This window comes from Pelophylax lessonae (assembly GCF_965119305.1).
Source record: "Pelophylax lessonae genome assembly, chromosome: 9".
In the NCBI taxonomy this organism is placed as follows: Eukaryota; Metazoa; Chordata; class Amphibia; order Anura; family Ranidae; genus Pelophylax; species Pelophylax lessonae.
The window spans coordinates 48,153,052-48,269,949 of NC_138776.1; the positions used below are offsets into that span (position 1 = coordinate 48,153,052).

At 45.0% G+C, this 116,898-nt stretch overlaps 1 protein-coding gene across 1 annotated transcript; it reads left to right on the forward strand.

Annotated features, from left to right (window-relative positions):
* Positions 1 to 30,799: 30,799 nt before the first annotated feature.
* LOC309564205 (EF-hand calcium-binding domain-containing protein 6-like) lies at positions 30,800 to 109,114 on the forward strand (the record flags this gene model as incomplete). The annotated part of the gene is made up of 18 exons (XM_082268832.1): positions 30,800 to 30,849; positions 32,296 to 32,380; positions 45,265 to 45,365; positions 47,744 to 47,821; positions 49,427 to 49,600; positions 62,982 to 63,101; positions 63,328 to 63,470; positions 66,922 to 67,067; positions 70,043 to 70,236; positions 72,285 to 72,392; positions 75,456 to 75,521; positions 85,212 to 85,322; positions 90,841 to 90,970; positions 94,916 to 95,040; positions 97,823 to 98,066; positions 105,891 to 106,060; positions 106,133 to 106,271; positions 108,884 to 109,114. 18 exons carry the CDS (start codon positions 30,800 to 30,802, stop codon positions 109,106 to 109,108), a joined length of 2,409 nt encoding a protein of 802 aa, XP_082124958.1. The 3' UTR covers positions 109,109 to 109,114.
* Positions 109,115 to 116,898: the final 7,784 nt, after the last annotated feature.

A 116,898-nucleotide genomic window follows, 5' to 3' on the forward strand; every position in this document is an offset into this window, starting at 1 on the left:
TCGGCTTCTACTGTGACTAATCAAAGCAAAAGCCACCCGCCGACAGCATGCGCGTGCCCCTAGGTAGAAGTGCAAAATCATGTGTGTGTGTGTGTGTATATATATATATATATATATATATATATATACATACATACACACAGACATCCCAACCTGCAAAAACTCATTTCAGGGAGGTGGCAAAATCATTTCAGGGAGGTGGCACTCCATGCCGCCAAGCCCCCCTTCCCAATTTAACACAACCAGAGGAAAATGAAATGAAATGGAATCAGTATACAGAGATTTACTTCTTCTGAGCGATAATAAAGGGACACTCTAACCACCTTGACCACTTCAGTGATTTGAAGTGGTGATGGTGGGAGGAGTCAGAAACACTGCACATGCTGGGATATTTACAGTTATGTGCTGGGGGATAGTTGCACACCTAGCACATGTGACTTAGGCAGCCAGAAAATGTCATGTCCTTCTTCATACATGTATGAAGAAGGACATGACATTTTATTATGACAGAACACAGCTAGGTATTAAAAAACATATTGCAACAATTTACACACACTAATGCACATACCTTTTCTACTTAATTTGCAGACTATGCTGGACTCTGTGGTGCTGGTCTCTGTGGTGCCGGTCTCTGTGGTGCTGGGCTCTGTGGTGCCAGTCTTTGTGGTGCTGTCCTTTGTGGTATGCTGGGTTCTGTGGTGCTGGGCTCTGTGGTATGCTGGGCTCTGTGGTATCTGTGGTGCCGGTCTCGGTGGTATGCTGGGCTCTGTGGTATCTGTGGTGCCGGTCTCGGTGGTATGCTGGGCTCTGTGGTATCTGTGGTGCCGGTCTCGGTGGTATGCTGGGCTCTGTGGTATCTGTGGTGCCGGTCTCGGTGGTATGCTGGTCTCTGTGGGCTCTGTGGTGCCGGTCTCTGTGGTATGCTGGACTCTGTGGTGCCGGTCTCTGTGGTATGCTGGACTCTGTGGTATCTGTGGTGCCGGTCTCGGTGGTATGCTGGTCTCTGTGGGCTCTGTGGTGCCGGTCTCTGTGGTATGCTGGACTCTGTGGTGCCGGTCTCTGTGGTATGCTGGACTCTGTGGTGCCGGTCTCTGTGGTATGCTGGGCTCTGTGGTATCTGTGGTGCCGGTCTCGGTGGTATGCTGGTCTCTGTGGGCTCTGTGGTGCCGGTCTCTGTGGTATGCTGGACTCTGTGGTGCCGGTCTCTGTGGTATGCTGGACTCTGTGGTGCCGGTCTCTGTGGTATGCTGGACTCTGTGGTGCCAGTTTCCGTGGTGCTGGGCTCTGTGGTATGCTGGGCTCTGTGGTGCTGGTCTCTGTGGTGCCAGTTTCTGTGGTGCCGGTCTCTGTGGTGCCAATTTCTGTGGTATGCTGGGCTCTGTGGTGCTGGTCTCTGTGGTGCCGGTCTCTGTGGTGCCGGGCTCTGTGGTGTGCTGGGCTCTGCGGTGTGCTGGGCTTTGCGGTATGCTGGGCTCTGTGGTGATGGTCTCTGTGGTATGCTGGTCTCTGTGATGCCGGTCTGTGGTGCCGGTCTCTGTGGTATGCTGGAGTCTGTGGTGCCGGTCTCTGTGGTATGCTGGACTCTGTGGTGCCGGTCTCTGTGGTGCTGGGCTCTGTGGTGCCGGGCTCTGTGGTATGCTGTGTATATCCCGGCAGGGCTGAGGACGGCAGTGTCAAAGCTCAGCTGTAAAGACTGAGAATGGAGCTTCTATTTCCTCTGTAGTACCGGCTCACAGGCGGAGTGATATCAAGTGCACTTCGCCTGTGGGAGGAGGAGAGGAGTCATACAGAGGCAGCACATGGCTGCAGTAGAGAGCAGAGCCGCGTGCTTCCTCTGTATGGCTTCTTCTCCCACAGGCGGAGTGCACTTGATATCACTCCGCCTGTGAACCGGCCCTAAATAGCGGCTCGGTTCTCAGTCATGACAGCTGAGCTTGCCTCTGACGCGAGCGCAGGGCGAAATGCGTGAGACATAAACATATATATATATATGTGTGTGTGTGTGTGTGATTCCGCACAGGAGGGCCGCCCTGTAGTAGTATATCTGCTAATAGGGATAGTTCACCTTTACTACAAATCTGCCTATGCAGATAAGGGACATCTGTAGATAAACACAAACAGTGCAGCTCTGACTAAAGATGAATAATACCCTTGCTATAGGTGTAGGCCATTTACATACCTTATGAAGCCCGACTGGAATACTCCCAGGAAGTTGCTAAGTGAGGCCTAGTCATCACTTCTCACCTCCACCATCACAGGAGTGAGCTCTCAAATGCTGAGCTCAGAGCTACTACATCAGGGGAGAGAGAGAGTATGTGAGGGGTATGAATAAGAGAAAGAGCTCGCTCCTGTGATGGCAGAGGTGAGCTGTGAGATGACTAGGCCTCACTTAGCAACGTCCTGGAAGTACTTAGCAACATCCCGGGAGTATTCCAGTCAGGCTTCATTAGGTATGTAAATGGCCTTCACCTATAGCAAGGGTATTATTCATCTTTAGATTGGGTTCACACTTCCTCGCAGCAGGGGGTCCGGTGCGTCCCCGTTAAACGATTCAGGTCTGAATTTCTGCCCTAAATCGCACCTAAAACAGAGCAAAAGACACTCAGGACTCTTTTCCAATGCGGACTGCGGCCTGCCTGGAGCTGTGTGAACCGGCTGCATTGAGAGCTGGTCACACTTCTTTTCTGCAGCTTCTTCATTGATGTCTATTGAGCCAAAGATGCAGTATTTTGCTTCTGAGCCTAGGTTCATACTGGTGCCTGGAAAACACTGCGGTGCGATTCCTGTGCACATCACATGCGATGTCTGTGCGATAAGTGCCATACATTTTGTGTGGCTTAAATCGCATCACATCCACATCAAAATAGTGCAGGACCCTTTTTTTCCCATAGCTGAATTGCATCCCATGGGTGTTCATTCCCATGCAATGCAATTCTGGCACCTTTTGTGATCTGTTTCTGGGTTTTGTTAACTATTTGGCTGAAACATGGCTATAGCGTGGGATTAAAATGCCAGGAGGGTGTAAATGGACGTCCCCCAGTTCTCATGCTGCCCGCGCACCCCAGGGACCTGCGCTCTGTGATCGCTGAGTCCTTGGGACTCGGCTGATCTCAGAGCAAGGTAAAGCCTAGGGCCAATCACAGCAGGCCTTTTACAACGTGATCAGCTCTCAGCCAATGACAGCTGATCACAGAAGTAAACAGAAGTCGCTTGCTGGCATTTTTTTTTCTTCTTTGCGCTGTCAGCGTGAAGAAAAGAAGAAAGCCATTACTCGGCTTCTGTTAGAGGAATATTGGTCCCTTTAGTGCCCTCCAGTGCTGCTAGCCAGTGCCCTCCAGTGCCATCTATCAGTGCCCATCAGTACTGCTAATCAGTGTGCACCAGTGCCTCCTCATCAGTGCCCATAAGTGCTGCCTATCAGTGCCCATCAGTGCCTCCTCAGTTCCCATCAGTGCCGCCTATCAGTGCCCATCAGTGCCGCCTATCAGTACCACCCCTCCATGCCACCTATCAGTGCCCATCAATGCCACCTATGAGTGCCCATCAGTGAGGCTCATCCATGCCTCCTGATCAGTGCCCACAAGTGCCACCTATTAGTGCCCATCAGTGCAGCCTATCAGTGCCCATCAGTGCCTCCTATCAGTGCCACCTCTCCATGTCATCTATCAGTGTACATCAATGCCATCTATCAGTGCCCATCAGTGCCGCCTATCAGTGCCTATCAGTGCCACCTCTCCATGTCATCTATCAGTGTACATCAATGCCACCTATCAGTGCCCATCAGTGCAGCCTCATCAGTACCTCCTGATCGTTGCCCACAAGTGCCACCTATCAGTGCCCATTAGTGCAGCCTATTAGTGCCCATCAGTGAAGGAGAAAAATGATCTGTTGGCAAAATTTTATAATAAAATATATATTTTTTAAATTTTCAGTCTTTTATTGTTTATTTCGCAAAAAATAAGAACCCAGTGGTGATTAAATACCACCAAAAGAAAGCTCTATTTGTGTGAAAAAAGATGATAACAATTTCATATGGGTACAGTGTTGCATGACCACGCGATTGTCCTTCAAAATGTGACAGCGCTGAAAGCAGGAAGGGGGTATAAGTGGCCAGTAGGCAAGTGGTTAATCTAACATTAACAACCGCAGCAGATCGCATGGATGCTGTGCAATTGCCAATCAGTGCGATGCGGGGAAACGCTGAAAATCTTGTGCGTATCCTGCATCACATCTTTGTTGACCAGGGCTTCAAAAGTCCTGAGCCCTGGTTCACACTGATGTGATGTGGGAAACGTACAAGATTTGCTGCGTTTTACCCACATCACACTGCTTGGCAATCGCACGGGGTCCATTGCGATCTGCTGAGGGTGTCAAAGTTAAGCCAACTACATCCCAGAAACAGATCGCAAAATGGCTGTGTGACTGTCAGAATCAGGTTCAGTGTGGAAAGAAAATGGTCCTGTCCCTTTTTGGTGTGGGTGCGATTTGAGCCATGCAAAATGTATGTCTCAAATCGCACTGCACAGACATTGCATGTGATGGGCACAGGAATGCAGTGTGAACCTAGGCTGACCCTTTCCAAAAACGTAGCGGCTGAAAAAAGCATAGATGCGAATGTGCCCCATAGGAAACCATGGTAAATTAACCGGTTGCCGACCGCTGCAAGTACATATACTGCAGCGGTCAGCCCCGGCCAGGCAAACTGACGTACCGGTACGTCACTAGCCTGTCTCTTGTGAGCCAATAGCGGACGAGCATGCACCCGCGGAGGCGTGCGCCCGCCCCTGATCGTTCCCTGGGAAGTCCGTGCGTGTGACCGGCGGACCCGATGTCACTCTCGATCGTCCGCCGTGAAGGGAGAAAGGCAAGCGGCTAATGTAAACAAGCCGCCTGTCATTCTCCCCTGTGTAGGAATGGTGATCATACGGTTCTACTATGTAGGACCGTTGATCACTGTTCCTACACCAGTAGCCATGTCCAATCACAGTTAGAAACACACCCCTAGGGACATACTTAACCCCTCCTTCCCCAATAAAGTTAACCCCTTCCCTGCCAGTTTTATTTTGCAGTAAAAGTGCATATGTATAGCACTGATTACTGCAGTAATGTCAATGGTAACCCCAAAAGTGTCAAAAATGTCAGTCAAGGGTCCGATCTGTCCGCCGCAATGTCGCAGTCCCGCAAAAAAAAAAAAAATCGCAGATCGCCGCCATTACTCGTTAAAAAAAAAAAAAATACACCAAAAATGACAGAAATCTTTCTCTTAGTTAGTAAACGCAATAACTTTTGCGCAAACCAATCAAAATATGCTTTTTGCGATTTTTTTTACCAATCATATGTAGCATAAAACAAATCGGTCAAAAATGTTAAAAAATTTTGATTTTTACATTTTTTTTGGGGAATTTCATATAAAAAAATGTGAAAAATATTGTTATTTTTGCAAAATTGACGCTCTTTTTTTGTATACAGCGCAAAAAGTAAAAACCGCATAGGTGATCAAATACCACCAAAAGAAAACTCTGTTTGTGGGAAAAAAAGGACGTCAAATTTGTTTAGGTACAGCGTCGCACGACCGCGCAATTGTCCGTTAAAGTCACACAGTGCCGAATCGCAAAAAAAAGCCCTGGTCAGGAAGGGGGTAAAATCGTCCGGGGCTTAAATGGTTAACTGTAGTGCGTTTTCTGCAAAAAATATAAAAAAAACTCATAGGTTTGAACTGTGCTGGATGCTTTTTTTCCTACACCTGAATCGCATGGCATGGGAATCGCACTGTGTTTTCCAATCAGTTTCGGGGTGTCGTTATTCTAACATTGACAACAACAGCAGATCGCATGGACAATGTGCGATTGCCAAGCAGTGCGATGCGAGGGGAAACGTAGTGAATCTTTTGCGTTTGACTTTTTCCCTGCAGCAGGTTGCATTTTTGGTTCCATAGACTTCAATGGCAATGCAGCAGAAACACATGGTGAAGTGCAGTACTTGCGTTTTCAATGCGTTTTAGCTGGTTTCTCCTGCATGACAACAGACACCTCTCCAAAACGCATCAAAAGCATTGTAAAATGCATGTGAAAAATAGTAAAACACACACAAAAAAAAAACGCATTGATCGCAACCTGCGTAGGTGTAAACCTGACCTTATTGTATCATTGTATATAAAGTTGTTTGAGACTTTTCATACCATTAGTACAATTCTCGGGTTCATCGTATTATGAACAAAAAAATAGACGAGCATTTGTCTGATATTCTTATAGTGTGTACCCAGCTTAACCACTTCTAGACCGGAATATTTGTCCCCCTTCTGACCAGGCCCTATTTTGCGATTCGTCACTTTAACGGACAATTGCACAGTCATGCGACGCTGTACCCAAATAAAATTGATGTCCTTTTTTTCCATAAATAGAGCTTTCTTTTGGTGGTATTTGATCACCTCTGTGATTTTTATTGTTTGCGCTATAAACAAAAATAGAGCGACAATTCTGGAAAAAAAAAAAAAATAACAATATTTCTCACATTCTGCTATATAACATTCCCAAAAAAATAATTTTTTTTTTTTTTTTAACATTTTAGGCCAATTTGTTTTCTGCTACATATTTAAAAAAAAAATTGCAAGAAACGTATTTTGATTGGTTCGCGCAAATGTTATCGCATCTACTAACTACGGGAATTATTTATGTCATTTTTATTGTTTTTTTTATTTTTTACTAGTAATGTCGGTGATCTGCGATTTTTAGCAGGACTGTGACATTGCGGCGGACACATCGGACCCCTAACTGACATTTGTTACACTTTTGGGGGGACAAGTGACATTACTACGGTAATCAGTGCTATATATATGCACTGTTATTGTACTAATGACACTGGCAGGGAAGGTGTTAACACAGTGGGTGATCAAAGGGTTAAATGTGAGCCTAGGGGAGTGATTCTAACTGTGGGGGGCGTGGCTTCTGAAATGACCATAGAGACATGTGATCCTATATAGAAGGATCACATGATCTCTATGATCATTCCAGAGAGAAGAACGGTCAGCTGTGTTTACAACAGCCGACCGTCCTTCTCTCTCAGCGGGGAGCGATCGCAGGTGTCAGGCGGCAATCGGAGCCGCCTGCCCGTGCATCGGAGTCCCCGCTGCCGCTGAAATACTGTGGCAGGCTGGCCCTCCTGCACAAACTACCATAGGTATATGTCGGTTGTGCGCCTGCAGCTAGGGAGCGCGCTGGCCGCGGCGCGTGCTCGCCCCCTAGCTGCAGACGAACCTACATATACATATGCTAGTTTGCGCAGGAGGGCCAGCCTGCCGCAGTATTTCTACGGCGGGCAGTCCGAAAGCGGTTAAGCCCCGTTTCACAGCGACCTGATTTTCCATGCGATTTGACATGTCAAATCGCATGCTAAATCAGAGCCTATTGCCTGCAATGACACCAATCGAATCTTTTCTGAACTACTTTTGGCGACTCCAGGGGCGATTTCAATAGACATCTGTGCAGGAAGCCGCATAGATGTCTGTCAAATCGCCCCCGAACTCGCACTGACATGCTGGTATAAAAATTGTGCGAATTCAGCTGAACTCGCATGATTTCAAACCCGCCCTCAGAGGGCTCAGCCTCCGTTCACATTGAGGCGACTTGTCATGCGATTTGACAGGTCAAATTGCTGGACAAGTCGCATCCTATTGCTGGCAATGGCACTGTTCAAATTGGTGCAACGCCGATTCTACGGTGCTGCGCCGATTTGAAAAAGTACTTTTGGCGATTTCAGGTGCGACTTAAATAGACATCTGTGCATGAAGCCACACAGATCTCTTCAAAATCGCACTGAGATCCGGCTTTGAAATCGTGCGATTTCAGATGAAGTCGCACAATTTCAAAGCCGCAGGTCAATGTGAATGACGGTTGGACTTTTCTTTTCAGGAATCCCATTCATCTATGGGGGGCTGTAGGGAGATTTTCTCTGACTTCCTGTCCTGATTGATGATTGGCTGACATTAGATACATAGAGGAGGTGTGATGATCATTGTTCTGGCAGACAATGGCGCAGTGTGTCAGTCGCAGGGAATTTATTGGCCGGAATGTGAGTGTCTCCGCGGTGACCATTGTTCCCGGCTCTCTGGGTCTATTCTGGTTTCTCCGGCAACTCTTCTTGTTGTTGATACAGAAAGTTCCAAAAGAGTTTGCAGTCAATGAGAAGGAGCGGGCAGTGAGTGCGACTGATTCATGGCAGGGATGGGAACTCGGAGCCCACGGGGGGCCCCTTCACTGCTGCCAGATATCCGCCATCCCGTCCTCCTCCTGGGGGACCCCGACACCCTTTCCGTGCGGGGACACTCCAGAGCAGGAGGTAAAGAGGACCTGTCTGCTTCCTCCAGCCGGAGGACGGCTCAGCGTGACAACCTGAGAAGGAGCGGGAGCGTTCACCTGGACACCTGGAGGAGCCTGGACCACTGGGCCAACGTCGCTAAAGGTGCTCTGCAATCCCTCTTTGCCAAAAGTGTTCTCTTGGAAGAGCTAGGACCATTGTCAGTTCTTTTCTGCTATCTGTGACCCCATTTTGTAAATTTTCCCCCACTTCCTGTCCCGGTGACACCAGCACAAGAAATAGGAGAAAAAAGGCTATAACCAGCGTCAATTTTTTTTACTCTGTGACTCCATTCTGTAAATTTCCCTCTATCTTCCTGTACCAGTGACACCAGCACAAGAAATAGGAGAAGAAGAGCTAGAACCATTGTCAATTTTTTTCCTCTGTTTGTGACCCCATTCTGTAAATATCCCCCGCCTTCCTGTACTGGTGACACCAGCACAAGAAATAGGAGGAGAAGAGCTAGAACCATTGTCAAGTTTTTCCTCTCTGTGACCCCATTCTGTAAATTTCCCTCCACTTCCTGTACCGGTGACACCAGCACAAGAAATAGGAGGAAAAGGGCTAGAACCACTGTCAATTGTTTTACTCTGTGACTCCATTCTGTAAATTTCCCCCCACTTCCTGTACTGGTGACACCAGCACAAGAAATAGGAGAAGAAGAGCTAGAACCATTGTCAGTTTTTTTTACTCTGTGACTCCATTCTGTAAATTTCCCCCCGCCTTCCTGTTCCGGTGACACCAGCAGAAGAAATAGGAGGAAAAGGGCTAGAACCATTGTCAATTTTTTTATTCTGTGACTCCATTCTGTAAATTTCCCCCCACTTCCTGTACCGCTGACACCAGCACAAGAAATAGGAGGAGAAGAGCTAGAACCATTGTAATTTTTTTTCCTCTGTCTGTGACCCCATTCTGTAAATTACCCCCCCCCCCCCCACTTCCTGTACCGCTGACACCAGCACAAGAAATAGGAGGAGAAGAGCTAGAACCATTGTAAATGTTTCCCTCTGTGACCCCATTCGGTAAATTTTCTCCCACTTCCTGTACCGCTGACACCAGCACAAGAAATAGGAGGAGAAGAGCTAGAACCATTGTAATTTTTTTTCCTCTGTCTGTGACCCCATTCTGTAAATTACCCCCCCCCCCACTTCCTGTACCGCTGACACCAGCACAAGAAATAGGAGGAGAAGAGCTAGAACCATTGTAAATGTTTCCCTCTGTGACCCCATTCTGTAAATTTTCTCCCACTTCCTGTCCCGGTGACACCAGCACAAGAAATAGGAGGAGAAGAGCTAGAACTATTGTCAATTTTTTTTCCTCTCTCTGTGACCCCATTCTGTAAATGTTCCCCACTTCCTGTCCTGGTGACACCGGAGCAAGAAATGGGAGGAGCTGGGACAGGAAGGCACAGACAGAAAATTAAAACTTTATAAGAAGTTAGAACCTTTCCCCAGTCTACTGATGTTGTGTTTTAGTCGATGTCCCCTTTGGAGAGATTTCTCATCACTTGACAGGACAGGAAGAGGACATCTTTATTGAAATCGTTATGGCAGTCAAAATACTTGGCGGAGGGTCTCTTAGCTGTTTATTGCTGTATGTGTCCCTATTCTAGAAATTTTAACTCACTTCCTGTCCTGTGATAGTATTTCAAGAAATGGGAGGAAAAGAGTTAGAATCATTGTCATATTTTTTTCTGCTATCTGTGACCCCGTACTGTAAATTTCCTCCACTTCCTGTCCTGGTGACACCAGCACAAAAATTAGGAAGAGCGGTTGTCACTGAGACAGGAAGGCACAGAATGGAAGAGGAGGTGTCTTTACTGAATTCATTACGGTAGTCAAAATACATGTGGTAGGGTCTCTTAGCTGTTTATTGCTGTACGTTTCCCTATTCTGGAAATGTTCACTCACTTCCTGTCCTGGTCACACTACCTCAAGAAATAGGAGGCGAAGAGCTAGAACCATTGACAAGTTTTTTTTTTCTGATTTCTGTGACCCCATTCTGTAAATTTCCCTCACTTCCTGTCCTGGTGACACTAGCACAAGATATAGGAGGAGCAGTTGTCACTAAGACAGGAAGGCACAGACAGGAAATGACAACTTTATCAGAAATTATAACCTTTCCCCAATCTACTAACATTGTGTTTCAGTCAGTGTCCCCTTTGGTGAGATTTCTCATCACTTCCTGTCCCGACAGGAAGAAAAGAGGATCTCTTTATCAAAATCAATATGACAGTTAAATCCTTTTTTTAGCTAGGGAGGGTCTGTTAGCTGTTTAAGGCTGTCTGTGTCCCCATTCTGGAAATGTTCACTCACTTCCTGTCTTAATGACACCAGCAGAAGAAATAGGAGCAGCAGTTGTCACCAGGACAGGAAGGCACAGACAGAAAACTCAAACTTTATCAGAAGGTCTATCCTTTCCCCAATCTACTAACCATGTGTTTTAGTTTGTGTCCCCTTTGCAGAGATTTCTCCTCACTTCCTGTCTTGACGGGAAGTGAAAAGGATTTTTATCAAAATCATTATGGAAATCAAAAGACTTTTTCTTAGATGGGGAGGGTCTGTAAGCTTTTTATGGCTGTCTGTGACCAAATTCTGAAAATTTTCCCTCACTTCCTGCCTTGGTGACACCAACACAAGCAATGGACGCAGCAGTTGTCACTAGGACAGAAGGCACGAACAGAAAATTCCCCAATCTACTAACAATGTGTTTTTATCTGTGTCCTCCCTGGAGAGATTTCTCCTCATATTTTGTCCTACAGGAAGCGAAGAGGAGATCTCTTTATCAAGATCGTTATGGCAATAAAAATACTTTTCATTAGATGAGGAAATTCTGTTAGCGTTTTATTGGTGTCTGTTTCTCCCTTCTTGAGATTTTTACTCACTTCCTGTCCTGGTGACACCAGCACAAGAAATGGAAGGAACAGTTGACACCAAGATAGGAAGACACCAGACTGAAAATGCAAGCTTCACACTACCAAAGCTGTGTTTTCTTGTCTTTGTCACTAGTGTAGTGCTGTGCTGTTATTCTTGTGTAACAGTGTATTGCAGTCAGTGTAGTACTGTGCTGATGCTTGTGTAACACAGTGTAGTGCAGTCAGTGTAGTACTGTGCTGATTCTTGTGTAACACAGTGTAGTGCAGTCAGTGTAGTACTGTGCTGATTTTTGTGTAACACAGTGTATTGCAGTCAGTGTAGTACTGTGCTGATTTTTGTGTAACACAGTTTAGTGCAGTCAGTGTAGCGTGTAGTGCTGTGCTGTTATTCTTGTGTAGTGCAGTCAGTGTAATACTGTGCTGATTTTTGTGTAACACAGTGTAGTGCAGACAGTGTAGCGTGTAGTGCTGTGCTGTTATTCTTGTATAACACAGTGTATTGCAGTCAGTGTAGTGCTGTGCTGTTATTCTTGTATAACACAGTGTAGTGCAGTCAGTGTAGTGCTGTGCTGATTCTTGTGTAACATAGTGTAGTGCAGTCAGTGTAGTACTGTGCTAATTTTTGTGCAACACAGTGTAGTGCAGTCAGTGTAGGGCTGTGCTGTTATTCTTGTATAACACAGTGTAGTGCAGTCAGTGTAGTGCTGTGCTGATTTTTGTGTAACACAGTGTAGTGCAGTCAGTGTAGTACTGTGCTGATTTTTGTGTGACACAGTGTAGTGCAGTCAGTGTAGCGTGTAGTGCTGTGCTGTTATTCTTGTGTAACACAGTGTATTGCAGTCAGTGTAGTACTGTGCTGATTCTTGTGTAACACAGTTTAGTGCAGTCAGTGTAGCGTGTAGTGCTGTCCTGTTATTCTTGTGTAACACAGTGTAGTGCAGTCAGTGTTGCATGTAGTGCTGTGCTGTTATTCTTGTGTAACACAGTGTATTGCAGTCAGTGTAGTACTGTGCTGATTCTTGCGTAACACAGTTTAGTGCAGTCAGTGTAGGGTGTAGTGCTGTGCTGTTATTCTTGTGTAGTGCAGTCAGTGTAGTACTGTGCTGATTTTTGTGTAACACAGTGTAGTGCAGACAGTGTAGCGTGTAGTGCTGTGCTGTTATTCTTGTATAACACAGTGTAGTGCAGTCAGTGTAGTGCTGTGCTGATTCTTGTGTAACACAGCGTAGTGCAGTCAGTGTAGTAGTGTGCTGCTTTTTGTGTAACACAGTGTAGTGCAGTCAGTGTAGTACTGTGCTGATTTTTGTGTAACACAGTGTAGTGCAGTCAGTGTAGCCTGTAGTGCTGTGCTGTTATTCTTGTGTAACACAGTGTATTGCAGTCAGTGTAGTACTGTGCTGATTCTTGTGTAACGCAGTGTAGTGCAGTCAGTGTTGCGTGTAGTGCTGTGCTGTTATTCTTGTGTAACACAGTGTATTGCAGTCAGTGTAGTACTGTGCTGATTCTTGTGTAACACAGTTTAGTGCAGTCAGTGTAGCGTGTAGTGCTGTGCTGTTATTCTTGTGTAACACAGTGTAGTGCAGTCAGTGTAGTACTGTGCTGATTCTTGTGTAACACAGTGTAGTGCAGTCAGTGTAGTACTGTGCTGATTTTAGTGTAACACAGTGTAGTGCAGTCAGTGTAGCGTGTAGTGCTGTGCTGTTATTCTTGTGTCTAGTGGGGCAACTGAAGTGTCGGCGTATACAACACGTCTGTGTCACCCCACTGATCCCATTTTTTTTTTCAGTTTTTTTTTTTCAGCATCAGGCTCTGTTGCAGCAATATTAGTACTCCCCCTTCTGTGTCGCAGGTGCTATTCCTTCTGAATGAGCAGTGAACTGGCCCAGCAGTACTAATTTTTTTTAGGGCATAATTGCTGCCCCCCCTTTTTGTGTCGTAGGTGCTATTCCTCTGCATCAGCAGTGGGTTTTTTTTTTTTTTAATGCCACAGCAGGACTAATAATTATTGGGGCAAAATTGCTGTCCCCCTTTCTGCATCGCAGGTGCTATCACTTCTGTGTCAGCTGTGATTTTTTTTTGTAGCGCACCAGCACTAATTATATTTAGGCCATAATTGCTGTCCCCCTTTTTGTGTCGTAGGTGTTATTCCTTCTGTGTCAGCAGTGAGTTTTTTTATTTTGAATTTTCTTTCGTGACATAGCAGCATGAATAATATTTAGGGCATAAATGCTGTCCCATCTTCTGCATTGCAGGTGCTATTCTTTCTGCATCAGCAGGGGTTTTTTTTTTTATGGCGCACCAGCACTAATTTTATTTAGGGCATAATTGCTGTCCCCCCCTTTTGCGTCGTAGGTGCTATTCCTTCTGCATCAGCAGGGGTTTTCTTTTTTTGGGCTTTATTAATTTTTTCTTTATTGAGAAAAAAAAAAAAAAAAGATTTTAAAATGGTTTATAGTGCACCAAGTGCAAAAGTATTACACCTGAGCACCATATTCCCTTCCCACGCTCTATATTAAAAAGTTATAAAAATCCCCCCCCCAAAAAATAAAAAAGAATAATAAAATAGTTTATAGTGCACCAAGCACAAAAGTATTGCACCCAAGCATCATATTTCCATCCCACATTCTATAGTAAAAAACCACCCCAAAAATCCCTATCATGTCTGAAAGGCCAAAAAGGAGAGGCAGACGCTCACAGGCCACTAAAAGAGGGCAAGCAGCCTCTGTGTCCACAGTGAAAAGTGGTGGCCATGGACATGGTGTACCCTCTGCAGGCGGGGCACGCTTGTCCTTTTTTTCCGGTGCTGGCCGTGTTACTGAGCCACAACGTGCAGAAGAGTTGGTAGAGTGGATACTAAGCCGTCCTCATCCTCCTCATCCTCTGTCACCCAGGCTCATACTAGTTTGTCTTCCACCGCAGCTGCCAAAGCGGCCCGTTCCAGAGGCTTCTTGTCTACAGCTACTCCTTCTGTAGCCTCACCATCATGCATGGAGGAGTCGCCTGAATTATTCGATCATAGTGTCAGTTACATGATGCTGGAGGATGCGCAGCAATTTGAATGTTCTGATGTTGGTTCCCAGGTTGGAGAAGGGAATAACGTGAGCTTAGAGAGGGGGTGACAATGATGGACAAGAAACTAGCGGTCATGTTCCCCCAGCTACAGCATACTGGCAAGTTTGCTCCAGTAACGAGGAGGGAGGGGATGATGTGGTCACTGAATGTACTTGGGTGCCTGAGAGATTAGAGGAGGAAAGTGAGGAGGAGGCGGCACAACTCTGAGGCAGGATGTCCTCCAGGGGCCAGCTTAAGGGCACCCACCCTATTGTATCACACCACAAGGCTCCACAGGTGCAGGGCATTGCTAACTCCCCGCTGACTTCCAAAAGTTCATTGGTGTGGGCTTATTTCAACACGTGCAGAAGACCGCAGCGTTGTTGTTTGCAATCTCTGTCTGAAGCAGATCAATCGTGTCCAGAACACCAGCCGCTTGGGCACCACATGCTTGACAAGACATATGACGACCTGTCATGCAGTCCGTTGGCAACAGCACCTGAAGGAACAACATCATAAAAAAATGGAGACTCATTCTCATTTGGGATCTCTACCCCTACTATACCTCATGTCCTCTCAAAAACCTGCACTGAGAGGGATGATGGTATAGCAATGGGTGCCACATGTACTTGCACCCAATCTGATAGCAGTACACCACCGCTTGGTTTGAGCAGCAGGCAAATTTCACTACCCCAGTTGCTGAACCGTAAAAAAAATACTGTCCCCGCAATCCACATGCTCAGCGTTGTAATGCTATCTTGGGCAAATTGCTAGCACTACAACTGCTGCCTTTTCATCTGGTAGACTCTGCCCCCTTTCGTGAATTTGCAGAATGTGCTGTACCACAGTGGCAGGTTCCAAAAAGTAATTTATTTTCACGTAAGGCCATTCCAGCTCTGTACCATCAGGTGGAAGGCAATGTTGTGGCCTCGTTGGACAGAGCGGTCAGCAGGAAGGTTCACATTACTGCTGACTCATGGTCCAGCAGGCATGGTCATGGACATTACATTTGCCTCACGGCACACTGGGTAACTCTGCTGGCAGCTAGGAAGGATGCAGGACAGGGTTCAGTGCTGGAGCTTCTTCCACCAACAGGCCTCCAAAACATTGGTGGTGATTCTGCCACAACTGTCTGCTCCACCCCCTCCTCTTCTTCTTCCTCTATGGTCTCTTCTGCTGAATTGTCCTCTGAACCAGCAGTGCTCCCTAAGTGTTCAAGCAGTCAGGCTAAAATATGCCATGAGCTTCAATTGATCAGTCTAGGGGACAGGAGTCACACCGGTGCAGAGATTCTGCCAGCTCTGCAGAGGCAGGCTCAGAGATGGTTGACGCCATGGCAGCTTGAGCCAGGAATGGTTGTATGCGACAATGGTACCAACCTTCTCTCCGCCCTCTGACAGGGACACTTGACACATGTTCAATGCTTGGCACATGTCCTGAATTTGGTGGTGCAGCATTTCTTGAACAGGTACCCGGGCTTACAAGATCTTCTGAGGCAGGCCAGAAAAGTCTGTGGCCATTTCCAGCGGTCATACAATGCCAGTGCTCGGCTGGCTGACATTCAACGGGAATTCAACCTGCCCACCAACCGCCTCATTTGTGACATATCCACCAGGTAACACTCCACATTGGCAATGCTGCAGCGGCTGCGCAAGCAGCAAAGATCCATCAATAAATCATAAGTCCACTTTTGTTGAGAAAAAACATTCCCCTCTGGGTGATCTCTGTACATTGCAAGGGTTTTATCAAACTTTTCTGGACCGGCATCCCTTTAGACGTGCTCCTATTGGGAGTATCTCATCAAAAATGACATTTTTGTTGCAGGGGATGCCAGAAATCTGACTTGTATCTTAGTGCAGACTTCTGGGAAAATTGGTGAGCCAATCACACAAGCAGGAAATGATGTTTCTGGGGGTGTGGTCAGTATACATTCTGTGTACAGAACACCTCCAGGTAGCCATATTGCTTTTCAGAAAATTAGAGCAGCTGCAGATTGAAAAGGAAAGGTAATTTCTAATAACATTAGTGTTGAGCGAACACGGACTGTATTATTCGTGTTCGTACCGAATAATTGGATTTTTTTTACCCGAACACGGACACGGACACTTTACTGTATGTTCGGGTAAAAATCCGTGTTCGGTCGTTTTATTTCCGGGTTTTGCATGCTTTGGCGCTCTTTTCATGGCGGGCTTTCAACAGCCAATCAACAATCGTTTAACTGGTGTGCCTTAAGCCATCCCAGCCATGCCTGCAAATGTCTTAGTAGCTGTGATTGGCCGTCTGAAGCATGTGACCAAGTCTTTATAAGTTCGAGGCAGCCGCCGCAGCAGCGTCATTCTGCTGCTTAGCTAAGGGACAGAGCACACATCAATGTGCTGGCTGCTGATTAGGGAAAGATAGGCAGGAAAAAAACATTTGTGTCCGGATAGAATTGAGGGACAGGTCGGAGTGTTTAGGCAGGGCGAGTTGTAGGCATTTTAGGGATAGAGTCTGCTGAATTATAGGGTCAGTGTCTTCTACAAACTACAATCGATATTGCTGTGTGGGGGGTGGGGTGAATCTGCACTCAATCCTGATCTACGATCTCTTCTCAATCCTGTTAGGGACAGAGTCTGCTGAATTTTAGGGAAACTGTGTTCTACAAACTACAATCGATATTGCTGTGTGGTGTGGGATTGGAGATAGGCAGGTGTCAGTGATCCACATCCATTTTTCTGTGTGTGAGCTGCAGTGAACACAATCTTTTTGGGCTGCAGTGAACACAATCTTTTTGGGCTGCAGTGAACACAATCTTTTTGGGCTGCAGTGAACACAATCTTTTTGGGCTGCAGTGAACACAATCTTTTTGGGGTGCAGTGAACAAAATCTTTTTGGGGTGCAGTGAACACAATCCTTTTTGGTGTGCAGTGAACACAATCTTTGTGGGGTGCAGTGAACAAAATCCTTTGTGGGGTGCAGTGAACACAATCTTTTTGGGGTGCAGTGAACAAAATCCTTTTTGGGGTGCAGTGAACAACATCCTTTTTGGGGTGCAGTGAACACAATCTTTTTGGGGTGCAGTGAACAAAATCCTTTGTGGGGTGCAGTGAACACAATCTTTTTGGGGTGCAGTGAACACAATCTTTTTGGGGTGGAGTGAACAACATCCTTTTTGGGGTGCAGTGAACAAAATCCTTTTTGGGGTGCAGTGAACAAAATCATTTTTGGGGTGCAGTGAACACAATCTTTTTGGGGTGCAGTGAACACAATCTTTGTGGGGTGCAGTGAACACAATCTTTTTGGGGTGGAGTGAACAACATCCTTTTTGGGGTGCAGTGAACAACATCCTTTTTGGGGTGCAGTGAACACAATCTTTTTGGGGTGCAGTGAACACAATCTTTGTGGGGTACAGTGAACACAATCTTTGTGGGGTGCAGTGAACACAATCTTTGGGGGGTACAGTGAACACAATCTTTTTGGGGTGCAGTGAACACAATCTTTGTGGGGTGCAGTGAACACAATCTTTTTGGGGTGGAGTGAACAAAATCATTTTTGGGGTGCAGTGAACAACATCCTTTTTGGGGTGCAGTGATCAAAATCCTTTTTGGGGTGCAGTGAACACAATCTTTTTGGGGTGCAGTGAACAAAATCCTTTGTGGGGTGCAGTGAACAGAATCTTTGTGGGGTGCAGTGAACACAATCTTTGGGGGGGTACAGTGAACACAATCTTTTTGGGGTGCAGTGAACACAATCTTTGTGGGGTACAGTGAACAGAATCTTTGTGGGGTGCAGTGAACACAATCTTTGGGGGGTACAGTGAACACAATCTTTTTGGGGTGCAGTGAACACAATCTTTGGGGGGTACAGTGAACACAATCTTTTTGGGGTGCAGTGAACACAATCTTTGTGGGGTGCAGTGAACACAATCTTTGGGGGGGTACAGTGAACACAATCTTTTTGGGGTGCAGTGAACAACATCCTTTTAGGGTGCAGTGAACACAATCTTTGTGGGGTGCAGTGAACAACATCCTTTTAGGGTGCAGTGAACACAATCTTTGTGGGGTACAGTGAACAGAATCTTTGTGGGGTGCAGTGAACACAATCTTTGGGGGGTACAGTGAACACAATCTTTGTGAGGTGCAGTGAACACAATCTTTGTGGGGTGCAGTGAACACAATCATTGTGGGGTGCAGTGAACTCAATCTTTGTGGGGTACAGTGAACACAATCTCATACTTCTGAAGATTTGAGGGTGCTGCCTGTTCCATACTCCCCCTACTCCTCATCTAGCCTTTTAGGGGTACAAACAATAGTAATTGGGGCCTAGTGTGGTTGTGTACGTGTGATATACATACACTTTTTTTGGATCATATTTTCTATTCCGCTATTTAATCAAAAACCTTTGGGGATCAGTTAAATTGGGGGATAGTCTGTGTTGGTACGTGTGAGAGAGATCCACCTTTCCAAGTTGTTGGGGTTCATCTCATACTTCTGAAGGTTTGAGGGTGCTGCCTGTTCCATACTCCCCCTACTCCTAGCCTTTTAGGGGTACAAACAATAGTAATTGGGGCCTAGTGTGGTTGTGTACGTGTGATATACATACACTTTTTTTGGATCATATTTTCTATTCCGCTATTTAATCAAAAACCTTTGGGGATCAGTTAAATTGGGGGATAGTCTGTGTTGGTACGTGTGAGAGAGATCCACCTTTCCAAGTTGTTGGGGTTCATCTCATACTTCTGAAGGTTTGAGGGTGCTGCCTGTTCCATACCCCCCCTACTCCTCATCTAGCCTTTTAGGGGTACAAACAATAGTAATTGGGGCCTAGTGTGGTTGTGTACGTGTGATATACATACACTTTTTTTGGATCATATTTTCTATTCCGCTATTTAATCAAAAACCTTTGGGGATCAGTTAAATTGGGGGATAGTCTGTGTTGGTACGTGTGAGAGAGATCCACCTTTCCAAGTTGTTGGGGTTCATCTCATACTTCTGAAGGTTTGAGGGTGCTGCCTGTTCCATACTCCCCCTACTCCTCATCTAGCCTTTTAGGGGTACAAACAATAGTAATTGGGGCCCAGTGTGGTTGTGTACGTGTGATATACATACACTTTTTTTGGATCATATTTTCTATTCCGCTATTTAATCAAAAACCTTTGGGGATCAGTTAAATTGGGGGATAGTCTGTGTTGGTACGTGTGAGAGAGATCCACCTTTCCAAGTTGTTGGGGTTCATCTCATACTTCTGAAGGTTTGAGGGTGCTGCCTGTTCCATACTCCCCCTACTCCTCATCTAGCCTTTTAGGGGTACAAACAATAGTAATTGGGGCCCAGTGTGGTTGTGTACGTGTGATATACATACACTTTTTTTGGATCATATTTTCTATTCCGCTATTTAATCAAAAACCTTTGGGGATCAGTTAAATTGGGGGATAGTCTGTGTTGGTACGTGTGAGAGAGATCCACCTTTCCAAGTTGTTGGGGTTCATCTCATACTTCTGAAGGTTTGAGGGTGCTGCCTGTTCCATACTCCCCCTACTCCTCATCTAGCCTTTTAGGGGTACAAACAATAGTAATTGGGGCCTAGTGTGGTTGTGTACGTGTGATATACATACACTTTTTTTGGATCATATTTTCTATTCCGCTATTTAATCAAAAACCTTTGGGGATCAGTTAAATTGGGGGATAGTCTGTGTTGGTACGTGTGAGAGAGATCCACCTTTCCAAGTTTTTGGGGTTCATCTCATACTTCTGAAGATTTGAGGGTGCTGCCTGTTCCATACCCCCCCTACTCCTCATCTAGCCTTTTAGGGGTACAAACAATAGTAATTGGGGCCTAGTGTGGTTGTGTACGTGTGATATACATACACTTTTTTTGGATCATATTTTCTATTCCGCTATTTAATCAAAAACCTTTGGGGATCAGTTAAATTGGGGGATAGTCTGTGTTGGTACGTGTGAGAGAGATCCACCTTTCCAAGTTGTTGGGGTTCATCTCATACTTCTGAAGATTTGAGGGTGCTGCCTGTTCCATACCCCCCCTACTCCTCATCTAGCCTTTTAGGGGTACAAACAATAGTAATTGGGGCCTAGTGTGGTTGTGTACGTGTGATATACATACACTTTTTTTGGATCATATTTTCTATTCCGCTATTTAATCAAAAACCTTTGGGGATCAGTTAAATTGGGGGATAGTCTGTGTTGGTACGTGTGAGAGAGATCCACCTTTCCAAGTTGTTGGGGTTCATCTCATACTTCTGAAGGTTTGAGGGTGCTGCCTGTTCCATACTCCCCCTACTCCTCATCTAGCCTTTTAGGGGTACAAACAATAGTAATTGGGGCCTAGTGTGGTTGTGTACGTGTGACATACATACACTTTTTTTGGATCATATTTTCTATTCCGCTATTTAATCAAAAACCTTTGGGGATCAGTTAAATTGGGGGATAGTCTGTGTTGGTACGTGTGAGAGAGATCCACCTTTCCAAGTTTTTGGGGTTCATCTCATACTTCTGAAGATTTGAGGGTGCTGCCTGTTCCATACCCCCCCTACTCCTCATCTAGCCTTTTAGGGGTACAAACAATAGTAATTGGGGCCTAGTGTGGTTGTGTACGTGTGATATACATACACTTTTTTTGGATCATATTTTCTATTCCGCTATTTAATCAAAAACCTTTGGGGATCAGTTAAATTGGGGGATAGTCTGTGTTGGTACGTGTGAGAGAGATCCACCTTTCCAAGTTGTTGGGGTTCATCTCATACTTCTGAAGGTTTGAGGGTGCTGCCTGTTCCATACTCCCCCTACTCCTCATCTAGCCTTTTAGGGGTACAAACAATAGTAATTGGGGCCCAGTGTGGTTGTGTACGTGTGATATACATACACTTTTTTTGGATCATATTTTCTATTCCGCTATTTAATCAAAAACCTTTGGGGATCAGTTAAATTGGGGGATAGTCTGTGTTGGTACGTGTGAGAGAGATCCACCTTTCCAAGTTGTTGGGGTTCATCTCATACTTCTGAAGGTTTGAGGGTGCTGCCTGTTCCATACCCCCCCTACTCCTCATCTAGCCTTTTAGGGGTACAAACAATAGTAATTGGGGCCTAGTGTGGTTGTGTACGTGTGATATACATACACTTTTTTTGGATCATATTTTCTATTCCGCTATTTAATCAAAAACCTTTGGGGATCAGTTAAATTGGGGGATAGTCTGTGTTGGTACGTGTGAGAGAGATCCACCTTTCCAAGTTTTTGGGGTTCATCTCATACTTCTGAAGATTTGAGGGTGCTGCCTGTTCCATACTCCTCCTCCTACTGCTCAACCATCCTTTTAGGGGTACAAACAATAGTAGTTGGGGCCTAGTGTGGTGGTGTACGTGCGAGATACATACACTTTCTTTTTGATCATATTTTCTATTCCGCTATTCAATTAAACCTTTGGGGATCAATTCAATTGCGAGATAGTCTGTGTCGGTACGTGTGAGATCCACCTTTCCAAGTTGTTGGGGTTCATCTCATACTTCTGAAGATTTGAGGGTGCTGTCTGTTCCATACTCCTCCTACTCCTCATCCATCCTTTTAGGGGTAGAAACAATAGTAATTGGGGCCTAGTGTGGTTTTGTACGTGCGAGATACATACACTTTTTTGGATCATATTTCCTATTCCGCTATTCAATAAAAACCTTTCTAGGGCAAGATCTTAAATTACAGAAATATGAGGAGACCGTCAAATAAGGGCCGTGGCCTGGGTCGTGGTGCTGCTGGTAGAGCTCCTGTTGCAAGGAGAGGACGTGGTCGATCTGTGCCAGCTACACGCACAAGTGAAACACCTTCCTCAAGTGTGAGTAGGCGACAGAACCTGCATCAGTATTTGGTAGGGCATCAAACGCCCCTAGAAGTGATGAGGCCAGAACAAGTTGAGGCGATAGTAGATTGGTTTGCTGCTGACAGTGCCTCCAGTTCCTTCACATTGTCTCCCACCCAGTCTACTGCAGAAAGGTCAGAGTTGGCACCTGCAGCCAATGTCCAACCGTCTTTCACCTCACCCCCTTGCAAATCAGGCCAGCAGTCTGAGCCCCAAGCCATACAGCAGTCTCTTATTCTTTTTGAGGACTCTGTCAGCAGGGTTTCCCAGGGCCATCCACCTAGCCCTGCCCCAGAAGTGGAAGAGATTGAGTGCAGCGATACCCAACCACTTATTTCTCAAGATGAGTACATGCAAGGATCATCGCAGCACGTCTCCGATGATGACGAAACGCAGGTGCCAACTGCTGCGGCGTTCAGCATTGTGGAGACCGACAAGGAGGGCAGGGGTGAAGACTGGGTGGAAGATGATGTGGAGGACGATGAGGTCCTCGACCCCACATGGAATGAATGTCATGCAGGTGACCTGAGTAGTTTGGAGGAAGAGGCGGTGGTCGCACAGAGCCACTAGCACAGCAGAAGAGGGAGCAGGGTGCAGAAGCGGAGCGGCCGTGCCCTAGACACTACGCCCGCTACTGCCCAACGCAGCAAGGGAACGAGCGCACCAAAGTCAGCTCAAAGGAGTTCTCTAGCGTGGAAGTTCTTTAGAAAATGTGCTGATGACAGGACACGAGTGGTTTGCACCCTGTGCAATCAGAGCTTGAAGCGAGGCATAAACCTTCTCAACCTGAGCACAACCTGCATGATCAGGCATCTAAGTGCAAAGCACGAGCTGCAGTGGAGTACACACCTTCAAAACCAAGAAACGTCTCTGGCTCATCCTGCTTCCTCTTCTGCTGCAGTCTCGGCCGCTCCAGCCACATCTGTAGTGATACCGGCACCTGCCACCCCGCAAACAGACGATCTGTCAGCAACACCACCACCTGGGTCACCAACAACCATCTCCACAATGTCCCGTGGAAGCGTTCAGCTTTCCATCTCCCAAACACTTGAGAGGAAGAGGAAGTACCCCCCTACCCACCCGCGATCCCTGGCCCTGAATGCCAGCATTTCAAAATTATTGGCCTTTGAAATGCTGTCATTCCGTCTGGTGGAGACGCACAGTTTTAAAAACCTTATGTCGGTGGCTGTCCCACAGTACGTCGTGCCCAGCCGCCACTACTTTTCCAGGCAAGCCATCCCTTCCCTGCACAACCAAGTGGGGGAAAATATCAGGTGTGCACTGCGCAACGCCATCTGTGCCAAGGTCCACCTAACTACGGATACGTGGACCAGTAAGCACGGTCAGGGGCGTTATATCTCCCTAACGGCACACTGGGTAAATGCAGTGGCGGATGGGCCTGAGGCGGATAGCAATTTGGCGCATGTCCTTCCACCACCGAGGATTGCAGGGCGCTTCAGTTTGCCTCCTGTTCCTAACTCCTCCTACTCCGCTTCCTCATCCTCTACCGCCTCCTCATCCGGACAGCGTAACACCTTCACCACCAACTTCAGCACGGCCAGGGGTAAACGACAGCAGGCAGTTTTACAACTTGCCTGTTTGGGGGACAAACCACACACCGCGCAGGAGTTGTGGAGGAGCATGGAACAGCAGACAAATGAGTGGTTGCTGCCAGCGAGCCTCAAGCCCGGCCTGGTGGTGTGCGATAACGGGCGAAATCTCATAGCAGCTCTGGGCCTAGCCGGTTTGACGCACATCCCTTGCCTGGCGCATGTGCTGAATTTGGTGGTGCAGAGGTTCCTTAAAAACTACCCCGATATGTCAGAGCTGCTGCAGAAAGTGCGGGCCGTTTGTGCGCACTTTCGGCGTTCTCACCCTGCTGCTGCTCGCCTGGCAGCGCTGCAGCGTAACTTCGGCCTTCCCGCTCACCGCCTCATATGTGACGTGCCCACAAGGTGGAACTCCACCTTGCACATGCTGGAAAGACTGTGCGAGCAGCAGCAGGCCATAGTGGAGTTTCAGCTGCAGCACGCACGCGTGAGTCGCTCTGCGGAACAGCACCACTTCACCACCAATAACTGGGCCTCCATGCGAGACCTGTGTGCCTTGTTGCGCTGTTTTGAGTACTCCACCAACATGGCCAGTGGCAATGACGCCGTTCTCAGCTTAACTATCCCACTTCTATGCCTCCTTGAAAAAACAATTCGGGCGATGATGGAAGAGGATGTGGCACAGGATGAGGAGGAGGAGGAGGATGAAGAGGTAACATTTCCAAGGCTTTCAGGGCAGTCATTCGCAAGGGGCTCCGAGGGTGGGTTCCTGCACACGCAAACGCCAGGGACGCAATTGTCCAGCAGGGGCACAGTTCTGGAGGATGAGGAGGATGAGGAGGAGGAGGAGCTGGAGGAGGAGATGGAACCATGTTCACAGCAGGGTGGCACCCAGGCCAGCTCATGGCCATCACTGGTGCGTGGCTGGGGGGATACAGAGGACACGGACGATACACCTCCCACAGAGGACAGCCTTTCGTTGCCTCTGGGCAGCCTGGCACACATGAGCGATTACATGCTGCAGTGTCTCCACAACGACCGCCGAGTTGCCCACATTCTAACTTGTGCTGATTACTGGGTGGCCACGCTGCTGGATCCCCGTTACAAGGACAACGTACCGTCCTTAATTCACTCACTGGAGCGCGATCGCAAGATGCGCGAGTACAAGCGCACGCTGGTAGACGCCATGCTGCTGGCATTCCCATCTGACAGCGGGGCCACAGTGGAAGCACAAGGCAGAGGAGGAGGAGGAGGAGGTCGCCAACGCAACCAGGGCACCGCCAGCACCTCAGAAGGCAGGGTTAGCATGGCCGAAATGTGGAAAAGCTTTGTCAGCACGCCACAACAAACAGCAGCACCAGCAGCTCAGATGGAACGTCTTAGCAGGAGGCAGCATTTTACCAACATGGTGGAGCAGTATGTGTGCACACGCCTACATGTAGTGAATGACGGGTCTGCCCCCTTCAACTTCTGGGTCTCCAAATTGGGCACATGGCCTGAGCTTGCCCTTTACGCCTTGGAGGTGCTGGCGTGCCCTGCAGCCAGTGTATTATCTGAACGGGTATTTAGCACGGCTGGGGGCGTTATAACAGACAAGCGCAGCCGCCTGTCCAGAGACAATGTGGACAAGCTCACGTTCATTAAAATGAACCAGGCATGGATCCCACGGGACTTTTCCGTACCTTATGCAGAATAGCAATGGATACCGACCTTACCCACCCATTGTTCCATTTTTGCTCTTTCTCACTCTTTTGGGGTGTACCCTCATTTAAAATTTTTGAAAAGAAGCAGTGTTGGCTACCTCGTCCTCCTCCTCAGGGCCAGATTAATGTAGGGGCTATTGGAGCTGCAGCTCCAGGCCCCTACCTTTTATATAGGCCCCGGGTTGGCCATATTCACTGTTACCGCTCTTCTGTCACTTGTAAACACAGAAGTCTGGCTTCTATGCTCGCTTCCCCAGGCAGCACCCTCAGAACCTCCCCACACAGCGTGAAGGCCGGACAAGGAGGGACAGTTGGCGATGCATGGATGTGTTTATGGGCTTCAGAGACAGCATCCCATGTTGAATTAGGCATGCATGGCTGCACCCTTCCTCCTCTGGGTGCATGGCAAGGCACGGCCCTTAAGGCCCTTCAAAATCCTCAGCACCAAGCCCATGATGCTGTTAATCCGGCCCTGGTCCTCCTCCACCGCCGCTTCCACCTACACCGCCCATAGGTGTGCGCAGCCTATTGCATTAAGGTGTGCACCCCAAAGTTGAAATACACATGCATGTGTTTGCCAGCAGGGAGAGTAATGTATCGGGGCCATGTACCTGTAGGCAAGGAGAAATAGAGCAGAGCAGGTCCCAGGGAGATCTTTCCCATCTCCTCACTGGCAATGCTATGTGCCCTAGGTGATTAGGGTGTGCCCAGGCACACCCAGCACACCCTGTGCGCACGCCTATGTCACCGCCACATCCACCACCACCTCAACCTCCCTCCTACTCCATATGGGCCTCGTCCTTCAGAGATGAAGAAGAACATTGTTTTATTTTTCTGTTTTTTTTTGTTGTTTTAAGTTATTTCCCTATCCACATTTGTTTGCAGAGCACTTGCCATGCTCTTAATTACGTTTTGCTGCCATTTGCAGCACTCTAGCCCTTTCCTTTGGTGTTTTAGAGCCATTTTAGTGCCTTAAAGTTCGGGTCCCCATTGACTTCAATGGGGTTCGGTGTCCGGGAAAAGTTCGGTAAAAGTCCGGGACACGGACCCGGACTTTTTTTTAAAGTTCGGCCGAACCCGTCGAACACGGACATCTAGGTGTCCGCTCAACCCTAAATAACATTCAATTACAATATAATTGATGATATAATGACGACCTGTCATGCAGTCCGTTGGCAACAGCACCTGAAGGACCAACATCATAAAAAAATGGAGACTCATTCTCATTTGGGATCTCTACCCCTACTATACCTCATGTCCTCTCAAAAACCTGCACTGAGAGGGATGATGGTATAGCAATGGGTGCCACATGTACTTGCACCCAATCTGATAGCAGTACACCACCGCTTGGTTTGAGCAGCAGGCAAATTTCACTACCCCAGTTGCTGAACCGTAAAAAAAATACTGTCCCCGCAATCCACATGCTCAGCGTTGTAATGCTATCTTGGGCAAATTGCTAGCACTACAACTGCTGCCTTTTCATCTGGTAGACTCTGCCCCCTTTCGTGAATTTGCAGAATGTGCTGTACCACAGTGGCAGGTTCCAAAAAGTAATTTATTTTCACGTAAGGCCATTCCAGCTCTGTACCATCAGGTGGAAGGCAATGTTGTGGCCTCGTTGGACAGAGCGGTCAGCAGGAAGGTTCACATTACTGCTGACTCATGGTCCAGCAGGCATGGTCATGGACATTACATTTGCCTCACGGCACACTGGGTAACTCTGCTGGCAGCTAGGAAGGATGCAGGACAGGGTTCAGTGCTGGAGCTTCTTCCGCCAACAGGCCTCCAAAACATTGGTGGTGATTCTGCCACAACTGTCTGCTCCACCACCTCCTCTTCTTCTTCCTCTATGGTCTCTTCTGCTGAATTGTCCTCTGAACCAGCAGTGCTCCCTAAGTGTTCAAGCAGACAGGCTAAAATATGCCATGAGCTTCAATTGATCAGTCTAGGGGACAGGAGTCACACCGGTGCAGAGATTCTGCCAGCTCTGCAGAGGCAGGCTCAGAGATGGTTGACGCCATGGCAGCTTGAGCCAGGAATGGTTGTATGCGACAATGGTACCAACCTTCTCTCCGCCCTCTGACAGGGACACTTGACACATGTTCAATGCTTGGCACATGTCCTGAATTTGGTGGTGCAGCATTTCTTGAACAGGTACCCGGGCTTACAAGATCTTCTGAGGCAGGCCAGAAAAGTCTGTGGCCATTTCCAGCGTTAATACAATGCCAGTGCTCGGCTGGCTGACATTCAACGGGAATTCAACCTGCCCACCAACCGCCTCATTTGTGACATATCCACCAGGTAACACTCCACATTGGCAATGCTGCAGCGGCTGCGCAAGCAGCAAAGATCCATCAATAAATCGTAAGTCCACTTTTGTTGAGAAAAAACATTCCCCTCTGGGTGATCTCTGTACATTGCAAGGATTTTATCAAACTTTTCTGGACCGGCATCCCTTTAGACGTGCTCCTATTGGGAGTATCTCATCAAAAATGACATTTTTGTTGCAGGGGATGCCAGAAATCTGACTTGTATCTTAGTGCAGACTTCTGGGAAAATTGGTGAGCCAATCACACAAGCAGGAAATGATGTTTCTGGGGGTGTGGTCAGTATACATTCTGTGTACAGAACACCTCCAGGTAGCCTCATTGCTTTTCAGAAAATTAGAGCAGCTGCAGATTGAAAAGGAAAGGTAATTTCTAATAACATTCAATTACAATATAATTTGCGTTGCTATTGGATACGATATATTATTTTTTTTCTTTATTTGCTATTTTTTCCCCCACAAAAGTGGAATTATCCTTTAATTATAGGAAAACCAATGGCCCATGCACGGTTTTAAATGGAGTTGTCCTTTAAATCAGCAGACTTAGACAATAATGGATACATATAAGGAAGGGGATCTCTTTGTCCCCCCCTCTGGGATTTGATTCATCCAGATCAGCAGCCATGTTCGAGGAAAGGACAGATATCGGTTTCGGGATTCGGCACTGAATTTCGCATCTTATCGTTCCTGTCCGTCATCATCTTCCTCGGAGCTCTCTGTGGCTTATCATTGAAATGGAAATGATTTGGGGAATTCAGCCGTCCGTTGTCCACCTGATCAAATCCGGACTATCTGAAGAATTAATCTGATAGGGCGGCAGTCTCATGTGACCCATCCGGTCTCGGCTAGGAATTCTTTTATTATGGCGGAGTAATTCAACGCCGACTATTCAGTCCCGTAAACTTTGTGGCAAAATATCTGGGTCACTATGTTTGTCATACAGCTGAACTCCAAGCAAACAGATGAATACACAGAACATGTACATATATAGGAGCTGATTCGTCTGTATTTCTGTCCATCCAGTCTTGACATTTACACAGCTCTGCCATACAGCATAGCACTGTCTGGCAGTGCAGGAGACCTGGTTTTTCTGTGCTGCAGTGACAGCCTGGACTCCTCACTGCCCACAGCTTTTAACCTCTTACCAGCTACAGTGCCTTGCGAAAGTATTCAGCCCCCTTGAACTTTTCGACCTTTTGCCACATTTCAGGCTTCAAACATAAAGATATAAAACAATTTTTTTGTGAAGAATCAACAACAAGTGGGACACAATCATGAAGTGGAACGAAATTTATTGGATATTTCAAACTTTTTTAACAAATAAAAAACTGAAAAATTGGGCGTGCAAAATTATTGAGCCCCCTTAAGTTAATACTTTGTAGCGCCACCTTTTGCTGCGATTACAGCTGTAAGTCGCTTGGGGTATGTCTCTATCAGTTTTGCACATCGAGAGACTGAAATTTTTGCCCATTCCTCCTTGCAAAACAGCTCGAGCTCAGTGAGGTTGGATGGAGAGTGTTTGTGAACAGCAGTTTTTTCAGTTCTTTCCGCAGATTCTCGATTGGATTCAGGTCTGGACTTTGACTTGGCCATTCTAACACCTGGATATGTTTATTTGTGAACCATTCCATTGTAGATTTTGCTTTATGTTTTGGATCATTGTCTTGTTGAAAGACAAATCTCCGTCCCAGTCTCAGGTCTTTGTTCCAGAATGGTCCTGTATTTGGCTCCATCCATCTTCCCATCAATTATAACCATCTTCCCTGTCCCTGCTGAAGAAAAGCGGGCCCAAACCATGATGCTGCCACCACCATGTTTGACAGTGGGGATGGTGTGTTCAGGGTGATGAGCTGTGTTGCTTTTACGCCAAACAACGTTTTGCATTGTTGCCAAAAAGTTTGATTTTGGTTTCATCTGACCAGAGCACCTTCTTCCACATGTTTGGTGTGTCTCCCAGGTGGCTTGTGGCAAACTTTAAACAACACTTTTTATGAATATCTTTAAGAAATGGCTTTCTTCTTGCCACTCTTCCATAAAGGCCAGATTTGTGCATTATACGACTGATTGTTGTCCTATGGACAGAGTCTCCCACCTCAGCTGTAGATCTCTGCAGTTCATCCAGAGTGATCATGGGCCTCTTGGCTGCATCTCTGATCAGTCTTCTCCTTGTATGAGCTGAAAGTTTAGAGGGACGGCCAGGTCTTTGTAGATTTGCAGTGGTCTGATACTCCTTCCATTTCAATATTATCGCTTGCACAGTGCTCCTTGGGATGTTTAAAGCTTGGGAAATCTTTTTGTATCCAAATCCGGCTTTAAACTTCTCCACAACAGTATCTCGGACCTGCCTGGTGTGTTCCTTGTTCTTCATGATGCTCTCTGCGCTTTAAACGGACCTCTGAGACTATCACAGTGCAGGTGCATTTATACGGAGACTTGATTAGACACAGGTGGATTCTATTTATCATCATTAGTCATTTAGGTCAACATTGGATCATTCAGAGATCCTCACTGAACTTCTGGAGAGAGTTTGCTGCACTGAAAGTAAAGGGGCTGAATAATTTTGCACGCCCAATTTTTCAGTTTTTTATTTGCTAACAAAGTTTGAAATTTCCAATAAATTTCGTTCCACTTCATGATTGTGTCCCACTTGTTGTTCATTCTTCACAAAAAAATACAGTTTTATATCTTTATGTTTGAAGCCTGAAATGTGGCAAAAGGTCGCAAAGTTCAAGGAGGCCGAATACTTTCGCAAGGCACTGTACGTAACGCATATATGCAGGGGCAAAGAGGCTTTGTTGTCCACATGTTACACATATGTGTCCAAGGTATCTGTACTGACAGTGTGCTCACTGTGTGCTCCCAGCACAGTGACCGAGCTGTCATAGACAGCTCTCGACCTCCTGACTGGCTCCCGATCATATGATCACTCTGACGGCAATCGCAGACACTGGGCACGCGCCCTATTAAAGTGGAAGTAAATTTCCATCACTAACTTTTACCTATAGGTAAGCCTATAATAAGGTAATGTCATAATGTGCTATACATCGCATACTAGCACATTATGTTAAACTTACCTTAAAACGAAGCTCTTCCAGCGCCGAGATGTCAGCGCTGCAGGCGCTCCCATCTTCACCCGTCTTGCTCCTGGCTCTGTGAGTGGCCCGGAGCCGTGATGAGGCCACTCCCACGCATGCACGCAGGAGCCAGCATGAGTGGCCATTCCTTCAGAGCGCATGCACCAAGGATGTCACTGGCTGCATGTACAGCAAAAGTGTGCACTGTGTAGGAGATATTTACTGTGCATGGAGCCAGTGACATCACTGGCTCATGTGCAGGGAAGGAATTTCTTTGTGCACTGGTGCGCAGTCATGTTGGAACAGGAAGGGGCCATCCCCAAACTGTTCCTGCAAAGTTAGGAGCATGAAATTGTCTAAAATGTCTTGGTATGCTGACACCTTAAGAGTTCCCTTCAGTGGAACTAAGAGGCCAAGTCCAACCCCTGAAAAACAACCCCACACCATCCCCACTTCACCAAATGATTTGGACCAATGCACAAAGCAAGGTCCATAAAGACATGGATAAGCGAGTTTGAGGAGGAGGAATTTGACTGGCCTGCACAGAGTCCTGACCTCAACCCGATAGAACACCTTTGGGATGAATTATGGCAGAGACTGCGAGCCAGGTCTTCTCGTCCAACATCAGTGCCTGACCTCACAAATGCGCTTCTGGAAGAATGGTCAAACACTCCCATAGACACACTCCTAAACCTTGTGGACAGCCTTCCCAGAAGAGTTGAAGCTGTTATAGCTGCAAAGGGTGGGCCAACTCAATATTGAACCCTACGGCCTAAGACTGGGATGCCATTAAAGTTCATGCGCAAGTAAAGGCAGGCGTCCCAATGCTTTTGGTAATATAGTGTATATTGTATCATGTTGGTGTTGATGCAAGCCCCCATGGCAGTACCCGGCCTCCCATGCATTTTGTATGACAATTGCTTGCTTATGAGCCCTACAAATGGCCAGCATTGAAGAACAAGATTCCCCCCACCCCCATAGACTTCAATAGAGTACGCCACAAAGGGAACTTCGAGTAAAGGCCCGTACACACGTGCAGATTGTCGGCCGAAAAGAATCGTCCGACGACCGATCGGCCGATTTTCGGCTTGTTAGTATGATGCTTCCGACAGCCGACAGTGCACTTTCGGCCGAACAGAATCTGTTGTGCAAGCATTAACATTTTTGTATGCCGACACCAGAACGGCCGATTGTTCGCCAGTCAGTACAGATTTCGGCCGACAGACAGCAGATTTGCATGACTGGGCATGCTCAGAAAAGAAAAAATACAGGGAAAGTTAACCATCACATGACATCACTTCTGCAGTCGGCTGTTGTTGGCGGACAAAATTCGTGTGCAGTCTTTTGCACTTTTCAGCGAACACGACAGCCCGGGGACAAAAGACGGCCGATCGTTCGGCCGACGATCGGTACGTGTGTACGGGGCTTTAGATTTGCACAACTGCCTACAAACTGAACCCAGGCAGATCTGCTCATCCCTACTCCCCATGTTAGTAGATAATGATTTATTTTCTCCCCAGACAGGAAACTCTTGGAGAGGAACCCAAGTGAGAAGAAGGAGGAGATCGGAGCTCATAACCAGTCTCAGCTGGACATCCAAACTGAAGAGGTAACTAATGGCTTGACCATAAGGCTGGCCATACACCATACAATTTTCTTATTCAATTTCCTTTAGATTTACCTTCAACTATGTAGTGCAAGGGCCTGCCTGATTGCATACAAATTGAAAGTGTTCAGGTTTGAACTTATATTATATGGTTTTGGTAAATCTAAAGGAAAGTTGAACAAGAAAATTGTATAGTGTATGGCAAGCCTAACATCCAACCATCACCAAAGTCCTCCTAGTCCCTGATCGTCAGATTCAAAAAAGACATCCAAGACATGAAAGCAGCAACCACTTATTTACCCCCCTACTTTTTGCGATACAGCACTGCCTTACTCTAACTGACAATTGTGCGGTGTACCAAAAAAAAAAAATGTATGTAATATTTTCCCCACAAATAGAGCTTTCTTTTGGTGGTATTTGATCAACTGCATTTTTTATTTTCTGCACTATAAACTAAATTTTTTTTGAAAAAACAAAAAAACAATATTTTTATTAGAAATACAGAAGCACTGGTGCACTGCTACAGCTGGCTGATGGGGTATTGCAAGGGATAAAATGTAATAAATATGTGAAAAGTGAATTGCTGCTCCCACCAAAATCAAGTACTCAAAACTTGAACAAAAGAATAAATAGTAATTTGAAGGTGGTGCGCTATTCTAAATAAAATACATAAAATTCATAATCATATTACAATCAATATACAAAATCAAAGCTAAAGCCAAAATATCATTATGATACGAATATAAACAAGTAGATTAGTGCCAAACGTGCACTGTGAAATAAATCCAAGAATAATGTAAAATGGATACACTCATAAGGTATAAATATCAAAATAGTGTGAAATATTCTTCTAATAATAAAAAATAAATCTGTGAATCATTTTAACCACTTCAATACAGGGCACTTTCACCCCCTTCCTGCCCAGGCCAATCTTCAGCTTTTAGCGCTGTTGAATTTTGAATGACATTTGCGCAGTCATGCAACACTGTACCTACACCAAATTTATGTCATTTTCCCCACAAATAGAGCTTTTGTCTGGTGGTACTTGATCACCGCAAGGTTTTTTCATTTTTGCTAAACAAATAAAAAAAGACTGAAAAGTTTGAAAAAAAAAGTTTTCTTGTTTATGTTATAAAATTTTGTAAATAAATAATTTTTTTCCTGCACTGATGAGGCTGCACTGACAGGCACTGATGAGGAGGCACTGATGGGGTGGCACTAATATGCATTACTAAAGCCGCACTGATAGGTGGCCCTGAGGGGCACTGATAGGCGGTACTGATGGGCACTGATAGGTGGCACTGATGGGCACTAATAGGCATCACTGATAGGCACCACTGATGGGCATTGATAGGCGGCAATGATGGGCACTGGTGGGCGGTACTGATAGATGGCAATGATGCGCACTGGTGGGCGGCACTGATAGATGGCAATGATGGGCAGCACTGATGAGGAGGGCACTGACAGGCTCCCTGAGCACTGATTGGCATCCCTGGTGGCATGGGTGGGCATCCCTGGTGGCCATAGGTGGGCATCCCCGGTGGTAATGGGTGGGCAATCCCTGGTGGCTCTAGTGGCATCCCCCAAAGGGTCTGCACTGGTAATCAATGCTGTGATTACCAGCACAGAACCCCCCCCCCCCCCGTCAGGAGAGCCGCCGCCCGCCGATCAGCTCTCCTTTACTCGCTCCTGTGAGGCGCGAACTGAGGAAAACCGATCAACGACACTTCCTATTTACTATGTGACCAGCTGTGATTGGACACAGCTGATCACATGGTAAAGAGCCTACGTCATTCATTGGGCTCTTTACCGGGATCGGATATGCGGTGAGTCAGAGTGACACACCGCACCACCGATCGCCGCTCTGCGAGCGCCCCCTGGGGCGGTCTATCCTGCTGGACATCATATGACGCGCAGTCAGGATAGAGCAACCACTTTGCGCCCGTCATTTTGCTATATGATGGGTGGGAAGTGGTTAAACATGCAGTGCTTCTGCAATAAAAAACTTCAGTGCTCAATGTGCAAGATCCATCCACTTACTATCCACCTTTGAGTGCAATGCACGCTCACCTGCAGCACAATGGTAATGTGCAGTATAAAGTAAACCAATCCACCTGGGGGAATCTAATGGCTGCCCTTGAATCCTCCTCTAATCAGAATGGGAATGCTCCACGGTTGTGTATAGGCAAACAAAATGATTTCATAGTGTAGTATGTTTAATAAACATTTATTATTTAAAAAATGTCGTCCAAAACACTCGCATTTTCACAGGTAAAAAAACAGCATGGAATCCAAGTCTGCGCCGTGTGCAGATTCAGCTCCCCGGCTGCCCGGCACGGATTGATTGTTAACAGACAAGACTGACGTCACTGGCTCCTCCTACGCGTTGCGTCACTGGTCACGTGACTTCTTTAGGGTGGGAGCCCAGTGACAAATCCCGGAGTTATATAGTCTCCAGCGTACTATAGCAACGTCACTCCTGCTGCACAGTACAGGTCGTGGCATATATAATCAATCACTTGTTTAGTATACATTATGGAATAGTATAGCATCTGGACATATATCTCCATCAGAGTAACTATCTAATTGGTGTTATATTTATTTGGATACAACAATATTAACAAATAGTCATGCAAGAATATTAAGTAAATTGATTAAAATAAATAAAACAAAAGTATTAAAATAGACCAGATGGACAAATCCCTAATCATAAAAGGTCAGTAAATACCGACAGCCATGATCCCTATTGTGTGGAATAATTGACAACAGTATTAGTTAATATAAGTCATTAAAATATATTTTTTTTAAATATGGCAGACCCACATCAGGCCCAATGCCTGGAAATCCTGCTACACTTGTAAGCAACAAATGTCGGAAAAAGGCTTAGGCATGAAGGAGTTAACCTGCTATAAGGGAACAGGATATCTTTTTATTTTTTTTTTTTATTTTTTTAGGGTTACAAATTTAAAGAAGAAGACGTTTCATTTCATTTTTATTATAGTGTTCTTTCAACCAAGGGACAAAATATATGTAGTACGCACCTAAACGCTAGTACTTTAGGCATACATTATACACAGGATCTTCTGCTAGTTCTGAGCAGAATATACGCATATGCTTCTGTGAATGAGCCCTATGAGCATAATTTACACGCGTACGTGCCAAACCGCACAGAAATACACACATATGAGTGTAAATGTATTTACATGATTAGAATAAATGATTCTGGGCAGTGGAATGAGTTTATGGTCATACATTTCTAAACGCCATACGCATAAAAGTGCGTGTATTTACAGTGCCTTTAGAAAGTATTCGGCCCCCTTGAACTTAGCGACCTTTTGCCACATTTCAGGCTTCAAACATAAAGATAAAAAACTGTAATTTTTTGTGAAGAATCAACAACAAGTGGGACACAATCATGAAGTGGAAGGAAGTTTATTGGATATTTCAAACTTTTTTAACAAATAAAAAAACTGAAAAATTGGACGTGCAAAATTATTCAGCCCCCTTAAGTTAATACTTTGTAGCGCCACCTTTTGCTGCGATTACAGCTGTAAGTCGCTTGGGGTATGTCTCTGTCAGTTTTTCACATCGAGAGACTGACATTTTTGCCAATTCCTCCTTGCAAAACAGCTCAAGCTCAGTGAGGTTGGATGGAGAGCGTTTGTGAACAGCAGTTTTCAGTTCTTTCCACAGATTCTCGATTGGTTTCAGGTCTGGACTTTGACTTGGCCATTCTAACACCTGGATATGTTTATTTGTGAACCATTCCATTGTAGATTTTGCTTTAGTGCCGGTTCACACTCTTGCAGCTGCGGCGATCGCATGTAATATCGGAGCGCATTCAGCCATACACTTTGTATGGCTAAATTCGCACTGCACCCGCACAAGAGTCGCACATGACCCTTTTTTTCAGCTGCATCAGGATCGGATCGCACAGTGATTCACACTTGTGCGATGCGATCCTGTGCGAACTGTGAAGATCGCACTGCGATATGCGATCAAACTGGGGGTGTCATTTACATTTCATTGACACCCCCAGTGTATCGCATATGGCAGTGTGCCAAGGGTGCGTTTGCGATGCGGGAACAGGCTGCGAATTTGCAGCCTTCCCGCATCGCATAAGTGTGACTCGACACTTAGGCCCCTTTCACACATGCTGTCCGTTTGTCCATTTTTCATCCATCCGTTGACGGATGAAAAACGGACATCAATGTATCTCTATGTAAAAACGGATGACAACGGATGATCATCAGTTAACATCCGTTTTCATCCGCTTACGTCAATGTCCGTTTTTTTGAACGGATGAATGCCCTATTTTTCATCTGTCAAAAAAAACTGATCGGACGGAAAACGGATGACAACGGATGAAAAACGGATGACAACGGATGAAAACAGAGGAAAAACGGATGAAAAATTGATGGAAAACTGATACATTTTGACGTGACTGAACTGATGAACTGAACATATGTGTGAAAGGGGCCTTATGTTTTGGATCATTGTCTTGTTGGAAGACAAATCTCCGTCCCAGTCTCAGGTCTTTTGCAGACTCCATCAGGTTTTCTTCCAGAATGCTCCTGTATTTGGCTCCATCCATCTTCCCATCAATTTTAACCATCTTCCCTGTCCCTGCTGAAGAAAATCAGGCCCAAACCATGATGCTGCCACCACCATGTTTGACAGTGGGGATGGTGTGTTCAGGGTGATGAGCTGTGTTGTTTTTACGCCAAACATAACGTTTTGCATTGTTGCCAAAAAGTTCGATTTTGGTTTCATCTGACCAGAGCACCTTCTTCCACATGTTTGGTGTGTCTCCCAGGTGGCTTGTGGCAAACTTTAAACGACACTTTTTATGGATATCTTTTAGGCTCGGGTCACACTATTGCGATGCGGGAAGGCTGCGAATTCGCAGCCTTTTCCCGCATCGCACACGCACCCCCGGCAGTTCACACTGCCATATGCGATACGCTGGGGGTGTCAATGTAATCTTAACGACACCCCCAGTTTGATCGCATATCGCAGTGCGATCGTGCAGTTCGCACAGGATGGGATCGCACAAGTGTGAACCGCTGTGCGATCCGATCCTGATGCGGCTGCAAAAATGCCTCCTGTGCGTGTTTGCACCGGGTGCGATGCGAATTTAGCCATACAAACTGTATGGCTAAACTCGCACCGCACAGCTGATCGCATGTAATGTCGGAGCAGTGCGCTCCGACATGACATGCGAACCCGGCACTCGCATCAGTGTGAACCGGGTCTAAGAAATGGCTTTCTTCTTGCCACTCTTCCATAAAGGCCAGATTTGTGCATTATACGACTGATTGTTGTCCTATGGACAGAGTCTCCCACCTCAGCTGTAGATCTCTGCAGTTCATCCAGAGTGATCATGGGCCTCTTGGCTGCATCTCTGATCAGTCTTCTCCTTGTATGAGCTGAAAGTTTAGAGGGACGGCCAGGTCTTCGCAGATTTGCAGTGGTCTGATACTCCTTCCATTTCAATATTATCGCTTGCACAGTGCTCCTTGGGATGTTTAAAGCTTGGGAAATCTTTTTGTATCCAAATCCGGCTTTTAACTTCTCCACAACAGTATCTCGGACCTGCCTGGTGTGTTCCTTGTTCTTCATGATGCTGTCTGCGCTTTAAACGGACCTCTGAGACTATCACAGTGCAGGTGCATTTATACGGAGACTTGATTACACACAGGTGGATTCTATTTATCATCATTAGTCATTTAGGTCAACATTGGATCATTCAGAGATCCTCACTGAACTTCTGGAGAGAGTTTGCTGCACTGAAAGTAAAGGGGCTGAATAATTTTGCCCAATTTTTCAGTTTTTTATTTGTTAAAAAAGTTTGAAATTTCCAATAAATTTCGTTCCACTTCATGATTGTGTCCCACATGTTGTGGATTCTTCACAAAAAATTACAGTTTTATATCTTTATGTTTGAAGCCTGAAATGTGGCAAAAGGTCGCAAAGTTCAAGGGGGCCGAATACTTTCGCAAGGCACTGTATGCATAAAAGCAAGCATTTAGTGCCCCTTCACACCAGAAGGAGGTGCTGAAAGCCTGCATTCTGTGGGTGTTTCAAAGCGCACTGCAGTTGCGATCTGCAGCGGATGTCAGTATTTATTTAACAACACCCTGAACGCAGGTTGCAAATGCAGTGCGCTTGCCTGCGCCTGATTGCATGGTACAGAAGCACGGTTGCTGTGCATTTTTTAAAGTAGTGCATGCATGGTGTGTTCCAATGTGATTCAGCCCATTTAAAATGAATAGGCTCAAATTGCACTGCATGTAAATCGCACAGGAACGCACAGGAATTCCTGGTGTGAACCGTCCCTTATTATGCTTGAATTTTTCAGCCCTCTCCTGGCAGAAAGCTCCAGTGTAGATAGGAGTATTGTAGTATCACCCAGGTGCGTGAAGCTAAATGGTTCTTGGCCTCTTATAAGGCCCTGTTCACATATGGGCGATTTGGAATCACAATAAAACGTGGCGATTCTGCCCGTGATTTTAAATCATGGCAAAAAGAGCGACGCGAGTTTGGGTGCCGTTCATCTTGAATGGCACCCCAAATGCTGCAGGATTTTACTGCAATTGTCCACCAACAAAATGTGCAAAAATGGCGGCAAAATGCAAAAGGGGGACAGAATTTGGTCCCTGAGATTCTTTGGAGCAACAAACAACGCAAACAAGTGAATGGGCTTCCCTATGCACAAAATAGTTGGTGGGAATTGCTTGCCTGCTATGCGTAGTGGGAATGAGGCCTTACAGGATAAGGGGATTGTTATGCGGCTGTTACAGAAACCATTCCAGTCGGAGTTCTTTGATAACTGAACCAGCGCAGCCTCTGGAGGCATCGAGTAAAGCAAAAAGCTGCAATTAAAAACTAACAAGACTCTGACACAAGAAAACAATAAGGAGCATTTATGGCCAATCCTGCTGCAGCGCTGACCCAGCAGATCAATAGTGCAGCAGAACGAGCGAGTGTGCTAATTACTTCTAGAAGGAAGTGCACTGAGCTCAGTTTATTATTGCAGCATCATGCCAATAAAAAATTCAACTTTAATGTAAATGTAAACCCAATCACGACACTATAACGGCTTCACGACTGCCTACCACGCATATACTGCGGCAGGATGGCGCTCTGCGACAGATCATGTACCTAGTACATAATCTGACACTCCTGGGTCTGGGGCGCGCGTGCCGCCGGCGACCCACTCACGCTGTGATCACACACAGCAGGAGCCCAGCGGTGGGTACTGCAGACTCGATGTCCGCCGGCACCCGCCGATTGTTTAGTACACAGCCAGAATGGCGGTTTGCCTATGTAAACAAGGTAGATCGCCATTCTGTCAGTAGGGAAGACAATGATGCTAAGCAGGAACACGGATCTATGCCTTCCCCTAGTAGAATTACCTCTCCCACAGTACACAAGCGCTGGCTAGGAACACATTTGACCCTTTGATTGCCCCTGATGTTAACCCCTTCCCAGCCAGTGTGGTTATTACAATGACAGTACTTTTTTTAGCACTGATCACTTTATTAGTGTCACCGGTCCCCAAAAAGTGTCAAAAGTGTAAATTAGGTGTCCGATTTGTCCACCGCAATATTGCAGTCCCAACTTAAGTCGCTGATCGCCGCCATTACTAGTAAAACAATACATAAATAAAAATACCCCATAGTTTGTAGACGCTATAACTTTTGTGCAAACAAAATAATAGTCGCTTATTGGAATTTTTTTTTACCAAAAATATGTAGCCAAATACACATTGGCCTAAATTAATGAAGAAATTTGATTTTTTTTTTAATTTTTCATTGAATATCTTTTATAGCAGAAAAAAAAGGCTTGCACCTGAAGAAGGCTGCTGCTGTCTGACACCTGACAAAGGCTGCTGCTGTCTGACAGTTCTTCAATAACCAGGGGGTGGGGCCACCCGAAGACATCACCAAGAGACCCTACCCCTTGTGACATCATCGACTGGGGGCATGCTGGGTCGATGATGTCACTGGTTGGCCCCACCCTTTAGTTTATTTAGCAGCGGGAGGCGGCGGAGCTGTCAAACGTTGGCAGCCTTCGTCTGGTGCAGACATTTTTTTTATTTCAGATTGGCAGGCGGCATTTAGCGTAATTCACAATGGTTCTTCACCAGATGACATTGTTTTTTATTTTTTTAAGGACTTGTCAAAAACTTTTTTGGTGAATGAGTAGGAGTACAATGTACCCCATACTCATTCACATGCAGGGGGGCAGCATATGTGGGCCCCCCTGTTAAAGGGGGCTTTAAAGATTCCGATAAGTCACCCCCCCCCGCACCCCCACAACCACCGGGCCAGGGTTGTGGGGAAGAGGCCTTTGTGCTCAACAACCTTGTCCCCCTCCTTTCCTGGCCTGCCAGGCTGCATGCTCAGATAAGGGTATGGTATGGGTTGGGGGGCACCCCCACGCAGAGATGGCGCTACCTATAGGCAGGGTCCCTGCCTCCCCCCACCGGCACTCTGCAGCCCAGGGCAGACTGACCAATCGGTTGCTGCCCTGGGCGAGCATGGAGACTGAGTCAGGTGGCAGCAGGTGCAAGGAGTGGGACAGGACCGGGCTCCAGGAGGCAGCGGCGGGGATGAAAAGCAGTGAGGGGGGCCAGGGACAAAGAGCAGTGAGGGCGGGCAGGACCGATTGCCCTGGAGCCCTCCATGCTGGAGGGAAAAGAGCTCTGAAGACCTCCCAGGACCGGTGGACAGGCTGACCGGGCTGGAGAATGAGGACGGGCAGCAGGTCCAGGCACCCAGGGACAGCTGCATCTGCCTGCAAACAAATCCCCTGGGAAGAGCAGCTCTGTGACCAGTCTTCACCCAGCTATGAGAACAGGATCTGCCCACTGCAGGCATGGAAGGTACTGTACTGTCTGTGTCACACACACCTTCCCACAGACAGGGGCTGCAGACAGGGCTAGGAGTCTCTCATTTCCCTCCTCTCTCCCCTTCCACCTTCTCTCCCCTTCCCCTTCTCTCTCCTCCCCTCTTCACCCCCCTCCTCCCTTTTCTCCCCTCTCCTCTCCTCTCCCCAGTCAGTGCCCAGGGCACTCCTCAACACACAGTACGTAGCGCACCCTTCAACCCTGCACACAGTACGTAGTGTACCCCTCAACCCTGCACTCAGTACGTAGTGCACCCCTCAACCCTGCACTCAGTACGTAGTGCACCCCTCAACCCTGCACTCAGTATGTAGAGCACCCCTCAACCCTGCACTCAGTACATAGTGCACCCCTCAACCCGGCACACAGTACGTAGCGCACACCTCAACACTGCACACAGTATGTAGTGCACCCCTCAACCCTGCACACAATAGGTAGTGCACCCCTCAACCCTGCATGCAGTACATAATGCACCCCTCAACCCTGCATGCCGTACGTAGCGCACTCCGCAATCCCGCACTCTTTATGTAGCACATTCTGCAACCCTGCACTCTTAGTAGTAAAAGAATGTAGTAAAAAAATACAGACCCCTGCATTCTGTCCATTAGACACTCCTGATCCCTGGATTCTCTGCATTACACAATCTTGAGCCCTGCATTCTGTGCATTACACACTCCTATCCCCTGCATTCTGTGCATATTACACTCCTGTCCCCTGCATTCTGTGCATTATACACACCTGACCCCTGCATTCTGTGCATTACACACTCCTGACCTTTGCATTTTGTGCATTACACACTCCTGACCCCTGCATTCTGTGCATTACACACTCCTGACCCCTGCATTCTGTACATTACACACTCCTGACCCCTGCATTCTGTGCATTACAACCTCCTTACCCCTGCATTCTGTGCACTACACACTTCTGACCCATGCATTCTGTGAATTACACACTCCTATCCCCTGCATTATGTGCATTACACACTCCTGACCCCTGCATTCTGTGCATTACACACTCCTGACCCCTGCATTCTGTACATTACACACTCCTGACCAATGCATTCTGTGCACTACACACTTATGACCCCTGCATTCTGTGCATTACACACTCCTGGCTCCTGCATTTTATGCATTACACACTCCTGACACCTGCATTTTATGCATTACACAGTCCTGACCCCTGCATTTTATGCATTACACAGTCCTGACCCCTGTATTCTGTGCATTACACACTCCTGACACCTGCATTTTATGCATTACACAGTCCTGACCCCTGCATTTTATGCATTACACAGTCCTGACCCCTGTATTCTGTGCATTACACACTCCTGGCTCCTGCATTCTGTGCGTTACACACTCCTGGCTCCTGCATTCTGTGCATTACACACTACTGACCCCTGCATTCTTTGCATTACACACTCCTGACCCCTGCCTGTCAAAAATCCTTGCACCAACCCTGCCCCCACGCTTTTTTTTTTTTTTTTTTTTACAATTTTTGTATTGCCGGAAATTTTTTTTGTACCTTCAGATGGCTCATTATGACTCAACTGTTGTTAAGAACGCAGCGGCTGGCTTGTTGGCCCGCTCCCTAACCACCAGCTGTTCACTAGTTGTTGTGGATGCCAGCGGCCCCGCCCCCTTATCCCAAGGCCACTAAACATAGCTTACACACTGTACTAAACACTGTTAAGTGCCAGCAAAAAACACTGAAACATTAGCGCTTTTTCTCCAGCATTTTCAAAGCAGGTTTTAGCTTTCTAGTGTGCATGAAGTCTAAACAGATAGGAAATTCATATGATACTTAGCGCCATCTAAAGGGCAAATATTTTATTTTCCATTTTAGATCAACATTTGACCAGCACAGTATAGAGCTTGATAACATTCGTTTTTTGTCCTCATTCACACAGAATGAATGTACATGCACTATCATGAGCAAATTGCTATGCAATTTTGTTTAAAATTGTGTGGGGGTGCCGGGGGGGGGGGGTGACTTATCGGAATCCTTGAAGCCCCCTTTAACAGGGGGGCCCACATATGCTGCCCCCTGCATGTGAATGAGTATGGGGTACATTGTACTCCTAGAGATATATTGAATCCAAACTGAAAAGAGACCGCTCCAGGTGAGATGGTGTCAGGTGCTGGTCGGATCCGTAATCCAAGAACTATTTGATCGGGAAGAAAGTGACCGCACTCCGAGATGAAAATCAAACAGGAGTATATTTATTCCACATCAAAAATTGGCATCAAACTTCAAACTGTGAGACATAGGACAATAGGTAGACGCGTTTCATGACTAATTGGTAATGAGTAAGCGACATTCTTAGTCGTGAAACGCGTCTACCTATTGTCCTATGTCTCACAGTTTGAAGTTTGATGCCAATTTTTGATGTGAAATAAATATACTCCTGTTTGATTTTCATCTCGGAGTGCGGTCACTTTCTTCCCGATCAAATACATTGTACTTCTACTCATTCACCAAAAAAGTGACACAAAGTAAATAAAAACGCACACACAGTTTTTGACAAGTCCTTAAAAAAAAAAATAAATAAATAAAAAACAATGTCATCTGGTGTAGAACCATTGTCAATCACACTAAATTCCGCCTGCCAATTTGAAATAAAAAAAAAGTCTGCACCCGACGAAGGCTGCCGACGTCTCACAGCTCCGCCGCCTCCCGCTGCTAAATAAACTAAAGGGTGGGGACAACCAGTGACATCATTGACCCAGCATGCCCCAAGTCGATGATGTCTTGGTGAATGGTGATATCTTCGGGTGGCCCCTGCCCCTTGGTTATTGAAGAACTATCAGACAGCAGAAGCCTTCGTCAGGTGCAGGCCTTTTCTTTTGTTTTTTTGGGTTGGCGGCTGGTGTTCATTGTGATTGAACGGCACAGTGGTGTAGTGGTTAGCACTTTCACCTAGCAGCAAGAGGGTCGCTGGTTTGAATCCCAACCACGACACTACCTGCCTGGAGTTTGCATGTTCTCCCTGTGCCTGTGTGGGGTTCCTCCGGGTACTCAGTTTTCCTCCCACACTCCAAAGACATGCTGATAGGTTAATTGGATCCTGTATAAAATTGGCCTTACTATGTATGTATGAATGTGAGTTAGGGACCTTAGATTGTACACTCCTTGAGGGCAGGGACTGATGTGAATGTGCAATGTATATGTAAAGCGCTGCGTAAAATTGACAGCACTATATAAGAACCTGAAATAAATAAAGCATATGGTCAGCTTTAGGGGTATAGGAGGACCTATTAGTACTACTGATTGAGGGATATGCTAGGTTTGATTAGCCAAGGGTTTAGAAAATATTTTTCTCAGGCTATTTTCTCTCCAGGTCAAATGTATTAATTCATATAAATTAGGTAACTAGCCCACTAGATGGAGCTGATGATCATAGGAAGTAGATTCTCTTTTTGTCCTGGGTAGACAGAGCCCCCGTAATTTCTTGGCTGCAGGACATCCCTCATCATCTAGCCCTATTCTTCCCAGCCTTACTGCCCCTGGCAAGCCCCTTTCATTCATTCATTAGATTTCATGTCTTTCGATCATGGAGGCTCAGAATTACATGTGGGCATCTACTTAGGAACGCCCACTCTCTAAGACTAACCGTCACCCATCATGGGCCTGGCATTTTAATATTCACATAACTCCTTCTAAAAACCAGTCTACTGCTTGCATCAGGACTGAGGGCTCTAGAGGGGAGTACTGTGTACTGAGGCAGGGTGCTGTGATGTTTTCAGCAAGCTGGCCCCTCCCCCAGCCATGATCTGCCCAGTGCCCACATTGCATAGAGAAGCACAGAGACCCAATGATGACATTGCTGGATCTACAATAAAGTATTAAATCAAAATGGGAATATTTTATTTAAACATTCTATTACCATCTTGATTAGGAGGGAGCCAGGGTAGCAGATTAGACCTCATAAAGGTATGAATAGAACGTTGTTACATTGTTTCTTTGGTTCTGCTTCCAGATTCAGTTCCAGCTGCTGGAGAAGATAAACTCAGGAGGGTTTTATGATTTGAAAAGACTGTTCTTGTCCCATGACCCAGAAGGCCGGGGGAGAGTCACCAGGTATTTATAGTCCTGCTAACGCATTGACTTTTATATAAGGCTCGCCATCTGGCAAAACCTGACAACGCAGCACACTCACAACCCAGATCTGTAACCTATTGTGTCTGTAAGGACGGCGTGATACAAAAGAGGGAATTCAGTGATAAGTGGACAGAAGAGCTAACGATTTACAACCTTCTACAACCTTCTACAACCTCAAAGCTTGTTTGTGACACCAACATGTCTATGCAAAAATGGAACTAAATTCAGATATATTTTTCATGTTAACCACCTCAATACTGGACACTCTCACCCCCTTCCTGCCCAGGCCAATTAGCAGCTTTCAGCGCTGTCACACTTTGAATGACGATTGCGCGGTCATACAATGCTGTACCCAGACTCAATTTTTATTATTTTTTTTTCACACAAATAGAGCTTTCTTTTGGTGGTATTTATTCACCACTGATTTTTTTATTTTTTTTTGCTAAACAAATAAAAAGAGATTGAAAATTTTGAAAAAAAAAAAATGTTTTTCTTTGTTTCTGTTATAAAATTTTGTGAATAAGTAATTTTCCTCCTTCACTGATGTGCGCTAATAAGGCTGCACTGATGGGCACTGATGAGGAGGCACTAATATGCAGCACTGAGGGGCATTGACAGGCGGCACTGATGGGCACTGATAGGTGGCAATAAAGGTCACTGATAGGCGACACTGATAGGGGGCAATGATGTGCACTAATAGGTGGCACTGATGGACAGCACTGATGAGGAGGCACAGACATGCAACACTGATGGAAAGTAAAAAATAGGTGCAGGAACCCAACCTCAACCCTCCTCCCCACACACACACACCTTCCAAATCGCATCAAAAAGTGAGTGTGGTCAAAATTCACTAACAGTGGGAGGATCTTAAACGGGCACTAAATACCAGAAGTGCATTCGGTACCAAATGCAGAGTTTGGGTGGGGGTGGCAGGGATTATACACAGAGTGCAGATTTCAGGGGTATGCTCTGTACATAGTGTAGAGTTCGGGGGGGTGCTGCATACAGAGTGCAGAGTTCAGCCCTCCTGCACAGCTGCTTACCCCCGCATCCCCCATCCACGTCTCACTTTCACTCCTCTTTAGCTCTGACCTCTTCATGAAATTCCCCCTCCACTGTCCCTATCACCCCCCCCCCCCCCCTCCTTAAAAACTCCACCATCATGTCTTACTTTTGTTGCTTTATTAAGCATCCAGTCAGCTCTAGTACTTCCCCGTAAACTGTAGGTGGCTCCGCCTCTTCTACTTGAAGGGAGATCATCCAGTGGGGGTGTAGGCATCAGCACTGCACCCCGGCCACCTGCATCTCCCTTGTCTTCATCCTGAACTCAGTGGGTGCCACTCAGTAGATCAGATCTGTGGGTGCCATTGTGAGACGAGCTGTCACTTGTAAACACAGAAGCCAGACTTCTGTGTTTACAAGTGATAGTGGTGAGCAGAAGGCCTGAGTCAGAGGTGGTGGAACTGAGTTCCACCAAGTTCCACCTGAAAAAAAGCCCTGTATATCTTAGCAAATAATGTGCATACCAGTAAAATATATCTGCCCTGGGAATCTATCAGTGCCTGCCTGCAAGAAAACGGAATCTTTGAAGATATCAATATGCTGGTACCTCTAGCAAATGTAGAGTATGCAGAATGATATTGAATAGGGTACCCTCTTCTGTAGTAAAGAGGTAGTATTCTGAGTCAGATGCGTTTCCTGGAAGCAGACAATTGACGAATTTTGCTGTGCCAAGGCAAAAAATTTTTTAGAATGGGCCAGTCAAAGTCCAGACCTAAATCCAATTGAGAATCTGTGGCAAGACTTGGAAATTGTTGTTCACAGACGCTCTCCATCCAATCTGACAGAGCTTGAGCTATTTTGCAAAGAAGAATGGGCAAACATGTCACTCTCTAGATGTGCAAAGCTGGTAGAGACATCCCCAAAAAGATTTGCAGCTGTAATTGCAGGGAAAGGTGGTTCTACAAAGTATTGACTCAGGGGGGCTGAATACAAATGTATGCCACACTTTTCACATATTTATGTGTTAAAAAGTTTGAAAACCATTTATCAATTTACTCCCACTGCACAATTATGTGCCACTTTGTGTCGGTCTATCACATAAAATCCCAATATAATACATTTATGTTTTTGGTTGTAACATAACAAAATGTGGAAAATTTCAAGGGGTATGAATACTTTTCCTAGACACTGTATTTAATGCTGGGTCTGCTTTAGAAAGTAATTCAAATAGCCCTAATAATGTAAAACTGCTGTGTTGACTATAGGTCACTGCAGACGTCTTATAACCTTATTATATATACTGCTTATATCAGTGATGGGAAGGGTATGACTTTGTCTCTCTTTCTCTCTCTAAGGGATGCTCTGCTGGTGATCCTGGCTATTTTCCTTGGCCGGTTTATTAGTAGAATTCAGTTTCAACATCTCCTAAGCAGGTGAGCATCATAATACGGCAATTTTGTGACAATTTTTTTTTAACCCCTCCCGCCTGCAATCTATATACATGTATATGTGTGTGTATATATATATATATATATATATATAAATTCACATTTCCAAACTCCATTCCTATTTCCCCAGATTTAAATATGTAAGTGACCCTTCACTTAAAAGTTATCGACTTGTGTACCAGGGTCGGGACAAGGGGTGGGCAGGAGGAGTGGCTGCCCTGGGCACTGTGGTATCCCAGCCACAAGGTGATTGGAGGGGAGGGTAGCTGTGTTGGGAGGGGGAATTTGGGGGACAGCAGTGGATAAGAATTGTTATAGGAGGGGAAATGTGGGAGGGGGTGCTAGGAGTGGTGATTTAGGGGGGAAGAAGATGCTTTATGCTAGGAAGGGACATTTTTTTTTTGGGGGGGGGGCAGATTTGTACTAGTAAGGATGATTGTGGATATTCGTGCTAGGAGGAGGGATGGGGGCATAGGTGTGCACAGCCTATTGCATTAGGGTGTGCACCCTAAAGCTCAAACACACATGCCTTTCTCTGCAGTCTCAGCTGCACAGGGCAGTGAATGAATGGGATGTGCCCTGTGCTTAGTGGCTTCCTGTTCATTCACAAACTGAAACATATGTATATATTTACTATGCTTCAGTTATGAATGGACACAGTGAGCGAGTGTTCACTGTGTTCATTTAAAAAAGGGAGGGGACGGTAAAATACATATTTACTAGCCCCTTCCACCACTCTCCATCCTGAAACATCCCTGCAGCAGCTGGGGGGAGAGGAGGGAAGCCAGCAACACTGCGGGGTTTGGGCCATCAAGGGGGTGAGAAACCCAAGCAGTAGGGGGAATCGGCACAGCATATAGTGATTAGGGTGTGCCCTGGCCACACCTATGGATGGGGGGAATTTGTACTGGGAGGGGTGAAAGGATGTGTACTCAGAGGGAAAGTTTGAGGGGTAGAGGATTTGTGCTAGGAGGGGTGATTTTTCTTTTTTTATGGATGGGGTGCATTTTTGCTGGGGGCAAACATTTGTGCTGGGAGGGGGGATTTCAGCAGGCAGTAGATCTGTACACGGGAGAAGGGGGAATTCGTGCTTAGTGGTAAGCATGCAGATTAGTACTCAATTTATCTTTTGTGTATTTAGCACCAAGGGCGGACTGACTACTCATGGGGCTCCCGGGCAATAGGAGATCATGGGGCCCCCTGTGTCCCCATCCACACTCAAGCCACACCCAGACAAAGCCCCACCTACATATTGCACTACTCACAAATGCTTTAAAGCAGCAATATAAGAAAAGCAGTGTGTCACCGTCTAGCAGCAGCTAAACTGGCTGTGTCCAGGGCCGGCGCTGTGTCCATGTTATACTCGGCTTCACTACCATGCTGACAGCTTCCCTGAATATAGTAAGATGGCGAGTGTCATGGGGCCCCCTACTGGCCCCGGGCCCCCAGGCAGTGCCCTAAATGCCCGTATGGTCAGTCCGCCCCTGTTTAGCACAGAGATTGGAATTAAAGGTACTGTATGTATACCTTAATACTACACTTTGCTGCACTGAAAAAAATGTTCTCCCTCCTGGGTATGTTTTTCTACAGGTTACGTCTGAATGAAAAACCTATCATCACATTTGACGTGTTCTATGATCACTTCAAACTGGAAGAAAATAAAAGCCCTCCAGACTGGCTGGACCCCATGAAGAGGAAAAATAAAGCAGCTGCAAAGACCGCCCACGAGGTTCACCTAGAGCTTAAGGACATGGCTAATAACAGGTGAGAAGGAGGATCTCCCCTATACATGTAACAAATCTGATTTTCTTTTTTTTTTTTCCATTTCATCCACTCCCTGGTGAGGAGAAGCTAAGGTTCGGGCCAAAGTTCCCAGCCCCACAACCACATGTAGCAAAGGGGCAGTGATGCTGGTGACATCATTGGCCTAATCAGGGCCGCTGTTAGAAATTATGGGGCCCCATACAGCCCTCCTGATGGGGCCCCCCCAACCCCACCAACACCCCACCTACCAACCCCCCTCCTGGTGGGGCCCAGGGAAATGTAATTTAAAGAGGAGTCCCTAAAATTATACTTACCTCCATCTTCATGCCCGGGGTCACCTGAAAAACAAATGGATAATCGCAATTTTTTTTTTTTTTTTTTTGCTTACCTGGTTTAGAAGAAAATATACTTACCTTACTTCCTCTTCCTCCCCTAAGCGGCCATGGCGATTCGTCACTTCCTGGCTTTGCAATGATTCCTGGGAGCTGAACGTCATCGCTCCCAGGAATCAATGCGCCTGCACCGGCCCCGACGTCAGTTCCGGTGCAGGCGCCATCATACCTTGCTAAACAGCTTCTGGGCATGCCCAGAAGCTGTGCAGGGATGACGCTGCGGCACCGGAAGTGACGGCGGGGCCAGTGCAGTGCATCGTGGGACCGAAGAAGACGGAAGAGAACACAGAAGAGGATCGCGCTGGCTTCCAGCTGCCCACACCTGAGATGGCAGCGCTGGAGAATACATTTTCAAGGTAAGGATTTCTTCTAAAAGGTAAGTGCAACCCGGGACAGATCAGAGGCTAGACATTGTGGAATGTACTAGCCCTGACTGTTACAGGGGTATTTTTATTAAAAAAAGCTTTCCCAGGGTGGAACTCCACTTTAAGCCCTAATAAGCAAATAGGAGTGTAGGTGTGGACTAGTAAAATAATTTATTCATTTAGGCAGAAATGAGCAATAAAGCTTCCCTGGGCCCCCCTGTTTAGATGATGGAGCTTGGGCCCAGTACAAAAGGGCTGGTTGTACTGCCTTATCAGCGGCCCTGGGCCTAATATGGCCACATTTGGTCAATGGCAGTGTCCAAATATGCCCATGTGGTCCTATTAAGCCAATTATTTTACCAGTCTCCCCGTGTCTTTGTTGTCTGCGGCTGTGGGGCGGGGAATTTGATTGCAACTGATTAGGATGGCAGACTGTGGGTTGAACTTTAGCTCATCCTTATTCCAATAAATATTTAAAAAAAATAAGGAAATTGAGTCTAGCCTTGGCATGAAATCAGGAAAACAGTGACTGAAGACTAGAAGAACCTTGCAGAGTCTTATTTTCTCCTACAAAATGCGGGAGGCAGGATCAGAATTTGGTGTACACACCATGTATTGTGTTGTATTGGGTAATCGTATCAAGCTATTAATAGTTGAATGCTACCAAACCATGCCTAAAATACATGTCCGCCACCAATTCAGGCCTACCTGATCTTAGATAGAGTTCTTAATAGAGTGCTAGGTGCTTACCATGATTGGGTGACAACCAGGACTACTGATAGCGGGGTAGAACAGGCCCTCCAGTTCTGAGTTCAGACTTCATTAGTCCAGTAGGGGAGCCCAGGAGTAGAGAGGGGACTTTATATCTTCCATGAGGCTCAGGTCGAATATTACCACAGGCTGCAAATCCCAGCACTTATTGTAAAGTTCACTGGGCCCCATTAGTTCAGCAGGGGGGCATGGGGCAGAGAGGGGACTTTTTTTTTCTTTTGGGACCAGGCAAAGTAATATTAACCACTTCCAGTTTGGGCCAATTCTGACATCTCTCTCCCATTATTTTTTTTAAAAAAAACTGCTTATAACCCCCACAACATTATATATTTTTTTAGGCAGAGGCCCTAGAGAATAAAACAGTGGGTGTTGCATATTTTTATGTCACCCGATATTTGCACATCGATGTTTAAACGCCAAATTAATTTTAATGCACAAAAACACAATATAATACCTTATGTTTTGGTAAAATATAAAAGATGATGTTATGCTGAGTAAATAGATACCAAACATGACACACTTTAAAATTGCTTATGCCTGTGGAACAGTGCCAAACTACGGTACCTAAAAATCATCATAGGCGACACTTTAAAAGCCTTTACAGGTTACCAGTTTAGAGTTACAGAGGAGTTCTGGAGCTAGAATTATTGCTATATCTGATATTCGTGGCATTTCCTCACATTTGTGGTGCAATCCCCATTTACATACGTGTGTGGGATCTACATGCATGTTTGCATTTGCGCATAAGCACAGGGGGACGGGGGCACTTTACATTTTTTAAAAGTTCTATTATTTATTTAAAATAAAAAATGACACTGTCTCTTTATTTATTTTTTTCTTTTAGCACTTTTATTGCTATCCCAAGGGATGAATAACATCTATTGTGATAGCATGGTTAATGACAGGTCCTCTTTATGGAGATATCTGGGGTCTGTGAGAGTAATGACCAGGTAAACAAAGAGCCGAAAATGGAAGTGACAAAACCCTCTTTTTTTTCTGGTTTCTGACATCACACAGTGGAAGGAACAACATTCGTCCCTCTTACTGTGTTCCAGGAACTGAATGCTGCCAGTTGCAACCTTACCAGGCTCCTCGATCGCTCAGGAGAGCCCGGTAAAGACGACAGAGGGAGGAGAGTGGGACCCCCTTCCGCTGCCTGTAAAACTATTCTTTAGCCATTAAGATTACTTTTAAAAAAAAATAATCAAAGAAAAAGTACAGCCAAAGCTCGTTTGCCTGTACTTCTCCTGTATATCACAGGAGTGCAGTACGTTCTGCAATCTTGTGACCCCTTTTCAGCTGACAGCGGGCTGAAGCCTGCTGTTGGCTGACATCGCAGAGCCGGTCCAGGGCCAGGAAAGATTGCTCACATGCCTGAATTGGCACCTGGCTCAGTCTCTCAGTGATCCACTGAAAGCCTAAGCCGGCCGCCCCCCCCCCCCCCCCTTACAGTCACTGGCTCTCTGCTCAGGTAGTTCCGAGAACCGAGCGATCAGCGGTGTTTGATCACTCAGTTCTCCTTTTTGGAGAGGGGACAGATGCAGCATTGGAGCGATGCTGCATCCACCTAGGTAAGTATGATTCCAAAGAAACAAAATTCCCATACTTCTCTTTTAATTGAAGAATTTAGGATTACTTTTACAATGACTGCCGACTGGATAAAATGATATCCCGGTATGTTGTTGGACGGAAGCGGTTAAGTGATTTGCCTTCCGACAGTCACTCCTGACCCCTGCACTCTTACTTTACCTACTCCTGACCCCTGCACTCTTACTTTACCTACTCCTGACCCCTGCACTCTTACTTTACCTACTCCTGACCCCTGCACTTTTACTTTACCTACTCCTGACCCCTGCACTCTGTATGCAGGCTTAAGTTTTAAGCCCCTCCCACTGTTAGCTCGATTTTTCCTCACCCACAATTCATTAAGGCGTGCTTGGTGTGCTGCCTCGTTATTGTCCTCTGGTTGTTCAAGGGGGCCCTTACAGGTAGGCAGTACAGGGACCAATGATTTCTAAGGCAGGCCATAGACGGTGCAAACCCATGGTTGCATTAAAGAAAATTGCTCAATTCCCCCATCAACACAGTTCTTCAGTGTGTTCTTCCAGCGGGAAGCGTTCAGAGCCGTCCCTGCCGTGAGAACACAGTGATTATTACTAGCGGCTATAGTTGCTGGCAATAATCATATCCTAAAAATCTGACATGCTGGTTGTACCTAAGTCTATCAAAGGATTGACTTGGGTAAAAGTCAACCTGCCCATGCATACAGTGACGGAAAAAAGTATTTGATCCCCTGCTGATTTTGTACGTTTGCCCGCTGACCAAAGAAATGATCAGTCTATAATTTTAATGGTAGGTTTATTTTATCAGTGAGAGACAGAAAAACAACAAACAAATCCAGAAAAAAATGGAAAATGAATTTGCATTTTAATAGGTTAAAGAAGTATTTGATCCCCTATCAATCAGCAAGATTTCTGGCTTCCAGGTGTCTTCTAGACAGGTAACGTGCTGAGATTAGGAGCACTCTCCTAAAGGGAGTGCTCCTAATCTCAGCTTGTTACCTGTATAAAAGACACCTGTCCACAGAAGCAATCAATCAATGAGATTCCAATCTCTCCACCATGGCTAAGACCAAGGAGCTGTCCAAGGATGTCAAGGACAAGATTGTAGACCTACACAAGGCTGGAATAGTCTACAAGACCTTCGCCAAGCAGTTTGGTGAGAGGGTGAAAACAGTTGGTGAAATTTTTTGCAAATGGAAGAAACACAAAATAACTGTCAATCCCCCAAGGTCTGGGGCTTCCATGCAAGATCTCAACTTATGGAGTTTCAATAATCATGAGAACGGTGAGGAATCAGCCAAGAACTACATGGGAGAATCTTGTCAATGATCTCAAGGCAGCTGGGACCATAGTCATCAGGAAAACAATTGGCAACACACTACGCTGTGAAGGATTGAAATCCTGCAGAGCCCGTAAGGTTCCCCTGCTCAAGAAAGCACATGTACAGACCCATCTGAAGTTTGCTAACAAACATCTAAATGATTCAGAGGAGAACTGGGAGAAAGTGTTGTGATCAGATGAGACCAAAATCAAGCTCTTTGGCATAAACTCAACTCACCATGTTTGGAGGAGGAATGCTGCCTATGACACCAAGAACCCCATCCCCACCGTCAAACATGGGGCTTGAAACATTATGCTTTGGGGATGTTTTTCTGCTAAGGGGACAGGACAATTTCACTGCATCAAAGGGGCGATGGGCGGGGCCATGTACCGTCAAATCTTGGGTGAGAACCTCCTTCCGTCAGCCAGGGCATTAAAAAAGAGTTGTGGATGGGTATTCCAGTATTACAATGACCCAAAACACACGGCCAAGGCAACAAAGGAGTGGCTCAAGAAAAAGTACATTCAATGTCCTGGAGTGGCCTAGCCAGTCTCTAGACCTTATTCATATAGAAAATATGTGGAGGGAGCTGAAGGTTCGAGTTACCAAATGTTAGCCTCGAAACCTTAATGACATGGAGAGTATCTGCAAAGAGGAGTGGAAAAAAAATCACTCTAAAGATGTGTGCAAACCTGGTGGCCAAGTACAAGAAATGTCTGACCTCTGTGATTGCCAACAAGGGTTTCTCCACCAAGTACTAAGTCATGTTTTGGGAAGGGGTCAAATTAGAGGGCTGCATTGGGTGCAAATTTTGCGGGTGCGGGCGGTTTTCCCTTTGATGCAAGGACTCACTGTACTTGTGCATGCACTCCCCGCAGCTATGGTTCCTTCCTTCCCCAGCGCAGCCAATAACCAACGCTAATACAGTGCTAGACCGAGCCATTACACAGGAAAAGGAGGGGGGGGCAAAGAAGAAAAGTCTTCCCTGACCTCGCTCCGCCAGCTCTCGTTACTCTTCTCGGGGTATGGTACATGACTGTCAGTGTACCATACCCCGAGAAGAGTAACGAGAACTGGCGGAGCGAGGTCAGGGAAGACTTTTCTTCTTTGCCCCCCTCCTTTTTCTTTGTAATGGTTTGGTATGGCACTGTATCAGCGTTGGTTATTGGCTGCACTGGGGAAGGAAGGAACCATAGCTGCAGGGAGAGCATGATGAGCCTCTAAATCTAAGACCTCTTTTCAGCATCATTATACAGCATTATAAGATAAGGGCTTTGACTGCAGATAAGGGCCAGCACTGAGATAAAGTTTGCGGGAGTGGACACAAACATTGCGGGCGGGTGTGGAACACATAGGTTGCGGGTGTGGGCGGTCCTGGTCATACATTCAGCGGGTGCGGGTTTAAGAAAACAGGCCCGCGCAGGGCTCTAGGTCAAATACTTATTTCACTTGTTAAAATGCAAATTAATTTATAACTTTTTTGAAATGTGTTTTTCTGGATTTTTTTTTTTTTTTTTGTTGTTATTCTGTCTCTCACTGTTAAAATAAACCTACTATTAAAATTATAGACTGATCAGTTCTTTGTCAGTGGGCAAACGTACAAAATCAGCAGGGGATCAAATACTTTTTTCCATCACTGTACATGGTTCCAATCTTGGCCAGTCCCTGCTGAACTGGCCGAGATTCAGGGTGTCTATTGCCGGCTTAAGGACACTTAATTACCGCTCTGTCATTGTCACTGCTTTCTCAGCCTGTCAACTTGGATTCCAATGGGGACAACACACAATAAGCAGACATGGTCCGCTGCTGTCACCATCAGGAAATCCACCCTGAGAAATACTATGCAGCCATCCCTGGAGTGCATATAGATGGAAATTGTTTATTACACACAGTGCTTACAATAAATGAAATGTTATTTATATAGGGATTAGATCTACTATAATTTAAATTATTTTATCCAATATCATTTTTTTTTTTTTTTGCAATCATACAAGTGATAGAAACAGCAACCTTCCCTGGAGTGTCTGTTCATCTCTCCCGTATCCTTGGATCACTTCTTATATGGATAGACTGGAGTGGATTATTAAACTCCACTGAGAGAGTGCTGGCACTATTTTGGCACCCAGCACACAGAGCTCATTATTGTCAGTGAAGGCTCTATGGACAGTTGACTAGAATCTTAATTACTGCAAGATAAGAGTGAGAGATTTTCAGTCTGATTGCTTGCTGTTGCTCTCCACAGATTCTTTGCAAGCTTTATACCTTTAAAGAGGCTCTGTCACCACACCATTCATTTCAACCACAATCTTCCCATCACTTTATTTGTGCATTTATTGCACCTTATGCATGTTAGTTATCTGTAAAAGCTTCCCTTATGTAGACATCAGAAGACTTGTGCAGATCTTTCCTTTTATAGGGTGGCAGCGCTCTATTCCTTTCTCCCAAATGTGCTTTTACGTTGTCACACTGTCACATGGCTTACAATATAGGCTACAAGTGGCAGTTTTAATAATACGAAATGATGCATAGGGGCAAATTGAGGGTTTAAAGTGCCCAAGGATCCTGCATTCACTATATCTGGTCTCCCACAGTACCAGTGGCGGCTGGTGAAGTTTTAAGATGGGGGGGGGGGGGGCGCAAGACCCCGCCCTTCCATTTTGACCCCTTCCATTTCTCAGAAGCCCCACCCCTTATAGACTCCACCCATTTTGTCCCCTGTATTTTGCTTGCGTGAACAAATTCTCCCAATATATCACATATTAAGGGGTCCATCAGTACTAGTATATCCCATAATAGGGAGCAGGGGCCCTATTATGGGATATACTGTGAGAGACACTCTATTATGGGATACACTGACTGAGAGTGGCACAAACCCCACAGTACAGGCCCCCTAGCACAAACCCCACATAAACCCCTCAAGCACAAACCCCACACAAACCCCTCAAGCACAAACCCCCTAGCACAATCCCCACAGTACAGGCCCCATAGCACAAACCCCACAGTACAGGCCCCCTAGCACAAACCCCACAGTACAAGCCCCCTAGCACTAATCTAACAGCACAGACCCCCTAGCACAAACCCCACAGTACAGACCCCCTAGCACAAACGCCAAAGTACAGGCCCCCTAGCACAAACCCCACAGTACAGACCCCCAAGCACAAACCCCACAGTACAGGCCCCCTAGCACAAACCCCACAGTACAGGCCCCCTAGCACAAACCTCACAGTACAGACCCCCTAGCAAAAAACCCACAGTACAGGCCCCCTAGCACAAACCCCACAGTACAGACCCCCTAGCACAAACCCCACAGTACAGGCCCCCTAGCACAAACCCTACAGTACAGACCCCCTAGCACTAATCCAACAGCACAGACCCCCTAGCACAAACCCCACAGTACAGACCCCCTAGCACAAACCCCACAGTACAGACCCCCCTTCAACGCAGTGACCAGCGTACATGGTGCCCCCAATGCAGAGATCAGCGTGCGTGCCCCCAATGTAGTGACCAGCAAACATGATGCCCCCAATGCAGAGATCAGCATGCGTGCGTGCCCCCAATGTTGTGACCAGTTCATTGCCCCCAATGCAGAGATCAGCGTACATGCCCCCAATGCAGTGACCAGCGTACATGCCCCCAATGCAGTGACCAGTATACATGCCCCCAATGCAGTGACCAGTATACATGTCCCCAAAGCAGAGATCAGTGTGCATGCCTCCAATGCAGTGATACATGTCCCCAATGCAGAGATCAGCGTGCATGCCTCCAATGCAGTGATACCCAATGCAGAGATCAGTGTGCATGCCTCCAATGCAGTGATACATGTCCCCAATGCAGAGATCAGTGTGCATGCCTCCAATGCAGTGATACATGTCCCCAATGCAGAGATCAGCGTGCATGCCTCCAATGCAGTGATACATGTCCCCAATGCAGAGATCAGCGTGCGTGCCTCCAATGCAGTGACCAGCAATGGATGGAGGATGGTGCTGGATGGATGGTAGAGTGCTGCGGGAGGTGCATGCATGGCTGCACTGTGTGCTGTGATAGGGAGAGCTAAGTTGGGCCTTGGGCCAAGGCCCAACTTAGCTCTCCCTATCACAGCACAGTGCAGCCATGCATGCACCTCCCGCAGCACTCTCCAGCACAGGGCAGGATCCTGCTTTGCTTACCTGTTTGTTAGCAGGAAGAGGCGCTCCAGTCCAGTTGGCGACGGTCACTCCAGGCTGAAACACCCCAGTCACTCCAGGCCGACACACTCCGGGCGTGGGCGGTCACTCCAGGCCGACACTGCACTGCGGTCACTCCACTCCTCCAGGTCAGCGCCGGTCTCATGCCACGCAGCTAAGCGAGCTACGAATGCCGATGCCCAGTACGTACGGTCCAGTCGGACGCATGCGGCTGCTCTCCTCAGGCTCTCACTCCGTCTGCGGGCGGGAAGGACGTGACGCCGGGGCGGTGCACTGCCAGGACTGTCCCAGGATGTCCTCCTGTGATTGGTCCAGGCTGGAGTCTGGACCAATCACAGCCTGGAGTCCAGAAAAGTGGGGAGTGTCGGGGCGCATTGCTCTGCGCCCCGATGACCCACAGAAGGCCGCCAATCGGCGCCTCTGTCTGCCTCACGTGGGAGGCAAATCCCCTACCCCCCCCCCATACTCAGCACTAGGTCCGGCGCCCCTAGTGGGCTAAAAATTTACTTTTTTTTTTAATCTTTTTTTTTCTTTCTTCTTTTGGGGGGGGGGGGGCGGTGCCCTTGCGCCCCCCTATCGGCCGGCCGCCACTGCACAGTACATAGAACATGGGCATGCAATTATTTTAGTAAATATAAACTGCTAAATACCTTTTCTCATCAGCAGTATATAGCAGTCTTATGACTTCTATCAGTGCCTGCTTAAAGCTTGTAGGAGTTTTCATACTGCACTGGCTGTCCTATCAGGATGCAGGACCCCTGATCCTCTGTCTTGACAGTGCTGATTGGCCCTGAGCTGATCACATGCACCCTCCCCCAAAAAAAGAAAAAACTCTCTAGCAATACAGACCAAACTGAGCATGTGCAGCCTGACTCCAAAGGCTCTGTTCTATCAGGAGATGGATTGAGAACTGTGGAAGATGGGGGGGATCTGTGCATAGAGGAACAAACAGCCTTTTTACACAATGCATATACAGACTGATTTTACTGTTGTGGGTTTATTAACCAGCTCTGGCCGGAAGATTTTCCCCTTTAATGACCAGGTCATTTTTTGTGATTCGGCAGTGCGTTATTTTAACTGACAATTGCCCAGTCATGCGATGCTATACCCAAATAAAATTGATGTCCTTTTTCCCCCACAAATAGAGCTTTCTTTTGGTGGTATTTGATAACCTCTGTGATTTTTATTTTTTTTAAAATAGCGAAAAATTCAAAAAGAGCGACAATTCTGAAAAAAAAAAAAAAAAAACAATATTTTTCACTTTCTGCTATATAACATTCCCAATAAAAAAAATTAAAAATCTATTTTTTTTATAATTTTAGGCCAATTTGTATTCTGCTATATATTTTTGGTAAAAAAAATCTCAATAAACGTATTTTGATTGGTTTGCGCAAAACTTGTGTCTACAATCTAGAGGAAAGATTTATGAAATTTGTATTTATTTATTTTTACTAGTAATGGCGGCGATCAGCGAATTTTAGCGGGACTGCAACATTTCGGTGGACAGATCGGACCCCAACTGACATTTTTTACACTTTTGGGGGGACCAGTGACTTTACTACAGTAATCAGTGCTAAAAATATGATCGGGGGGGGGGGTTGATCAAGGGTTAAATGTATGCCTAGGGGGTGCTTTCTAACTGTGGGGGATGGGCTTATGGAATCAACACAGGGATCTGTGTTCCTAAATAGGAGGAACACAGGAGCCTTGTGTTAATTGCTGACAGAACAACAGTCTGCTGTGTTTACAACAGCAGACCACCGTTCTGTCTCCACGGGGAACAATCGCAGGTGCCCGGCGGCAATCGACATCGCCGGCCCCGCAGATCTGCTTCCCCGCTGGGGAATGAGCGTGCGCACGCCCCCATGATCGCTCTCGCAAAGCGACGTACGGGTACGTCTTTTCGCGGGAATCTGCCGCCGCATATCTGCGGCGGCTGGTCGACAAGTGGTTAACACTTTAAATCTACTTTAGTACACATCAAAGTATATGTAAACTTTCATCTTGTAAAACAACCAATTTAGTTTAAAATAGAAATTATAGTCAAAACATTTGTGTATAAATACAAAAAAACATTATAACTACCCTTTTCTGTTTTTGTACGGCCAAGGTTCATATATATGCAAATTTGATGCGTTTTTAACCGCATCCAATTTGCATAACATGTAAGCGTAACCGGCTTTTAATGGCACCGGTTCACACATGTACGGAGCAGCTGCGGTGTGGTTTTGAAAAGGGCCCTATGCATTTTAGGGTCCATTTCAGGTGCAAACCTCGATTGTCGCTGAAACAATCGGGTTCAGGTAAGAAGGTAAGAAAAATGGGGGGGTCTGGGGGGCAGCTGAAGCAGAAAAGTTTTTTCACCTTAATGCATAGAATGAAAAACCATGAGACTTTACAACTCCTTTAATTTTCTAACCAATTCCAAATTTTCGGAACAATTTAAATTCGCACTGGTCAAAAAATGATCGACCAATTCATATTCTGTGTGAAGAATAGTTGGTTGTTAAGGAGCAGACCAGGAAGCCGGCCGCCGTTTCCTTATCAACTGATGAGTGTCAAAAACTTGTGTAGTGTCTTTATTCACTTTTTTGGTGAATGGGTACAATGTACCCCATACTCATTCACATAGGGGGCGGGTGGGATCTGGGGGCCCTCTTGTTAAAGGGGGCTTCAAAATTCCGATAAGACCCCCACAATGCCCAGGGTTGTGGGGAAAGAGGCCCTTGTCTCCATCAACATGGGGACAGGGTGCTTTGGAGTGGGGGGGCAGAGCAAAGCACCCCCCCCCCCGTGTTTAGGGCATGTGGCCTGGTATGGTTAAGGGGGGAAAAGGCTGCTTGCTCGGCCCCCACCCCCCTTTCCTGGCCTGCTGGGCTGCAAGCTTAGATAAAGGTCTGGTATGGATTTTGGAGGGGACGCTACAACGCTTTTTTATTTTATTTTATTGTGGAGTTCCCTTTAAAACCCATACCAGACCCCAAGAACCCCAAGTTGTTTTTTTTTTTCCAGAATTTTCTATTGCAGGCTTTCTTTTGTTTACATTTCAGCTCTCAGTGGGGAAGCCCGCTGTCAGCTGATGGAGTCATCGGTTGTTAAGAACAGGGCGGCTTCCCGACCCGCTCCTTAACAACCAGCTATTCTTCACACAGAATTCAAATCAGTTGATCATTTTTCAAACTATCTGAATTAGAATTGTTCAGAAAATTTGGAATTAATTAGAAAACGAATAAGCAAAACAAAATTAAACGAATTTCAATTAAATTCATTACTTTTTCATTCGGAGATTTGGATACATCCAAAACTCCAAATAATCAAAAATGTGTCCGAATTCACTTACGGACCAAAAGGAATTGCACATGTGTACTGAAATTTGATTTGCATATATTTTGCCTTCCTTACTCCCTGACCCCATCCCCTCCAATCATCACACTAATGACATTTTTAATATAACTTTTCTATTTTCATTATTTACCTTATATTCGACTCAGTGACATCATCACTCTGTGCTTCTCTGTGCAATGCAAACAGATCATGGCTGATGGGAAGGGCTAGCAGGGTACTGTACACAGCTTCATGAAGACATCATAGCACCCTGCAGCTGTACTCCTCATATCTGATGCTTTGATGTGATGGGAGGATATCATTCTGGAGGAATGGGTGTTCATAGGCAGGCTATATTTCCATGCACACCAAACTAGGTAATGCCCACTTGTGATGCTGAGCATCCATGATGAAAGAACTGAAATCCAATGAACGAAAGGGACAGTCAGGCTGAGGAGGTAAGGGCTAGATGCTCATGTGTGTCCTCCAGCCAGAAAATGAGGGGGGCTTTATTTGACTTGCTGAAAGTTCTAATGCACATTGTAAGAAGCCCACAGTGTGCAGTAAAATCAGCGTAAGCCATTTTAGTACAGGAGAGGAGCCTGTATAATTGTGCAAGAGTGAAGGGGTGGCTAGAGTTTAATGTGCTTCCTTAAGTTGCTTTGCAGTGCATCCTTGCTTTTGTGCACTGGTCCAAATCATTTGGTGGAGGGGGTATTATGGTGTGCGGTTGTTTTTCAGGGGTTGGGCTTGGCCCCTTATTTCCAGTGAAGGGAACTCTTAAGGCGTCAGCATACCAAGACATTTTGGACAATTTCATGCTCCCATCTTTGTGGGAACAGTTTGGGGATGACCCCTTCCTGTTCCAACATGACTGTGCACCAGTGCACAAAGAAAGGTCCATCATCACATGGATGAGTGAGTTTGTGGTGGAGGAACTTGACTGGCCTGTTCAGAGTCCTGACCTCAACCTAATAGAACACCTTTGGTATGAATTAGAGCAGAGACTGCGAGCCAGACCTTCTGGTCCACATCAGTGCCTGACCTCACAAATGAGCTTCTGGAAGAATGGTCAAACATTCCCATAGACACTCCTAAACCTTGTGGACGGCCTTCCCAGAAGAGTTGAAGCTGTTATAGCTGCAAAGGGGGGGGGGCCAACTCAATATTGAACCCTGCGGATTAAGATGCCATTAAAGTTCATGTGCGTGTAAAGGCAGGCGTCCCAATACTTTTGGTAATAAAGTGTATATTGTATCATGTTGGCGTTGATGCAAGCCCCCATGGCAGTACCTGGCCACCCATGCATTTTGTATGACAATAGCAACAATAAGACTGGGATGTCATTAAAGTTCATGTGTGTGTAAAGGCAGGTGTTCCAATACTTTTGGTAATATAGTGTATATTTTATAGGTTTGTTTTTTTTAACTATATCTAATCATTGTGTCTCAAAATTTTGCAGATATTTTGAAATTCTGAAGCTTTTCCCAAAGGATTCCCTGACCTCATCTGAGTTCCACAACTCCTTGTCCAAGCTGGGTGTAAGGATGACTGAGGAAGAGTTCAAGAAGTTGTGGCATCGGTAAGACAACCTGTATACCCACATTCCTGGCTGTGCTTCAGCTTTGGCATTTACTAAATATTGGTATTATTAAAGTGTATTTCTAGACAAATTTGTTGTTCATTTTTTTTTTTTTTTATAGAATAGACAAAGATCTAAACCCCTATAAGGCTTTTATTGCTGTCCCTGCTCATAATTAAAGTTTAATATGCTTGTGTTTTGTCTTCCCTGGTTCCTAATTTTTAAGATACGTCAGAGAAGACAGTGGGACTCTGGGGATTGAGGACCTGCGTTGTCACCTAGGAGCAAGGAGTGCGCAGGATTTATATGAAGATCGCAGCACGCTGCTCTCAGGACTGCAGAAAGTGTCTCAAAGCTACGAAGACAGAAGTAAGGGGAGAAATATAAAAAGAATGTATTTGAAGGTTCTTATGTGTCCAGGTCATTCTATAGCTGGTTGTAGTTGGTACCATTTAACTGGATTTGTTCTGTAATGTTGGTGGCGTTTTGCTACTTATCCAAGTGTCTTCCTCAGTTCTAATGAACATCATTGACCAAGGGTTAATCATCAGTCTCCTTAAGCCCCGGTTCACACTAGGGCGACCTGTGAGGCGACCTGGTCGCCTCACAGGTCGCCGCAGGTCGCCTCCCATAGGAAAGCTGCGGACCTGTTCTAATAGGAGCGACACAAGTCGCCCTAGTGTGAACCGGGGCTTAGAGTCGGCAAAGAGCTTTCAGATAAATAATTGTGAACCAGGCAGTTCCTGCCACCATGGAACAGCAAATATGTAAAAATTAACCACTTAAGCCCCGGAAGATTTTACTCCCTTCCTGACCAGGGCCTATTTTGCGATTCGGCACTGCGTGACTTTAACGGACAATTGCGCAGTCGTGCGACGCTGTACCCAAATAAAGTTGACGTCCTTTTTTTCCCACAAACAGAGCTTTCTTTTGGTGGTATTTGATCACCTGTGTGATTTTCACTTCTTGCGCTATAAACAAAAAAAGAGCGTAAATTTTGAAAAAATACCAATATTTTTCAATTTTTTTTATATGAAATTCCCCCCAAAAAAAAGTAAAAATCTAATTTTTTTAACATTTTTGGCCAATTTGTTTTCTGCTACCTATGTTTGGTAAAAAAATCGCAATAAGCGTATTTTGATTGGTTTGCGCAAAAGTTATTGCGTTTACTAACTAAGGGAAAGATTTCTGTGATTTTTGGTGTTTTGTTTTTTTTAACGAGTAATGGCGGCGATCTGCGATTTTTTTTTTTTTTTGCGGGACTGCGACATTGCGGCGGACAGATCGGACATTTTTGACACTTTTGGGGTTACCAGTGACATTACTACAGTAATCAGTGCTATACATATGCAATGTTACTGTAAAAATGACACTGGCAGGGAAGGGGTTAACTTTATTAGAGAGCAAGGGGTTAAGTGTGTCCCTAGGGGTGTGCTTCTAACTGTAAAGGGATGTGGCTAGTGGTGTAATAACAGAGACATACGATCCTACATAGCAGGACCGTATGATCTCTGTTATTACACAGGGGAGAATGACAGACGGCTTTGTTTACATTAGCCGCCTGCCTTTCTCCCTCTCCACGGGGAGATTGCGAGTGACTGGTGGGCATCGGGTCCGCCGTTCACTCGCGCGGACTGCTTGGGGAACGAGCGTGGGTGGGAGCGCGCCTCCTTCGGCGGGCGCTCGCCCCCTAGAGCCTCACAGGTGAGCGACGTAGTACTACATCACTTTGCCTGTGAGGGGCTGACCGCCGCTGTAAATAGTCGTGCGGCGGTCGTCAAGCGGTTAAAAATGATCTATATGCAATTAATAAAAGCAAAATCAAAAAGAGGGAGGGGATGAACTGGGCCTAAACTCCCCAAAAAATGTCCAGGGAAAAGGGGAGGGGGGGGGGAAGGGGGCAGGAAAATATTGGCTGGATTTTTGGGTACCAGATGGATGTGAAGTACAAATCAAATAAAATTCAAATATTTTTTTATTGAGACACAAGTTTAAAATTGCATGCAAAAATACATAAAAAAAACAGATACAGTAACAAATTTATGTTAATCAGAACCGGTTATCCCATGCTCAAAGAGACATGAATGTCTCAGCGTATTCCTCTACGTGTTTCGCGGTCTTAGCCACTTCCTCAGGAGGATTAATGGGTTGCACTTTGTATCTAGAAATAACAAGATAGAATAAATGATACTGTCTATTATACAATAAATAGGCATAGGTATGGGGGAGTGAAGCAACCTCACCTATGGTCGCTGGTAGCCAAGGGCAACCCCCAATGGACCGAACCACCAAAGTCTCTCGCCGGCGGGCATGGGAGAACTTAAAAACGATGCACACTGGTATGAAATAATAGCACCATCAACATCGTCATTGGGTTAAATTAGAACCATCATAGGAGTATAGGGGGGAAAAAGGGGGGGGGGGGTGGGAGAAAAAAGGGGGAGGGGAGGGAGGGGAGGGAGGGGAGGGGGGAGGGGAAAGAGGGTGGAAGGAGGGGGGAAGAAGGGGGGGAGGAATGAAATTGTTATAAAAAAAAAATGTAAAATATAAAAATCATACCCAGAAGGTGTGCATATAACAGATATTCCACAAACAGGAGGCAGATAGAGAGGGGAGGACTGAATGATGTCAAATACCAGCCACAGGTATAGCTGTATGGTATCAAAATGTAAACATAAGCTTTTTTCAAGTTCTGCAGATAAAGAGCATGAGCAATCGAATTGAAGCATTGCCAGCAAAACGGGCTCCAAATAGTCCTTTAGAACGATTGCAGGAACAAAGCTCTATAAGGCCAGAGAAAAAAAATTAATTAATAAAAGCAATGACCTAAATATGAAAATAGGTTATAATTTCCCTTTAAATTTGTGCATGTGCCCTCTCTGTCCCATTTAAGAAGTATGCCCAACCTAAAATACAATCAAAGCAAGGGTAGAAACATAGATGTGTGTACCCAGGACTGCTGATAAGACAGACCAGCCAGCCCTCCTGTACTGGGCCCGAGCCCCATCATTTTTAAAAGGGGGGCCCAGACACCTGCCGAGCAGGAGCAACGGCTGTACTGCATAATTGCCAACTCTTGTGGCTTCCCCTGAAGCTATGCTGGCTTCTTCCTCCGTCTGCACTGCAGGGGGATTGGTATCTGTGTCCATACCCCCCCTGTTGTCCACACCTCCATGTGTGCACCCGTTCTCTGCAGTGTTGCCGGCCTCCCTCCTCTCCCATCAGGGGACACAGGGGAATGTTTTAGGATAGAGAGCAGGGGGGGTGAGGAAGGGGGGAGAGTGAGAGATTGGTACCGATCACTCATTATGTCTATTTATCACTGAAGGATAGTAAATTGTGTTTACTATACTTCAATTTGTGAATGAACAGGAAACCTCAGAGTGCTTCCCATTTATTCACTTTCCAGTGCAGCTGAGGTTTCAGAGAAAGGGACGAATTTCTGTCCTCATTCCCTTTTCTCTGTCTCAAATGTGAGACATCTGGGTGTCTGTTTAGACCCCGAATATTTCACCAAAGGCCCCCCAAAAGGGCTGTTAAAAATGAAAAAAGAAAAAGGAGGGGGGCCCTGTCAGGTAGGCTGCACGGGGCCCCGGGATTTCTAACAGCAGCCATGAGTGTACCCCATTATTCTCTTGTATGTTTATGATTACTAAACTCTTTCAGTCTGATGTACCAAAATGTTCTTCCTAGACCTAGAGTAATATCCACATAATCACCTGCCAGATACATTTTTAGGGCACATTTCATATTTAATAGTAGAAGAGGAGTAACTCCAGATTACCCTCATGGTCACTCACAGTGCTTTTTGTATTTCCAGAAATGAGCACGAAGGTTGGATCACGGACAAGAAATGAGAGGAAGTTGTCACTCAGTATTGAGAAGTGGTTGAAGGAGAGATTCAGAGAGGGGGTTCGAGCCATGCTGGCCGAATTCCTGGTGTGTGATCCTGATAGGACACACAAGGTGAGTTGGTGTCTCCTCTTTGATCATCCAAGTCATGTAGAGCCATAAAGAACAATTATCTAAATAATTTGAAAGTGCGTTCCTTGGCATTGTCATTGCCACCATTTAAAATAATGCTCAAGACAAGATAGGCCAGCTGTAGCTGAAACTACTTCACTGAGCCACCAATCAAATTTCCAGTATGCCCTGAGAGTTTGATTTCATTGGTGAGAAGCAACGCCATTTCTTAGTTTAATTTTTACTTCCCTCGCTTCTAGGCTAACTGTCTATTGTTATCATTCTCCAAACTATTTTGAAAAGCCAACATTAAAGTCAAACAAGCAAGGTCGTGCCATTTTACCAAACAGGCATGCCAAAGCTGGGTGCAGAGAGGCTGAGGTTGACCTTGTTAAACCCTGGTACGGGTACCCACTACTTAAGGTCTCCCAACAAGTGTCCCAGCTCTTTTACCAACTTCTCCAGGTCTCCTAATGAGTGACCCAGGTCTTCTACCAAGTTCCCCCAAGTCTTCTAATGGGTACACTTCTAATGAGTATCTCAGATTTTTTTAATAGGTTCCCCAAGTCCCCTAATGAGTTCCTTAAGTCTTCTATCAAGTGCCACAAGTCTTCTCATAAGTGTCTTTTACCAAGTTTCTCAGGTCTCCTACTGAGCGTCTAGGGCAGTGATGGCGAACCTTGGCACCCCAGATGTTTTGGAACTACATTTCCCATGATGCTCACCTACACCGCAGAGTGCATGAGCATCATGGGAAATGTAGTTCCAAAACATCAGGGGTGCCAAGGTTTGCCATCACTGGTCTAGGGTGTTTTACTGAGTTCCCCAGGTCTTTTACCAGTTATCCCATGCCTTCTACCAAGTGTCCTAGGTCTTCTACCAAGTGTCCCAGGTCTAATATCAGGTGTTTCAGATACTTAACCAATTTCCCCAGCACTTCTACCAAGTGTCAAAGATCTACTATCAATTGCCCTAGGTCTTCTATAAAGTGTCCCAGGTCTTCTACCAAGTGTCCCAGGTAGTCTACTAAGTGCCCTAGACCTATTACTGAATGTAAAGAATAGATTGCTCTAATCTCCAAACTGCATAATAACAGGTGTATCAATGAACCCTATAAAAATATAAGACACGCACACCTTTGTTATAATGTGATAAAGTAAAAACTATAAGGAGTAAAGTATAAAGTACTCTGACAGATAAGGATAAAGTAAGAATCTGCGCTACTTTCTCAATGGGCAAAAAACCCACTGTGATAGATATAGGATTCCTAATGTGTACAAATAATACCGTCAATGTGTATAAATTCACAAAACCATAATAATTAAACAAGAATGGTGTATGGCAAATAAAGTGACTGGGTGCAAAAGATATGTGCAAATCACCTCCTTAATAGGTGTATATAAGTGCCAGTGCAAACTGAATAAAACAATGAGTTTCACAATCCACTAGAAATGTGCGATCCACAATATATAATGAACTAAATTGCACTGAAAAGGTAACAATCATATAAAAGTGTCCATGTGCAAGGTGCAAAAAACAATATATTGCACTAATAGTGAAAAAACTTCATTGCAATAAAGTGTCCATGTGCACAGTGCAAAATATTGATGAATCCAAAAAAAGTGCTTCAAATGTATAAACCACGTGAATCTTAAATTTTCACAAGGTGTGTCACCATATGAGTGAATCCCAATAACCGTAATCCTAAAATGAGTGTAATGGCTGCTCACCTCCACTAACACTCAAATTAGAGTTATTTGTAAAGCAGGCTTTGCTCTGGGTGACCCTTTCTGCGGGAACTGGTATGCTCATCAATCTCCCACTCATATATATGGACCGGTTGAATGACTGGTATCACACCACTTCCAGGGGCTCATAGAGAAACTTCCTTTGTATTCCCCCTCATGATAAGGATATAAACGGGGACAACCTCATGGTGCAGTATGTAAAATGACTTTATTAAATAAAATAGTGCAGACTTACAGTATAGTAAGGATAGGCAGGTAAAACAGCCGCAAATCGCGGTAAAACCGATACTTCCGGTCTCGGCCGTAGACCGGAAGTGACGTCACCCGGCTTCTCCCGACGCGTTGCGTCACTACACTTGGCTTTTTCAAGGATAAGCTACATCACGTGTCAAGTCAAGTTGTGAGCTAGGTCTTCTCATCCATCATTAGTACCTGTCCTCACAAATGGGCACAAATTCCCACAGACAACCTCCAAAATCCTGTAGAAAGCCTTCCTAGAAGAGTGGGGGATGTTATAGCCACAAAGAGGGGCAACTTCATATTAATTGCTATGTTTTTGGAATGGGGTGTCCAACCAACTTGTATAAGTATGATGATCAGGTTTCCACAAACATTTGGCCATGTGGTGCATCATAATTTCAGTGAAATCTATTTATTTTCTTTGTGAGAAAAAGTAAGGAGTATGGCGCCCCCCTTTGTTAAATTAATAATATGTTGGGTAGAGCTGCCTTCAATTTAAGTAGTGATACTTAAATAAGAATATGTGTGGTGGTGAGGCGCTGCTACTTATTGGTATAAAGTGCGGATAGAATATACAAAATAAACTTTTTTTACAATATTATTATAATATAAACACTTCATGCAATAATGTATGTCACCAGGTGCTTCCAATTCCCGTGTTTGGGTGACTGTATACTGTTCACTTTATCCGCAATAAACATATGTATATTGCGGATAAAGTGAACAGTATACAGTCATCCAAACACGGGAATTGGAACCACCTGGTGACATACATTATTGCATGAAGTGTTTATATTATAATAATATTGTAAAAAAAGTTTATTTTGTATATTCTATCAGCACTTTATACCAATAAGTAGCAGCGCCTCACCACCACACATATTTATTTCCTTTAGCATTGAGTTTTACATTCATTCAAACTCTTAGTATTGGTGTTGGGATAAAAAAAAAAAACAGTTTTTCAGTTGGAATAATCTTATTTTCCACCAGGTCTCAAGAGAAGATTTCCTTAAGGTTTTGGATAAGTTTCAGCTCCATCTCACTGGGGACCAATTGGGCCATTTCCTCGCTCGTTGTGGTTTAAACGAGAATTCCTCCGATGTGGACTATGTAGACTTTCTACAGCGTCTCCAGACAAGAAGGAATAGCGGAAGAGCACACCAGATCCTGAGCAAGGAAAACAGGTAGTGTCACAATTAGTAGAAATATTTCAGTGGTGTGAACAGAGTATTGATAGGATATGTGAAGTGGAGCTGAATTTATTTTGCAAAAGGCTCTGTAGTAGATATCAATATTTCAACAAAAGAGAAATTACCTTCTAACAATAAAGGATTAGCCCACCCAAATTCTGGTTGGTGGAGTCAGCCCCTGGGTTCCTATATGTCTTGGATATTGTAACAACAAGTAATCCCTGCCATCATTTTCAACACTGTACTTGACCAGCTGGGAATTTTTTTTGAGCATTCCAGGTCTTCCTGATACATTCTCTTTGGTTAAAATCAGAGGTCTACAAACATTTTTAACAAAGGACCAGTAGAGTAGAGTAGAAAATTGGTGATATGAATAATGTCTTATCGTTTGTGTCAGTGGGAGGAATAGTGTCCCATTATTAGTGTCAGGGGAAGGAATAGTGCCCCATTGTTGGTGTCAGGGGGAGTAAAAGTGTCTCATCAATGGTGTCAGTGGGAGGAATAGTGCCCCATCAATGGTGTCAGTGGGAGGAATAGTGCCCCATCAATGGTGTCAGTGGGAGGAATAGTGCCCCATCAATGGTGTCAGTGGGAGGAATAGTGCCCCATCAATGGTGTCAGTGGGAGGAATAGTGCCCCATCAATGGTGTCAGTGGGAGGAATAGTGCCCCATCATTGGTGTCAGTGGGAGGAATAGTGCCCCATCATTGGTGTCAGTGGGAGGAATAGTGCCCCATCATTGGTGTCAGTGGAAGGAATAGTGCCCCATTGTTGGTATCAGCGGGAGGAAAAGTGCTCCATTGTCGGTATCAATGGGAGCAATAGTGCCCCATCATTGGTGTCAGTGGGAGAAAAATTGCCCCATCATTGGTGTCAGTGGAAGGATTATTGCCCCATCGTTTGTACCAGTGGAAGAAATAGCTCTTCATATCTGTGGTAGGAATTCCCAAGGGCTGGATAAAGGCATGCAAAGGGCTGCACAGTGTGGAGACTATTGGTTTAAAATAAAGATAAATCCAGCAAGGATGGTGGGAGATGCTCGTAATGGGAATAGCAGGTGTGCAGAGCCAGGAACACAGCACAGGGATGGTAGGAGCCCCTCATAATGGGCACAGCAAGTGTGCAGACCCAGGAACTGAGTACAGGGGGAGTGGGAGCCCCTCATAATGGACCCAGCAGACCTGTGACCGCAGCACAGGCAGAGTTGTATAAAGTACTCGAAACCCATACTTGAGTAAAAGTACAAGTGCTCGATCAAAAAGTGACTTGAGTAGAAGTACTAAAGTATTCAACATTTTTTTGTACTTAAGTATTGCAAGTAGTTTTTTAAAAAAATTTGCTACTCAAGTACTGAAAGTAAAAGTACCAGTAGTTTTGAAATAAAATTGCTACTCAAGTACTGAAAGTAAAAGTACAAGTACTGTGTTATGTAGTTATTAAAGAAAGAAGTCAAAAGTTTGAACATCATATTGTCTTTTATTATTTCAAATGCAGCTTTTATTTATACATACAGTAGCATTTATTTTCGTATGCGCTGATAATACACATGTTTTGAGCTTCATGAAACCTGCCATCTACTTTTCTGGCAGTGGTAATTTTTATAATAGTAATGAGTAACTATGCAGCACAAAAAAAAATATCGGAGTAGAAGTATTGAAATAATTGAAAAAATGTAGTGAAGTAAAAGTGGAAGTAGGAGAAAAAAATTCTACTCTAGAAAAGTACAGATACCGCCTTTCGGTACTTAAGTACAGTAGTGAAGTAGTTCTACTTAGTTACTATACATCTCTGAGCACAGGGATGGTAGGAACCCCTCATAATGGGCATAGCAGGAGTGCAGGCCTAGGAACTAAGTGCAGGGGTGGTGGGAGCCCTGAGACCACAGCACAGGGATGGTGGAAACCACTGTTTGCATTAAATAAGGGGTAAAGATTTCATTTTTTTAAGCAGTTCTTGTCATTTTCGCTCCACATTCAGAATGAAATTACAAAACATTTTAGTATATGGATTTTAAATTGATGAAGCTGTTCTGATATGCTCAGGTCAGTGCACAGGCAGTCTGTAAGCTCGGCATCCACTACCAGGGCCCTAGAGGAGAAACTGCTGCAATATTTCCACGCTGACTTCAGCGCCCTCCTTGAAGAGTTCAGGTGAGTGCGTGAAATGTCTGGCTTCTCCAAATTCTGAATTACAAATTAAAAGAAGTCTTTATGTAATGAGTGGGTGATATCTGCGTGTTCTTCTCAGCCCCTCCTAACATTTACATTTAGGAACAAGTGAAGCAAAATATTCTCTAGTAGGGGTGAATCTTCTGACATTCAGAACAATGCTCAGTTTTTGTGAATACGTGTCCAGTCTGGAAGAATCACAATCCCACAAATCACAGTTGTCTGGATTTCTAAAGTGTTTCTAATTGTTTTTCCATACGGAGCTATGTGAAAATACACTATAATACCAAAAGTATTGGGACGCCTGCCTTTACACGCACATGAACTTTAATTACATCCCAGTCTTACTCCGTAGGGTTCAATATTGAGTTGGCCCACCCTTTGCAGCTATAACAGCTTCAACTCTTCTGGGAAGGCTGTCCACAAGGTTTAGGAGTGTGTCTATGGGAATGTTTGACCATTCTTCCAGAAGCGTATTTGTGAGGTCAGGCACTGGCGACGCGGGACGTCATCCCGCAACAGGACGTGGCGGCCATCTTCTTGGTTTGAAGGCTTCGTTTATCTAAGTGAGTGTACTTTGTTTTTGGCCAATACATTTTTCTTGAAAATACTACACCATGATATGCCCCCTTTTATGTTTCTATACCATATGAGACTGGGGAGAACATTGTTGGTGTTCACTTTTGGCTCTATATGGGAGAAGCTGCCCATCAGATCCAGTGGCTTGCTCCAGGACTATTATAACGGTGCCTGTTTTACTTTCCAGGATTGGGGGCTCACAGCAAGGGGTAAAAGGCAGTGTGAATAGGTGTTGGTGACATGTCCTTTCTGGATACTCCCTCTTCCTCCCTCTCATAACGTCTACTATCAACTCATTTTGAATGATATCTGCATATTAATGGATTCATTTATTTACTAGCACTGCACTTCTTTGTATTATTTGTATTTTTTATGCTAGTATTCCTGCATATTTGTGCTGGCAGCTAATTTGTATATGATTGGTTTGTAACTAAGTGCAGTTAATTTGGTGTTATAGGTCAGGCACTGATGTTGGTCAAGAAGGTCTGGCTTGCAGTCTCCGCTCTAATTCATCCCAAAGGTGTTCTATCGGATTGAGGTCAGGACTCTGTGCAGGCCAGTCAAGTTCCTCCACCCCAAACTTGCTCATCCATGTCTTCATGGACTCTGCTTTGTGCACTGGTCCAAATCATTTGGTAGAGAGGGGATTATGGTGCAGGGTTTTTTTTTTCAGAGGTTGGGCTTGGCCCCTTAGTTCAAGTGAAGGTAACACTTAAGGCATCAGCATACCAAGACATGTTGGACAATTTCATGCTCCCAACTTTGTGGGAACAGTTTGGGGATGGCCCCTTCCTGTTCCAACATGACTGCGCACCAGTGTACAAAGCAAAGTCCATAAAGGATGGGCGACATTGGGGTAGAGGAAGTTGACTAGTCTGCACCTCAACTTGATAGAACACTTTTAGGATAAATTAGAACAGAGATTGCGAGCCAGGCCTTCTCGTCCATATCAGCCTGACTTCACAAATGCGCTTCTGGAAGAATGGTCAAACATTCCCATAGACACACTCCTAAACCTTGTGGACAGCCTTCCCAGAAGAGTAGAAGCTGTTAGAGCAGCAAAGGGTGGGCCAACTCAATATTGAACCCTACAGACTAAGACTGGGATGCCATTAAAGTTCATGTGCGTGTAAAGGCAGGTGTCCCAATACTTTTGGTAATATAGTGTATGTAGAATTGAAAAATGTATGAATTCGCAAATCTGACTCCATCATCCCTCTTCTCCGATCTCCTGCATTGGAATTTTAAAGTTGAACTCCAGGCAGATGTAAAAGACAAATTATTACAGTTATGTGATCAATAAAGTGATTGTAAATTATCAAATATTTTATTTTTTTTATAACAAACATGTTATACTTACTTTAGCTGCTGTGTGCAATAGTTTTGCTCAGAGCATCCCTGATCCAACCCCTCCCTGGTCCCCCACAGGCGCTCCTGGCTCTTCCTCCTGACGCATGCCCCCATATCAAGGTGCTTGCCATGAGGGCACTTTTGCAGGCTCACTCCGAAGGCCACGCACTGTGTGTCCATTGACACACACAGCATGGCTTTAGCCCCACCCCTCACTCCCTCCTCATTGGCTGTGATTGACAGCAGTGGAGCCAATGGCCAATGGAGATGGAGAGAGCCAAGAGAGCCTCTGTCCTCGGCACATTGCTGGATCGAGTCCGGGCTCGGGTAAGTAAAAAGGGGCTGGGGGAAAAGCTGCATGCAGAATGTTTTTTACCTTGAAGCATAGCCTTTCGAACCTCTTTTATACATCATTACATGTATTTTTAAATACAAGCAGTGTAAGTACCTGAATGTGTCTGCTATCAGCCTCTTGTAACCCCTGTACACTGGAGCTGGTGGGTGAAAGGAAAACAGTACAAGCAGCCAATTGGCTCCTGTGCTGACGAGACGCGTGCTGATAGGAGGATAGAGCTGAGTGACAGAGAGATGAGCTCATCACTGTCCAGTCATGGGCTGCGGGAGAGTCCAGGATGACCTGGGCTCAGAGGAAGTAGGTTAAATGATGTGGCTATTAGTCCGAGGATACCAAGTAGCACAAAATGAGTACTGCAGGAAAATCTCTGCGTTGAAGGTAAATATTGTAAGAAAAGCTGCTTTGCTATTTTATTTTTCAAGAATTCTATTCTTTCAGAATTTCATTCTTTACTTTTTTTTATTTTGGCTGTTGTTCTGCTTTAAAGTAAATGTAAACCCTAACTGGATGACATTTAACGTGTATGGGATTTCCAGAGCAGATTTCTGATGGTGAAAACAGCAGACCATGCCTGGGTAATGTGCCTTGAAACGACCACTTGTAGTGTCCATCAGAAGCTCATGTGACACAGGTACAATGCCGGAGCACAATTGGAAGTCCATGGGTTACCACACATTGCATTACCTTAGTGTGTTAGGAAGCCAATCGTGTTCAATGTTATAAGATTCATCTCTCAGTGCAATGTGTTTTGCTTTCCCCAGGAAGGCGGATACCAACAAAATGAATGTAATCAGTCAGCAAGACCTCAGAGGAATCCTGGAGAGGAGGTAATGTACAGTTGTGTTCAAAATTATTCAACCCCCACTGAAATTGATTGTTTTGGCCAGTTTGACATTGATTTTGATCATTCAGTCATCCTGCTTACCATTAAATCAAAGAGGCACGTGTAGGTCAGACAAATATAACATAACATTTATAATGAAATAACCATAAATGTCTTTTCTGTGCTCACATCATTATCAGTTTTATTCAACCCCCAAGTGACATTCAATCTTAGTACAACATCCTTTTACAGTTATAACAGCTTTTAAACGTGAAGCATAGCTTGACACAAGTGTCTTGCAGCGATCTACGGGTATCTTCGCCCATTCGTCATGGGCAAAAGCCTCCAGTTCAGTCACATTCTTAGGCTTGTGCACTGCAACTGCTTTCTTTAAGTCCCACCAGAGGTTCTCAATCGGATTTAAGTCTGATGACTGTAGTGGCCACTCCAAAATGTTCCAGCCTTTAATCTGCAACCATGCTCTAGTGGACTTGGAGGTATGCTTGGGATCATTGTCCTGTTGAAAGGTCCAATGTCTCCCAAGCCTCAGGTTTGTGACGGACTGCATCACATTGTCATCCAATATCTCCTGGTACTGAAGAGAATTCATGGTACCTTGCACACGCAGAAGCTTACCTGTACCTGCAGAAGCAAAACAGCCCCAAAGCATGATTGACCCCCCGCCATGCTTCACAGTAGGCAAGGTGTTCTTTTCTTCATAGGCCTTGTTCTTCCTCCTCCAAACATAGCGTTGATCCATGGGCCCAAACAGTTCTAATTTTGTTTCATCAGTCCACAGAACACTATCCCAAAACTTCTGTGGTTTGTCCACATGACTTTTGGCATACTGCAGTCGACTCTTCTTATTCTTTGGAGACAGCAAGGGGGTGCGCCTGGGAGTTCTGGCATGGAGGCCTTCATTACGCAGTGTGCGCCGTATTGTCTGAGCAGAAACTTCAGTACCCACATCTGACAAATCTTTTCTCAGTTCCTCAGCAGTCACACGGGGACTTTTCTCCACTCTACGCTTCAGGTAGCGCACAGCAGTCGGAGTCAGCATCTTCTTTCTGCCACGACCAGGTAGCGTTTCAACAGTGCCCTTTGCCTTGAATTTGCGAATGATGCTTCCTATGGTGTCTCTTGGTATGTTTAACATCTTTGCAATCTTCTTATAGCCATTGCCCTTCCTGTGAAGAGTAATCACCTCTTCTCTTGTCTTCCTGGACCATTCTCTTGACTTCACCATGTTTGTAACCACACCAGTAAATGTCTAGAAGGAGCTGAGTATCACAGTCATTTTAAAGCTGCCTAATTGGTGCTTATTAGGCTTTATTGCTGCTCCCTGACATCCACAGGTGTTTTCAATACCTGATTGAAAAGACTTCAATGAACCTCTGTTCTTCAGAGTGGTAGTCTTTAAGGGGTTGAATAATTGTGTCAATGAAGAATTCACAAAAGAAACATTTACTACTGTATTACAAAACCAATTGATATCATTTTAGTTGCATATGGTTCTTTAAGAAGTCCTTGTAGGATTTCATTCTGAATACAATTACAAATGTACACTAAATTCCCTAAAACCCTTTACAGCATTGGGGGTTTAATCATTTTTAACTGTATATGGTGAAATGTATTTATACCAAATTACAGGGATATTAAACCCTCAGATATTTCAACACGTTCAGCACCTGATTCAATCGCTTACTGGGTATGCAACTTTTTTATCTTAGTATATTTCTTGGTAAAATCTAAAAGATGATGTTACGCCTAGTAAATCTATATCAAACATGTCACGCTTTATATTGCGCATGAAACGGCGACAAACTACTGTACAATTGTAGCACTGTCCACGCAGGAATTGCTGAGTAGTATTTTGATGGGCTCCCCTGGTTACCAGCACACAGTCACCTTTAGATAAAGTCTCTGGATCCCTCATTGCTCCTGATGGCTCGTCACACAAATTAACAGTCTAGGGGAGTTTTTTTGTTGTTGTTTATTTGTAATTGGGATAGGAGAAGGGAATAGTGGGATACTCCAACTGAACTATTCACAGTGGTTGAAGACTTCTATCTTCAGGACTTCCTTGATAATTAGGAACAGCCAGGATGTTAATCCACACTGCCACTAGTGTGGATGGTGTTAAGCCTCTTGCTCTCTTTACTCTCTGACAAGATGACTTGCTGAACAAAAACTTATCTTCAGGACACTCTCACTAGCATCCCCTTTCCACTGACTATCCTAGGAGCAGGGGTGGCCCCCCTCAGGTCAAGCCCCTTGACACAAGTTTCTGTACTCACTGTACTGCAGAGACAGATCCTCCAGTGTCTCCCTTCTCTTTCAGCTCTTCTGGACCTCCAGGTTCAGTTCCTCACTGCTACTCCTCAGGCCCTCAGGCTGACCCCCTGAGGCCTCATGGCACCTCTACACTGACTTTCCACTGACTATTCTAGGAGCAGGGGTGGCCCCCCTCAGGTCAAGCCCCTTGACACGAGTTTCTGTACTCACTGTACTGCAGAGACAGATTCTCCAGTGTCTTCCTTCTCTGTCAGCTCTTCTGGACCTCCAGGTTCAGTTCTGGACCTCCGGGTTCAGTTCCTCACTGCTACTCCTCAGGCCCTCAGGCTGACCCCCTGAGGCCGCGTGGCACCTCTACACTGACTTTCCACTGACTATCCTAGGAGCAGGGGTGGCCCCCCTCAGGTCAAGCCCCTTGACACGAGTTTCTGTACTCACTGTACTGCAGAGACAGATCCTCCAGCGTCTCCCTTCTCTGTCAGCTCTTCTGGACCTCGGGGGTTCAGTTCCTCATTGCTACTACCCAGGCTCTCAGGTTGACCCCCTGAGGCCGCATGGCACCTTCACACTGACTTTCCACTGACTATCCTAGGAGTAGGGGTGGCCCCCCTCAGGTCAAGCCCCTTGACATGAGTTTCTGTACTCACTGTACTGCAGAGACAGATCCTCCAGTGTCTCCCTTCTATGTCAGCTCTTCTGGACCTCCGGGTTCAGTTCCTCACTGCTACTCCTCAGGCCCTCAGGCTGACCCCCTGAGGCCGCATGGCACCTCTACACTGACTTTCCACTGACTATCCTAGGAGCAAGGGTGGCCCCCCTCAGGTCAAGCCCCTTGACATGAGTTTCTGTACTCACTGTACTGCAGAGACAGATCCTCCAGTGTCTCCCTTCTCTGTCAGCTCTTCTGGACCTCCGGGTTCAGTTCCTCACTGCTACTCCTCAGGCCCTCAGGCTGACCCCCTGAGGCCGCATGGCACCTCTACACTGACTTTCCACTGACTATCCTAGGAGCAGGGGTGGCCCCCCTCAGGTCACTGCTACTCCTCAGGCCCTCAGGCCACATGGCACGTCTACAAAGGAGATGGCAGCAGCCCCCTCCCTCCGGGACTCCGCTATCCAGCCAAAATAACCCACTGCATATGTGCTCCTGGCTTTTATATAGTATCCTAGAATGCATTGAGGCACTTTTCCTCTGCCAAATCACCAGGACTGTATCAAAAGCCCATGCACCCATTCGTCGGGTTTCCTACCACTGTCCAACATGCATCCCTATTGGACTGGTGTGAAACACTCTCTAGACTCAATGAATTGCATCCTGAGCACAATGAGCAGACTTCACTAACAGATCCTGCTCTCCAGTAAGCAGAGAACAAAATAGATTTACCTGCAGCTCTTCTGGTAAGCAGACAGAGCACAAACTAAACTTTTTCACTAGCACCTACCTAGGAGGGCGCTACACAATAAATTATCCATAGGTGACGCTTTTAAGGCGTCCACTGTTAACTCTTTCCTGTGAAGACTGGAAGTTCAGGGAGGCAGCACTGAGAGAGCAGGAGCAAGAAGTATTAAAAACTGAAAGTGCTAGGGTAAGAATTTTACCAAAAATATGCTCCCAATGTGATAAGATAAAAAACGCTGAGGATTAAATCAGAGGCGTAACTAGAACCTTCAGGGCCCCGGTGCAAGAAACCATGCAGGGCCCCCCGGACACCTGGCCGGGGCCCTTCCCATTAAGCCTGGGGCTCCTCCCACTGATCCTGGGGCCCTTCACTCTCGTTGCAGGGCCCTTTATTACGTTCCCACAGTGGGACCCTTTCACAAGTTCTGCAGTTGGCCCAGTGGGGGGGAGGGGGGACCAGGGGAGCACACGGGGGCCCAGAGACAGCAGAACACAGGTGAACTGGATAGGAGGAGTGGCAGGGGCAGCATACAGAGGAACCAATCTCCTCCATGTTCCTCCTGCAGCTACAGGAGGAAGGAGGAGGACAGTGATTTCTCTACATGCTGCCCCCGCCGCCCCTCCTATCTAGGTATACAGTGGAGCTGCACGGGCCCCCTGGAGCATGGGGCCCAGTTGCAATTGCAACCCCTGCAACCCCTGTAGTTACGCCCCTGGATTAAATACTACAGGTAACCTTATAACTTATACCCCCTTCCTGCCCAGGCCAATTTTCAGCTTTCAGCGCTGTCGACTTTTGAATGACAATTGCAAGTCATGCAATGCTGTACCCAAAAAAAAAAATTTTATAGTTTTTTTCCCACAAATAGAGCTTTCTTTAGGTGGTATTTGATCACCACTGGGTTTTTTGCTAAACAAATAAAAAAAGACCAAAAATTAAAAAATTAAAATAAAAAATAGTTTTCTTAGTTTCTGTTTTTGTAAGTAAGTAAGTTTTCTCCTACACTGATGGGCACTAATGAGGCGGCACTGATAATGAGGCACTAAAATGCAGCACTGATGGGCACTGATAGGCGGCACTGATGGGCACTGACAGGCCACACTGATGGGCACTTATAGGTGGCACTGATGGGCACTTATAGGAGACACTAATGGACACTGAAGGGTAGCACTGATGGGCAATGATGCGCACTGATGGGCGGCCCTGATGGGCACTAATGATGAGGAGTCACTGACAGGCATTACTGATGGGCACTGATTGGCATTTCTAATGCCTAATAAAGGAAAAATTATAGTATATTATTATAATATTATATTAATTATTATTATATAATTTTACTTATTAATAAAGAAATTACAGATATAATATTATATTGAATATTTTATCATTATAATTAGTTATTTGATAAAGAAATAATCAATTAGTAAAAATAAATATGATTTATAAATATTATAATGAAAAACACAAAAAATGAATCATACATACACTATATTATACAGTATGGCATGATTATGTAGCACCCTCTAGCGTGTTCTAGAAGTAAGGTAGGATGTGTTAGAGTTGGTAAATTTACTTTAGCTCAGGGCTAAGCCTGAGCTGTGGAATCTGAGTCTGGGTTCAGTGACTCAGAGCTGGATGACTCTCCTCTGGTGCCCCCTCCTGTTTCTGGGACATTGGAGAATGTTCTAGAGGTTAGTAGGATCTGATTGGAATATTTATGAGGCCTCAGCCAATCCCCAGTGATGGGCTGGCAGAGGGCAGAGCTTACCTCATAAATAGGTATGAGCCAAGCCAGCAGGGGCAGTCGGGTGGAAGATGGAGATGGAGTGCTGAGGAGGTTGTCAGTGGCCCTCAGGGGTACCCCCTAGTCTGGGGGGGGGGGGGTGTCCTGCCTTGGGCCAGGGCTCGGGCGCTTGAAGGATGCTCATAAAAAGAAAATACAAGCTCTCAGTGCTACAATTATACTTAAAAACTGTGTACTTTGACAGCTGTAAACACAATTTTGTACACACCAATACTGACATTAAAATTAAAAAAGAAAGTGTTGCGCTGTCAATAATCATATATTAAAGTGCATGTACTGATAAGTATTCAAATTTTTAACACATAATTCTATAAATAATAATTGAAATAACAAATCATGATATTTGTGCCATCATGCAAAAAATAAAGTACCAGAAAAATATAAGACAGTCCAATATGAGTCCTTAGAGCAGGGATTCCCAAACTACAGCCCTCCAGTTGTTCAGGAACTACAATTCCCATCATGCCTAGTCATGTCTGTGAATGTCAGAGTTTTACAATGCCTCATGGGATGTGTAGTTCTGCAGCAGCTGGAGGGCCATAGTTTGAGGATCCCTGACTTTGAGTGATATTCAAAGCGTACACTCAAAACTACTGAAAGTGATAACCACTGGGTGCTCCCCTCCAAGATAAGCAAAATCAGCCTCTTACCAGAGAGATAGACCCTATTCAGGTCTTAAATCGCCTCTGTGAGCTCACCCCTCACTCTGGGTATAAGTTATCTCTGCATTTCCGCCCTCTAAATGCGACCTGGTGTCAGCTTCTTCAGATCCTCTGTACAGCAGATCTCACACTGCGAGAGGAAGGACCCCTGGCTTTCGTGTCCTACAAACAAGGCGGGATGTGAGGATTGCAAACTGGGAGTTTTTCAGATAGGCTTCCAGGAGGTCCCAAATAGCCCTCAGTTCCACAGTTATGTTCCTACAAAACATAATCCCACTTCATAGCTGCTTCTCCATGAAGAAGTTGCTGTATGTTTTACCTTTCTTCTTACACTGATTTCTCAATGGGAAGGTCTGCACTGGATAAGTGATCACTTCCAGTATTGAAGGAGTTTTAAGTGTACGCTTTGAATATCACTCTAAGGACTCATATTGGAATGTCTTACATTTTTCTGGTACTTTATTTTATGCATGATGGCACTAATATCATGAATTGTTGTTTCAATCATTATTTATAGAATTATGTGTTAAAAATGTGAATACTTATCACTACATGCACTTTGATATATAATTATCGACAGCACAGCGCTTTCTTTTTAAAATTTACTGAAAGGTTCCTGCCATCACACACGGGAGGAAGCCCTTCCTGGGGGCACGGGAGCAAGAGAGGACAGCATGAGTAGATCAGCACTGCTGGGACTAATAAGCGGGGAGCCTGCCACATGTAGCCAGTCTCCCTGAAGACAGCGGTGTGCTTGAGTCTTCATCCTTCTCTGAGAGATCTCCTGAAGAGTCAGCCGGGTGGGCTGGTGGAGAATCTGCCGGGTGGGCTGGTGGAGAATCAGCCGGCGGGGCTGGTGGAGAATCAGCTGGCAGGGCTGGTGGAGAATCAGCCAGTGGGCTGGTGGAGAATCAGCTGGGTGGGCTGGTGGAGAATCAGCTGGGTGGGCTGGTGGAGAATCAGCCGGCGGGGCTGGTGGAGAATCAGCTGGCAGGGCTGGTGAAGAATCAGCTGGGTGGGCTGGTGGAGAATCTGCCGGGTGGGCTGGTGGAGAATCAGCCGGCGGGGCTGGTGGAGAATCAGCTGGCAGGGCTGGTGGAGAATCAGCCAGTGGGCTGGTGGAGAATCAGCTGGGTGGGCTGGTGGAGAATCAGCCGGGTGGGCTGGTGGAGAATCAGCCGGGTGGGCTGGTGGAGAATCAGCCGGCGGGGCTGGTGGAGAATCAGCTGGGTGGGCTGGTGGAGAATCAGCCGGGTGGGCTGGTGGAGAATCAGCTGGGTGGGCTGGTGGAGAATCAGCCGGGTGGGCTGGTGGAGAATTAGCCGGGTGGGCTGGTGGAGAATCAGCCGGGGGGGCTGGTGGAGAATCAGCCGGGGGGGCTGGTAGAGATTCAGCTGGGTGGGCTGGTGGAGAATAAGCTGGTTGGGCTGGTGAAGAATCCGCTGACTGGGCTGGTGAAGCGCCAGGCTGGAGGATTGGCGTGGAGAGAGTTAGCCTGGAGGGCTAGTAAAAGGGGCAGCTGCATCCAGGTGGGTTGGCAGTGCCTGAAAAGGTGGTGCTTGGATCATTAGCCACAGCTGGTCACTGTATTTTTGCTACACAAGGGGCTTGCGAGTTCCTGCCTGTAAAGGGCTCTTGCTAAACCTGACTGGGAGTCTGTCAGATCAGCTAACAGTGATTTAAAAGCTGGAGCCAACAAGCAAGCGTGTGCAGGAGGAGAGTAAAAAAGCCTTTATATAGACTGCATATAGAAAGATGTTCCTGAAGTTGTTGCATACATTTTGGTGAAGGCAAGTGGGCATCCCATAATCTCCCATCCCCATCCAAGTAATTAACCCTGAATAAATAACACTTGTTCTGTGACTCTGGAGTGCCTGTGAAAATTCAGTGTGCCTGGTTGTGCAGAAGTGGTAGATTTAAGTTCATCTGCAGTTCCTACGGGGTTGTGCTGCAATTATATTATAACAAATGAATAAAACAAAATTAATAATTAAAAATAATTAATACAAATAATTATTAACATAAATTAACATGAATGATTTAAATATATTGTAATTACAGTATATTATAATATGATAATTATTGTATTATTTTAATTGATTATTAAGGAAATTATAATTATATTATTATAATATTACATTGATTATTTTATAAATAATAGGAATATTAGTTCATTTATAAAAAAAATGAATTAATAACAATTAATGACAATAATTAATAAACACAAATTAATCATACTTACATTATACTGTTATATTTTATTATAATTAATGAGTTAATTATTTAAAAATAATTAATTATAAAAATGTATGTCTAATATTTATTTGGAGAAAACCCTACCCCTTGCCATTGTGGCCTATGTGAACAAGCCAACTGAGCTTAAAGGTAAAATGTAGCCCCTGACTATGAGGGTTTGCAGGGCAGCCATCAGAAATTTTGGGGCCCCTTACACACCTTTAGGCCTGGGCCCCTCCGGACCTGACCACCAACATTCCACAGGGCCTGCCCTCTAGCTGTCACACCAAATCCGCCCACTGGCCATCCCACCGAGTCCTTCAGTGCACCCACTTCTATTTTAACACTCTTCCAACTTAATAAATGAAAATGAATCCAATCCATCAAAGAGACATCCCCATAAATTCAGCAAAGAGACATCAAATCCAGTATAGAGATGGCCTCATATATTCAGCAAAGAGCTATCCCAATCCAGCAAAGAGACAGCCTCATATATTCAATAAAGAGATATCCCAATCCAGCAAAGAGACATCCCTTCAGCTGCATTGGCTTACTCTGCAGCCACCATGCTTAAACAATTGTTATTTACTACAGCAACAACAACTCGGTCTCGTTGGTTGGGACCTGGGTGGCTGGGCCCCTTGGAACGCCTGGGCCCCCTACATGTGTATGGGCTGTCCCCCCCTGATGGCTGCCCTGAGGGTTTGTACACACCTAGTACAATAACCTGCGTTGATCAATGCAAGCTAAATGCATACACACAGCAAATACTATTGCTATGTAGGTGTCAAGTTAACACCAAAACGTTGCGTTGGTGTGCAGCAGCAATAAATGTACTGCAGTTTATTGCAACAAACAAAAATGTGCACCAAAGTGTCACAATGTGCTGCATGTATGTTTTGCTCCTTAGTATACCTACATTTTTCCAATGTCTTTAGGGTGGTCACATAACAAACATGGTCTTCTTCCTCCTTGTCTTCTCCTCTTGGCCCCATGAGGTCCTCAATGACAGAGAAAGCTGAGCTGATGCATGGAGTGTGGAAGGATTAGAACCCCTGTCTGATTTGTATTGCTGTCTGTGGCCAAACTTCACTGTCCCATGAAAGTGAAGGGAAGTTGATGGGAAGAAATAAGTATCACTAAAAAGGTGACCACGGCTCTAACCCTTCCCAGCTGTGGCTAGAGTTCCACTTTAAGCACTGCTGTTACTTGGAGAATGTATACCTCATGGACAGGTTCATTTCAGACTGATCACAGCTCCGATCCAGAAGACTTTATGCTCTGCGTCTCCCCCGCAGGTTCTGTATCAAGGTGACAGATGAAGAATTCGCCCACTTACTGGAGAGAATTCCGGTCGATCATCACGGAGCCATCAGATACCTGGACTTCATGGCCAAGTTCGATAGCGGGTAAAGAATGAAATGGCAAACCATCTCTGAGAGATAAAAGATTGCTGTCAGCAGATGAGGCTTTTGATAGGCAGATGAAAAACATTTTATCTACAGGATTTATATTTATGGATATTGATACAAAGTATCCATTGTTACAGTATTGTGTGTTTAGAGAATGGTGAGACACTGTCCTCTACTGGTCATTTTCAAGCATGACAGTCCAACTTTCGAAAGACCCATTTTTGTAATACTTATCTTGACTGTCTGCCATAGACAACTATAGGCAGGGCCGGTGCTTCCACTAGGCAAACGCCTAGGGCGCATTGCCACCTAGGGGCGCAGCCATGAGTCGGCACTCTCTCTCCATCATTAATGATCCTTGTAAGCTGAGGGGAGAGGCGGCAGTGGGCGAGGAAGAAGGGACAGAGGAAGATGATAGGTGTCTGGGGCAGTGGCAGAACTACCAGGCCTTGGCTTTCCACCGCTGTTTGGGGGGGGCCCAATAGGCAGGAAGGGAGCCCACCGGAGTGCTGAGTGCATGATGATCCTCTTCGGCTGGAGCTGAGTGGCCTAAACCCCGAGCAGGAAGTGATACTCTGCACTGAGCTGGTGGGCAGCCGTTCATTTCCCTGGGTCGATATTAAGCAGGGAGCGGAGGAGAGCTGAACTTGAGCTCGGCACTAACTGCTGCTTCTCCGTCCACCACGAGCCGGTTGGAGCCGTGGTGAGCACTGTGGTCCAGGAGAGGAGTGTCCTGGGAAAAGGAATCACGGTGAAGGAGGGCAGAGTGCGGACCACTCTCTTCATACTGCCTAGTGGGTGTCCCCAGAACAGGGGATCGGGGTCCCGGGGTGTGACATGGAGGATCCCTGGTGTGAAAGGGAATCGGGGTCACCAGGTATGCCATGGTGAATCGGAGTCACCAGGTGTGACATTGGGGATAGGGGTCACTGGGTGTAACAGGGGATCGGGGTCACCATGTGTGCCCTGAGAAATTGGGGTCCCTTCGTGTGCCATGGGGGATTGATGTCCCCAGGTGTGACATGTAAAAAATCAGGGTCTCTCCGAGTATGACATGGAGGAACATCAGGGGCCCCTGCGGTGACATAGAGGAACATTGGGGTCACTGGGTATGACAGCATGACATTGAGGAATATTGGGGTCCCAGGATGTGACATGGAAAAACATCAGGGTCCCTGGGTGTGACATAGAGAGACATAAGGACATGAAGGAATATGGGGGTCACTGGGTATGACAGCATAACATGGAGGAACCATCAGATCAGGGTCACTGGGTATTACATAGAGGAGTTTTTAACCCTTTCCCTTTTTATTTATTTTTTTTGGGGGGGGGGGCGCAATTAGCTGGTCTTGCCTAGGGCGTAAAATAGTCTAGCACCGGCCCTGACTACAGGGCTGTCATCTTCATCCCAGCTTCATTACTCACTGAATCAATGACCCAGTTAAAGTACACAGAATGGGAATTCAGACTTTTCACTAGCTGCATGCTTTGTGCCATATCACTAGGTAGCAAAGACAGGATCGGTATGACAGTCCCACAGTCTAGGCCTTTAAAGTAAAGATGATTACTAAATTCTCAGATTAGCTTCAACACTTTAATGCCATTTTTAAAAGTAATTTCTAATATTTCGAAACCTGCATCTTTAATTAAAAAATGTATGGTACAGTTCTTAGCATAAATGAGTACATCCCTTTTGAAAAGTAAGATTTTAATCAATATCTCAAGGAACACAAGAACAATTTCCAACATTTTGACCAGTCTGAGTTTTATAGAACATTTGTTTAGCTCATTACATGAAAGTAAGGTTAAAGCGGGGTTCCACACATTTCTGTGTTTGTCAGCAGCTACAAAAAGTGTATCTGCTGACTTTTAATAAACACACACTCTCCTGTCCCATGATCCATGCGGCCGCCCGAAGCCTCGATCCTCTACCTCTCCTCTCGGCAGCACCGGCATCTCTAGTGTGGGCACCCGGCTGTGACAGCTTGCGGCTTCACAGCCGGGTGCGCACTGCGCATGCACGAGTTGAGCTGGCATTGTGAATGGCCTGTGACGTGTCCCAAAAGATTGCAGGGAGGGAGGGGGAGAGGAGAACTTCCGCTCAAGCCGCCTAGGTGGCCCGAGCGGAAGTGGGAGTGGGTACCTGTCAAATCTAGGTACCCCCCCCCCAAGAAAATTACATGCCAAATGTGGCATGTCAAGGGGTCAGCAGTATTTAAAGCGCAAGTTCCACTTTCGGGTGCAACTCCGCTTTAATAATATAACTTAGATTACAAAATCTTCAGTTTTACTCAAATTCGTTGATGCAAAAATGAATACACCCCACAACAAAAACGGCTACATCTAGTATTTTGTATGACCTCCATGATTTGTAAGGACAGCACCAAATCTTCTAGGCATGGAATGAACAAATTGCCGAAATTTTGCAAAATCTATCTTTTTCCATTCTTCAAGAATGACCTCTTTTCGAGCCCAGATGCTGGATGGAGAGTGACGCTCAACTTGTCTCTTCAGAATTCCCCATAGGTGTTGGATTGGGTTCAAACCAGGAGACATACTTGGCCACTGAATCTCTTTCACCCTGTTCTGCTTCAGAAATGCAACAGTGGCCTTAGATGTGTGTTTTGGATATTTGTTATATTGGAAAGGTGCACTAAGACCAAGAGCACGGAGTGATGGTAGAATCTTCTCTTTCAAAATAGAGCATTAATGTGTGAATTCATGACACCATCAATGAAATGCAGCTCCCTGACACCAGCAGCACTCATGCAGCCCCACAGAAGGACACTGCCACCACCATGTTTCACTGTAGGCACCATGCGTTTTTCTTTGTACTCCTCACCTTTATGACGCCATACAGTTTTGAAGCCATCAGTTCCAAAAACATTTATCTTGGTCTCATCACTCAAATACAGAGTCCCAGTAATCTTATTTTTCAGCATGGGTCCTGGCAAATTCTAGGCAGGCTTTTTTGTGCATTGGCTTTAGAAGAGGCTTCCTTCGTGGACAACACCCATGCATGCCATTCCTCTGCATGCAGTGTATGCCGTATTGTGTCACGGGAAACAATCACCCCAGTGTGGCTTTCTACTTCTTTAGCTAACTGCAGTGAACTCAAATGGCGATTTTCTTCAACCCTTCTCATGAGAAGATGCTTCTGTCGAGGTGGTAACTTCAGTGGATGGCCTGGATGTCTCTGTGAGACGTTGCAGCTCCATCTTTGTTACATTTTTGTATCACTTTTGCTACAGTATTCTGACTGATAAATAAAGCTTTGCTGATCTTCTTGTAGCTTTCACCTTTCTTGTGTAAAGAAATGATTTTCTTTCTCAGGCCTTGTGACATTTCTCTTCCATGTGGTACCATTGCTGACAGCATGAAATGGAAAGGAGTTTTCTTTGTTAAGTAACGCCCTTTTATAATCAACTGTCTGCTGGACACCTGTTTATTGAATAATTAACCACTTTACCACCGGAGGATTTTGCTGTCTTGCGTCCAGGCCACTTTTTGCGATTCGGCACTGTGCGACTTTAACTGACAATTGCACGGTCATGCAACGCCGTACCCAAACAAAATTTACGTCCTTTTTTTCCCATAAACAGAGCTTTCTTTTGGTGGTATTTGATCACCTGTGCGATTTTTACTTTTTGCGCTATAAACAAAAAAAAGCGACAATTTTGAACAAATAACAATATTTTTCACATTTTTTTTATATGAAATTTCCCCCCCCAAAAAAAATGTAAAATCTAAATTTTTATCATTTTAGGCCAATTTGTTTTCTGCTACAAATTTTTGGTAAAAAAAATCGCAATAAGCGTATTTTGATTGGTTTGCCCAAAAGTTATTGCGTTTACTAACTAAGGGAAAGATTTCTGTCATTTTTGGGGGTTTTTTTTAAAGAGTAATGGCGGCGATCTGCGATTTTTTTGCGGGACTGCGACATTGCGGCGGACAGATCGGACCCTTGACTGACATTTTTGACACTTTTAGGGGTACCAGTGACATTACTACAGTAATCAGTGCTATACATATGCACTGTTACTGTAAAAATTACACTGGCAGGGAAGGGGTTAATTTTTATTGGAGAGGGAGGGGTTAATATATGCCTGGTGCTTACTGACATGTGTGGGGGGAGGTGACTGAGTGACACAGGGACAGATCGCAGGTTCAGCTATGCTGAACCCTGCAATCTGACCCTGCCTGTCACTTAGGAGATCCGCTCGCTTTGTTTACACAAGCGGGCGGATCTCCACACTCGATTCCCCGACGATCGGGGAAGAGCGGCGGTGATCACCGCCGCTCCTCCCCTGGCCCGACTCCCGCTGTGACTGAATACAGTGGGAGCGAGCCTCCGGCGGCGCGCGCGCGCCGCCGAGAGGCGGGAGTGTCTGGCGACGTAGGTCTACGTCGCCAGACGTTATCGAGCCACTTTGCCGCAGTAGAGCTCCAGTGAGCAGCGGTAAAGTGGTTAAACTCACCTGTAGTTGAATTCTTGTTAATATGGATTTTGTTGTCTAAAATTTAGCTTTGCTCCTAAGCCCTCCTTTTCACTGAACGCAGCTTTGAAATCATACAACTTTATCTGAACTGGCACTATTTCGAAGCTGCATTTCGGGACTTGAAAGACATCTGTGTGGGTTCATGCACAGATGTCTATTGAAGTAACCCCAAAAGCCACCAAAAGTTGTGCAGGAACTACTTTTGGAAATCAGTGCGGTGCCGCAAAGTTAAGGTCGTACCAACTGGGACGCTCACATTGCCGGCAATGTGCTGCGATTTGACATGCAATTTGAACTGTCAAATCCTGCCGATGGGAACGGGGGCTTAGACTTTCATTGGGGTGTATTCATTTTTGCAACATGCTCTTGAATAATTTGTTAGGAAAAATACTTTTTTGTGTGTCCAAATTAACAAATCTTGGTTGCAATCAATGGCCCACATTTGTGGGAGCAATTTTGTAGTATAGTGTCCCCAAATGTTAATTCTGAAAGGAAAGTAAAGGTTTTCTGACAAATCTTTTGGGGTGTACTAATTTATGCTGAGCACTGTATGTATCGCCTAATACAATAAATACAGTGTACAACATATACATGTCTTGTATCCACCATGACCAAAATAAATAAAAAGGAAGTTCAACCCTGATGATGCTGTAATGAAAGTCTCTGTTCAGGCACTTCCTGTTATAGGGTGACAACGCTCTCTCTACCAAATATGCTGATCCGTTGTCACCCTGTCACACAGGTTTCTGATGGCCATTTCAACACACATTACACAGGCATGGTCCACTGTTGCCCCCATCATGAGTTTAAGTGGGCAGGAAGTGAATGCAAACAGGATGCAGGAGATCAGTAAAGCTGAACTGGAAATGGTGTGAATGGCTCCATGAATTCTGTATTGTACAGTGGGATAATGGGCGGCTACGTGGAGAATAATTTATATGTGATCAGTAAATGTGTCTGCATTCACATCCATATATATCAAAAACAGAAAGAAAGTTACTTTTCTCTAAATACAGTGATGAGAAGTTGAGTCTGTGGGGAGGAAACAAAACAATTCTAACGGACTGCAGCCAAAAACCGAAAAAAATCAATAAAGTCAGCGATAAAGGGAAGAGCGACAAAGCGCAAGGGAGGAGTGTGGAGCAGGTAAATAAAGAAGAAAACAAAAATTATAATGTATGAATGAATACAGTGCTGTGCAAAAGTTTTAGGTGGGTGTGAAGAAATGCTGTAAAGTAACAATGCTTTTAAAATATATATTAGAATTGTTAATTTTTATTCATTTACAAAATGCAAAATGAGCAAACAGAAGAAAATCTAAATTAAATTAATATTTGGTGTGACTACCCTTTGGCTTCAAACCAGCATCAGTTCTAAGGCCCCTTTCACACACTGTAGTCCGTCGGCGGACTCAGTTTTTCTCAGCGGGGGATCGACCCGCCGATCCCCCGCTGAGCAGGCGGATTACAGCTCTGTATCTGCGCTGTGTGCGGAGACAGAGCTGTCGGGTCCCCATTCTTCTCTATGGGGGAATCGGATGAGAATGGACCGTCTGTCTGTTCTCATCTGATCCGATCCGCCAGACGGATGGAAAATAGGGTTTCCATCCGTCCGGATTTGACGGATGGGATTGGAGGTCAGCGGACATGTCTCAGCTGACATCCGATGCCCCATAGAGATGCATGGGGCATCCGTTCAGATCCGCCAAAAAAACGGACAGACGGATCTGAACTGTCCACTTGTGTGAAAGGGGCCTTATACTTACATTCAAAGTGAGGGGTTTTGTAGGATTAGTGTCAGGTGTGTGATTAACCAATTATACCAAGCAGGTAATGATCATCTAATTTCAAATGTAGGCTGAAACAGTCATTAACTGAAACAGAAACAGCTGTGTAGGGGCTTAAAACTGGGTGAGGAAACGCCAAACTCTGCTACTAAATATAAAACAATACGTAATATAAAATTATATTATAGAGAGGAATGCTGACAATTTCTGTGGTAAAGTGTATGTAAACTATATATATATATATATATATATACACAGTATCTCACAAAAGTGAGTACACCCCTCATCTTTTTGTAAATATTTTATTATATCTTTTCATGTGACAACACTGAAGAAATTACACTTTGCTACAATGTGAAGTAGTGAGTGTACAGCTTGTATAAGAGTCGGTTCACACTAGCACGACTTGTCGGGTGACTTGTCAGCCTGACAAGTCGCGCTCCCTCGCGATCCATTGACCGCTACAGGACCCGTTCTAATAGGAGCGAAACACAAGTCGCTCCGACTTAGAAAAAGGGTCCTGTACTACTTCGGGGCGACCTCGGAGCGACTTGCATAGACTTCCATTATGTGAAGTCCATGCAAGTCGCTCCGAAGTCGTGGTGCATGGCAATGCACAAGTCGCCCCCGAAGTAGTACAGAGTCGTGTCGCTTTAGTGTGAACCGACTCTTACAGTGTAAATTTTCTGTCCCCTCAATATAACAACACGCAGCCATTGATGTCTACAATGTCTAATGTCACCCCTAAGTTAAAATGTCCAAATTGGGCCCAAGCTGTCAATATTTTGTGTGGCCATCCTTATCTTCCAGCACTGCCTTAACCCTCTTGGGCATGGAGTTCACCAGAGCTTCACAAGTTGCCACTGGAGTCCTCTTCCACTCCTCCATGATGATATCACGGAGCTGGTGGATGTTAGGGACCTTGAGCTCCTCCACCTTCCGTTTGAGGATGCCCCACAGATGCTCAATAGGATTTAGGTCTGGAGACATGCTTGGCCAGTCCATCAGCTTTACCCTCAACTTCTTTAGCAAGGTAGTGGTTGTCTTGGAGGTGTGTTTGTGGTCGTTATTATGTTGGAATACTGCCCTGTGGCCCAGTCTCTGAAGGGAGGGGATCATGCTCTGCTTCAGTATGTCACGATACATGTTGGCAATCATAGTTCCCTCAATGAACTGTAGCTCCCCAGTGCCGGCAGCACTCATACAGCCCCAGACCATAACACTTCCACCACCATGCTTGACTGTAAGCAAGACACACTTTTCTTTGTACTCCTCACCTGGTTGCCGCCACACACGCTTGACACCATCTAAACCAAATAAGTTTATCTTGGTCTCATCACACCACAGGACATGGTTCCAGTAATCCATGTCCTTAGTCTGTTTGTCTTCAGCAAACTGTTTGCAGGCTTTTTTGTGCATCATCTTTAGAAGAGGCTTCCTTCTGAGATGACAGCCATGCAGACCAATTTGATGCAGTGTGCAGCGTATGGTCTGAGCACTGAAAGGTTAACCCCATCACCCCTTCAACCTCTGCAGCAATGCTGGCAGCACTCCTATTTACCAAAGACAACCTCTGGATATGACGCTGCACGTGCACTCAGCCTCTTTGGTCAACCATGGGGAGGCCTGTTCTGAGTGGAACCTGTCCTGTTAAACCACTGTATGGTCTTGGCCACCGTGCTTCAGCTCAGTTTCAGGGTCTTGACAATCTTCTTATAGCATAGGGCTAGGCCATCTTTATGTAGAGCAACAATTCTTTTTTCAGATCCTCAGATAGTTCTTTGCCATGAGGTGCCATGTTGAACTTCCAGTGACCAGTATGAGAGTAACACTAACGAGTCACATGACACCGGGGAGGGAAAATGGCTAATTGGGCCCAATTTGGACATTTTCACTTAGGGGTGTACTCACTTTTGTTGCCAGACATCAATGGCTGTGTGTTGAGTTATTTTGAGGGGACAGCAAATTTACACTGTTATACAAGCTGTACAATAACTACCTTACATTGTAGCAAAGTGTCATTTCTTCAGTGTTGTCACATGAAAAGGTATAATAATATATTTACACAAATGTGAGTGGTGTACTCACTTTTGTGAGATACTGTATATATATATATATATATATATATATATATATATATATATATATATTTTTTTTTTTTTTAAATTTATTTATATAAAATCTTGGTTTACATACACTTTAATCATTGAAATTGCCGGGAGTCTCCTCTGTAATATATTTTTATATTACTTATTGGTTTTTATTTATTTATATAGTTATGTAGGTTCTGCCAGTAGATCTAGGTTTTTTACTTCCCATAACAGGCAAAATTGTCGAGGAAAAGTGACACTTCCCACTTTTAATGATGCGGGAAATTCAACATCTTTGCGCACTTTTGAGCCATATTGCTGTCCTTAAAGGTGGCACTTTATTCCGTTTTTATGATATACTTTTCCCTTACTAGTTTCATAGGGAGGCCATAGGGTGAAATACCTCCCCAAAATTCATAACCTGCCCCTTTTCATGCCATACATGGGACACCATACTGATTCCTATCCTTTCTTCCATGGTAAACGTTCCTACCAAAGAAAAGTTACAATGCACCCTCTGGTGGGGGTTCGGTGTCAGTTGTGCTTGCTACACCAATGACATCACAGGGGGTGGAGAGAGTCTTGCTTTATGTTGACCCTCTTTAACCTTTAAAGGCATGTTCAACTTTTTAAAAAATAATGAAATAGTAATAAATGGAAGAATGTGGATTCAGTAATTTTTTGCATTCAAACCTGAAAAGAGTTGATTAGGGGTACAAGTCACAGATTCCTAAAGGCGCGTCATCCAGCCTCAGGTCCTTACCGAGGCGTGAACCTTCAGTTACGGAGTTTGAGGAAATATTGATGTTCTACAAGTGCAATTATGTCACTGCATTTGTACTCCATGGTGGCAGATGGGACTTATATTCTCTCCATTCACCTATCCCTATGAATGGATGACAGGGCTCTGCTGCCTTTATGTAGGATCCCCTTTGAATCCTATACCTGAACAGGCATAACCCAAGAGCGGGGACCCAGCAGAATCCACTATAGGGGACCTCTGCAACTACCAGTTCACCTATACACCGGCAAAGCGAATAATGGACTCCACTCTAACCAATCACTGGCAGAATGGCATTTCCTTTTCCCGCGTAGTATTTTTGTTGTGTAGCCGTGAGAAAAATGATTTATTCTAGAAATGGCAAAACTCAGTAAAATGTTGAAGATTATAACAGTAAAGTTGTAATTTCAGCATTAAACATCATAATTTTTCAGCTTACTGGAGTCATCAAACATCTCGTTAAGAATAATTATGAATTTCTGGAAAGGAATTTCAATGAGATAGATCCCATGAATACCAGAAGGATGACAGCAGAGAGCCTATACCAGCTGCTGAAAAGGTAAATCCACCATTCGGTCAGTATCCGGGTCTTCAAGTATAAATTCTTATGGTGATACATTTTTTTCAAGCTAGTACTTTCATTTCTTAACCACTTAAGCCCCGGAAGATTTTACCCCCTTCCTGACCAGGGGGTATTTTGCGATTCAGCACTGCGTGACTTTAACGGACAATTGCGCGGTCGTGCGATGCTGTACCTAAACAAATTTGACGTCCTTTTATTCCCACAAACAGAGCTTTCTTTTGGTGGTATTTGATCACCTGTGCGATTTTTTGATCATGCGCTATAAACAAAAAAAGAGCGTCAATTTTGCAAAAATAACAATATTTTTTACATTTTTTTATATGAAATTCCCAAAAAAAATGTAAAAATCAAATTTTTTTAACATTTTCGGCCAATTTGTTTTATGCTACATATGTTTGGTAAAAAAAATTGCAAAAAGCGTATTTTGATTGGTTTGCGCAAAAGTTATCGCGTTTACTAACAAAGGGAAAGATTTTTGTCATTTTTGTTGTTTTTTTTTTTTTAACGCGTAATGGCGGCGATCTGCGATTTTTTTTTTTTGCGGGACTGCGACATTGGGGCGGACAGATCGGACCCTTGACTGACATTTTTGACACTTTTGGGGTTACCAGTGACATTACTGCAGTAATCAGTGCTATACATATGCACTGTTACTGCAAAATGACACTGGTAGTGAAGGGGTTAACTTTATTTGAGAGGGAGGGGCTGTGTGTGTCCTAGGGGCGTTATTCTGACTGTGATTGGCTGTGGCTTGAGGTGTAGGAACAATGATCAATGGTCCTACATAGTAGAACCGTATGATCATTGTTCCTACACAGGGGAGAATGACAGGCGGCTTGTTTACACTAGCCACCTGCCTTTCTCCCGCTGTCACGGACAATCGTGAGTGAGCGGCGGACATCGGGTCCGCCGCTCACACGCGTGAGGGGGTCCGTGACCGCGCGGGAGCGCGCCTCCGGCGGCGCGTGCTCGCTCCCCAGAGCCTCACAGGCTAGTGACGTACCGGTACGTCACTTTGCCTGTGAGGGGCTGACCGCCGAAGTATATGTACTTGTGGCGGTCGGCAAGTGGTTAAAGGGGAACTCCATGCCTGAGGAAACTGATCCACAAAGCAGTCGATCTAAACCTGGGCAGAGCGGCGGATGGCAGTGGGGGCGTCCCCTCCCGCTGCTTGTGATGACGGCTGAGTCACTGCTTAGCTGCATCGGTTGTCATTACATGAAAGCTGACCGTTTGCTCTAAAAAATGGTACCGGGGCGATGGCTGTAGCTGCAGGTATCACCCTTGTATGACCACTTCCTCAAAATGATGTACAGGTACGTGATTCTGCGGGAAGTGCTTAACCCCTTATGCCTACCCTACGCAACTATGCAGCATCACTGGACTGGGTTTTTTTTTCGGTAAGGCCGCACATATGCGTATCTCCCTTTGTGCTGGGAGCTCGCCACACTGTGTGCTCCCACCACAGAGACCAGGTTGTACTCACTTTTGTTGCCAGCGGTTTAGACATTAATGGCTGTGTGTTGAGTTTTTTTTGAGAGGACAGCAAATTTACACTGTTATACAAGCTGTACACTCACTACTTTACATTGTAGCAAAGTGTCATTACTTCAGTGTTGTCACATAAAAGATATAATAAAATATTTACAAAAATGTGAGGGGTGTACTCACTTTTGTGAGATACTGTATATAGTGCCATACATTGTACGTTTATCATAATTGATGCACTCCACAGGGGCGTAACTACAGGGGTTGCAGGGGTTGCAATCGCTACCGGGCCCCATGCTCCAGGGGGCCTGTGCGGCTCCCCTGTACACCTGGATAGGAGGGGCGGTGGGGACAGCATGTAGAGAAATCACTGTCCTCCTTTTTCCTCTTGTAGCTGCCGGAGGAAAATTAGGAGATTGGTTCCTCTGTATGCTGCCCCCGCCACTCCTCCTATCTAGTTCACTTGTGTTCTGCTGCCCCCCCCCCCCCCCCCTGTGCTCCCTCTCCTCTCCTGCCGGCTGCTGCCGGGAATGTGTCACAATAGAGAACCAGGAAGGGGTCGGTAAAAATGTAATTTTCCAGCTCCTTCCTTTTCTAAATGGACAGTCATAGTCAGTGACGTTGTAAAAAAATAAAATAAAATGAGAAAATATAATACAATTAAAATACCAAAAATATAAAAACTACTGACACCAGTGGGTGAACTTCCAGGATCGCAAAGGTCACCCTTGTGACGGGGCCCTGGCATTCCACCACTGTGGGGAGGCCCCAAGATGGCAGGAGGGGGGCCCACTGCAGAACTTGTGAAAGGGTCCCGCTGTGGGACCGTAATAAAGGGCCCCACAATGAGAGTAAAGGGCCCCAGGATCAGTGGGAAGAGCCCCAGGCTTGAAGGGAAGGGCCCTTCATGGTTTCTTGCACCGGGGCCCTGAAGGTTCTAGTTACGCCTCTGGCACTCCATATTCACCTTGTCTGGAAGTGAGCATGCATACATACAGAGTCTCCCCTGTACGGTTTTGCTAATACATGTCAAAATTGCAAAATTGTGCTTAGGCATTTTGATTTGTTTTACCCTTAGGCATGAAGGGGATAAGAAAAAAAAAGCTGGATATTCAGATGGTCCAAACTGTCACATTACTATGGAGGGTCTTAAAAAAACATGAAAGTTCTGGGTTTGCCTCAAATGCATGTCTGACCCAAATCACATCCCCAATAACTTGCTGTTACCTAGAATATATGGCAAAACACCTGTGTATAATTCCCGTTCTAGATGTGCTATTCATCCGGAAATGTCCAGAGAAGAGGTCGGCAAGGTCTGGAAAACACTGATCCAGAATCAGGACCAGACGGTGGATTACTTCCAGTTCGTCAGACACTTTGGCTTTTCCATCAAGTCCTCGTGTTTTCCCAATGCTAAAATCTCTCCACCAGTCAGAGGTGACTGCGATTGCCTGATCCGCTCTCTGAAACTGAATTCCGACACCAAAATCATCGCCAATTTCCTGCAGACCAAGGTACGAGAAACAAGCCTAGCATCGGTGCTCTCAGCACAATTGTTTCTGGACTTTCTGCTGTTGAATGTATCCTGTTTACAGTCTGTTTGCAAAAATTGGTCAATGGCATTTGGAAGTGTGACTTTGTAGCAGGCAGGACTTACTGATGTGAAGTGGAAGCATTGTGACCAATTTATGGTCAACTGCTATTTATTGAAGTTAAGAGCCCCCGCCCCTGAAGTAGTGCTTCACTTTGAAGTGCAGAAACATATGAGACGGGGTCATGTAATGTCTTAAATGCCACTTATCTCTGGATTGAGTTTGTAGTGTCTTGGCATTTTCTCCACTTTATATTTGACTTTTATTGCTAAGTAATATCAGTTATAAATGAATTTTGGTCTTCACAAACGGGAATCTTCTGACTCATCTCATCTAAATTCTTAGCACAGGTTTATCAGGGTTTCTTTGTGTGAATCTCTTACATACTTATTTACACAAGTATTTCCATACAAAAAGAGAAGAAGAAATATGCAGGGAGAAAATCAGACAAAAGAAAATACTGAAAAGGGAGAGCGATAAAGAAAGAAAGAAAACATTTATTTTCCAAGGATCATCCGCTCCATCTAGTGGCCATAATGTGGCATTTTCCTGAAATACCTCAGTCAGGTAAATACAACATTATTGCCACTAGATGGTGATGACGATCCACGGAAATGAACATATTAGGCAAATTATGGTGAAGATTGAATGGCTGTACGAATGATTGACACTTTTTTGCACTGGGAGGGAGGGAGAGAGAGAGAGAGAGAGGGGAGTGGGAATGAGAAGGGGGCAAAAAGACAGAAAAAAGGAAACAGTTGCGGGGAGATAGCAAAAGAGAGAGAGAGAGAGAAAGAGTTGGGGGTGGGGGGAGAAGGAAAAGAGAGAAAGTGTGTGTGCGTGTGTGTATTTTTTGGGTGGGGGTGGGATTGATAGCAAGAATGTGAGCAAGGAAGACAAAGTCAGAGAGAGAGAAAAGCACAAACAGAAATATGCAGAAAGATAGCAAAAGGGGGTGATACACAATCAGAAAATAAGGTGCTTACAGACAGTATGTGGAACCATCCCAACATACACAGTCTGCCCACTAAGTAATGGTTTGGACAATCATTGTACTAACATACAAGTTCACATTGGAAAGTGATTGCCAACTGCTGAGCGAGTGCACCTGTCTGTGTTCCAGATGTAGTGAATGCAGGCTCCTGGGGAGACCAGATATAGTGAATGCAGGCTCCCGGGGAGACCAGATATAGTGACTGCAGGCTCCTGGGGAGACCAGATATAGGGAATGCAGACTCCTGGGGAGACCAGATACAGTGAATGCAGGCTCCTGGGGAGACCAGATATAGTGAATGCAGGGTCCTGGGGAGACCAAATATAGTGAATGCAGGTTCCTGGGGAGACCAGATATAGTGAATGCAGGCTCCTGGGGAGACCAGATATAGTGAATGCAGGCTCCTGGGGAGACCAGATATAGTGAATGCAGGCTCCTGGGGAGACCAGATACAGTGAATGCAGGCTCCTGGGGAGACCAGATACAGTGAATGCAGGCTCCTGGGGAGACCAGATATAGTGAATGCAGGCTCCTGGGGAGACCAGATATAGTGAATGCAGGCTCCTGGGGAAACCAGATATAGTGAATGCAGGCTCCTGGGGAGACCAGATATAGTGAATGCAGGCTCCTGGGGAGACCAGATATAGTGACTGCAGGCTCCTGGGGAGACCAGATATAGGGAATGCAGACTCCTGGGGAGACCAGATACAGTGAATGCAGGCTCCTGGGGAGACCAGATATAGTGAATGCAGGGTCCTGGGGAGACCAAATATAGTGAATGCAGGTTCCTGGGGAGACCAGATATAGTGAATGCAGGCTCCTGGGGAGACCAGATATAGTGAATGCAGGCTCCTGGGGAGACCAGATATAGTGAATGCAGGCTCCTGGGGAGACCAGATACAGTGAATGCAGGCTCCTGGGGAGACCAGATATAGTGAATGCAGGCTCCTGGGGAGACCAGATATAGTGAATGCAGGCTCCTGGGGAAACCAGATATAGTGAATGCAGGCTCCTGGGGAGACCAGATATAGTGAATGCAGGCTCCTGGGGAGACCAGATATAGTGAATGCAGGCTCCTGGGGAGACCAGATATAGTGAATGCAGGCTCCTGGGTAAACCAGATATAGTAAATGCAGGCTCCTGGGGAGACCAGATATAGTGAATGCAGGATCCTGGGGAGACCAGATATAGTGAATGCAGGCTCCTGGGGAGACCATATAAAGTGAATGCAGGCTCCTGCATACTGAATTGGTAAGCTGCAAAATTAGAAATGTTTGCTTTTGGGTGCAATTCCCCTTTATTAATATGAATACCTTTACCAGCAAAGGATGTAAATCAGGTCCATGGCTGTGCTTGTGACAGAGCTGTGTGTAAATCACAAGACTGCATGAACAAAAATGTAAATCTTTGGAGGTCGGCTATAAAAGTCCCATTCAATGGATTTCTCTGTGATATTTCTAACCATAAATTCCACATTTATCGAGAAATAAATCATCCAGCTCTCTGTTTTTTCTTCCCGAGCACTAAATCAGTCCCTGTGTAAGGCCAATATACAATATTACCTGTCCCTGTCCATAGACTGCCAGCGTTCCCAAGATAAAGGGATAGCCCATCCATAAATTGATAGAAACATTGTATCTTCCGAGACAGTGTTCCCATTTCATCCACAATTAGTCTGCTCCAAAGAAAGAGGACATAGGAGGACAATGGGCCCAGTGTGCGAGGAAGACATTGACGGGCCGGCTAATGGAGCGGAGAATAAAGAGCCCCGATCCTAATCGGGGAGAGCTTTTATTTCGATCTACGGGTTAAGGTGGGAAATCGGAGAAGGAGATGTTATAGACCCCAATGTTATATAATGAGCGACAGGACTCAATGGAGCTGACCGCACAACTAATCATGTTTGTAAGTGGACCGATGCGGCGCTTTGTCCTGTAAATGCGGGATCGCTCAGGGATACGTTAACTCTCAAACTCCCAGTCAGATCCAATAAAAAAGTTTAGACTGGAAAACTGCTGGAACTTGTGAGCAGAATTTTGATCCAGCAATCTAAGAGGTTCTTCTTAATCATTAGCAATTAGTGCCCTTTATCTACTTCAGGTCCGGAAGGTTTACCCCCCTTCATGACCAGGCTGTTTCTTGCGATACAGCACTGCGCTACTTTAACTGACAATGTCCTTTCTTTCCCCACAAATAGAGCTTTCTTTTGGTGGTATTTGATTTATTTGTTATTTATTTATTTATTTCAGGTACTTATTGAGCGCTGTCAATTTATGCAGCGCTTTACATATACATTGCACATTCACATCAGTCCCTGCCCTCAAGGAGCTTACAATCTAAGGTCCCTAATTCACATTCATACATACACATAGTAGGGCCAATTTAGACAGGATCCAATTAACCTACCAGCATGTCTTACGCTACCACCAAAAAAAGACCAAACAATTTTGAAAGAAACCCAATATTTGTTTACTTTCTGCTATAAACCACAGCCAATAAAAAATTTTTAAAAATCTATTTTTTATTATATTTCATCAATTTAGACCAATATGTACAGTAGTGTTCAAAATTATTCAACCCCCACTGAAAATGATTGTTTTGGCCAGTTTGACATTGATTTTGATCATTCAGTCATCCTGCTTACAATTAAATCAAAGAGGCACGTGTAGGTCAGACAAATATAACATAACATTTATAATGAAATAACCACAAATGTCTTTTCTGTGCTCACATCATTATCAGTTTTATTCAACCCCCAAGTGACATTCAATCTTAGTACTTAGTACAACATCCTTTTACAGTTATACCAGCTTTTAAACGTGAAGCATAGCTTGACACAAGTGTCTTGCAGCGATCTACGGGTATCTTCGCCCAGTCGTCATGGGCAAAAGCCTCCAGTTCAGTCACATTCTTAGGCTTGTGCACTGCAACTGCTTTCTTTAAGTCCCACCAGAGGTTCTCAATCGGATTTAAGTCTGGTGACTGTGATGGCCACTCCAAAATGTTCCAGCCTTTAATCTGCAACCATGCTCTAGTGGACTTGGAGGTATGCTTGGGATCATTGTCCTGTTGAAAGGTCCAACGTCTCCCAAGCCTCAGGTTTGTGACGGACTGCATCACATTGTCATCCAATATCTCCTGGTACTGAAGAGAATTCATGGTACCTTGCACACGCTGAAGCTTCCCTGTACCTGCAGAAGCAAAACAGCCCCAAAACATGATTGACCCCCCGCCATGCTTCACAGTAGGCAAGGTGTTCTTTTCTTCATAGGCCTTGTTCTTCCTCCTCCAAACATAGCGTTGATCCATGGGCCCAAACAGTTCTAATTTTGTTTCATCAGTCCACAGAACACTATCCCAAAACTTCTGTGGTTTGTCCACATGACTTTTGGCATACTGCAGTCGACTCTTCTTATTCTTTGGAGACAGCAAGGGGGTGCGCCTGGGAGTTCTGGCATGGAGGCCTTCATTACGCAGTGTGCGCCGTATTGTCTGAGCAGAAACTTCAGTACCCACATCTGACAAATCTTTTCTCAGTTCCTCAGCAGTCACACGGGGACTTTTCTCCACTCTACGCTTAAGGTAGCGCACAGCATCTTCTTTCTGCCACGACCAGGTAGCGTTTCAACAGTGCCCTTTGCCTTGAATTTGCGAATGATGCTTCCTATGGTGTCTCTTGGTATGTTTAACATCTTTGCAATCTTCTTATAGCCATTGCCCTTCCTGTGAAGAGTAATCACCTCTTCTCTTGTCTTCCTGGACCATTCTCTTGACTTCGCCATGTTTGTAACCACACCAGTAAATGTCTAGAAGGAGCTGAGTATCACAGTCATTTTAAAGCTGCCTAATTGGTGCTTATTAGGCTTTATTGCTGCTCCCTGACATCCACAGGTGTTTTCAATACCTGATTGAAAACACTTCAATGAACCTCTGTTCTTCAGAGTGGTAGTCTTTAAGGGGTTGAATAATTGTGTCAATGAAGAATTCACAAAAGAAACATTTACTACTGTATTACAAAACCAATTGATGTCATTTTAGTTGCATATGGTTCTTTAAGAAGTCCTTGTAGGATTTCATTCTGAATACAATTACAAATGTACACTAAATTCCCTAAAACCCTTTACAGCATTGGGGGATTGAATAATTTTGAACACAACTGTATTCTGTTACATATTTTTGGTAAAAAAAAAATCCCAATAAGTGTATATTAATTGGTTTTGCGCAAAATTACAAACAATGGGATATGTTAATGGAATTTTTATTTAATAGTTTTTTTTTATTAGTAATGGTGGCGATCGGCGACTTATAGCGGGACTACATGATTGCAGCGAACAAATTGGGCACTAAGTGACACTTTTGACTAGTTTCTGGGGACCAGTGACACTAACACAGTGATCAGTGCAAAAAAATATGCACTGGCACTGTAATAATGACACTGGCAGGAAAGGGGTTAACATCAGGGGTGATCAAAGGGTTATATGTGTGCCTAGGGAGTGCTTGCTAACTGTGGGGGGGGGGCTGCTTGTACTGTGAGAAGGCAGAGATCAATGTTCCTGCTTAGCAGAAACACAAGATCCCTACCTCCTCATTGGCTCCCACTGTATCCAATCACAACAGGTTAAAACGTGCTAAAAATATATAAAGCTGAAATTTAATGTGCAAATATTTTAGATTCCCTGGTTCCTCCGCCCCCCATCAACATGCTAATGAAACATTTTTTTTAAAAAACGTACCTTATGCTATAGATGTGTAAATATAATAATGTACAAGGTGACTCCATTAAAATTAAATATAACTGTAGCACCCTCCTAGGTAGGTGCTAGAAGAGAGTATAGTTTTGGGGTCTTTCTGCTTACCAGAGAGATTGCCAGGTAAATTTATATTGCTCTCTGCCTATCAGAAAACAGGATTCATCGGTAGGGTCTGCTCATGGTGCTCAGGTGCAGATCAGCTTGCCTGAAGTGTTTCAAACTGGTCCAATAGAGAGACATATTGGACAGTGAGAGGAAACCTGACAAGTGAGTGCACAGGTCTTGTTACAGCCCTGGTGATTGGCAGAGGAAAGTGCCTCATTGCATGCAGGGGGACTGTATAAATACCAAGGGCACATGTGCTCGGGGGCTTCGGCTGGAGAGCGTGGTCCCGGAGGGAGGGGGCAGCTGCACCCCCTCTGTATAAGCTGTCATGCGGCCGTGGGTAGTCGACCCTAGGTCCTGAAAGTCAGATAGGAGCTGAATCCAGTGGTCCTGCAGAGCTGACTGGAAGGGAGACACTGGAAATGATCTGATTCTGCCTACAGTGAGTACAGATCTGTGTCATAGGGCCTGTCATGTGAGGGGCATCCCTTCAGTGGAAGAGTTAGTGGACGGGTGTCAGTCAAGGGGATGCTAGAGAGTTTCTTGAAGATAAAGTAGTTGCATCAAGTCTGCTGCGAGAGAGAGCAAGAGGACTTTAATTCCTCCATAACATGCTACATAACATATAAAATATAGAACAAACGTGTATATATATAAGTGAAAAAAGGTCCCAATTAGGTCTTCCAAAACACCATAGTGACACATTGCAGAAAGGGTTTAGGAGTGTGCTACATACAGAATGCAGGGTTCAGGATTACGCTATGTACAGAATGCAGAGTTTAGGAGTATGCCACGTACAGAATGCAGAGTTCAGGAGTGCATTACGTACAGAGTGCAGGATTCAGGGGTGCCCAATGCACAGAGTGACAGGTTCAAGAGTGCATTACGTACAGAGTGCAGGCTTCAGGAGTGAATTACATACAGAGTGCAGGGTTCAGGGGTGCCCTATGTACAGAGTGCAGAGTTCAGGAGTGTGTTACATACAGAGTGCAGGGTTCATGATTAGGCTATGTACAAAGCACAGAGTTCAGGAGTGCGTTAGGTACAGAGTGCAGGGTTCAGGGATCCCCTATGCACAGAGTTCAGGAGTACACTATGTACAAAGCAAAGAGTTCAGGAGTGTACTACGTTCAGAGTGCAGAGTTCAGGAATATGCTATATGCAGAGTTCAGGAGTGCGTTACGTACAGAGTGCAGTGTTCAGGGGTGCACTACATACAAAGTGCAGATTTTAGGGGTGTGCTATGTGCGCTATAGAAGGCTTCTGTGTTTGCAAATGTTGGTGGGAAGTGGGAGTGGAGTGTGAGAGCCGGAGGTGGTGGAAAAAAGTTCCTCCACGTTCCGGCTGCAAAATCAGGTGAGAGGGCCACATGACAAGGCCTGGTGGGCCGGATTTGGCCCGCGGGCCTTGGGTTAGATATATGTGGACTAGATAATGCTGTTCTCCAGCCAGAAAATTAGGTAGGCTTTATCTGATTGCCCGCTGGGGAGATTCACCCTCTTTATTCGTCCTGGCATTTCTTGCGCATATTGCAGTCTATTCCATCAAATGGGCTGCCCTATACATGATGTGCAGGGATTTCCTCTCATTTCCTGTTTTGGCTATGGGACAGGAAGTGAAGGGAAATCTCCCCAATGGGACACACTCTCCCTTATTCTATCCAAAATGAAAAAAAAAACATGTTGCCTTTCGATTTGCTTAGTTCTGTGTGCTTAATAAGCGTTTTTAATGTCTTCTTATTTCCGGCTGTCTGGAAATCATAAATTATTGAATATGTTATAAATTATGGGTCACTGCCTTCTCCTTCACAGCGAGGTACACACAGGTACTCCCTCATCGGGGAGGTACAGAGAGTACTGACAGCATGGGGTGTCTGAATTTATTTCTGTGTTTTAGGTCAAGCTCCTCTTGCCTGACCTCAGTCGACAGTTCCAGGAATTGGACCCCCAGAATTCGGGATGTGTCACCAAAGAAGAATTTCTTGACATCTTGCAGGAGCTGAGCCCGGACCTCACTAAACACCAGTGTGACACCTTAGCTGCCAAATTCGGACATGGGCCAAACAAGTAAGCAGACACTGTCGTGATTGGTGGAATATTGACCTAAATGTGTACAAATTCTTCATTCTGTCATTGCAGAATTTCCTATGTGAAGTTCCTTCAGCCCTACCAAACCGAAACCTCCACAATCAGACAGAATGGAGTCAAACAGGTGACCCCTCCAAAAGGGCCCGTGGATCAGAGTCTAAATGCCATCACCGCCAAACTACGACAGAAGGTAATAAATACGTTTCTGAATGATAGGATATAATAGGTTAAAATGAAATAATAGTTATAAGATATAATAGTGCTATAATACTATAAAATGTGTAGGATTTAAAAGGATATAATAATATACTATTAATAGGATATTTTAGTGTTATAATAATATAATTATAGGATATAATAAAATATAGTAATATCAAAACATTCTAGGATATAATAGGTTGTAATAATTATAGAATATAATAGGATATAATAACATCATAATTTTAGGATATAATAATATCATAATTTTAGGATACAATAGGATACAATAATATTTTTACAAGCTATAACAGCATAAATTAATATAATGATTATAGGATATAATAGGATACAAAATTATAATAATTATAAGTTATAACGTGTCAAAGAATGGCCAGAATCAACTAATGCTGGGGGACAATATTCACACTGTAAAGTATAAAAGTATATCTAACTAGCTATCTAAGTATATCTAAACTTTTTTTTCACGAAATGGTGAAAACCCTTGCCTGAGTTTGTTTTCCGTGTTCCATTTGGGAGATTTCCCTTCCATTCCTGTTCTGTAGACATAACAGGAAGTAAGAGTGTTAACCTCTTCAGCCCTGGAAGATTTACCCCCTTTATGACCAGGCCATTTTTTTTACGATACGACACTGTGTTACTTTAACTGACAATTGCGCGGTTTTGCGACCCTGTATACAAATACGAATTGATGTCCTTTTTTCCCATGAATAGAGCTTTCTTTTGTTGGTATTTGATCACCTCTGCGGTTTTTATTTGTTGCGCTATAAACAAAAAAATAGCAACAATTTTGAAGAAAACGATATTTTTTACTTTCTGCTATAAAACATCCAATAAAAAAATGTAAAAAATCGAATTTTTTCATCAATTTATTCCAATATGTATTCTGCAACATATTTTTGTCTACAAACTATGGGATATTTTTTTTATTAGTAATAGCGGCGATCAACGACTTATAGCGGTACTGCAACATTCATGCGGACAAATTGGACACCTAACTGACACTTTTGACACTCTGTTGGGGACCAGTGACATTACTACAGTGATCAGTGCTAAAAATATGCACTGTCACTGTACTAATGACACTGGCATGGAAGGGGCTAACATCAGGGGCGATCAAAGGGTTAAATGTGTCCCTAGGGGGTGCTTACTAACTGTGTGGGGGAGGTGCTCTGACTGGGGGAAGACAGAGATCCGTGTTCCTTCTTAGCAGAAACACAAGATTCCCATCTTCTCCCCTATCAGAACGGCGATCTGCCCTATTTACATAGGTAGACCGCCGTTCTGCCTCTCTTGGGAGCGATTGCAGGTGGCTGGTGGACATGGAGTTTGCCGAACCCGCTGATTGGCTCCCCCGCTGTCCAATCAGTGAGCGATCGCGTCTCCAGCAGCGTGCATGGGCCCCCTAGTGGCTATTGCACGAAATGACGATGATGTCATATTTACTGGCCTCTTCCTTTCCTGAATGAACACAGTGAGTGATCGATACCGATAACTGTGTCCATTCATAACATTCATAACTGAAGGTTATGCTTCAGTTAGTGAATGAACAGAGCACTTCCTATTCATTCACATCCAATGCAGTTGAGGTTTCAGAGAAAGGGACTGATGAATCTGTGTCCTCATTCTTTTTCTCAGTCTCAAATGTGAGGCATTAGAGGTCTGCTTAGACCCCGGGTATTTCCCCAGAGCCTCCAACAGGGCAGTTAAAAAAGTAAAATAAAATAAAAAATATATTTTTTTTCTAAGTACCGTTTAAATGTGCTTTGCTCTCAGAACAGCAGTCAGCATTTGGATAGCTCTTTAGAGAGCATTTGACAGGCAGATATAACTGCTTTAACCCTGCACTATTGTACGGCAACCGCAAGCTTTGCACTTGAATTGGTCTTGTTTGATGGAGGTATAATATTTCTGCTATGGCTGCGAAGCACAGCATCGTTGCTGTGGCATTTTAGCAAAAATATAATTTGATATTTTCGGAAGGGGGGCCCCGTAGTTCCTAGCAGCAGCCCTAATGCCCATTATGATGGGTTCCCACCATGTTTGTGTTGCATTCCTGGGTCTGCACACCTGCTGTGCCCATTATGAGGGTTTCCCACCATCTCCGTGCTGGGTTGCCAAGTCTACAAACCTGCTGTGCCCATTATGAGAGGTTTAACACCATCATTGTGCTGTGTTCCCAGGTGTGCACACTTGCTGTGCCCATTACAAGGGGTTGTCACTATGTTTGTGCTGAGCTCCCAGGTCTTCACACCTGCAGTTCCCATTATGAAGGGGTCCCACCATCTTTATGCTGCTTTCCTGGATCTGTACATCTGCTGGGGGGGGGGGGGGGGGGGGAATTCCCACATCCCTGCACTGAATTTTTGGTTCTGCACACCTGCTATGACAATTTCAAGGGGCTCTCATCGTCATTGTTCTGAGAAGCTAGAGGCTGACATAGCCCTCCAGGCTTAACCTACAACTTGAATAACACTTTTAGATGGACTGGTCCTATCATTTTGATCTTCAATTATCAATATTCTACTTGATCACCATGAAGATAGTTAGAAATCACAGTTATATTTTTCTTGTTCCCTCCAGCTGTCCTCAGTAGATTGGAGGAATCTTCTACAAACTTGCGAGAAATTGGACTCAAACAATTGGGGTTACCTCCTTCTTCCAGAGTTCCGATCGGTGGTGAAGCTCTGCAACATCGTCCTGGATGAGGATGACATTTATCATATCATGTCTCACTATGATAAGGATCTAGCAGGGAAGATCGATTACTCCAGACTCATTTCAGATCACAAGAGGAGGGAAGGATGAAAGAGAAGCCCATATTCAAGCGATATTAAACCCTGCTAAAAAAAATACAATTAATAATAAATGTATCTGTGTACCCAATGTCACCATTGTTTCCTCTTCCCCTTTTTTGCAGTCTTTACAACATTACCAGCCTATGACAGTTTCTTCTGCTGAGTTTCTGCCTACAGGGTGTCTCCTTTGTCTCCAGTGTCTCCCTGGTGACACCCTGATCTATGTGCTCCCACCTCATGCACAGTATGGGCCACTGCCTTTCAGTGCCCGGTAATGCACTGTAATGGTAGCTGGTGTTGTCTGACCAATGCATGCGCAGTAGGGGCCCCTGTCCCTCTGAAATCTGGTGCTGTACCTGGACAGTACATGCCCAGTAGTAGCAACTTGCGCTGTTACGCCAGTGCATGTGCAGTAGGGGGCTCCTGTCTTTCTGAAATCTGTTGCTGTATCTGGCTAGTGCATGCAATGGTTTGCTACAGCATTAAACAGCCCCTATCGCGCATTCTGCAGCCAGGCACAGTGCAAGATCTCAAAAACAAGGCCCTATTGAGCATGAGCCAGATAGCAGCAGTGGCCCCTTTTGCTCATGCATTGGACAGGCAAAGCACCATCTACCCTAATACTGCTCACAGGGCATGCAGTACTTTGCTCAATTTCATAGCATAGTACTGTGCATTCGCCAGACAGGTGTATCAAGAAAGAAAAAATAATTTTCCTTCTGAACTCCACTGTTAGAGCTGCTGGATCAATTCGATAATGATTTATAAAGGTACCTCTTGAGGACCAAGTAAGCCCCTTACAGATGGTCTCAGCTGAGGTACCTGGACCTCATGTGGTGTGGGAAGGGCTCTAATCTTGTAAAATTTCCTGAATATTTTTGCCAGCCAAGAGGTTATTGTTCAGTTTGAGGCCGGCTGGCCTATTCTGTCTCCACGAGGATTGAGAAAGAGTCCTTCTGATGATCTTAACTCAATAGCTGCTTTGATGTGTGATTTTACCTTGCTTCCGACATCTAGTACTTGAGGTAGACCTGATTTCTCTAAAAAGGTTGGAAATGTAAGAAAATTGGCAAGGAGGAGTAGAATGCCCATTCCTGGAGCTCAGAAGTATCTGGCAGATATCGCTACAAGGAAGGCTGTTTTAAGAATTTAGGTTCCATAAAGAGCAGAACTGAGCTGGATGAAAAGATGCTGAAGATAGAGCCGGTGGAACAAATGATAGGCTCCAATGTGGAAAGGTTGGTTTCTTTTTTCTTCAAACACACCCTGAGAAACTGAACTACAAGGGGATTTGTGGACCATCTAGTGCCAGGTTGGGCGGATGTGGTAGAGACAAGAACTTTCATCATGTTTCAACTGAGTCCTTTTTTCAAGCCCTCCTGAAGGAAGTCCAGCACATTATTTATGTTGAGGTAGGGTCAAAAAATCTTAAAAAAGGTTTATTCCACAAAATGTTCCCATATACTTGTTGGAAGTTATGTTGGTAGCGTGTTTTCTTGCCTTCATTAAGGTACGGTAGATATCACACCTCCATGCCATTAGGTTAGGTTTGTCCAGAGATGGATGTAGGTATGAACCCTGGCTCAGATGATCTGGCCTTGTTGGGAGTTTCATGGGAAGTTCTTAACTTAGGTGGAGAAGTGTGGGGATGAATGTATTCCTTACAATACAGATCCCAATAGGCAGTGTGCAGTCAGGGGAGTGGAGAGATGATTTTTATTAAAATGTTTGGGAAAACTCTCTCTCTTGGCACCAAGGGAGTTAGAGAGAGCACCTTTGTCTTGATATTCTTCTGCCAGCAGTAGACCATACCAGTGGAGATCCAGGCCTGAGTCAGGGAGTGAGGTCACCGGGGGCAAAGCAGTACCGCCCACATCACACCACCTGCACCACTGCCACAGGAAAACTCAAGCATCCATTCACAATCTGCTTCCCACTGCAGATCACTGGAAGCTTTTGGAGAGGAGAGAAGAAGGGGTCCCATTTCTACTGCAAGAGGTACCGCAGCATCCCAGGGACCAGTGAGAGGGCTGTTCATCCAATGCTGATACTGCTAGCAGGGAATGAGCCACTGAACGCAGGACACCAAGTATACACAATTCATAACACTCCCATACTGATCTCTATACTGCACTTATTCTAAACCTGGACTGCATCTATACCAATCCTATACTGCATTATACAGTACCTTTACCACAACTGAACTACATCTACTTTGCCCCTCTGCTGATACTATACAATACCTATACTGTACACATACTGCATGCTGGTTAACTGATACTGTCATTAAGTGCACCAATGGTCCTAAAGAGCCCCAACTATAGCTGGCAGAAGAACATCTCAAAGGACTGCCCCTTCTGTAATATTTATTCAGCAAGCCTCCTTTGTTCCCCTATCCCCTCCTCTACCATCCTCCATTTCTTTCGGGCAGTGCATACCCAGTCAGTCTGGGACAAGCCTTGACACGATAAATGCTCTCTGGAAGAATAATTCCAGCACTCGGTAGATTAAACCTTCTACTGCTCATTGCTGCACTTTTGGTGGCCTTGCTACTGTTTATGCTGATCTAGATGCCAAATGTCATCTTATGCCTAGTCCTTACTATAGCACTTTGTACTGTATGCTAAACTGTGTTATTACCATTGTTAATCCATTTTATGGTTGCGTAGTTGCCAACTTTACTGGGTGACAATATATTAAATTTTCCTTTACCACCTGGTTTGGTGCCTGTTTTCTTTGATATAGCACTTATGTTGGGAAGTAAGGTATTACATTCAGTGATTTTCTGAGATATTGTATGTTTGTACACTCAACCAGGTGTTATAGGACACATATATATATATATATATATATATATATATATATATATATATGTTTTATACACAATGCTATAGTGGCTGGCTACCACGCCAGGGCATGCACTAACTGAGCAAAGCAAACAGGTACTTGTGGTTGGATGACAGGCAGAGTGGTTTAATGACAGGTAAGGTTCAGACAATAGTCAATATCCAATCTGAGATCATATACAGGGAAATCCAATCTAGCAGAGTAGGGCAGACAAACAGTAAGCTTGATCAGGTATTTACACATGCTATCACAAGCATGAGACTACAAGCTTGGCTAGCTTAAATCAGGTTTGGTCTCTATCCAGTGACTGGGCACAAACAATCAACTTGCAGGTCGACAAACAGACAAGGAGAATGCCACAGCCAAAACCAGAATGCTGGAACCATCTGCTATGATGGAGCACATGCTCCTAATACTGAGGTTCGTGAGAAGGTTGAGGCAAAGAACAAAGGACCCATCCTATCCTACGGGGTAGGGCAAAAGATAGATAGGTTCGGTATCTCAAGAAAGTGAGTACACCCCTCACATTTTTGTAAATATTTCTTTATATCTTTTCATGTGACAACACATGACACTTTGCTACAATGTAAAGTAGTGAGTGTACAGCTTATATAACAGTGTAAATTTGCTGTCCCCTCAAAATAACTCAACACACAGCCATAATTGTCTAAACCGCTGGTAACAAAAGTGAGTACACCCCTAACTGAAAATGTCTAAATTTTCCCTCCTCGGTGTCATGTGACTCCTTAGTGTTATAAGGTCTTAGGTTAAAATGTCCAAATTGGGCCCAAAATGTCAATATTTTGTGTGGCCATCCTTATTTTCCAGCACTGCCTTAACCCTCTTGGGTATGGAGTTCACCAGAGCTTCACAGGTTGCTACTAGAGCCCTCTTCCACTCCTGCATGATGACATTACAGAGCTGGTGGATGTTAGAGATCCTGAGCTCATCCACCTTCTGTTTGGGAATGCCCCACAGATGCTCAATAGGGTTTAGGTCTGGAGACATGCTTGGCAGTCCATCACCTTTACCCTTAGCTTCTTTAGCAAGGCAGTGGTCCTCTTGGAGGTGTGTTTGGGGTCATTATGTTGGAATACTGCCCTGTGGCCCAATCTCCAAAGGGAGGGGATCATGCTCTGCTTCAGTATGTCACAGTAAATGTTGGCATTCATGGTTCCCTCAATGAACTGTAGCTCCCTAGTGTCGGCAGCACTCATGCAGCCCCAGACCATGACACTCCCACCACCATGCTTGACTGTAGGCAAGACACACTTGTCTTTGTACTCCTCACCTGGTTGCCGCCACACACACTTGACACCGTCTGAACAAAATACGTTTATCTTGGTCTCATCAGACCACAGGACATGGTTCCAGTAATCCATGTCCTTAGTCTACTTGTCTTCAGCAAACTGTTTGCGGGCTTTTTTGTGCATCATCTTTAGAAGAGGCTTCCTTGTGGGACGACAGCCATGCAGACCAATATAATGCAGTGTGTGGCGTATGGTCTGAGCACGGACAGGCTGACCTCCCATCCCTTCAACCTCTGCAGCAATGCTGGCACCACTCGTACGTCTATTTCCCAAAGACAACTTCTGGATATGACGCTAAGTGCGTGCACTCAACTCCTTTGGTCAACCATGGCGAGGCCTGTTCTGAGTGGACCTGTCCTGTTAAACCACTGTATGGTCTTGGCCACTGTGCTGCAGCTCAGTTGTAGCGTCTTGGCAATCTTCTTCTAGCCTAGGCAATCTTTATGTAGAGCAACAATTCTTTTTTTCAGATTCTCAGAGAGTTCTTTGCCATGAGATGCCATGTTAAACTTCCAGGGATCCAGTACGAGAGAATGAGAGTGATAACACCAGATTTAACACACCTGATCCCCATTCGCACCTTACACCTTGTAACATTAACGAGTCACATGACACCGGGGAGGGAAAATGTCTAATTGGGCCCAATTTTGACATTTTAACTTAGGGTTTATTCATTTTTGTTGCCAGGGGTTTAGACAAGTATGGCTGTGTGTTGAGGTATTTTGAGGGGACAGCAAATTTACACGGTTATACAATCTGTACACTCACTACTTTACATTGTAGCAAAGTGTCATATCTTCAGTGTTGTCAGATGAAAAGATACAATAAAATATTTACAAAAATGTGAGGGGTGTACTCACTTTTGTGAGATACTGTAGATAGATTGATGCATGGATGGATGGATAGAGCCCTACTCATTTATTATTTATTCCAGGAGCCAGGAACTGTCTTAAACTTCACTGGCTTCATTGGTATTGCTGCAGATGTTGTTGTCATCACTTTAGTCTTTGTCAGTGTCAGACATGATCCATTTCCATCACATTTTTTTTGCTTTTGGCAGTAGGGAAATCAACTCTTCTTTATTTTCTTCTATAAGTGAAACACATTGATACACATGACTCCAATATGTGTGGAATCGTATTTGTTTTGAATGTAACATTTAAAAATTGTGCTCTGCAGAGTTAGGTTTAAGAAATTAATCCTACACAATATTTTATACTATTCTGGTTTTTCATCCAATTGTTGTTTCTTAACTGATAAAATTACAACTAAAATTGAAATTGAACCAGGAAAATCGTTAATCAGTACCATTGCCCCAGCTGCATTCAGCTCTATCTACTCTACAGAGGCTTTCAGAAGCAAAGTGGACCTATTACTAGCTATCAAGTCCACATGTATAAATTCCGGACATGTCAAAATATACAAAGTTACCATTTTTCATAAAAGCTCCATATTTTGTCATAAAAAAAGAAATCCTTGAATTCCAGTCAGTGACTTTACCTAGGTTGAGATGATGTCATCAGTCCTGACAGTCATCAGTCAGGACTACAAAACAACTCCCCTCTCCTCTTCTAGCTAATTCCTATTCAATTGTCAGATATTGATGTGTAAAAACTGGCCAGTGGCAGGACAGTTTTTTTTTCACCTTGTGATCCTGACTGTACATATACAGTATACTGTATGGAGGAGTAGTGTCACCTGTGTCACCCAAGAGCAGTATTAAAGAACACCCCCCCCCCTCTCCTTTTCTGGCTAATTCCTATAAAATTGTCAGATATTGGTGTGTAAAAACTGGCCAGTGGCAGGACAGTTTTTTTTTCACCTTGTGATCCTGACTGTACATATACAGTATACTGTATGGAGGAGTAGTGTCACCTGTGTCACCCAAGAGCAGTATTAAAGAACACCCTCCCTCTCCTTTTCTGGCTAATTCCTATAAAATTGTCAGATATTGGTGTGTAAAAACTAACCAGTGGCAGGACAGTTTTTTTTTCACCTTGTGATCCTGACTGTACATATACAGTATACTGTATGGAGGAGTAGTGTCACCTGTGTCACCCAAGAGCAGTATTAAAGAACACCCCCCCCCCCTCTCCTTTTCTGGCTAATTCCTATAAAATTGTCAGATATTGGTGTGTAAAAACTGGCCAGTGGCAGGACAGTTTTTTTTTCACTGTGTGATCCTGACTGTACATATATATGGAGGAGTAGTGTCACCGGTGTCAACCTAGAGCAGGATAAAAGAACAATTCCCCCTCTCCTATTCCGTCTAATTCCTATCAAATTGTTCGATATTGGTGTGTAAAAACTAACCAGTGGCAGGACAGTTTTTTTTTTTTATTTTCACTTAGTGATCCTGATAGTACATACATATGGAGGAGCAGTGTCACCCAAGAGCAGGGCTACAGAATGCCTCCCCCTCTCCTCTTCTGGCTAATTTCTATCAAATTGTCAGATATAGGTGTATAAAATTTAGCTAGTGGCAGGACAGTTTTTTTTTTTTTATTGTCACCTGGTGATTCTGCCAATAACACATTTCCTATTATAAGGTGACAACACTCACTCACTCACTGTAATGTATCTATGATGGAGAGCCATCTATTGTCACCCTAGGAGAAACCTACAAAACACCCCCTCCTCTTCTCAACAACATACTGTATAGAGTAGAGGTTCTGTAGTCCTCAGAAATAAATAACAACAAAGTACCTGAGAAAGAATGCAGCACAGGAATGTATTAGCTCACATGATTTCTGGCAGGATCAACAGGTACTTATTTTCAGTAATCAAACAGATATAAAAAAGCGCTCCAATGGGATATTTAATGGACCTAAAGGTAGCAAATAAAGAAGTTCATTGTTGGGGTTTACATACACTTTAATAAATTGTCTGTACAATGGCTGGATTTAGCATGTGAGAGACACGGCGCTGTTATCGGGGCGGGTATCACGCACTGTTGTGACTGAGACGATTCTATTTGTCCGTCATTCTGATGCAGATTACACGTATAGACAGACAGCTGTGTAATATAAACTGCTGTCCGCTCCCCGGAATGCTGCCACTGCCCTGATTAGGCTGCACCTTTTGTGCGCGCGCTCTGAATAGCGAGATCGGCTTTCGGGCCACAATGAGACGCTGAATCTTTCAATGAGATGATCTCAGGAGATTGTACGTATTTACTCCATACAAACATCCAGGTTTCTTCTAACCAGGAGCTTTACGTCTTTTCAGGTGATGCATATTGGCCAATTAAAAGGTTCAAGGGGAAGCGCTGGTTATATCAAAGTTTCTTTGTACAACACAAGTATTCTAAATTGTGTTGTCATCTGCAGCCTTGGAAAACAACATGGTCAGCTCTGCTCTCCTTGATCCATTCTGTACATTAGATGATCTAATGCAGGGGTGTCAAACTCAATTTAATCGCGGGCCGCATCAGTATTATGGTTGCTCTCAATGGGCAGGTTGTATCTATAAGACTATATAAATGTATCTATTTTTTATCATATGAAATAATTGCCTCTGCATTCCATTATTACTGGTAGTAACAATTTAAAGGGTAACTCCACTTTCGTGGGGGGGAAAAAATAGCAAATAAAGAAAAAAACAATAAACGTTAACAATTGCGACACAAATCATATTGTAATTG